The sequence below is a fragment of the Microcaecilia unicolor genome, chromosome 3, assembly GCF_901765095.1.
Source record: "Microcaecilia unicolor chromosome 3, aMicUni1.1, whole genome shotgun sequence".
NCBI classification, from domain to species: Eukaryota; Metazoa; Chordata; class Amphibia; order Gymnophiona; family Siphonopidae; genus Microcaecilia; species Microcaecilia unicolor.
Genome location: NC_044033.1, coordinates 209608366 through 209751521, shown reverse-complemented (window position 1 = coordinate 209751521; position 143156 = coordinate 209608366). Strand labels below are relative to the sequence as shown.

General features: G+C 47.4%; 4 protein-coding genes and 1 long non-coding RNA gene across 11 annotated transcripts; 2 read left to right on the top strand and 3 right to left on the bottom strand.

Annotated features, from left to right (window-relative positions):
• Positions 1–39059: 39059 nt before the first annotated feature.
• BAG6 (BCL2 associated athanogene 6) lies at positions 39060–100639 on the bottom strand. Of its 5 annotated transcripts, none has more exons than XM_030197348.1 (27): positions 100529–100639; positions 92892–92999; positions 81356–81473; positions 80029–80210; positions 79482–79556; positions 79143–79199; positions 73646–73720; positions 73167–73363; positions 72822–72951; positions 72486–72683; positions 71934–72192; positions 71569–71625; positions 71109–71216; positions 70788–70903; positions 69822–69906; positions 69373–69713; positions 68520–68847; positions 65247–65416; positions 65029–65082; positions 64590–64692; positions 64369–64493; positions 63749–63895; positions 59027–59089; positions 58725–58868; positions 58473–58580; positions 51806–51952; positions 39060–40290 (listed from the first exon to the last, which is right to left on the bottom strand). In XM_030197348.1, exons 2-27 carry the CDS (start codon positions 92967–92969, stop codon positions 40195–40197), a joined length of 3561 nt encoding a protein of 1186 aa, XP_030053208.1. In that variant the 5' UTR covers positions 92970–92999; positions 100529–100639; the 3' UTR covers positions 39060–40194. The 5 variants fall into 5 exon arrangements, with proteins under 5 accessions (XP_030053208.1, XP_030053210.1, XP_030053213.1 ...); XM_030197350.1 differs by having other exon boundaries at positions 79143–79157; XM_030197353.1 differs by lacking the exon at positions 71109–71216.
• A 4167-nt stretch (positions 100640–104806) lies between these two features.
• APOM (apolipoprotein M) lies at positions 104807–111466 on the top strand. 2 transcript variants are annotated; one of them, XM_030197347.1, is made up of 7 exons: positions 104807–105024; positions 106382–106530; positions 107238–107311; positions 107591–107689; positions 108446–108544; positions 110227–110266; positions 111183–111466. In XM_030197347.1, the coding sequence occupies exons 1-7, from the start codon at positions 104911–104913 to the stop codon at positions 111238–111240; spliced, it is 633 nt and encodes a 210-aa protein (XP_030053207.1). In that variant the 5' UTR covers positions 104807–104910; the 3' UTR covers positions 111241–111466. The 2 variants fall into 2 exon arrangements, with proteins under 2 accessions (XP_030053207.1, XP_030053206.1); XM_030197346.1 differs by having other exon boundaries at positions 104808–105024; positions 106370–106530.
• Positions 111467–113865: 2399 nt separating this feature from the next.
• Positions 113866–117147, bottom strand: C3H6orf47 (chromosome 3 C6orf47 homolog). Its single transcript, XM_030197345.1, has 2 exons — positions 115731–117147; positions 113866–115687 (listed from the first exon to the last, which is right to left on the bottom strand). Exon 1 carries the CDS (start codon positions 116500–116502, stop codon positions 115780–115782), a length of 723 nt encoding a protein of 240 aa, XP_030053205.1. The 5' UTR covers positions 116503–117147; the 3' UTR covers positions 113866–115687; positions 115731–115779.
• A 5006-nt stretch (positions 117148–122153) lies between these two features.
• Positions 122154–125438, bottom strand: LOC115464943. Of its 2 annotated transcripts, none has more exons than XR_003941291.1 (6): positions 125365–125438; positions 124260–124328; positions 123975–124065; positions 123164–123220; positions 122923–122978; positions 122154–122236 (listed from the first exon to the last, which is right to left on the bottom strand). It is a non-coding gene; the product is annotated as an uncharacterized LOC115464943 (long non-coding RNA). The 2 variants fall into 2 exon arrangements; XR_003941292.1 differs by having other exon boundaries at positions 125390–125426.
• Positions 125439–125785: 347 nt separating this feature from the next.
• On the top strand, positions 125786–136859 carry LOC115466220 (polypeptide N-acetylgalactosaminyltransferase 6-like). Its single transcript, XM_030197344.1, has 11 exons — positions 125786–125820; positions 126981–127541; positions 129066–129238; positions 131562–131711; positions 131948–132182; positions 132266–132383; positions 132492–132692; positions 132964–133095; positions 135604–135705; positions 136201–136344; positions 136496–136859. Exons 2-11 carry the CDS (start codon positions 127027–127029, stop codon positions 136622–136624), a joined length of 1899 nt encoding a protein of 632 aa, XP_030053204.1. The 5' UTR covers positions 125786–125820; positions 126981–127026; the 3' UTR covers positions 136625–136859.
• Positions 136860–143156: the final 6297 nt, after the last annotated feature.

Genomic DNA, 143156 nt, shown 5'->3' with positions numbered 1-143156 from the left:
CAATTCATTTGATTGCCCTTAAAGCATCCTGGTCCTCAATGCAAGACCGCATTTCGTAGCTTCCTTCATCAGGAGGAACCATACACCGGAATCTATAATGCGCTTACAACAACACAAACAAACATAGGCACATCTCTAATATATCATATACCTGTAATATTTTCAACATAATTAAACTAAACTATAGGCTGCTTACCATTGGGACTTTATTCCAAGTCAGGGTTGCGATACAATGCCCTCGTATGCTCTACCATACCCTACAATACTGGAGTTTAAATACCTCATTAAACCCTGCCCTTAACGATGACGTATTCGCATCATAGCCATTCTACCTCAAGATTGAGGCCCCTGAGGGACACCGTATTCCACTCAAAAATATAGCTTTGTTCTATATTGAACAAGTGGGCACTCACATCACCTCCTCTGTGGGCTATTTGTACTAGAACAACACATTTTAGATCGTCAATATCATGATTTCTACTTAGCCAGTGATTGACCAACGGTGCTTCTTTTTTTTTTTTTTGTTTCTCACATTACTAATGTGCTCTGCTAATCTGTTTTAAAGGTTTCTTTTAGTATGTCCTATATAGTAGAGCGAGCATGGGCACATAATACAATATACCACCCTTTCGCTGTTACATGTAGTATTGGCTTTCAAGTAGAACCGCCTATTAGACCCTGGGATGACTACCCATTTTGTATCCACAGCGTGCTTGCAGTAAACACATCTGCTACAGGGGGAGTGCTGACCCTCAAATCCACCTGGGCACATGTTTAATAAATGCTATTAACACAATGATATTTTGGAGTACTTTAAATGAATGCAATTGTTGAGTCTGTACTCTGATTATAGACTTTACCCTAGATTGGTATAATTGTAAAAAATTAAATTTTAACTGCCAGACCCTCGACCATTCTTATAACATTCTGAGATCCCTTCTCATCGTTTCTATTCCCTCCAGGGTATCCACTCTTGGCTATTTTCGTGTCATCCGCAAAAAGGCACACCTTTCTTTCCAACCCTTCAGCAATATCTCCCACAAATATATTAAACAGAATAGGCCCCAGCACCGACCCCTGAGGAACTCCACTGCTCACCTTCCTTTCCTCTGAGTGGATTCCATTTACCACCACCCTCTGCCACCTGTCAGTCAACCAGTTTCTTATCCAGTTCACCACTTTTGGCCCTAAGTTCAACCCTTTCAGCTTATTCACAAGTCTTCTGTGGGGGACCGTATCAAAGGCTTTGCTGAAGTCCAAGTAGATTACATCTAGTGCACGTCCCTCATCCAGTTCTTTGGTCACCCAGTCAGAAAAGTCAATAAGATTCGTTTGGCAGGATTTTCCTTTGGTAAAGGCATGTTGCCTCTGTAACCTGTCGGTTTCTAGAATTAACTATCCTTTCTTTCAGCAGCGACTCCATTATTTTTCCTACCACCAACTTGAGACTTACCGGTCTGTAGTTTCCCACTTTTTCCCTGTCTCCACTTTTGTGAAGAGGGACCACATCTGCTTGTCTCCAATCTTGCAGAACCTTTCCCATATATAAAGATCTATTAAATAAATCTTTGAGGTCCCGCCAGGACCTCTCTGCACTCTCCCATTCGGCCCAATAGTTTTGTTCACCTTCAGATTCTCCAGCTGTTTATAAACTCTTCCGTAAACGGCGCAGGATCCACTCTATTCCCAGACGTTCCCTCGGCAGCCAACTGCGGTCCTTCTCCAGGATTTTCCTCCGTGAACACCGAAGAGAGATAATTGTTTAGCACATTCGCTTTATCTTCATCACTCTCCACATAGCCATTCTCATTATCTTTCAGGCTGGCAATTCCATTCCTATCTCTTCTCCTTTCCATCCTCATTCTTGATCTTTCCGCTGCTTTTGACACTTGATCACAGCATACTCCTCGATACCCTGTCCTCACTTGGATTCCAGGGCTCTGTCCTTTCCTGGTTCTCTTCCTACCTCTCCCTCCGCACCTTCAGTGTTCACTCTGGTGTATCCTCTTGTACTTCTATCCCTCTGCCTGTCGGCGTACCTCAGGGTTCTGTTCTTGGTCCCCTCCTCTTTTCTATCTATACTTCTTCCCTTGGTTCATTAATCTCATCCCATGGCTTTTCCTACCATCTCTATGCTGATGACTCCCAAATCTACCTTTCTACCCCTGATCTCACCTTGCATCCAAACCAAAGTTTCAGCGTGCTTGTCTGACATTGCTGTCTGGATGTTTCAACGCCACCTGAAATTAAACATGACCAAAACCGAGCTTCTCATTCCCCCCCCCCCCCCCCCCCCCCCCCCAAACCCACCTCCCCACTCCCCCGGGTTTTTATTTCTGTTGATGGCTCTCTCATTCTCCCTGTCTCCTCAGCTCGAAACCTTGGGGTCATCTTTGACTCCTCTCTCTCCTTCTCTGTTCATATCCAGCAGATCGCCAAGACCTGTCATTTCTTTCTTTACAACATCCGCAAAATCTGCCCCTTTCTTTCCGAGCACTCTACCAAAACCCTCATCCACACCCTTGTCACCTCTCATTTAGACTACTGCAATCTGCTTCTTGCTGGCCTCCCACTTAGTCCCCTCTCCAGTCGGTTCAAAACTCTGCTGCCCGTCTCGTCTTCCGCCAGGGTCGCTTTACTCATACTACCCCTCTCCTCGTCGCTTCACTGGCTCCCTATCCGTTTTCGCATCCTGTTCAAACTTCTTCTACTAACCTATAAATGTACTCATTCTGCTGCTCCCCAGTATCTCTCCACACTCGTCCTTCCCTACACCCCTTCCTGTGCACTCCGCTCCATGGATAAATCCTTCTTTTTTTAATTATTTTATATATTCATTTTATATTACATTTATGTCCAATACATAAATGGGAAAGAAAAGAGAAAATATCAATTAAAACAAACATTAAGGAAAAATATCATCTTTGTTAGTCCACATTATTGTCCACAATTGGGGGATCCAAGATCAAGAAAACAATCTCAAAGAAAATAAGAAAAACACGGAATGGTTAATCTTACAATTCATATGAGGGAGGAATGTTAATCGGTAATTGCAGCCAGTACAGTGGTAACGTAAAGGAAGTTGCTGCAGAGGGTTCTTCATCTGTTCTTTTAACTCCACAAACTCTTATAATTTCCTGGGTTCAACAAATAAGTAATCAGGAAATAAAACACAAGGGAATCGCTCTAGGAAAGTCCCACCTAGGGCAATGATTCTTGGCTTAAAAGCCAAGAGTTCGCACCTCCTAAGCTGCGATTCCCTTGATATGTCAGGAAATATATTTACCTTTGAACCCAAAAAAACTATCAGCCATATGTCGGAAATACAATTTCAAAACATGTTTTCTATCTAAATCAAAGGCAAAAGTCACTAATAATATAACTCTATATACAGGGTATTTTAGGAAAATTTATCTTTCTCAAGTTATTTTTCCTTAATTGGTTCTCCAGAAGTTCCAATTTTTTTACAAGAAACATAATTGTCCTTCATTACCAGATTAACTGATTTTCATAGAGAAACCATTTCCGAAATCAAAGTCTTTATTTTTTTTTTATCTTGGACTTCCACTTTGTTAAAGTATTGATATAATCACATATTTATTCCTAAAAAAATTTTGACATCTGAAGACGAGTTATTCACACTCTGCAGCACTTCCCATTGTGCGTCCATTGTGACATTGTTTGGCTTCACCAGGTCCAATTTCTCCACAGAAACTGCTCCAGATATCTTAGGGGGGAAGAGCTCACTCTCCAATCCCCCAGTTGGTTTATTATTCGGAGTCAATGCTGCGCCAGGACCTCCTCGGATCGCGTGAAAATCCTAAACCACTTCGGGCGTTTCCACTGTCGAACTCCATAGCTAAGCGTTACTGTTTCCGGGTCTTGGAGAGGTCATGCCAACAGGGGGACTCAAAGTCACTCCCTCTCCACTGAGATTCGGCAATAAAGCCTTGCTGTTCCCCGAAGCAGGAGCCGATATCCCTGACATTATGACCCCGAATCTCTCCAAAGTAGACTGAGAAGTGATGGGAACCCCAGCCGTGTTCGAGGAGGACAACACCACGGCTTTGCCTTTCTTCTTCCCCATTCTCTGGGGAGCGTGCCTACTTCAGGTATTCTGGTGTAAAACGGGAACTCAACTAACATACATCCTCCCTCAACGCCATCTTGGATCCTCTAATTTGGGACACACACTGGTTTCTCCTCAGAGGCCTGTCTGATATGGGTAACCCTTCAGCATAGCCTTCTGACTCATTGAAACACGGAAGCCCCTCCACCACTTACAAGGTGGTGTCCCTTCAGAGGGGGGGGATAAATCCTTCTTATCTGTTCCCTTCTCCACTACTGCCAACTCCAGACTTCACGCCTTCTGTCTCGCTGCACCCTACGCCTGGAATAAACTTAATGAGCCCCTACGTCTTGCCCCATCCTTGGCCACCTTTAAATCTAGACTGAAAGCCCACCTCTTTAACATTGCTTTTGACTTGTAACCACTTGCCTCCACCTACCCTCCTCTCCTCCTTCCTGTACACATTAATTGATTTGATTTGCTTTATTTTTTGTCTGATTATAAGCTCTTTGAGCAGGGACTGTCTTCTATGTTTCTGCAGTGCTGCGTATGCCTTGTAGCGCTATAGAAATGCTAAACAGTAGTAGTAGTAGTTCTCCAATATATCTGAAACAAGTCTTGTCACCTCTCTTTACATCTTTAGCCATTTTTTTTCTTCCGCTCGCGCTTTCGCTAGTCGTATTTCCCTCTTCGCTTCTTTTCTAGGACACAGATGTAACCTCAGTTACCAATCAAACCAAGTCTGAAAATGCCCAGCGCAGCTCCCAGCTCACAAGGTAAACTTAGGTTCTACTACCCAGCTCAAAACAACATTGCCCCTCCTCCAGAGCTATGAGTCACCAGATACTATGTAACCAAAATTGAATTAAGTCTCTGGCAGTGTAGATTCAACACACAATTCTAATGAAAACAGACACCAGATTCAATCACAGGTTTAAAACTCTTGACACATGTTAAATCAGTTCCAATGAAAACACTTTTACGATAATTCCAGCATAAAAAGATGAAATCACTAGCCCAGATATTCAAAACACAATTCTCAAAAATCCCTTTAAGACAATACCAGCATAAAAATATAAAATCACAGTGCAGTATAGGTAATAGGATAGAGACAGATAAGGAACTTATCGAGGTCAGACCCTCTGCAAGTGAAAGGACAGGTTTGTTTTTTTGTGTTACTAGGATAGAATAACAAGGGGGTGAAATAGAATAAAGGAGTCAGTAGTTTCTCAGGAAGATATTAAGAGTAGGATACAGGTAACCTGTTACCAATCAAACCAAGTTTGTTGAAGGACTTGGGGTGAGTCCAAGGTTTCTCGGTTGCCAAAGAGCAGGTCACAGTCCAGTTTCTGGGGATCCTCCAGGCCTGGACCGAGCCAGAGACATCATTCTTGTTTTAGTTGTTACACTGGTTTGTAGCATGGCAGATTTTGGTCCAGGTCTCAGTCCTTTTGTTGTGGCTGGCGCAGGGGCCGTAAAGGTGCTCAAGGAGCTTCCAGTGCCACTTGAACTGCACAAAGAAAGTTTGGGGGCCCAGTCCTCTGGACCTCCCAGTTGGGGGGTGTTTACAGGACTGCTGACAGACGTGGGCCCAGATTACAGCCGCCTGTTGGGTCCTGGACATTCTGCAGTTTGTTTACCTTCTGGAGTTTTGTCATCCACATCCCGATCTTTTTGTGGTCTCTCTGTGCAGGGCAACACAGACCGCAGCCTGCAAGTAGCAGACCTTGGACAAATTGTTACTGTTGAAACACCATTATTACAGTGGCTCAATCTGAGAGAGGTACTCAATGAATCTGTTTTGCTTGGGTTCATGAAGTTTGTTGTGTGTCCATTCCTGAGTTGCAGTTAGACAGTTGTCTGTTTGACAAATAGGATTTAAACCATGTAAGTACTGTGCCACTGTATTCTACCAACCATGTAAACATGATATGAGCCACAGTCTCAAAGGCAGCTATGAAATCCAGCAATACTAGCGTCGAGTCAGACCCTGTCATCTTTCTGTGCAGATCAAGAAGGGACACAAGAACTGTCTGTTCCGTGCCTAGGTCTGAAGCCAGACTGACATGGGTGTAGCCAATTACTTTGTTACCCAGTCATTTACTTAAATGCAGACTTTGTGTTGCTGGGCCCATGATTGGAGGAGGTGGCCTGGTCCAGCAATTGCTTAATGTCCAGTTTTCTCAGCCAACATGACCAGTGGCTTATGTTAACAAACAGGATGGAACCAACAGTACAGTGGTTGTGTAGTTGGAGGGAGACCCATCTGTTGGTGGTGCATATAGCTGGCATAATATCCAGATGGCCTTTCTTAGTCACTGCAATCTAGATTCTGGGAAGTGGAGCCTAACCAACCTCATGGTGTCTTTGGTCAATGCAAAGTGTTCCCGCCTCAGTTCAGTTGCAGGCTTGTCAGGGGTCAATGTGTTGATACAGACCTGTTCAGTTAAGACTTTTTCTGTATGTGTTCTCTGGTTCGTGTGACTTGTAGCACTGAACTATCCATGGCACCTGTGGTGTGGTGTGGTGTACCTGGTTTGGCTGCTGGTGGAGCAGCAGCCTCATCTCCATCAGGGTCCAGTTGTCATGGAAAATCCAGATCCCTTTTGCCTAATGGCATGGCCCTTGGTAGAATTTGAAGTACAAAGAAGAGTGGCCTAAGGTTAGTGCAATGGGTTGCAGATTTGGGGAACCAGGTTCGGTTCCCCCTGCCGCTCTGTGTGACCCTGGGCAAGTCACGTAGCTCCCCATTGCCCCAGGTACAATGTATAACAGATTTTGAGCCCATTAGGAACAGTGCAAAGCACCTTTTACTAGAAATTGTAAACCATGTAGTCACCTCAGGGATCACTTGCGGTATATCAAGTGCTGACAATAAATACATTTTTCACTGGTCATGGAGACTATTACAGGCTAGGAAGGCCTCCTCTGGCTTCTATTAGGGTAGTGATTCCCAACCTGTCCTGGGGCAATCCCAGTCAGATATGCGTGAGAGAGATTTGCACACAAAGGAGGCTGTGTATTCAAATGGGTTTCATGAATGTTCATTGTGGGAATCCTAAAAACCTGCGTGGCTGGGTTTCCTAGGGGAACAAACAAAAAGAAATGCATACCTTGTGGAAGAAAACAGTCTTTAATGAGTTAAATTGAAGTTCCCAGGGTTCACAATTGGATCCCTGATACAGCCATGTTTTGTCTAGACTACAGGCTATGTTGGGGGGGGGGGGGGGGGGGGCATAAAGAGCCAGTTGGTGCAAACATACAAACTCTGCCAACATGGGTCAATCTGTCTTCCAGGGGTCTTTGAGAGGCAAATCCTTGGCCGCTTTGCCACATGTCCAGGTTTTGCATTGGGAGGGGGGAGGGTTAAACAATTTCACTTGGTGGTGTCCCAAAGGGGACCTTCTTTTGAGCCTCTTACGTTGGCCTCCCTGTTTCCAGTGCAACAACACTTGGAAGTATATACAGTGGTGGAAATAAGTATTTGATCCCTTGCTGATTTTGTAAGTTTGCCCACTGACAAAGACATGAGCAGCCCATAATTGAAGGGTAGGTTATTGGTAACAGTGAGAGATAGCACATCACAAATTAAATCCGGAAAATCACATTGTGGAAAGTATATGAATTTATTTGCATTCTGCAGAGGGAAATAAGTATTTAATCCCTCTGGCAAACAAGACCTAATACTTGGTGGCAAAACCCTTGTTGGCAAGCACAGCGGTCAGACGTCTTCTGTAGTTGATGATGAGGTTTGCACACATGTCAGGAGGAATTTTGGTCCACTCCTCTTTGCAGATCATCTCTAAATCATTAAGAGTTCTGGGCTGTCGCTTGGCAACTCGCAGCTTCAGCTCCCTCCATAAGTTTTCAATGGGATTAAGGTCTGGTGACTGGCTAGGCCACTCCATGACCCTAATGTGCTTCTTCCTGAGCCACTCCTTTGTTGCCTTGGCTGTATGTTTTGGGTCATTGTCGTGCTGGAAGACCCAGCCACGACCCATTTTTAAGGCCCTGGCGGAGGGAAGGAGGTTGTCACTCAGAATTGTACGGTACATGGCCCCATCCATTCTCCCATTGATGCGGTGAAGTAGTCCTGTGCCCTTAGCAGAGAAACACCCCCAAAACATAACATTTCCACCTCCATGCTTGACAGTGGGGACGGTGTTCTTTGGGTCATAGGCAGCATTTCTCTTCCTCCAAACACGGCGAGTTGAGTTCATGCCAAAGAGCTCAATTTTTGTCTCATCTGACCACAGCACCTTCTCCCAATCACTCTCGGCATCATCCAGGTGTTCACTGGCAAACTTCAGACGGGCCGTCACATGTGCCTTCCGGAGCAGGGGGACCTTGCGGGCACTGCAGGATTGCAATCCGTTATGTCGTAATGTGTTACCAATGGTTTTCGTGGTGACAGTGGTCCCAGCTGCCTTGAGATCATTGACAAGTTCCCCCCTTGTAGTTGTAGGCTGATTTCTAACCTTCCTCATGATCAAGGATACCCCACGAGGTGAGATTTTGCGTGGAGCCCCAGATCTTTGTCGATTGACAGTCATTTTGTACTTCTTCCATTTTCTTACTATGGCACCAACAGTTGTCTCCTTCTCGCCCAGCGTCTTACTGATGGTTTTGTAGCCCATTCCAGCCTTGTGCAGGTGTATGATCTTGTCCCTGACATCCTTAGACAGCTCCTTGCTCTTGGCCATTTTGTAGAGGTTAGAGTCTGACTGATTCACTGAGTCTGTGGACAGGTGTCTTTCATACAGGTGACCATTGCCGACAGCTGTCTGTCATGCAGGTAACGAGTTGATTTGGAGCATCTACCTGGTCTGTAGGGGCCAGATCTCGTACTGGTTGGTGGGGGATCAAATACTTATTTCCCTCTGCAGAATGCAAATAAATTCATATACTTTCCACAATGTGATTTTCCAGATTTAATTTGTGATGTGCTATCTCTCACTGTTACCAATAACCTACCCTTCAATTATGGGCTGCTCATGTCTTTGTCAGTGGGCAAACTTACAAAATCAGCAAGGGATCAAATACTTATTTCCACCACTGTAGTTTGATATGCTAAATAAATGTATAGTAAAAGGTAGAAAAGTAACAAATGTCCACCTCCCTCTCCAGCGTGTACCCCCAAAGACCAGTGAATGAAGAGTGTTTTTAAAAACACTGAATCAATACTTCAGTGCACAGTGCTAGAGGATCGTTCCCCAGCAAGGGCACTGAAATGCACTCTTTTGAGGATTCCAAGCAAGCACTAGCAGGTGAGGGTCACAGCTGATTAAGCAACTGCAGGTTAATTATAAAACATAGGGAATAACTGCAATTGCCCAGGGAGAGCCTCGTGGAGAGCTGTAAAGGCTAACATGAAAATCTTGAATTGTACTTGCATCACAACTAATAGCTAATGTTACCCAATCACCAGAGGATGGACACAAATTTATGGGCTTTGTATTCTGTAAAGGTGTTTAGGTGTGAGAACTGCATGAACTACATTGTAGTTGGAAGTTTACTGCAATCACCCAAGACGTTTCTGTGACGAGCTTGTAGTTTGTGGTATCTATAAAATCCAGATTTTAAAAATGTTAGAATCAAAACCGTTTAACTTTCTTTTTGAGAAGTACTGAGAGAAGAGAACATTTCTCTCTGGGTAAGTAACATTTTGCTCTGTGATTGGTAACTTAAAAGATTGGGTTTAAAAGAGGAATTGTAGGTTATTGATAGAAAAAAGAAGAAGAAAAAGCAAACTTTATTAACTAGTCTCCATATTCTTTCCCCTGTAGTTTTAAACCTTGAATTTTCTGCCACTACATTAATAGCTAGACTTTAGGAAGGCACAGCAGGGCCTAATTTGGTCCTCATTTCCACCCACCTCTAGCTCAACTCTCAATTTATAGTCAATTATTCTAATTAGGACAACAAGAGGAGAGTTTTAATTAACATTTAATTTCTGAGAAGCAAACACTAATCTTTACCATATAATGTTAAGTCTGTTTATATTTGTCTGATAGCCCTAGTACCTTAAGTTTTAATTAAACAACTGCCTAATACTAAGATGCACTCAGCAGTCCAGCAGCAAGAGAGATGCTATCCAGTCTTTTGCATTGAGTTTCACATGTATGATTATCTCCCAGTTAGTGAGAGGTTGTATGTGTGCTCTCTGCAAAGAGCTCCTATAATAAGCACAAGATCAAACCTTGAAAAAGCACAAATAAATGTTAGACTACCTGCAGGACTGTAAAATAAACAACCACACTGCAGCAGACAGAATATGAACCACTTTTAAACTCCCCAACTAGACACTGTAAAGACACTATTGACAAAATATGTGCATGCATACTGCCTACTTGACAAATGCCCCAACTACATGATGAAAACCCCACCAGACTGGTTCGAGTACCTCACCAAACACATCACATACATGTTTGAAAGAGGTCAATTTCCAAAAAAATGACTTCCTCAGCGACCCTCCAGACCGGTCCAAGCGACATAGTACTCAAACCTATCCCCAAAAACACTTCCAGCAAGATTAATATTACAAATTCCAGCCCAGTAGCCTCAATACAACTGCCCAAAACGATGGAAGGTCTAATAACACAGCAACTAACGGAATTCTTGCCAAAATTCTTAATTCGTTATAAATCCCAATCAGGTTTCAGTTCATAACACAGCACTAAAACAGTCGTGGCCACCTTGATAACAAAATTCAGAAGCATAATATGCTAAGGACAAAATGTATTACTACTACAATTGTGTGGAGGAGTGGCCTAGTGGTTAGGGTGGTGGACTTTGGTCCTGAGTTCAATTCCCACTTCAGGCCCAGGCAGCTCCTTGTGACTCTGGGCAAGTCACTTAACCCTCCATTGCCCCATGTAAGCCGCATTGAGCCTGCCATGAGTGGGAAAGCGTGGGGCACAAATGTAACAAAAAAAATTTTGACATGTTAAGTGCATTCGACCTAGTACACCACACCACACCACACCACACCAATGGCACTGCTCAACAACATAGGAATCAGTGGTGCAGCAGCAACATGGTTCAATGGCTTCCTGACAACCAGGTCCTACATTGTAAAGGTATCCAAGCCTCAGCCTCATGGATCTCTTTGGTCTTTCCCAGTATGGCAGTACTTATGTAACCTCTGCCATCATGGGGAGAGAGGTCAAGAACAATGCCCACAAGCTGAGGGGCAGGGTGAGATATAGGGCTCAATGGGGACAGAACCTGTGACCAGGTAGCAGCGCTCACAGAGGTTAGTCCTTAATTGAGAGGGCGGTCTTACCCTGCTGAACCATCGGAACAAAGATAATAGGAATAATCAAGAATCAAGCTCAGCTGAGAAAGGGAAGCAGCCTTTGCAGAACAATAGACCACTAATAAACTTTATACAAACAAGCAGGGGTGGTGCTGCAGTATGTGTGAGATTAAATTATGCACAACAGGGTTGCCAACTCTGGTTTTCTTGCAGAATTGGGCAGGTTTTTTCAGCTGGCCAAGGGCAGTTTGATAGTTGTGGGGTGTGACTTTTTGGGTGTTTTTTTTATTCTTTGGTGTCCACTCATTGGCTCTTCAGTCTGCCACCCTATTGGTCAAATCTGGAGCAAGACTGAAGCTTGATACATCTCAAGCCTCAATCTGGCTACAAATTGGACCAATAGGAAGGTGAGGTGGGTAATGAGGTCATTATCAGCTGATTATCACGCCAATGTTCTGGTCTGCCTGGAGGCGATGAGGAAGTTGCACTGAGAGCAGCACGTGACATCGTCACATTGTGTGAAGGAGAAGAGAACTGGTGGACTGGAGACAGGAGAGATGGATGGGTGATCACAGGGTTACAAAGCAGTATAATAATTATAGTTTATAATGTGATATTAGAGAGGTGTGGTAGCCATGTTAGTCCACTCTTAAAGGTTATCAATAGAAATCAAACAATATAAAACATGGAAAAGAAAATAAGATGATACCTTTTTTATTGGACATAATACATTTCTTGATTAGCTTTCGAAGGTTGACCTTCGTCAGATTGGAAATAACCAAATGTGTTTATTGGACATAATACATTTCTTGATTAGCTTGATTAATGATTAATTTCTTGATTAATGTGATAGGAAACATAGAACTTTGGGTGTCAAAATATTTCATCATTTTAGCTTGAAAGGTTTTACATTCCTGGATGGTTTTGAAGTTTCCTTTTAATAGTCTCACCATAAAGACCTACATGCAGTTCTGTGGTCTGGCAAAATGCTGTCCCACAAAGGTATCACCCTGGTTAGCACCGTGTATAATGTGGAGCCTTTGTAAGTTGATACTTAAGCATCTGGCTTGTCTCTCCAACGTAGCATTCTTTACATTTTTTGCACTGAATGATGTATACTACATTTGAAGATGAGCATCTGTAGGATCCCCTTATGCTGAATGTTTTTCCCAGTTAGTGCTGCAGTGATCTCAAAAAAAATTAGTCCTGGAGAAAACAGGAACCTCTTGAGGTTGTGATTTGTTTTGATGTCCCATGAAAAGCTGGCTCTCTACTGAAGGGACAGACACTAGAAAAGACCATGAGCTTGCGGTAGGGCTGCACCTTAGTCAGTATTACCACAGCATTAACATGTTTAAAGTAGGAGTTATAGTCTACTGAAACTGATTACAGAACATGTTTTTGTTTACTAGAAAATGTCATTCTGTACAAGAGAACAATTTGTATTAGCTCTTGAGTTTTAGTAATTGTAATGTCTTTAAAGTAGAGTAACATGGGATTTGAATCTCTGACTAACTGCATTTCAGTTGGTAGGATTCACTTCTGAGCCACCAGCAGCTCCTGAGAGTTGGGTTGTAGCCAGATATTCTTCTCTATCCTGCAGCGCTCTAAACCCAGATGAGAAGTAGAAGTTCCTAGGGTGAAAGCTTGGCTTGCCTAGAGGCCAAGTGTTGGGTTAATAACAGGAAGGCTGCAGGTTCAAGTCCCACTGTCTCCAACTGATGAGTAAACAGGTAGTTTTACTAATATTTTGGTCATTTGTTTCATAGGAGAAATCAGCATAACCCTGGCTACTGGTGGCCCACCTTGCAGTTATTGAGTTTTCTCCAAATATACTCACCATGCAGGTCTATCTAACCTCTAGCCCCCTCCACCCACCTGCTCTAGCTAAGCTAAACTAGAACCCACCACAAAGGTTCTTTAGCTGCTGGGCCACCAGTCAGCCAGTTAATCATACCTTACTTTTTCATCCCCTTGTACCTTTCCTTTCTAGACTCAGTTGTAAAATAGGTGCAAACAGCCCTGCAAGCGAGGGACTTGAACCCAGAACCGCCTTAACGTAGGACAGGACACCATACTACTAAGCCACTATTAACCCACTAAGACTTTAATTCAGGAACACTCTAATATAGGGCATTAACACGCTCTAGTGAGCCGCCTGGTACTGTTTTCTCTGCATTATAATTTTTGTGAACTGTTCAATTTTTGACGAATTTAGGTCTAGGAGATCTTATCTCACCTATTCTTTCTTTTTTTTTTTGCATTGGCTGCCAATTAGAATTTCGTAGAAGAACAGTGTTGGGCAGACTTCTAGGGTCTGTGCCCTGAGAATGGCAAGGACAAACAAAGTATCACATAACATGTAAATGAGTTTATCTTGTTGGGCAGACTGGATGGACTGTTCAGGTCTTTATCTGCCGTCATTTATTATGTTGGGTTTCCTGTGACCTTGCGCATTTGGTGGCTCCGTGGTTGTCTTCTATATCTTGTGTTCTGAAAGAAATGAAGCAGTTAGTTCTGAAATTATCATGTAATGATAGTTATATATGAAATGGAAAGCAGGGGCGTAGCCACGGGGGCACCCAAGTTCGGGTCAGGCCCGCCCAGCAGCAAAGTTCCTGAGTGATGGCGATTCCAGTCGCAGCGATTCCCACACGCTGCCTGCCAGTGCCGGCTGCCGCTCAATCTCCTCGCGCTACTAAGCGCTAACCCGGAAGTCTCTCCTCTGCAGAAGAGACTTCCGGGTTAGCGCTTAGTAGCGAGAGGAGATTGTTGAGCGGCAGCCGGCAGGCAGCGTGTGGGAATCGCGACTGGAATCGCCGTCAGGAACTTTGCTGCTGGGCGGGCCTGCAAGGAGGGTGAGATGCTGCAGCTGCACGGGGGGGGGGGGGGGAAGATGTCACATGGGGGAGGGAAGACGGGGGGACACAGCAGCTGCACAGGGGGAAGGGAAGATGGAAAGAAAGATGCTGCACAGGGGGGAGGGAAGATGGAAAGATGAGGCTTGGTTGGTGGGTGAGGGAGATGCAGCAAAGGGTGGAGGGGTGAGGAAGGGAGAAGTCTTGGCTGTGTATGAGGTGGAGGGGAGGGCACATGCTGCATACAGAGGGGATAGGTGGGGAGGGGGAGAAATGGTAGGCATAGGAGTGGAGAGGAGGGAGAAATGGTGGGTATAGTGGAGGGAGGGAGGGCGGAGCAGAGAAAATTTTGTGCCCACCCACTTTGGGCTCAGGCCCACCCAAAACTGGCTGTCTGGCTACGCCACTGATGGAAAGTGTATTAAACAGAAGTATGTCAGTGACAGAATTAGAGTATGTGTGATAGAGATAGTGAGTGTGTGTATGTAGTCTCATCTGCATTTAGGCACATAAGTGTACACTTACCAATGAAAGTGCCAGCAAAGCACCTAAGCATTATTCTGTAACAGCGTATCTAACTTATGTAATGCATAAATGCAAAGTGGACATACATGTGGGCAGGGCTCCAACTTTTACATATTGAGGCCGATATTCAGAACATTATGGCTGCTAAAACAGCACTTAGGTGGCTATCCGGCACTGAATATCGCCAGTTAGCGGATTAAAGATAGCTGGTTACATCGCTTGATATAACTATCCGCCAATTTTAAAAGTCAAACTGGACAAGTTATTCCACCTCTCGTGCCAGTAGTAGAAGATTCCATTCATAAGGTCCAGCCACTGTGAGAAGGCCCTTTGCCACATCGCTTCAGTCTTAACTGCTGAACATACGGCATCACTAATCTACAGGCATTTGCCGAGTGTAATGTCTGTACGGGAACACAAGATTGAAGAGCATGACATACATTAAAAGAAGAATCATGGTAAAGTCCTAAATGTTAATCTTAGCTACTCCTGCTTAGTTTTTTTTTTCCAGTTAACTATCTTTTATTCAAAGAAAGTTCCAAATACCTCACAACTAAACAATGCATAAGGTGACCTCATTGTATTAAATTACTATATTTTATCAAATTCATGCACTACATCCTTTTATGTCATGACCCCAAACGGGGTCACAAAATCCTAATCTGTAATCATGACCATATCTGCACCAAAAATAAATATTGGACAACATCATCATCAGGCTGCACCAGTGTGAGGACTTGCATGAAGCAGACAGAGCAGGACAGTAATTAAGGGTAAAGGTTGTGTGAATTTTTTGAATGTTATTTAAAACTAGTAAAAAAGGCCCGTTTCCAAAACAAATGAAACGGGCGCTAGCATGTGGTTTTGTTTAAGTTTTTTTTTCTGTTTGTTATAAAGGGATGTAAGTGTTTTTGAAAAAGACAATTTTTTGTTTTAAAAGTTGTATTTGTTTTTTAATTATTGATAATATTTTAAACATTTCATTGTAAAGAATATGTTTTTTTAATTGTTACAATCTGATAAAAGGTTTAGCTGTTGAGGTACATAAATCTGTTTAAGAAATGCATTAGAAGACATAAACTATTTCAAAGATAACATACAGATGTTCATGTGTTACTGTCAGTTCTGTAAGTAACATGTTGACTTTTTTAAATTGGTTTTGTTATTATTTTTTACATTTGTAACATTTCCTTGTAAACAATATTTTTTGTATAAATTTTGTTACAATCAGGGAAAAGGTGTCCTTGTTGAGGTCCGTCAATCACTTTTACAATTGCATCACAGGAGTTCTTTACTCTTGAAAAGGCAACATACAGTTGTCCATGTGTAAATACTGGTTCTGGAAGGAAAATCCCAACTTTGTCAAAAGTTTGTCCTTGTGACTTGTTAATGGTCATTGCAAAGGCCAGTTTGACAGGGATGAATCAACTATGGCTCCCACTATGGCACTTTCTGCTGCAGATACACTACTCAAAGACATCATGAAGAATGACAAACCATTTGGGGGAAAAGTTCTTCTACTCGGTGGAGATTTCAGACAAACTCTACCAGTCGTACCACATGCTAATCAAACACACATTATTGAAACAAGCATTAAATTTAATAAACTATGGAAACAATTTAACATACTTAAATTACACAACAATGTACGCTGCACAGATCCACAGTACAACTGGCTAATGGATTTAGCTAATGGGAATCTGCCATGTCCACATGGTTTCCAAGATATGATTGAAATACCTAATCAGCACATTTGTTACACAGATATAGTTGAAGCTGTCTTTGAAAACAATCTTACTGCAGACACAGTTGCAAACTTTGAAAAAAAAGACTATTCTTTGCCCAAAAAATACACATGCAGACAAAATAAATAACGACATTTTAAAAGGAAACCAATAACTTAAAACTTAAGGACGGATTCCATAAATGACTCAACAGAAGAAGAACAACACTTATATCCTGTAGAATTTCTTCATCAACAAACTCCTACTGGGATGCCACCACATAAATTAGATTTGAAAATTGGTGCCATAATTATACTACTCAGAAATTTAAACACCAAAAAGGGATTGTGTAATGGAACTCGCCTAATAGTCAAAGACTTGGAAAAAAAACCTTATCAATAGTCAAGTACTCAGTGGATCAAGTGCTGGCAGTACTGTTTTCATACCACGTATTGACCTTGCACCATCAAACACAGACCTACCGTTTATACTATGTAGAAGACAATTCCCTGTCAAACTGGCCTTTGCAATGACCATTAACAAGTCACAAGGACAAACTTTCGACAAAGTTGGGATTTTCCTTCCAGAACCAGTATTTACACATGGACAACTGTATGTTGCCTTTTCAAGAGTAAAGAACTCCTGTGATGCAATTGTTTAAAAGTGATTGATGGACCTCAACAACGACACCTTTTCCCTGATTGTAACAACATTTATACAAAAAATATTGTTTACAAGGAAATGTTACAAATGTAAAAAATAATAACAAAACCAATTTAAAAAAGTCAACATGTTACTTACAAAACTGACAGTAACACATATCTGTATGTTATCTTTGAAATAGTTTATATGTCTTCTAATGTATTTCTTAAACAGATTTATGTACCTCAACAGCTAAACCTTTTATCAGATTGTAACAATTAAAAAAACCATATTCTTTACAATGAAATGTTAAAAATATTATCAATAATTAAAAAACAAATACAACTTTTAAAACAAAAAATTGTCTTTTTCAAAAACACTTACATCCCTTTATAACAAACAGAAAAAAAAACTAAACAAAACCACATGCTAGCGCCCGTTTCATTTGTTTTGGAAACGGGCCTTTTTTACTAATAGTAAAATAATAAATGAAAAACATAAGATAGTAAGTGCAGAGGGTTGACTACCCCCCCAACAGGTCTTAAAGAGCCCAACCTCAGCTCCCTGAACCTGGTGTGTTAAATGTCTAAATGTTAGTTTGTATATGAGTAGTGTATCTCACTTTCATATGTCAAAATGATTTTGACAGGTGACACCCACTTCTGGGTTTTGAACCAGTCAGAAGTGAGGACATACCCCTACATTGACTGGGTAAATGTAACATCAGGGCATACTACGAGGGTAAAATTCCTTGACAACAACAAGGACTGCTTTATGGAGCAGCTGGTATAGGAGCCAACAAGAGGAGGAAAAATTCTAGACCTAGTCCGTAGTGGAGCATATGATGCTGGGGCCTTTTGATAACAGGGATCACAATACGTTAGCATTTAACTTTCAAAAAGGAGACTATGATAAAATGAGAATAGTGGGGGAAAAAACAGGAGCAGCTGCGAAGGTCAAAAATTTACATCAGGCATGGATGCTGTTCAAAATACCATCCTGAAAGCCCAGGCCAAATATATTCCGTGTTTAAAAAGGAAGAAGGAAGACCAAACGACAGTCGCCATGGTTAAAAAGTGAGGTGAAGGAAGCCATTAGAGCTAAAAGAATATCCTTCAGAAAATGGAAGAAGGATACAACTGAAAAAAATAAGAAACATCATAAGGAATGGCAAGTCAAATGCAAAGCGCGGATAAGGAAGGCAAAGATGCACTTTGAAAAAAAGATTGTATTGGAGGCAAAAACATAACTACAAATTTTTTTAGGTATAGTAACAGCAAGAAGCTGGCAAAAGAATCAGTTGAACCGCTGGATGACCGAGGGATAAAAGGGGCATTCAGGGAAGACAAAGCCATAGGGGAGAGCTTAGATGAATTCAGTCTTCACTGAGGAAGATTTAGGAGATACCGGTGCCAGAAATGGTATTCAAAGCTGACGAGTCAAAGAAACTGAATGAAATCTCTATAAACCTGGAGGATGTAATGGCACAGTTTGACAAATTGAAGAGTAACAAATCGCCTGGACTGGATGGTATTCATCCCAGAGTACTGATAGAATTGAAAAATGAACTTGCAGAACTATTGGTAGTAAAATGTAATTTAAAATCAAGCATGGTACTGGAAGATTTGAGGGTGGCTGATGTAATGCTGATTTTTAAATAAGGTTTCAGAGGTGATCCAGGAAATTAGAGACCGGTGAGCTTGATGTCGGAGCCGGGCAAAATGGTAGAGACTATTATAAAGAACAAAATTACAGAGCATATTAAAAATCATGGATTAATGAGACAAAGCCAACATGGATTTAGTGAAGGGAAATCTTGCCTCACCAATCTATTACATTTCTTTGAAGGGGTGAACAAATGTGGATAAATGCGAGCCAGTTGATATTGTGTATCTGGATTTTCAAAAAGCATTTGCCTAAGTATCTCATGAAAGACTCCAGAAGAAATTGGAGAATCATGGGATAGGAGGTAGCGTCCTACTGTGGATTAAAAACCGGTTAAAGGATAGGAAAGAAAACAGAGAGTAGGGTTAAATGGTCAGTATTCTCAATGGATAAGGGTAGATAGTGGGGTTCCTCAGGGGTCTGTGCTGGGACTGTTGCTTTTTAACATTTATAAATGGTCTAGAGATGGAAGTAACTAGTGAGGTAATTAAATTTGCTGACGACAAAGTTATTCAAAGTTGTTAAATTGCGAGAGGATTGTGAAAAATTACAAGAGGACCTTGGGAGACTGGGCATCTAAATGGCAGATGATGTTTAATGCGAGCAAGTGCAAAGTGATGCATGTGGGAAGGAGGAACCCAAACTATAGCTACATAATGAAGGTTGCATGTTAGAAGTCACCGACCAAGAAAGGGATCTAGATGTCATCATTGAATACATTGAAACCCTCTGTGGTGGCAGCTAAGAAAGCAAATAGAATGTTAGGTACTATTAGGAAAGTAATGGAAAACAATAATGACATTATAATGCCTTTGTATCGCTCCATGGTGCGACCGCACCTCGAATACTGTGTGCAATTCTGGTCACTGCATCTCAAAAAAGATATAGTGGAATTAAAAAAGGTACAGAGAAGGGCAATGAAAATTATAAAGTAGATATGATGAGTTTCCTATGAGGTGAGGCTAAAGCCGCTAGGGCTCGTCAGTTTGGAGAAAAGACAGCCGAGGGGAGATACGATAGAGATCTGTAAACTGAGTAAAGTGGAACGGGTAGACATGAATACTCTTTCCAAACATACTATGACTACGGGCATGCAATGAAGCTACACAATAGTAAATTTAAAATGAATCAGAGAAAATATTTCTTTACTCAATGTGTAATTAAACTGTGGAATTCATTGCCAGAAAATGTAGTTAAAGCAATTAGCTTAGCGGGGTTTAAAAAAGGTTTGGATAGCTTCCTAAAAAATGTCCATAAGCCATTATTAAAATTGATTTTGGGACAATCCACTTATTTCTAGGATAAATAGCATAAAACGTACTGTTTTGGGATCTTGCCAGGTACTTGTAACCTGGATTGGGCACTGTTGGAAACAGTCCATCACACCCAGCATCCTGTTTCCAACAGTGGCCAATCCAGGTCACAAGTACCTGGCAAGATCCCAAAAAAGTACAATACATTTTATGTTGCTTAGCCTAGAAATAAGCAGTGGATTTTCCCCAAGTCCATGCCCACTCTATGCCACCTATGATGACATCACTGCCCAAGCCTCACCCACTCCATGCTCCATCTGACATCACTACTCAAGCTGTGCCCACTCCACATCCCCTTTGATGGCATCACCAAGTTACGCCTACTCCATACCTCCTTTGATGGCATGACCGCCTACTCCACACCAATCCGATTAGGCCACTGCCCATTCCATGCACCTGATGCCATTCCCACTCACCAATTATATCACCACTCATCCATGTCCACTCCATACCCCTTTGATGACATCACTGCACAAGTCACACCCACCTCATTCTGATTACATCACTGCCCAAGCAGCACCCACTTCATTCTGACATCACTGCCCAAGCTGCACTCACATTACACCCATTCCATGCCCCATTTGATGGCATCACTGCCAAAGCCCCTTTGATGGCACCAATGCCCACTCCACGCTTCCTTTGATGGTGTTGCTGCCAAAGCCACACTTTCGATGCTGGTATTTCCGTCCAAGCCATGCCACCATTGATGACATTGGTGCCAATCGATGACCACTCTATGCCCCCTTTGATAGTGTTGCTGTCACACTCACTCCATGCCCCCTTTGCTGGTATAGCCATCCAAACCACACCCTCATTGATGGCATTGCTGCCCAAGTCACGTCCACCCCACACCCCTTTGATGTTGTTGCTAAGCCATGCTCCCTTTTATGATATCACCACCCCATGCCCCCTTTGCTGGTATTAGTCCAAACCATGCCCACACCATAACCCCTCCACACACCCATTGATGACATCGTTGTCTGAGCCCCACCCACTCCACACACCCTTTGATGGTATCACTGTACACCATGCCCCCCCCCAGCTCTGATGGTGTCACTGCAAAACCATGTCTACTTCATGCCCTCTTTGATGGTATCACCACCCAAGCTATACCAACTCCACACCTCCCATATTATGTTGCTGCCCATTATGCCCACCCCATGTCCCTCCGATAACATCATTGCCCAATCCACGCCCCGTTTGATGGTATCACCACCCAAGCCATGCCTATTCCATGCCCCCACTGATTTTGTCACCACCCAAGCTACACACCATCCATGCCCCATTTGCTGGTGTTACTGTCCAAACTACGCCCACTCACCACTCCCTTTGTATCATCACTGAAACTACCCACTCCACACGCCTTTGGTTGTATCACCACCCAAGCCTTACCCACTCCACGTACCATTCAGGGGTATCACCGCCCCAGCCATGCCCACTATACACCCCCTCCTGCCCAATTCACACCTATTCCGTGCCCCCTTTGATAGTGCCACTGACATGCCCACTACACTCCTCCTCTTATTACATCCACCCAATCTACGCACACTCCACACCCCCTTTGATAACATCACCTGCCCCTTTGCCTACCCATGCCCCTTGCCCCGTCTTATTTGCATAGCCCCCTAACTTCTGCCCCTTTTGCGTAGCCCATCTCAAACCCCACCCCTTTAGTGATAATCACAGGAAGTGATGTCATAGACGCATCCCTTTTTTCAAAATGGCAGCCATTACTGTATACATTGCATCACTTTGTTTCCACTAATTGCTGTCTTGGATAGGATCACATGACAGGAAGTGATGTCAAAGAACCCCAACACTGCCCCCTACAGCCTTGGCAGTATTTATTGCATGTGCAGCTTAATTTTTTTTTTTAAAAAAAAAAAAAGGACACCTTCTTAAGCTGGATCGTGACAGGTTTGTCTGCTTTTAATAATGACAGGAAGGACTAGCCTGCTGTACAAAAGCTCCCTGCTTTTTCAAAAGAGATTGCAATGGTTCTGTTGTAAATAAATAAATTATATATATATATATATATATGTTTAGATATTTTTATTGGTGCAAAAAGTCAACAGACATAATACTGGTACTGCAATAGCACTCCCCTGATCAATGTAAAGTCACATTACTATAATACAACGCACCATACATACATTTTGGTTTTTCCCCCTCCCTGCCTTTACCCCTCCCCAACCTCCTCATGCTGTTGAATATAAAACTAGGTTCAACCAGCTCCATCTGTTGAAGCCTGGGACTCTTCTTGAGACTGTCATGTCCATGAGCCACATCTCGCTCCACAATTTAACCACCGTAGTTAAAGGCCCACCTCCATTACCTAAATAAAGCATTTATATAACGTGATAACACCCTAGTTTATACCTTGATTGAACTCCTATCATAGTCCCCCTCCCCCCACCCACCCTCCAAACCTCAACCCCCCCTACCACCGTTTCACACTTAAGAGTTCAAAATTCTACTACGCGCTACTGCAGTCAATGAATCCCAGAATGGAGACCATACTTGGCAAAGTCGAACTCCTCGTGGCGACGACAGGTCATCCACTCCCCTGCGCTCCAATGCGCAGAGGTGAATCATGTTGGATCGCCAATGTTGCAATGTAGGCGGATCTGTAGTTATCCACTGTTGAAGAATCGACTTCTTTCCAACCAAGATTGTTTTTTTCAAAAAGCATTTTAGGCCCCGGGGCAGAAACGGGGACACCCTAAACACTTCAAATAACTGAGATGGAGTTGGTCTCCAAACGACCCCCCAGAGCCCAGACACATGCTGGCAAACCCGACACCAGAAGTCAAGAATCTGTGAGCAGGTCCAGAACATGTGTCCCAGGTCAGCCGGGGAGTGGGTGCACTTCCTACACCTATCCTCCATCCCCATAGACGCCCTATATCCTCTGTGTGGGGAAATATACATCCGCATCAAAAATTTATAGTGTGTTTCTTGCAACGTCACACTTTCCACCTGTCGTTGGATGCCCAAGAGACAGACCTTCACCGTTTCCGTCTGGAGGCTAGTCGCCAGCTCTTTGTTCCAAACACTAGTTAGTTTGTCATACTCCACCTCGCCCAGTTGTTCCCGTAGGGAGGCATGGTAATATTTAAGCGGGACGCGTAATTGTGCGTCCAACCCCAAGATAGTGATTAATTGGTCACACACCTGTGCTGTCATAGTGGGGGCCGGCAGGGACCTTAAATAATGACGCAATTGGAACATGGAAAAGAAGTTGGCTCCCCTAACCCCAAATTCTGCCCTCAATTCAACCTGAGACTTTAGTGTGCCATCCTCCTTGTATAGCTGGTATAAGTACTGCAAGTTTTTCGTACCCCAGTTAGCAAAGTCCGCCGAGATGGAACCAGGCATAAAGTCTCTATTGCCCTGTATGGGTAGTAATGGAGAGGATTCTGCAGATAAGCCGTAAAACCGACAAACCCACCTCCATGTTTTCCTCACTGGCATAAGAACCGGAGCATAAACCCGGGGTGTACACAACTTCCCTGGTGCTGCATGTAGCCAGGCGCTAAAATGAGCTGGGGCAAACAATCCCGTCTCTGCTTTGGTACACGAAAAATGGGACGACCCTTGGAACCAATCTGTAAGGTGACGCATGTTGCTGGCTATTGAAAGGAGCCGGACACTCAGCAGCCCCAGCCCCCCCCTAGAACGCGGCAAAAAGAGCTGGGACGCCCGTATACGGGATTTCCTACCCTGCCATATGAATCGTGCTACTAACCTTGTCACCCAATGATCATCTTTTTGCATCAGACACAGAGGTACCATTTGTAACACATAGGTCCACTTAGGCACCAATATCATGTTATAAAGGGCTATTTTGCCCAAGAGGGATAGCGGAAGCGAGTGCCAACTCTGCAAAGTGTGCCGTGTACGTTGTCTTAACGGATCAATATTCACCTCATACAAGTCAGATAAGTCAGCAGGGATTAGCACTCCCAAATATTTTAAGGGCCCCTCAGCCCACGTAAGAGGGAACTTTCCCTCCCAAGTCTCCCTAATCGAGCTCTGCACTGGGAATGCTACCGACTTCTGCAAATTGAGGGTAAACCCCGAGAAATAACCGAATTCTCCTATGGTATCCAGGAGGTACGGCAAGGACTGACGAGGGCGTGTCAGGGTCAACAGAATATCGTCTGCAAATGCCAAGGCTTTTACTGCAAGCATGGGCATTTCAACTCCCGCAATTTCAGGGTCTTTTTGGATAGTGCGCAACAAGGGTTCCAGATAAAGCAAAAACAACAACGGCGAGAGTGGACACCCCTGTCGTGTTCCTCTCTCTATCGGGAACGTGGCTGAACAAGTTCCGTTAACTAATAAGGCGGCCCGAGGACAAAAATACAGAGCTGCAATCGCCTGTGCAAACCAGCCCCTTAGGCCCACATAGTCTAGGACCCCAAACAGGTAATCCCAGCGCACCTTATCAAACGCCTTTTCGGCGTCTAGGCTCACCAGACACCAGAGCAGGGGTTCCTCCGCCAGTCGACTATAAGCCATGGCCATGCAGACTTTGCGAACATTGATGGAAGAATGCCTACCCCGGACGAACCCCACCTGCCCCTCCCCTACTAACGAGGCCATGTGCGGGCTCAATCTCTCTGCTAACACCCTGGCTAAGATCTTTAAGTCCACATTAAGGAGAGAGATTGGTCTGTACGACTCCGGACGTTCCAAATTCTTCCCCGGCTTCGGTATGAGTGTGATCCACGCCTCATTGGAGCCCCGTGGGAACCCACCTTCCCCCACCGAGGCGTCAAAGAAGGAAACCAGGGCGCCACAAATTTGTGGCAACATACACTGATAATATTCTGTTGTATATCCATCCGGACCCGGGGCTGTACCTCTTTTCAACGCTTTGACCACTTTCTGGATTTCCTTAGCTCTCAAAGGGGAGTTCAACTGGTCTATCACCTCTGATGTTAATCTTGGGATACCCGAGTCCTCTAGGTAGTCTACCAATGAGGGCCCACTCTGTTCGTCTGGCTTGTTATAAAGGGACGCATAAAAATCATGGAGAACCTGTACTATCCCCTCAGGCTTAACCTCGCGCGTGCCGTCCGGCCTTACCAACGAAGGTATGAACCTATTACCCCCCCAGCTCTTTACTACTTTTGCCAGCAATTTCCCTGATTTGTTACCAAATTTATGGAAAGTGAATGAACGATGAAAGAACTGCTTTTTAGTACGTTCATGAATGAGAGAGTTTAATGCCGCCAGTGTCGACACCATCTCTTCCCTACTCACCAGGGAGGGGGCTGCCAAGTATTTACGTTTTGCTGCCTTAAATTTGTGCTCCAACTGTACTATACCCTGTGCTAGCCTTTTTGCCCGGGCACACATATAGGAGATTACCTCCCCCCTCATAACTGCCTTTGAAGTTTCCCAATATAGAAGGGCATCCTCCTCGTGTTGTGCGTTGGTGTCAGCAAACAATAGCCATTTCTGCCTAAGATGTTCTTGGAAATGTGCATCCCCCACCATATGTGATGGAAATTTCCATCGGCTCCCTCTAGGCCTTCCTATTCCCAGGTCCATATCCACCCATATCATAGAGTGGTCCGAGATCTCCATTGGCCCTATCTCAGCATTCACAATTCGTGGGAAAAGGGTACCCTCTGTTAAAATGTAGTCCAACCTGGACCACGTGCCGTGCGCTCGGGAGAGGTGGGTATAGTCGCGTACAGTAGGATTAACCAAGCGCCATGGATCGACTAGATTCAGCGCCCTGCACAGGTGTTGTATACCCTTACCCAGCGCCGACCCCGCCGAGGGGGCCGATCGGTCTAATTGCCCGTCTAATACCTGATTAAAGTCCCCCACCAGGAGCCAGGGGGCAGTTGTATACTGGAGACCCAAACGTACTATATGTTGGAAAAATGTATGGTCATATACATTCGGCCCATAAATATTAAGTAGAAATATCTCCTGGCCTAGTATATTCAAATGCAACAGGATATACCTCCCCTGTGTATCTTGGGCCACCACACGGGCTTTACATTGTAAAGTTTTATGGATAAGGATTGCCACACCCCCCTTACGCCCCAGCGCTGGCGAGAAAAAGCATTCCCCCACCCACCTTTGCCTGAGCTTTTGGCTTTCCTCCTCGGTCAATTTTGTCTCTTGTAGACATGCTATGGAGGCTTTGTGATGTTGCAAGGCTGTTAAAATTTTGGTTCTTTTTATTGGCAATCCAATCCCAGCCACATTCCACGAGATTAATCTAGGCGGGTGCATCTAGCCCGGATCCCAAAGCTCCATCTCATTGTCCTTCAATTCCAATAATTTTGTGAAGGTCCCAGGGCGCCCAGCCTCCACCCCAGGCCCATCCCCTCTCTGCCACTCCACACAGCGCGCAGTTGCCTCTACCTCTAAGTGCATACTTCCCTGTAACATTCCCATCCCCCATAACTCCCCAACAAAACCCTCCCTCCCAACCCAACCACCCACCTCCCTCCCTCCTCCCCCTCCAATAACCCACAACTGAACTACCCCCATGGTAACTAAGTCACAACGTGCTTTGGTCCCCACCCCACCCCACCCCCCACCCATCGCTCAACCGTACAGTAACCGCACAAACCTTTTTAAAACTTGAACATACAAACCAATGCATAATTGCCCCTGCTTCCCACAGTTATGTGGTGTCTCCCATGCCAGACTGACCCAACAGTCCAGTGTCCTTAATTCAAGTCGGGGTCTCAGGTGCTTTCAGCTCCCGGTTTATGAACTGCATAGCTGCCTGAGCTGATACAAACGGGATCCATTTCCCTTCATGCGGAATTTTCAGAGTAGCTGGGTACAATAACATGAAGCGCTGGTTTCTTTCCTCCAGCGAGGAGCAGACCGGGTGAAACTTCCGTCTCTTCTCTTGTAAACTGGCAGAATAATCCTGGAAAATTCGCACTTGCGCTCCTGCATACGTTAATGACTCCCTTTTCAGCCGGTAGCCCCTGAGAATCTCTTCTTTATGAAGATAATTAAGCACCTTGATAATAACAACTCTGGGGCGCTGGTTCTGCTGCTGTCGCCCGAGCCTGTGTGCTCTTTCTAAGCAGAGCGGTCCACGGCTGTCTGACAATGCAAATTCCTTCACCAGCCACTCCTCTAAGATAGTACTCAAGTTTTTATCTGGAATGGTTTCTGGCAACCCCACTAACCTGAGATTGCTCCTTCGGGCTCGATTTTCAAGCTCATCCAGCTTCTCTGACTGCTGTGTCAGTTTTTCTTTAAGGCTTTTTATCTCCGGTTCAGACTGCTGCCAGGAGTCCTCCAAAGCAGACACTCGCGTTTCTACCTCCGTTGTACGGCTCACCAGCGCTGTCATCAGCACATCCAGCTTTCCCAGCCGGTCTTCCAGCGATGCAAACCGGGGCTCTAGCGCGGCTCCCACCGCCGCCACTAATTGAGTCAGTTGGCGGGTCGTAAACTCCGCTTCATTCCCCAGCGTTCCGGGCGCCATCTTGGATTCGCCACTAGCGCTAACCGGCTTTTCCTTCTCCGGTTTCGCGCTCTTCCGCGTTGTTCCCGGCGACATGGACACTAAATATTGGTCCATACACTCTCCGCCAGCTACAGGAAGTCGGGTCAGTCTTTTTCGGGGCTTGTTGCAATCAGTAGCGGGCGGGAATCGGGCGGGGACCCCGGAGCAGTGCTAAAACGTGGCTACTGCTCCCTCCGCATCACGTGACCTCCTATATATATATACACACACACATATATATATATTCTGTCGGCAGTCACCCTATGGGGCTGTTCCAAGCACTCTCATGTGCCTTTTTTCAAGAGCTGTTTGCTGTCGTGTTCTCTGTCTGTGTGGGATCAATAAGGTCTGTAGCCTCCACCTGCAATCTCCTCCCCTTTCCACTAGCTCGCAACAAACTTACAGGGATCCCCAGCTCTGCCCCAAGTCATGTGGACTTAAGCAGTAAGCCGTACGACAAATGTACTTTTCCTCCCTGCTTTTCAAGGGAGATTGCAACAGCTCTCTCCCTGCATTTCCAGAGCTAGAGAAAAAAAGTTACAGATATGTACTTTTGACACTATGGGGCTGTTCCTCTCTGCTTTTTCAGAGCTAGGGGGAAAAAGTTACAGATAACTAAACCTTTTATCCTTTTAAAGACATTAATTTTGCTGTAGCTGTGTTCACCTAAGAATCATACACGTTTAAGCACACCACACGTGACAAAGCAAGGGAAAATGCTTTACACAGGGGGACTGCTTTGCCCCTAATGGTATTCATTTAGGAAGCATACAATGTTTAACAACAGATACCAGCTTGTTAAGTTGAAGGTTCATTGCCTCAGGGAGGTGATGCCAGGCAGATAGTCAACTTAAGAGGCATCCTGTTCAATCATTTGGAAACCAGTGCTATTTGGAAGGTCTTAGTGATGAAATTTTGAGAATCTTGTTGGGGCAAAGCAGTATGGATTCTATCAGACCATGCAAACAGCACGGGCATACATAAACAAGCAAGGAGGAAGGAAAAGTGCAGCAGTGGCTCTGGAGCAGTCTGTCTTACGATGCTGGACCAAATCGCACCTAATCTCTTTCGGCAGCTCATGCTGCTGGAACTCAGAACATGCAGATGGATTTTCTAGCAGGCATTCTTGAACCATAGAGGCCTTTCTCTTCATCTTAGTGGATTCCCATTCTTTGATGACAATGAGGCATAATGCCTCAGAGGTCTTCAGTTGCATAGTCAAGGACTGTTTCCTCCATGGCTGATAGGCCAAGTCTTAGACTGCATCTCATTCTGCTCTGATTATTCTTGTAGCTATAAATTGGCCTTAAAGGCCTTGAGTCTGCTCAAAATGGGAAATCCTCTCAGATTTCTGCAAGAGAGGTCCTCGCTGTTCTCCGAGGACAAGCAGGCTGCTTGTTCTCACGACTGGGTTGACGTCCACGGCAGCCCCCCACCAACTGGAACAAAAACTTTGCGGGCGGACCCACACGCAGGGTACGCCCACCGCGCATGCGCGGCCATCTTCCCGCCCGTGCGCGACCGTTCCCGCTCAGTTTTTTTCGATTCCGCGCTGGAGAGAGACGTGTTATCGTCTCTCTCTTTGTCAGCCCCGGAAACCGGATCGCGGCCTAACCGCGAGCTTTTTTCTCTTTTCTTTTCCTTATTTTCTGTGTTAAAAAAAAAAAAGTTAGTTTGTCCCCACGTCGTCTTTAGTCACAGGGGTGCCTCGTTGCGGCCTTGTGGCCGCGCGGTCGTTTCTTTTTCGGGTGTGCTTTTCACCGCCACCATCGATGACTTTGACTTCACCGATGCGATTTTTCCGTCGATGTCCTCGAAGGTCCCGAGTGGATTCAAGAAGTGTGGTCGGTGCGGCCGGCAGATCTCGCAAACCTATACCCACGCTTGGTGCCTCCAGTGCCTTGGCCCGGAACATAATACCAAGACGTGCACCTTGTGTCTCGGCTTGCGGAAGCAGACACTGGTGGCGAGGCAAGTTCGTCGGGACCAGCTTTTTGGAACTTGCGCCGGCCCTTCGACGTCAACGGCATCGATGTCGACGGCCGGATCTTTGGTACCGGTACCGATGTTGGCGAAATCGGCACCGACGATGGCACAGACCCCAGGAGCACAGGTACCGTTGGCCCGCCGGACCACCGGCAACGGTGGGGGTGAGCGTCCGCGCAGGCAGTCGGCCCCGGCCACTCCCTCTACACAGGGCCATCGGGACCGAACCCTGTCAGACCCGATCCCTCGAGGCCGGGGGGGGGGGGGTTCTACCTCCTCTTTATCTCTGCCACCGAGCGGCGATGATGGGCACCGAAAGACTAAAAAACATCGTCATCGGTCGCCCACGGCGCACGGGACTACCAGTTCCGGCGCCTCCAGAAATGACTCGACGCCGAGGAAGCAGCAGTGCCGAGAGGAGCGTTCCCCCTCGGTCGAAGAGGTGTCGCTGCGTCAGTCCATGGGTGCTTCAGTACCATCTCCTGGACCCGAGCAGCTTCCGGCACCCGCACCAGCCCCCCTGCCTTTCCCAACAGCGGGCCTTGACGTGTGCCTCCGAGCCATCCTTCCAGGGATTCTGGAAGGGCTGATGCGCCAGGCTTTCCCGGCACCCCCGGCGCCATTGATGGAGGCGCCGGCGTGCTCTAGCCCGATGCCGAGGCCACCGACGCCGCTTGCGGTGCCAGTGTCGACAGCCACGCAGGTGGAATCCCCGTCGACGTCGATGGAGGGAGCTTCATCCCCGCCGGCACGGGACTCCACCGCTCGACGGCACCATCGAGGACATGGTTCCTCGCAGTCGAGACGGCCCGGTTCAGGTCTGAGCTGCAAGAGCTCATGTCCGACACCGAGGAAGAGGCCTCGTGGGGGGAGGAGGAGGACCCCAGATGTTTCTCCTCAGAGGAGTCTGAGGGCCTTCCCTCCGACCCCACTCCTTCACCGGAGAGGAAGCTCTCGCCCCCTGAGAGCCTCTCCTTTGCCTCCTTCGTCAGGGACATGTCTATTTGCATTCCCTTCCCCGTGGTCTCTGTGGATGTGCCGAGGGCTGAGATGCTCGAGGTCCTCGACTATCCTTCACCACCTAGAGAGTCTTCCACGGTACCGTTGCACAATGTCCTCAAAGAGACACTGCTTCGGAACTGGCTGAAGCCCTTATCTAATCCCACCATCCCCAAGAAAGCGGAGTCCCAATACAGAATCCACTCTGACCCAGAGTTGATGCGGCCCCAATTGCCTCATGACACGGCGGTCGTGGACTCTGCTCTCAAGAGGGCACGGAGTTCGAAGGATACCGCCTCGGCACCCCCGGGGCGGGAGTCTCGCACTCTGGACTCGTTTGGGAGGAAGGCCTACCAATCTTCCATGCTCATGACCCGCATCCGGTTGTACCAGCTCTACACGAGCATTCACATGCGGAACAATGTGAAGCAACTGGCGAACCTGGTCGATAAGCTCCCTCCGGAGCAGTCCAGGCCTTTTCAGGAGGTGGTCAGGCAGCTGAAGGCGTGTAGAAAGTTCCTGTCCAGGGCTATCTATGACACCTGTGATGTGGCATCTCGAGCTGCGGCCCAAGGTATAGTGATGTGCAGACTCTCCTGGCTGCGTGCCTCTGACCTGGACAACCGCACCCAGCAATGACTGGCGGATGTCCCTTGCCGGGGGGATAATATCTTTGGCGAGAAGGTCGAGCAGTTGGTGGTCCAACTACACCAGCGGGAAACCGCCCTCGACAAGCTCTCCCACTGGGCGCCTTCAGCATCCACCTCAGCAGGTGGACGTTTTTCCCGGGCCAGGCAGGCTGCACCCTACGCCTACAACAAGCGTAGGTACACCCAGCCGGCTCGAAGGCCTTCTCAGGGACAGTCCCAGCGCGCTCGTTCCCGTCAACAGCGTGCGCCTAAGCAGCCCCCTGCGCCTCCACAGCAAAAGCCGGGGACGGGCTTTTGACTGGATCCATGGGAACATAGCCGCCATCAAAGTGTCCGTACCGAACGACCTGCTGGTCGGGGGGAGGTTGAAAGTTTTTCACCAAAGGTGGCCTCTGATCACCTCCGACCAGTGGGTTCTCCAAATAGTGCGGTGCGGATACGCCCTGAATTTGGCCTCCACTCCACCAAATTGCCCACCGGGAGCCCAATCCTTCAGCTCCCAGGTACTTGCAGAGGAACTCTCCGCCCTTCTCAGCGCCAATGCGGTCGAGCCTGTGCCACCAGGGCAGGAAGGGCAGGGATTCTATTCCAGGTACTTCCTTGTGGAAAAGAAAACAGGGGGGATGCGCCCCATCCTAGACCTGAGAGGCCTGAATAAATATCTGGTCTGAGAAAAGTTCAGGATGCTTTCCTTAGGCACCCTTCTACCCATGATTCAGAATAGACAATTGGCTGTGTTCCCTGGATTTAAAGGACGCTTATACTCACATCCCGATACTGCCAGCTCATAGACAGTATCTCCGATTCCACCTGGGGACACGGCACTTTCATTCTCCGAGGACAAGCAGGCTGCTTGTTCTCACGACTGGGTGACGTCCGCGGCAGCCCCCACCAACCGGAAATAAGCTTCGCGGGACGGTCGGCACGCAGGGCACGCCCACCGCGCATGCGCGGCCGTCTTCCCGCCCGTGCGCGACCGCTCCCGCCAGTTACTTTTTTTCCGCGACTGAGAGAGTTGTGTTTTACCCTCTCTCTCGTTTCAGCCGCCGGATTTTTTCGACCGCGTTTACGCGGATCGTCGCTTTTGGCCTGTTCGGCCTCTTCTTCTTCTTCTTTCTCTTTATTTAAAAAAAAAAAAAAAAAAAGAATTTTGCGCGTGTGGAGCACGCGCTCCTTCTTTTCCCTCGCTTTCTAGCGGGGACGCCTCGTTGCGGCCTAGTGGCCCGCTCGGTCGGTTACAATTTTCGTGGTGTGATTTTAGCCACCATTGCCGACTTTGACTTCGCCGACGCGATTTTTCCGTCGATGTCCTCGAAGGTCCCGAGTGGATTTAAAAAGTGTGGTCGCTGCGGCCGGCCGATCTCGCAGACCGACACCCACGCTTGGTGCCTCCAGTGCCTCGGGCCGGAGCACAATCTCAAGTCGTGCGTTTTGTGTCTCGGTCTCCGGAAACGGACTCAGGTTGCGAGGCAAGTTCTGCTGGACCGTCTTTTTGGAACTTGCGCCGGCCCCTCGACGTCGACCTCGACGGCATCGGTATCGAAGGCCGGTTCTTCGGTACCGGTATCGATGCCCGAGACATCGGCACCGATGGCAGCGACCCCAGGAGAACAGGTCCCGTCGGCCCGCCGGTCCGCCGGCGAGAGTGGGGTAGAGAGACCGCGTGGGCAGTCGGCCCCGGTCACTCCCTCAACTCGTGAGCCACGGGACCGAACCCTGTCGGACCCGGTACCCCCGAGACCGAGGGGGATCGACCTCCTCCTCCTCCATGCCCTCCGGCACCGGTGACGTGCACCGGAAAAAAGACAAGAAGCGCCGTCACCGGGAGCCCTCGGTGCACCTGAAGAGGAGTCGACGCCGAAGCGTCATCGCAGAGAGGAGAGATCTCCGTCGGTGGTGGAGGTACCGACGCGTCGGGGTTCCGGCACCTCGGTGCCGTCTCCTGGCCCCCAGCAGCTTCCGGCACCGACACCCTTACCGGCCCCACCGCCTTTCCCGGCAGCGGGCCTGGACGAGTGCCTCAGAGCCATCCTTCCGGGGATCCTGGAAGGGCTGATGCGCCAGGCTGTGCCGGCGCCGGGGGTGCTTGCGCCCTCGGCGCCGATGACTGTGGCGCCGGCGAGCTCTAGCCCGATGCCGAGGCCACCGACGCCGTTTGCGGTGCCAGTGTCGACAGCCACGCAGGTGGAATCCCCGTCGACGTCGATGGAGGGAGCTTCATCCCCGCCAGCACGGGACTCCACCGCTCGACGGCACCATCGAGGACATGGTTCCTCGCAGTCGAGACGGCCCGGTTCAGGTCTGAGCTGCAAGAGCTCATGTCCGACACCGAGGAAGAGGCCTCGTGGGGGAGGAGGAGGACCCCAGATGTTTCTCCTCAGAGGAGTCTGAGGGCCTTCCCTCCGACCCCACTCCTTCACCGGAGAGGAAGCTCTCGCCCCCTGAGAGCCTCTCCTTTGCCTCCTTCGTCAGGGACATGTCTATTTGCATTCCCTTCCCCGTGGTCTCTGTGGATGTGCCGAGGGCTGAGATGCTCGAGGTCCTCGACTATCCTTCACCATCTAGAGAGTCTTCCACGGTACCGTTGCACAATGTCCTCAAAGAGACACTGCTTCGGAACTGGCTGCGACCACTAACTAATCCCACCATTCCCAAGAAAGCAGAGTCCCAGTACAGGATCCACTCTGACCCAGAGCTCATGCGGCCCCAGTTGCCCCATGACTCAGCGGTCGTGGATTCTGCTCTCAAGAGGGCACGGAGTTCGAGGGATACCGCCTCGGCGCCCCCGGGGCGGGAGTCTCGCACTCTGGACTCATTTGGGAGGAAGGCCTACCAGTCCTCCATGCTCGTGACCCGCATCCAATCTTACCTGCTCTATATGAGCATCCACATGCGGACCAATGTGCAACAGCTGGCGGACCTGGTCGATAAGCTCCCGCCGGAGCAGTCCAGGCCTTATCAGGAGGTGGTCAGGCAGCTGAAGGCGTGCAGAAAGTTCCTGTCCAGGGGGATTTTTGACACCTGTGACGTGGCATCTCGTGCTGCGGCCCAAGGTATAGTGATGCGCAGGCTCTCATGGCTGCGTGCCTCTGACCTGGACAACCGCACCCAGCAGAGACTGGCTGATGTCCCTTGCCGGGGGATAATATCTTTGGCGAGAAGGTCGAGCAGTTGGTGGTCCAACTACACCAGCGGGAAACCGCCCTCGACAAGCTCTCCCACTGGGCGCCTTCAGCATCCACCTCAGCAGGTGGACGTTTTTCCCGGGCCAGGCAGGCTGCACCCTACGCCTACAACAAGCGTAGGTACACCCAGCCGGCTCGAAGGCCTTCTCAGGGACAGTCCCAGCGCGCTCGTTCCCGTCAACAGCGTGCGCCTAAGCAGCCCCCTGCGCCTCCACAGCAAAAGCCGGGGACGGGCTTTTGACTGGATCCATGGGAACATAGCCGCCATCAAAGTGTCCGTACCGAACGACCTGCTGGTCGGGGGGAGGTTGAAAGTTTTTCACCAAAGGTGGCCTCTGATCACCTCCGACCAGTGGGTTCTCCAAATAGTGCGGTGCGGATACGCCCTGAATTTGGCCTCCACTCCACCAAATTGCCCACCGGGAGCCCAATCCTTCAGCTCCCAGGTACTTGCAGAGGAACTCTCCGCCCTTCTCAGCGCCAATGCGGTCGAGCCTGTGCCACCAGGGCAGGAAGGGCAGGGATTCTATTCCAGGTACTTCCTTGTGGAAAAGAAAACAGGGGGGATGCGCCCCATCCTAGACCTGAGAGGCCTGAATAAATATCTGGTCTGAGAAAAGTTCAGGATGCTTTCCTTAGGCACCCTTCTACCCATGATTCAGAATAGACAATTGGCTGTGTTCCCTGGATTTAAAGGACGCTTATACTCACATCCCGATACTGCCAGCTCATAGACAGTATCTCCGATTCCACCTGGGGACACGGCACTTTCAGTATTGTGTGCTGCCCTTTGGGCTCGCCTCTGCCCTACGGGTGTTCACGAAGTGCTTCGTGGTGGTCGCGACGTATCTGCGCAAGCTGGGAGTGCACGTGTTCCCGTATCTCGACGATTGGCTGGTCAAGAACACCTCGGAGACAGGGGCTCTCCGGTCCATGCAGTGCACTATTCACCTCCTGGAGCTGCTGGGGTTTGTGATAAATTACCAATAGAAATCAAACAAAATAAATTATAATATGATAAATTACCCAAAGTCCCATCTCCAACCAGTCCAATCTCTGGAATTCATAGGAGCTCTGCTGAATTCACAGACGGCTCAGGCCTTTCTTCCCGAGGCGAGGGCCCACAACCTCCTGTCCCTCGCTTCCCAGACCAGAGCATCTCAGCAGGTCACAGCTCGGCAGATGTTGAGACTCCTGGGTCATATGGCCTCTACAGTTCATGTGACTCCCATGGCTCGTCTTCACATGAGATCTGCTCAATGGACCGGGAATCTAGAAGATGTCATCCGCCTGTCCCTCAGTTGCCACAATTCACTGCACTGGTGGACATTTCAGACCAATTTGAACCTGGGACGACCATTCCAAATTCCGCAGCCCACGAAGGTGCTGACGACGGATACATCTTGCCTGGGGTGGGGAGCTCATGTCGATGGGCTTCAGACCCAGGGACTGTGGTCCCTCCAGGAACAGGATCTGCAGATCAACCTCCTGGAGCTCCGAGCGGTCTGGAACGCACTGAAGGCCTTCAGAGATCGGCTGTCCTATCAAATTATCCAAATTTGGACAGACAATCAGGTTGCAATGTATTACATCAACAAGCAGGGGGGCACCGGATCTCGCCCCCTGTGTCAGGAAGCCGTCGGGATTTTATTTATTTATTTATTGCATTTGTATCCCACATTTTCCCACCTATTTGCGGGTTCAGTGTGGCTTACAATACATTGTGAATGATTTGGCGTTGGGCCTGCCAGTTCGGCATGCTTCTTCAAGCCACATACCTGGCAGGTGTAAACAACAGTCTGGCCGACAAACTGAGCAGAGTCATGCAACTGCACGAGTGGTCGCTCCATTCCAGAGTGGTACGCAAGATCTTCCGAGAGTGGGGCACTCCCTCGGTAGACCTTTTCGCCTCTCAGACCAACCACAAGCTGCCTCTGTTCTGTTCCAGACTACAGGCACACGGCAGACTAGCGTCGGATGCCTTTCTCCTCCATTGGGGGACCGGCCTCCTGTATGCTTATCCTCCCATACCTTTGATGGGGAAGACCTTACTGAAGCTCAAGCAAGACCACGGCACCATGATTCTGATAGCGCCTTTTTGGCCCCGTCAGATCTGGTTCCCTCTACTTCTGGAGTTGTCCTCCGAAGAACCGTGGAGATTGGAGTGTTTTCCGACTCTCATTTCGCAGAACGACGGAGCGCTTCTGCACCCCAACCTTCAGTCTCTGGCTCTCACGGCCTGGATGTTGAGGGCGTAGATTTTGCTTCGTTGGGTTTGTCTGAGGGTGTCTCCCGTGTCTTGCTTGCCTCTAGAAAGGATTCCACTAAAAAGAGTTACTTTTTCAAGTGGAGGAGGTTTGTCGTTTGGTGTGAGAGCAAGGCACTAGAACCTCGTTCTTGTCCTGCATAGAACCTGCTTGAATACCTTCTGCACTTATCAGAGTCTGGCCTCAAGACCAACTCAGTAAGGAATCACCTTAGTGCGATTAGTGCTTACCATCATCGTGTAGAGGGTAAAGCCATCTCTGGAGAGCCTTTAGTCGTTCGATTCATGAGAGGCTTGCTTTTGTCAAGGCCCCCTGTCAAGCCTCCTGCAGTGTCATGGGATCTCAACGTCGTCCTCACCCAGCTGATGAAACCTCCTTTTGAGCCACTGAATTCCTGCCATCTGAAGTACTTGACCTGGAAGGTCATTTTCTTGGTGGCAGTTACTTCAGCTCGTAGTCAGTGAGCTGCAAGCCCTGGTAGCTCATGCTCCTTATACCAAATTTCATCATAACAGAGTAGTACTCTGCACTCACCCTAAGTTTCTGTCAAAGGTGGTGTCGGAGTTCCATCTTAACCAGTCAATTGTCTTGCCAACATTCTTTCCCAGACCACATACCCGCCCTGCTGAACGTCAGTTGCACACATTGGACTGCAAGCGAGCGTTGGCCTTCTATCTGGAGCGGACACAGCCCCACAGACAGTCCGCCCAATTGTTTATTTCTTTCGACCCCAATAGGAAAGGGGTCGCTGTCGGGAAACGCACCATCTCCAATTGGCTAGCAGATTGCATTTCCTTCACTTACGCCCAGGCTGGGCTGGCTCTTGAGGGTCATGTCACGGCTCATAGTGTTAGAGCCATGGCAGCGTCAGTGGCCCACTTGAAGTCAGCCACTATTGAAGAGATTTGCAAGGCTGCGACATGGTCATCTGTCCACACATTCACATCACATTACTGCCTCCAGCAGGATACCTGACGCGACAGTCGGTGCTGCAGAATCTGTTTGGGGTTTGAATCCAACTTCACCCTCCAGGACCCGATTTTGTTCTGTTCAGGATGCACTCTCAGTTAGTTGTTCTTCGTAGGTCAATTTCTGTTATGCCCTCGCCGTTGCGAGGTTCAATTGACCTGGGTTCTTGTTTTGAGTGAGCCTGAGAGCTAGGGATACCCCAGTCGTGAGAACAAGCAGCCTGCTTGTCCTCAGAGAAAGCGAATGATACATACCTGTAGCAGGTGTTCTCCGAGGACAGCAGGCTGATTGTTCTCACCTACCCTCCCTCCTCCCCTTTGGAGTTGCGTTTTTTCCTCATTCTTTTGCTTGTCATTCAACTGAGCGGGAACGGTCGCGCACGGGCGGGAAGACGGCCGCACATGCGCGGTGGGCGTACCCTGCGTGCGGGACCACCCCCGAAGTTTTTGTTCCGGTTGATGGGGGCTGCCATGGACGTCAACCCAGTCGTGAGAACAATCAGCCTGCTGTCCTCGGAGAACACCTGCTACAGGTATGTATCATTCGCTTTTTGTCCTATGCCTGAGCCACTGAGGTTATTTCCACCTTATTGTAAGTGAGGAAGAGATGGACTTCTGTGGCATATGCATGTTTGATGAGCTTTTGAAGCTTGGTGCTTTGTCAGAGTGTTTTCTACCTTAAAAGTTTCAGTGGCACAGATTCTGGCTTTTTGCAGGACGGTCACAAAAACCTGGTTCTTTGAAAGTCCAGGTTATGGCTGTTGCTCATTATAGACGTCATGTTCAGAAGATGGGGACAGACTTAATACGTATACTTTGGAAGAAAGGGGAGATACGATAGAGACATTTAAATACTATGCGGCGGCGGCGGCAGCAAGTACTACTATAATCTGGCTCATTGGTTTTGTTTTTAAAATTGCAAACTCCAGAGGGGTTGGGGGCAGGAAGCAAACTCCCCCCTACACCCCCCCCCCCCAAAAAAAAAAGACCTGAACCAGAGGCTCAAGGGCCCCAGCCTGTAAACAGGGGCCTGCGTGGAAAAAACCCCAACCTCCAACCTGTAAATGGTCCATGGGTCAAATCCCTAAGACTGACATGACCAAAGGGATGCCACCAGTTGTAGCCTGGCCATGTGGGAGTAAGGCTAGAAAAAAGGGGGGGAAAAAACAACAACAAAAAACAGCTGCACTAGTTCAACCTGCACCATCACTGGAGGTAGAGAAATACCAACCAGCCCCAGGCTGTACCTGCTGTTATACTGGTGAGGTCACTGAACTTGTCTGTCTACCTCCATCTGTTAGTTGGGAGATGTAACCCATTGGTGTGGACTAGTCTTGCTGGACAATCAGGAACAACAGATTAACTCTAAATTTCACGTTTTAAAAATGTTAACATCAGCTTCACTGCATACGAAAATGGACATTTAAGAACTTGCAAAACAGCTACTGTGCCCATGACAGATTTTATTAACATTCCGTCCTTTTAAGGTTAATTATGAAAACATAGGTAAGTAGGGACAACACAGAGAAATAGTCTTTGCTCTGAAAACAAAAATATTTAATGAAAATTACACTGAGCAGCAGAAACAAAAATACTTCCAATGGAAAAAAAAATCTTAAATACTTATTTTGACAGAACCTTTTGTGCATAACCCTAAATGTTAAAAAAAAAAAAAAAACACAACACCACACAAGATGGTTTTCTAGATAACAGGCGCCTGCAATTCCACATTTTAGCCTCATAAATCCATATCCTGCACAACTGTAGTGGGAAGAAAGTTATTTTCTTAAACTAAGCTTGAGTGCTGTGGACCTATGCTGGCTCAGGGTGCAAAAGCTGTGTTTTTGCAGTTACACTTTAAGAACTGAGGATCATGTCTCAGGAAAAAGAAAAACGTCTATATTTCCATTCTGTGCAGCCACAAGAATTTACCACCAAAGCCCAGAATTACCAGAACACACAGAGCTCAGAAATGCTCTGCAGGATCTAAAAGTTGCTTACTAAGCACAGTAACCCATGACACGGAAAATAGAGGAAATGAGCTTGCTGGGAGGGTCCGTGTTCCCACCACTACCACTCTCTTTTTCCTCATCATTTTTATGGTGCCTCCTTTCTGGGTCTGTCTCTTCAGCGAGTCCCAGCTGTATGAGTGGAGATGGCTATCCAACATCGAATGCTGCTGTGTAGCCTTGGGGGTTCATTTGTCAGTATGTACAACAGCGCCAGCTCTCACAGTAACTCAGAAAAAGTCAAAGTTTGAAGGGGGGTGGGGGGGGAGCATGAATACAGCACAGACAGCTCAAGGGAAGACTTAGCAGGAGGTTTATTTTTCTAAATGACTAATCAAAGGCGTGTATCATTTGTACACAAACATACAGAATAAAATATTAGGGACAAAAACAAAAGAGACAAGGTTGGGAGAGACAGACCAGGTAAATGTCGATCCTACAACTGGTCTGGTGAGGCAAAATGCACATGTCTTCCCCAGAATTCTGTCCTGCAGGTGTTTTGGTTAAAAATAAATAGCGGCATGGTGAGAAGATGTGGAAAAATCTTCAACCTTCTGGGTGCTAGAGAGGCACTAGGAGTCTTCCTCAAAGGCTCGATGTGTGTTTGGAAACCTCTGAGCACTGTAGCTAGGATCCTCCCGGACTCTCCTCTGGATATCCAGGCGCAACTGAAGAAAAAGGTACCAATTAAAAATGTAATTCTTATATTGCAAGTCAATCCAAAATACCGAGCTCAAAGTGAATGACAGAACAAATAACGGCTATAAATGTAAAAAAATAAAAATCAACTTTACAAAAATGTAATGGAAACAACCAAATTTTCAAAGCCCTCCTAAAATGCAAATCATTATTTGTAATAAAGTTGAAATGGAGCAGCTCCTGCTATTATCTTCTTCGTTGTTCAAATCTATGGCCAGAGAAAACAACTGACACCCAGAGGCCCGCTGCTTCTAGCCCCCCCCCCCCCCCCCCCAGTGATGCAACTGACCATTCCCTCCTACCTTCTAGGGAACCGAAGGCCTAATTATAGTACAGACTCGTGGAGAGGCACAGGCCCATGACAGTTTTGGGGTTTTTTTTTAGCAGGCCCAGGTCATGACTCCAAACACTAGATTTTGCAACCTCATTAGGGGTTGTGACCCCCAGTTTAGGAAGCAAAAGCAAATCTAAAAGGAGGGAGAATCAGCTGGGCAATGTGTCATCTCTTTCTCCTCCCTCTGCCAGATTCAGGAAAAGTGGGCCACCCCAGCTACAGGATCAAATCACTTCCAAAGGTACAGAACAGCAACAGTACTGCTTTCTTTTCTCATACAATTTAGCCATTTCATTCTCATCCGAGGAATACGTCTTTCCAGATCTCGCCGGCATTTTCAAATAGGGCCAGACTACAAAGACACACATAAACTCTTCCAACTCGTGAACAAACTACTAGATACCACACCGGTTACTACAACCAACACAGGCACCACCAGCAGACAACCTTGCTAAATACTAATGAGAAAATTATAAAGCTACGAATCATGCTACCACTCAATACCACCGACCACAAAAAATTCATTGAATGTCTGGACCCAATCACCGATGAATATCCAGCAACCGAATCTGGACAAACTTCGCTCTACTCACCGATGAAACCGTCACCCAAGCGATCAACAGGTTTGTCAAATCCCACTGCAAATTGGACATATGTCCCAACAACCTAATAAAATCCGCCCCTCAACGCTTCATAGCAGACCTCACCGTCACACCTAAACTACATGTTACAACATGGACTCTTCCCTAAGGATAAAGGAAACATAACTACTCAACCCAATACCTAAAGATTCAAAGAAAAAAGCAATTGACATAACCAACTACCGCCCAGTAGCATCTATCCCTCTGGCAGTCAAACTAATGGAAAGTATGGTAACCAAGCAGCTTACCGACTACTTAAATTCTCAATACTACACGAATCTCTATCAGGATTTCGATCCAACCACAGCACCAAAATAGTACTAATCACTCTCCTAACCAAATTCAAACAAGCAATTGCAACTGGCAACAGTGTACTTCTCCTACAATTTGACATGTCCAGCGCGTTCGACATGGTTAACCATAAAATACTATTAAACATCATAGAATACTTCAGGATTGGAGGAAGCATACTTAGCTGGATCAAAGGCTTCCTAACCACAAGAACATACCAAGTGATATCAAATTCGAATACGTCATCACCATGGAAACCAGAATGTGGAGTACCCCAAGGATCACCGCTTTCACCAACCCTTTTCAACCTATTGATGACACCTCTAGCCAAATCTCTATCCAACCAAGGTCTTAATCCTTACATCTATGCAGACGATTTCACGATCTACATCCCGTTCAAACATGATCTAACAGAAATCACAAATGAAATTAAACACAGCCTCCAAATTATGAATTCATGAGCAGATGCATTTCAATTAAAACTTAACGCAGAAAAAACACAATGTCTCATCCTATCATCACAATATAACACACCCTTCCTGTTTCACATAGCCTGAAAATTCTCGGAGTTACAATTGACCGAAATCTCACAATAGAAAGCCATGCGAAAAATACAACAAAGAAAATGTTCCATTCAATGTGGAAACTCAAAAGAGTAAAACCTTTTGTCCCAAGGGAAATATTCCATAGCCTGGTACAATCAATGGTGCTAAGCCACCTAGATTATGCCGGATGCAAAGAACAAATCATTAAGAAACTCCAAACTGCCCAAAACATAGCAGCCAGACTCATATTTAGAAAAACGAAATATGAAAGTGCCAAACCCCTAAGAGAAAAACTACACTGGCTCCCACTTAAAGAACGTATTGCATTCAAAACCTGCACCCTGGTTCATAAAATCATTCACGGCGATGCCCCGGTCTACATGTCAGACCTCATAGACTTACCAACCAGGAACACAAAAAGGTCAGCACGCACATTCCTGAATCTCCACTACCCTAGCTGCAAAGGCCTAAAATATATATCAACATATGCTGATGGTGGAAGGAGAATAACCAGTGGGACACTGTCATACCGGGGTACAAAGTATATCGTAGTGATAGGGTGGACCGGACTGGTGGAGGGGTAGCATTGTATATTAACGAGAGCCTTGACTCAGATAGATTACAAATTCAGCAGGACACAAATCACACCTTTGAATCATTGTGGGTTGAAATTCCATGTATAAAAGGGGAAAAAACGGTGCTAGGAGTGTACTACCGTCCGCCTCGCCAGGATGAGCAGGTAGACGCAGAAATGATAAAAGAAATCAGAGACTCAAACAAAATGGGCAATGTGATAATGGGTGACTTCAATTATCCAAATATAGACTGGGTAAATGTAACATCGGGACACGCTACAGAGGTACAATTCCTTGATGAAATCAAGGACAGCTTTATGGAGTAGCTGGTGCAGGAGCCGACGAGAGAAGGAAAAATTCTAGACTTGGTCCTTAGTGGAGCGCATGATCTGGTGAGTAACGTTATGGTACTGGGGCCGCTTGATAACAGTGATCATAATATGATCAGTTTTGATATCGACCTTGAAGTAACTGTACACAGAAAGTCAAATACGTTAGCGTTTAACTTTAAAAAAGGAGACTATGATAAAATGAGAAGAACGGTATAAAAAAAAAAACTTAGGGGGGCAACTCAGAGAGTAAAAACTGTACAACAGGCGTGGACGCTGTTCAAAAATACCATCCTGGAGACCCAGGCCATACATATTCCGCGAATTAGAAAAGAAAGACGGAAGTCCAAAAGACAGCCGGCCTGGTTGAAAAGTGAGGTGAAGGAAGCTATTAGGGCTAAAAGAAACGCCTTCAGAAAATGGAAGAAGGAACCGTCTGAAAATAACAAGAAGCAGCATAAGGAGTGTCAAAGCAAATGCAAGGCGCAGATAAAGAAGGCCAAGAGGGATTATGAAAAAAAGATAGCATTAGAGGCAAAAAAACATAGTAAAAATTTTTTCCGGTATATTAAAAGCAGGAAGCTGGCAAAAGAATCAGTTGGGCCGCTGGATGACCGAAGGGTAAAAGGGGCGATCAAGGAAGACAAAGACGTAGCGGAGAGACTGAATGAATTCTTTGCTTCGGTCTTCACCGAGGAAGATTTGGGTGGGATACCGGTGTCGGAAATGGTATTTCAAGCGGACGAGTCGGAGAAACTTACTGACTTCACGGTAAACCTGGAGGACGTAATGGGGCAGTTCAGCAAACTGAAGAGTAGCAAATCTCCTGGACCGGATGGTATTCATCCTAGAATACTGATAGAACTGAAAAACGAGCTTGCGGAGCTACTGCTAGTGATATGCAACTTATCCTTAAAATCGAGCGAGGTACCGGAAGATTGGAGGGTGGCCAATGTAACGCCCATTTTTAAAAAAGGCTCCAGGGGAGATCCGGGAAATTATAGACCGGTGAGTCTGACGTCAGTGCCGGGGAAAATGGTAGAGGCTATTATTAAAAACAAAATTACAGAGCACATCCGAGGACATGGATTACTGAGACCGAGTCAGCACGGCTTTTGTGTGGGGAAATCTTGCCTGACCAATTTACTTCAATTCTTTGAAGGAGTAAACAAACATGTGGACAAAGGGGAACCGGTTGATATTGTGTATCTGGATTTTCAAAAGGCGTTTGACAAGGTACCTCATGAAAGGCTACAGAGGAAATTGGAGGGTCATGGGATAGGAGGAAATGTCCTATTGTGGATTAAAAACTGGTTGAAGGATAGAAAACAGAGAGTGGGGTTAAATGGTCAGTATTCACAATGGAGAAGGGTAGTTAGTGGGGTTCCTCAGGGGTCTGTGCTAGGACCGCTGCTTTTTAATATATTTATAAATGATTTAGAGATGGGAGTAACTAGTGAGGTAATTAAATTTGCTGATGACACAAAGTTATTCAAAGTTGTTAAATCGTGACAGGATTGTGAAGAATTACAGGAGGACCTTACGAGACTGGGAGACTGGGCGGCTAAATGGCAGATGACGTTTAATGTGAACAAGTGCAAGGTGATGCATGTGGGAAAAAAGAAAGCGAATGCTACATACCTGTAGAAGGTATTCTCCGAGGACAGCAGGTTGATTGTTCTCACTGATGGGTGACGTCCACGGCAGCCCCTCCAATCGGAAACTTCACTAGCAAAGGCCTTTGCTAGTCCTCACGCGCCCATGCGCGGCCGTCTTCCTGCCCGAACCGGCTCGTGTTCGTCAGTCCCGTATGTAGCAAGACAAAGACAAGGGAAGACACAACTCCAAAGGGGAGGCGGGCGGGTTTGTGAGAACAATCAGCCTGCTGTCCTCGGAGAATACCTTCTAAAGGTATGTAGCATTCGCTTTCTCCGAGGACAAGCAGGCTGCTTGTTCTCACTGATGGGGTATCCCTAGCCCTCAGGCTCACTCAAAACAACAAACATGGTCAATTGGGCCTCGCAACGGCGAGGACATAACTGAGATTGACCTAACAACTTATCCAACTAACAGAGAGTGTAGCCTGGAACAGAATAAAACATGGGCCTAGGGGGGTGGAGTTGGATTCTAAACCCTGAACAGATTCTGAAGCACTGACTGCCCGAACCGACTGTCGCGTCGGGTATCCTGCTGCAGGCAGTAATGAGATGTGAATGTGTGGACAGATGACCACGTCGCAGCCTTGCAAATCTCTTCAATAGTGGCTGACTTCAAGTGGGCTACCGAAGCTGTCATTGCTCTAACATTATGAGCCGTGACATGACCCTCAAGAGCCAGCCCAGCCTGGGCGTAAGTGAAGGAAATGCAATCTGCTAGCCAATTGGATATGGTGCGTTTCCCCACAGCCACTCCCCTCCTGTTGGGATCAAAAGAAACAAACAATTGGGCGGACTGTCTGTTGGGCTGTGTCCGCTCCAGATAGAAGGCCAATGCTCTCTTGCAGTCCAATGTGTGCAGCTGACGTTCAGCAGGGCAGGAATGAGGACGGGGAAAAAATGTTGCCAAGACAATTGACTGGTTCAGATGGAACTCCGACACAACCTTTGGCAAGAACTTAGGGTGAGTGCGGAGGACTACTCTGTTATGATGAAATTTGGTGTAAGGGGCCTGGGCTACCAGGGCCTGAAGCCCACTGACTCTACGAGCTGAAGTAACTGCCACCAAGAAAATGACCTTCCAGGTCAAGTACTTCAGATGGCAGGAGTTCAGTGGCTCAAAAGGAGGTTTCATCAGCTGGGTGAGAACGACATTGAGATCCCATGACACTGTAGGAGATTTGACAGGGGGCTTTGACAAAAGCAAACCTCTCTTGAAGCGAACAACTAAAGGCTGTCCCGAGATCGGCTTACCTTCCAGACGGTAATGGTATGCACTGATTGCACTAAGGTGAACCCTTACAGAGTTGGTCTTGAGACCAGACTCAGACAAGTGCAGAAGGTATTCAAGCAGGGTCTGTGTAGGACAAGAGCGAGGATCTAGGGCCTTGCTGTCACACCAGACGGCAAACCTCCTCCATAGAAAGAAGTAACTCCTCTTAGTGGAATCTTTCCTGGAAGCAAGCAAGATGCGGGAGACACCCTCTGACAGACCCAAAGAGGCAAAGTCTATGCTCTCAACATCCAGGCCATGAGAGCCAGAGACTGGAGGTTGGGATGCAGAAGCGCCCCTTCGTCCTGTGTGATGAGGGTCAGAAAACACTCCAATCTCCACGGTTCTTCGGAGGATAACTCCAGAAGAAGAGGGAACAAGATCTGATGCGGCCAAAAAGGAGCAATCAGAATCATGGTGCCTCGGTCTTGCTTGAGTTTCAACAAAGTCTTCCCCACCAGAGGTATGGGAGGATAAGCATACAGCAGACCCTCCCCCCAGTCCAGGAGGAAGGCATCCGATGCCAGTCTGCCGTGGGCCTGAAGCCTGGAACAGAACTGAGGGACTTTGTGGTTGGCTCGAGATGCAAAGAGATCTACCAAGGGGGTGCCCCACACCTGGAAGATCTGGCACACTACTCGGGAATTGAGCGACCACTCGTGAGGTTGCTAATCCTGCTCAGTCTGTCGGCCAGACTGTTGTTTACGCTTGCCAGATATGTGGCTTGGAGCACCATGCCGTGACTGCGAGCCCAGAGCCACATGCTGACGGCTTCCTGACACAGGGGGCGAGATCCGGTGCCCCCCTGCTTGTTGATGTAACACATGGCAACCTGATTGTCTGTCTGAATTTGGATAATTTGGTGGGACAGCCGATCTCTGAAAGCCTTCAGAGCGTTCCAGACGGCTCGCAACTCCAGAAGATTGATCTGCAGATCGCGTTCCTGGAGGGACCAGCTTCCCTGGGTGTGAAGCCCATCGACATGAGCTCCCCACCCCAGGAGAGACGCATCCGTAGTCAGCACTTTTTGTGACTGATCCCCAGCAGCCTGAAACCACTGGGAAGCTAGGGTCCATTGAGCTGATCTCATGTGAAGGCGGGCCATGGGAGTCACATGAACTGTGGAGGCCATGTGGCCCAGCAATCTCAACATCTGCCGAGCTGTGATCTGCTGGGACGCTCGCAGCCGCGAGACGAGGGACAACAAGTTGTTGGCTCTCGCCTCTGGGAGATAGGCACGAGCCGTCCGAGAATCCAGCAGAGCGCCTATGAATTCGAGTCTCTGTACTGGGAGAAGATGGGACTTTGGATAATTTATCACAAACCCCAGTAGCTCCAGGAGGCGAATAGTCATCTGCATGGACTGCAGGGCTCCTGCCTCGGATGTGTTCTTCACCAGCCAATCGTCGAGATATGGGAACACGTGTACCCCCAGTCTGCGAAGTGCCGCTGCTACTACAGCCAAGCACTTGGTGAACACTCTGGGCGCAGAGGTGAGCCCAAAGGGTAGCACACAGTACTGGAAGTGACGTGTGCCCAGCTGAAATCGCAGATACTGTCTGTGAGCTGGCAGTATCGGGATGTGCGTGTAGGCGTCCTTCAAGTCCAGAGAGCATAGCCAATCGTTTTCCTGAATCATGGGGAGAAGGGTGCCCAGGGAAAGCATCCTGAACTTTTCCTTGACCAGATACTTGTTCAGGGCCCTTAGGTCTAGGATGGGACGCATCCCCCCTGTTTTCTTTTCCACAAGGAAGTACCTGGAATAGAATCCCAGCCCTTCTTGCCCGGATGGCACGGGCTCGACCGCATTGGCGCTGAGAAGGGCGGAGAGTTCCTCTGCAAGTACCTGCTTGTGCTGGAAGCTGTAAGACTAAGCTCCCGGTGGACAATTTGGAGGCCAAATTGAGGGTGTATCCTTGCCGGACTATTTGAAGAACCCACTGATCAGAGGTTATGAGAGGCCACCTTTGGTGAAAAACTTTCAACCTCCCGCCGACCGGCAGATCGCCCGGCACTGACACTTGGATGTCGGCTATGCTCTGCTGGAGCCAGTCGAAAGCTCGTCCCTTGCTTTTGCTGGGGAGCCGAGGGGCCTTGCTGAGGCGCACACTGCTGACGAGATCGAGCACGCTGGGGCTTAGCCTGGGCCGCAGGCTGTCGAGAAGGAGGATTGTACCTACGCTTACCAGAAGAGTAGGGAACAGTCTTCCTTCCCCCATAAAAACGTCTACCTGTGGAGGTAGAAGCTGAAGGCTGCCGGCGGGAGAACTTGTCGAAAGCGGTATCCCGCTGGTGGAGCTGCTCTACCACCTGTTCAACCTTCTCTCTAAAACTATTATCCGCACGGCAAGGCGAGTCCGCAATCCGCTGCTGGATCCTATTCTCCAGGTCGGAGGCACACAGCCATGAGAGTCTGCACATCACCACACCTTGAGCAGCGGCCCTGGACGCAACATCAAAGGTGTCATACACCCCTCTGGCCAGGAATTTTCTGCACGCCTTCAGCTGCCTGACCACCTCCTGAAATGGCTTGGCTTGCTCAGGAGGGAGCTTGTCCACCAAGCCCGCCAACTGCCACACATTGTTCCGCATGTGCATGCTCGTGTAGAGCTGGTAAGACTGAATTTTGGCCACGAGCATAGAGGAATGGTAGGCCTTCCTCCCAAAGGAGTCTAAGGTTCTAGAGTCTTTGCCCGGGGGCGCTGAAGCATGCTCTCTAGAACTCTTAGCCTTCTTTAGGGCCAAATCCACAACTCCAGAGTCGTGAGGCAACTGAGTGCACATCAGCTCTGGGTCCCCATGGACTCGATCTTCTTGGGAATGTGGGGATTACTTAAAGGCTTGGTCCAGTTCGCCAGCAATGTCTTTTTTAGGACATGATGCATGGGTACTGTGGACGCTTCCTTAGGTGGAGAAGGATAGTCCAGGAGCTCAAACATTTCAGCCCTGGGCTCGTCCTCCACAACCACCGGGAAGGGGATGGCCGTAGACATCTCCCGGACAAAGGCCGCAAAAGACAGACTCTCGGGAGGAGAAAGCTGCCTTTCAGGGGAGGGAGTGGGATCAGAAGGAAGACCATCAGACTCCTCGTTCACGAACCTGTGTCTGAAGCCGTGCCCGGCTCGACTCCGTTGAACCACGACCACGGTGGGAGCGTCGAGAGGTAGACTCCCTCGCCCGCACCGGCGAAGCTCCCTCCGCCGACGTCGTCGGGGAGCCTTCCTGGGAGGCGACCGCAGTCGGTACCGCAAGCGGCACCGATGTCGGAGACCTCACTCCGGGCAAGGGGCCAGCCGGCGCAAGCACCCCCGGTACCGGAGGGGAAGGGCGCAACAGCTCTCCCAGGATCTCTGGGAGAACGGCCCGGAGACTCTCGTGCAGGGCGGCTGTGGAGAAAGACATGGAAGCCGATGCAGGAGTCCAAGTCAGAGTCTGTTCGGGGCGTGGAGGCTGTTCCGGGCTGTCCAAGGTGGAGCGCATCGACACCTCCTGAACAGAGGGTGAGCGGTCCTCCCGGTGCCGATGCCTGCTGGGTGCCGACTCCCTCAGCGACCTAGAGCTCTCGGTACCGACGCGGGAAGGAGACCGGTGTCGATGCTTCTTTGACTTTTTCAAACGAAGCATGTCACCGGAGCTTCCCGGTACCGACGAGGACGTAGAATCCAGCCGTCGCTTCCTCGGGGCCGAGGCCGAAGGTCGGTCTCGGGGGGGCTGTACCACAGGAGCCCTCAGGGTAGGGGGAGACCACCCTAAGGCTCACCGCCACCAGCAGGGGAATGGTCAGCCCTCACCTGCACTCCAGACGAAGCACCACCGTCCGATGACATCAGCACTAGTGGAGGTCCCGGTACCGCCGACGCCGCCTTCCGATGTCCCGGGCCCCGACGATGCAGAGGGTCGATGCCTCGATGCAATGGATACAGTCGCGGCCGAGGGCGGAGGTCTTGACGCTGTCGACGTCGACGCACTCGATACTCCCGGTGCCGATGCCGACGAAGAGCCCGAGAACAAAACGTTCCACTGGGCCAATCTCGCTACCTGAGTCCTTTTCTGTAAAAGGGCGCAAAGACTACAGGCCTGCGGGCGGTGCCCAGCCCCCAGACACTGAAGACACGTCGCGTGCCTATCAGTGAGCGAGATTACCCGGGCGCACTGGGTGCACTTCTTGAAGCCGCTGGGAGACTTCGATGACATGGGCGGAAAAATCACGCCGGCGAAATCAAAACTCGTAATTGCGGTAAGGCACCAAAAAGAGGGGGAGAAAAAAACTCGACCCGAGGCCTCAAAGGGGCCTACCCCGAAACCGAAAGAAAACTTACCGGGGCCAAAAACTAGAAATACGGGGAAGGCCCTTCTCCGAAATCCCTTTTTTTTTTTAAAGAGCGAAAAAGCCAAAAGACGCGCGAGGGTCAACTTAAGGGGCGCGAACGGCGCAAACACGACCGTACCGAGCGCGGACAAAAGAAGACTGATGAACACGAGCCGGTTCGGGCGGGAAGACGGCCGCGCATGCACGGTGCGCGCATGGGCGCGCGAGGACTAGCAAAGGCCTTTGCTAGTGAAGTTTCCGATTGGAGGGGCTGCCGTGGACGTCACCCATCAGTGAGAACAAGCAGCCTGCTTGTCCTCGGAGAACCTGAATTATAGCTACATCATGCAAGGTTCCACGTTAGGAGTTACAGACCAAGAAAGGGATCTGGGTGTCGTCGTATTATTAGGAAAGGTATGGAAAACAGGTGTGAGGATGTTATAATGCCATTGTATCGCTCCATGGTGCGACTGCACCTTGAGTGTGTTCAATTCTGGTCGCCGCATCTCAAGAAAGATATAGTAGAATTGGAAAAGGTGCAGCAAAGGGCGACTAAAATGATAGCGGGGATGGGACGACTTCCCTATGAAGAAAGATTAAGGAGGCTAGGGCTATTCAGCTTGGAGAAGAGACGGCTGAGGGGAGACATGATAGAGGTATATAAAATAATGAGTGGAGTGGAACAGGTGGATGTGAAGCGTCTGTTCACGCTTTCCAAAAATACTAGGACTAGGGGGCATTCGATGAAACTACAGTGTAGTAAATTTAAAACAAATCGGAGAAAATTTTTCTTCACCCAACGTATAATTAAACTCTGGAATTCGTTGCCGGAGAAAGTGGTGAAGGCGGTTAGCTTAGCAGAGTTTAAAAAGGGGTTGGACTGTTTCCTAAAGGACAAGTCCATAAACCGCTACTAAATGGACTTGGGAAAAATCCACAATTCCAGGAATAACATGTATAGAATGTTTGTACGTTTGGGAAGCTTGCCAGGTGCCCTTGGCCTGGATTGGCCGCTGTTGTGGACAGGATGCTGGGCTCGATGGACCCTTGGTCTTTTCCTAGTATGGCATTACTTATGTACTTATGTACTTATGCTTCCTGCTTTTCCTACATAAGCATGCAACTATGGAATGCACTACCAAACGCCATAAAAACAATGTACGACCTAACAAACTTCCAAAAATCACTTAAAACCAACCTGTTCAATAAGGCATACTATAATGATCAATCCTAAATACCAGACAACGAAACTTATACCAGAACTGGACAAAACCGAACTCTTTATACTCGACTGCTTCATTTACTTTGTCATTAATGAACTCTAACGCAATACCACTTTATTTCCCATTCCGGAAATGAATTCTCCATATTTGCCTGCTTAATTCACTCTGTCACTTATGAACCTAATGCAATACCACTTTGTATTTCTCATTCCGGAAATGGCGATCGCCATTACGGAATAAAGTAAGCTACATTGAGCCTGCAAATAGGTGGGAAAATGTGGGATACAAATGCAACAAATAAATAAATACCTGCTCTGTGTAGCTGCCTTGAACCTCGGGGTCCTCCAGGTCCTGAGTTAAACTCTCTGTGCTTGTCACTGGTTTGACCCCAGCCGCTTTTGCTGCTTTGCTCACCGCCTCAGAAAGTGACAGCTGGGGGCCATCTCCCTGCATTGTCTGTAGGACAGAGATCCACAAAATTATGTGTGGGGGAAGATAACTGAGAAGAGGCAGACTGCAGGAAAGGAAGGGGAAACAGAGAGGAACGAGGGAGAAGTCAAATGGGAATGCATCTTCCACCTGTCCCTTCCCATTTTATTTTTTGAACAATGTTATTAAAGTATTTCTCCCTTGGTTACTTATGTCATGAAGTTATCTTGAATGTCTTTCCAATTTTATTGTACATCACACTGAACCCTCAATGAAGGGAAAGGTGGAATTAGATCTTACCTGCTAATTTTCTTTCCTCTAGACCCTCCAGACCGGTCAAGACGCGTGGGTTATGTACTCCTACCAGCAGAGGGAAACTGAGAAAACACTGAACTTTTGGATACTGTATATAAAACCTGTGCGGTACACCCACTAGCCAGTATAACTCTAACAAAGCAGATAACAAAAAAACACTAACCCTAACGAGCAACCCTGTACGTGGTCACTGCCAACTGGAAACTATTTTGTTTCTGTTACTGTTTCCTTTTCTTGTGTGCTTCCACAGGTGGACCATCCAATCACTGTCTCACCTGTCCCAGACTCATACCAACAAAAAACTGGTAACCGAAGTCTGAAATTATAGAAACAACAATCAACAGCTGCCAAGAACTCTGAAACACCCAAAGTCAACCTCCTGGCCTACAGTACAGACAGGGCGGGCCCTTGCTGGAGGGTCTAGAGGAAAGAAAATTAGCAGGTAAGATCTAATTTCACCTTCCTCTGCGACCCTCCAGACCAGTCAAGACGCGTGGGACGTACCAAAGCAGTAAGAAATTCATGGGTGGGACCTACGAAGGCCAGAGGTCAAAACTGCTGCACCAAAACGCGCCTCTTCCCTTGCATGCACATCAATTCTATAATGTCTAACAAAAGAATGCAGCGAAGACCAAACTGCCACCTGACAAATATCTACCGGAGGAATCATACCATGCTCTGCCCAAGAGGCCGCCATTCCCTTAGTGGAATGAGCAGAAAACTCCATAGGTACCACACGACCCTTCAACTAGTAAGCAGATGCAATCGCTTCCTTCAACCACCTTGCAATAGTCGCCTTAGAAGCCGCTGCGCCCTTCTTAGGACCACCATGAAGAACAAACCAACGATCAGAGGATCTGAACTCTTGAGTTCTAGAGATATAACAGCGCAAAACTCTCCGCACATATAACTTTGCAAGCCTAAGCTGTTCTGCATCTCCCGCTAAGTTACCCAAAACTGGCAAAGAAATTACCTGATTTACATGAAACTCGGAAACCACCTTGAGCAAAAATGAAGGCACCGTCCGCAACGAAACCTTTTCCTTGGAAAAGGACAAAAACTTATCTAGAACTGCCCTTACAATATTTGCTTGCCAAACCACTATCATATCTTTTTCGCTATTACTAAATGCACATTTCCAATATAATTCTTAAATATTTCTTACTATGATTGTTTGCTAAAACACTATCATGTTTTATCATGATCATGTACCCAAAATCCTTCTGTTATTACTAAATGTATACTTTCTAATGTATTCTCACTACTCATGATGTATTGTAAGCCACATTGAGCCTGCAAAGAGATGGAAAATGTGGGATACAAATGCAACAAATAAATAAAGCATGGAGCTCCGAAACCCTGCGTGCGGAAGTAATAGCCACCAAAAAGACCGTCTTTAAGGAAAGATCCTTACCGAGGCCGACACCAAGGGCTCAAACGGGGGCCGAACCAAAGCATCCAACACGAGATTCAAATCCCACGGAGGCACCACCCACCGATGAGGCGGCCGCAGCAACTTAACGCCTTTCAAAAACTGAACCACCTCAGGAATAGAAGCTAAAGACTTCCCCTGAATCTTCCCGCGAAAACACGACAAAGCTGCCACTTGCACTTTCAAAGTGGACAAGGCCAGACCCCTGTCCAAACCATCTTGCAAAAACTCCAATATGTCCGCCACCGAAGAGCGAAAAGGCAGAACCTGTCGATCTTTGCTCCAGTGCTCAAAGAGCCTCCAAACCCGGACGTACGCCAAGGAAGTGGATTTCCTATGAGAACTCAACATCGTAGCTATAACTCTGGAAGAGAACCCTTTCTTCTTCAACCTGTGCCTCTCAAGAGCCAAGGCATAAGCGAGAACCGAGCCGGGTCTGGCATAATAATTGGGCCCTGACACAGTACTACCGCTCCTGACAACAGAAGAGGTTCTGCTACTGCCAGCCGCACTAGATCGCCGTACCATGGCTGACGCGGCCAGTTTGGAGCTATCAATATCACTCAACCGGAGTGACGTTCGATGCGCTGGACTCCTGAGGCCAGGGCAACAGCATCGATCCCTTCCACTCGAGGGTCTCTCTGACGACTGAAAAACCTCAGAACTTGCGCATTGCGGGCCATTGCCATCAGATCCATTACTGGCATTCCCCAGACCGACACGATGTGATTGAACACCGACCGATGCAGGGACCACTCTCCGGGGTCTAGAGTATGTCTGCTCAGATAATCTGCATCCACGTTGTCCACCCCGGCCACATTTGCCGCTGAGAGAGCCTGAAGATGAATTTCCGCCCATCGGCACAACCACGCCGCCTCCTCCGCGACCGCCTGGCTCTTTGTGCCCCCTTGACGGTTGACATAAACTACAGCTGTGGTGTTGTCACAGAGCACTCTTACTGCCTTGTGATCCATCAGAGTCTGAAAGGCCTGAAGCACCAACCGAATGGCCCGAGTCTCTAACCGGTTGATGGACCACCGAGCTTCTGTCTGCGACCACCGTCCTTGAGCTACCTGCCCGAGACAATGAGCTCCCCAGCCCTGCAGGCTGGCGTCTGTGACAAGAACCACCCACTGTGGGGATTCCAGTGGTATTCCCTTTTTCAGATTGCACGAGTTGAGCCACCAGCGTAGGCTGAGATGAGGTATTGCCGACAGCAGCAGACGCATGTCCAACTCCTGCGACAAGGGTGCCCAACGACTGAGCAGAGCTGACTGCACCTGACGCATGTGCGCTCTGGCCCACGGAACCACTTCTATGGTCGCCACCATCATCCCTAGCACCTGAAGGTAAGCACGGGCTGTCAGTGACGTCTCTGCAAGAAACTGACGAATCTGATCCTGCAACTTGTGAATCCGCGGATACGGCAAGACTACTCGACCCTTCCTTATATCGAAAAGTACCCCCAGGTATTCCAGAGACTGAGACGGAACCAGATGACTCTTGCTGAAATTCACTTCCCAGCCCAGAGACTGAATAAAACGTACCACTCGAGACATAGCCAACTCGCTTTCCGCCCTGGATTTGGTCCGAATCAGCCAATCGTCCAGATACGGGTGCACCAAAATCCCCTGTCTCTGCAACGCCGCCGCCGCCACCACTACCATAACCTTGGAAAAGGTGCGGGGAGCTGTGGCCAGACCAAAGGGCAGGGCACAAAACTGAAAATGCTTCCCTAAGACTGCAAAGCGGAGAAAACACTGATGAGCCGCACAAATGGGAATGTGAAGATAAGCTTCTGTCAAGTCTAGCGAGGTCAGGAACTCTCCCTTCCGAACCGCGACAATGACCGACCATAACGTCTACATTCGAAAAGAGGGAACCTTGAGTGCTGCATTGACTCTCTTTAGGTCTAAAATACGCCGAAAGGAATCCTCCTTCTTTGGAACTACAAAATAGATCGAATAGCACCCCGAGCGTTGCTGAGTGGGAGGAACAGGAACCACTCCTCCCAGGTCAAGGAGACGACGCAAAGTATCCCGCACTGCTGCTCTCTTGAGCCTCGAACGACAAGGGGACTCCAGAAACACTTCGGGAGGCGAACTTTCAAATTCCAGCGCATACCCGTCTCAAATCACTTCGAGAACCCACTGATCCAATGTGATCTGGGCCCAGCTCTGGTAAAATTCAAACAACCAAGCCCCTACCCACACCAGAGCCTGGACCCGCATACCTTCATTGGGGATTGCGTCCCGAAGACTGACCTCCCGCGGAAAAGTCACGCCCTCCATGACGACTCCCCCAAAAGGACTGGATGCACTGGAAGAACCGACTCTAGAAGTCCCACTAGACCTCCCCGGCCTATACCATCGAGCCTCCCTAAACTGACCTCGAGAGGAATTACCCCTGGCCCCCGCCTTGGCCTGGAAATCCGGAAGCCGAGGAGCCTTGGCATCACTAAGCCCTCACACTAATTTATCCAAATCTTCTCCAAAGAGCATAGCCCCCTTGAAGGGAAGCAAACATAACTTAGCTTTAGAGGCCGCATCCGCGACCCAACCTCGCAACCAGAGGGCCCTACGCGCCCCCACAATCATAGCCATATTTTTGGCTGATGCACGCAACAAATCATACAGTGCATCAGACAAAAAAGACGATCCCATCTCCAACTTGGCTAACTCATGAACCCACGAGGTTCCAACGTCCACCGAATCATCAAGAAGCTTCTCAGCCCAGCGAAAACAAGCCCGCGCTACCAGACCCCCACACACCGAGGCCTGCAGGGCGAGAGCCGACAAATCAAAACTACGCTTGAGAAAGGACTCCAGCCTCCTATCCTGAGGGTCTCGTAGGGCGGTACCGCCATCTACCGGGATAGCCGTAGCTTTAGTAACTGCCGTAACCACTGCATCTACTGTGGGAGCCCTAAAGGAATCTCTGTCCTCCTGCGGGGGAGGATAAAGCTGCACCATTGCCTTGGCAACCTTACACGCTGAATCTGGCGAATTCCTCTCCTGAGTAACCATATCCCGGAGGTCCTTGTTCATGGGAAAGGACTGCGCTGTACGCCCTTCACCAAAGGATCTACCTGCCTAGCCTCCCCCAAAGCCACCTCTGGCTGCTCAAACTTAAGAGTAGACGTGACCTGATCTATGAGCTCCGAAAGCTCATCTCTGTGGAAGATCCTAACCACTGAAGGATCCTCTCCAGGCACAACGGAATCCGGACCCTGAGAGCCTTCCAAGCCCTCCGAATCGCCCAGATCACTAAGTGCACCGTCCGAACCTATAGGAGAGAAACACTCCCCATCGTCTGCCCACTCCAACCGGGGCCTCTTAGACAGCATGGGACTAACCCCCTCCTCCACCTGGGGGGGGGGGGGGGGCCCGACTTCCAGGCCTGATAAAGGGTCCAGACGAAATCTGGAGGAAAACCAACCCCCCTCCTGGACCTTCAATAGGCACTCTTTGTGCTAAGACGGGGGCAGCAGGCCCAAAAACAGCCGATTCCGTGGGTCGCGCTGAATCCAAAATGGCAGCCGTTCCCGCTGACACTGGACCCGCCGGAGCTCCCACTGACCCAGAAACGCCCGAACCCGTCGGAACCTCCGCGGTCAACTCGGGGGGGGGGGGTCGCCACTGACTGTTTCGGTTCCCCACAAAGACGACACTGTCCGCCCGGCGCCTCTACACCCCCATGCGAGCACGCGCGACATCGGAGGAGCTTGCCGGCCGTAATCCCCGAAGGTAAGCAAAAGAACAAAACGCTGCCCCGAAACAAAAATACCTTCACTTAGAAGCAACAATCGCACTGCTCTCTCGCTCTGACAAGGAACCCAGCACTCCGCTCGTTCCGTGCAAGATAAATAAATCTCTGCTCTTAAAGGCCCAGCAACATAATTCTGGCGGCTGAAAATTGTGAGGCACTCAGGCTACAGTGCATAGAAAGCAGCCGAGGCACAAAGCTGCCACTAAAAACAGAAATAGAGAGCAGCACAGGGGGAGGGACCCGAAAACAGGCGTGGCACCCCAAGGGGGAAAGCTGGGCCCCACCGGACCCAGGGCCCCGAAGCACTTTTTTTTTTTTCTTTCTCTTTTAAACACACGTACAGGGTACTCAAAGGATAGAAAATTTGACAGTAAAACCCAAGGTCCCTGTGTCCTAATATCAAAACTACCTGACCAGACTAATAAAGACTGAACAGGCTGTCCTTCTACCTCTGCTGAGACTGAGAAAATACTAGCTAGTGGGTGTACTGCACAGGTTATATATACAGTACCCAAAAGTTCAGTGTTTTCTCAGTCTCTCTCTGCTCGTAGGAGTACATAACCCACGCGTCTTGACCGGTCTGGAGGGTCGCAGAGGAACTGCGATTAATAAGCCTACACTGACATTGATTTATATTTGACTTTTCTGTAGACTTGGACGGGATTGTGCACCGGGCTTGGAGACATAGTACACCAGCAGTACTTATCTCTCTTACTCTCTTTCATAATGTTGGGAGTGCTTTTTGGATAAGTTGTGTCCTGTCTTTTATATTGTTATTGTACTCCGCTTTGATGGTTTTCCCCTAAGCAGTTAATTAAATGAAACAAACCTGAACCTGAAAAGGTAGGTAGGGAGAGAGAGCAGGTAAAAGGACAGTTCAAAGATAGAGAGACAGCTAAGAAATGTAAGAAAAGAAAATAGGATGAGAGAAGAGAGATTGGTGGTAAATAAGTAAAGTATAGAGGAAAACAAACAGGAGAGAATTATAGGAAGAAGCAGAGGTAACCCCGAGAGAAGAGCTGTGCTCCTCACTTTGCGACGTTTGGCTGGCATGCCACTGAGGTAGGCATCGCTGAGCGGCGGCTGCTGTTTCATTTTCCTTTGAGTCTGGATGTCCTGACGGATAACAGGAACCCATTCCTGCAAGAGAACAACATGCAAGTGAGAAGTAAGAACCTTAAAAATGACCCAGAGCTGGTCTTCCCCTGTGCACAGAAAGCCCCAGGGTCCACTTGTGGTAAGATAATGACCCTTTCAACCATACAACTTCCCATCGTATTTTACCGGTGGAACAGCTGCTACCCAGGGCTCTGCCTCAGCCTCCTCGCGCAGGGGTCTTTCTGCCTCCAGGGACACAGGCTGCTGCTGGGCAGACATGGCTTCCTCTGCTGTCGTAGCAGGGGCCGGAGAAGCAGAAGAGTTTTCTCTCTTGAGAACAGGGATAAAAGGTGGAGAAGAGGAAAAAACATAGAAGTTCTACAGTTACACAGCACCTTCATTAAAGCCATGGAAACTCTCAGTCCAGGCATTTAAAATAGTCAAGGGGTGATCTGCATGAGAAGGGTTAAGAAAAATATCGTCTTTACCTCTGTTTCCTCCATGGTGAGCTCTGTTGGCTGTTCCTCCATTTGCTCATCCTGTACTGGCAGCTGTAAGATAAAAAGACATTTTCTTTTCTTGAGTCCCTCTACACCAGTCCAGATGCATGGGTATACACTCTTGCCAACAGAAGGAGACTGAAACTACTGGTTCAATGTCTTCACCCTATAAATGGTCCTGTGCAGTCCACAACCAGCCAATATTTCTACTGACAAAGCCTAGATGCAAATACAACCCCCATAATCCAGGACGAGAAACAACCAAGAACGTTATGATGATAACCACCAACAGTACCAAGAGAACTCTTAAAAACTGATCTGGAGATTCCCACCCTACTAGACTATTCCTTCTATCCAACTTCTACTTGCCAGACTTGCTTCACAGATTCCAGGAAGGGTTCTGGACTGGTCTGGAGGAACTCAAGGAAAACAAATTAGCAGGAAAGCTCTAACTTCTCCTTCCTAATCATGTTGACCAGGCCAGATATGTGAGACATACCAAAGCAGTGCCTAATAAGGGTAGGGATACAGACAGACCTGCCAACATGACACTCATCCAAAGACATCCTGACAAGTCTGCACGTTCAACCTGTAATGCTGCATGTAGGATAGCGGTGACAGCCAAGTGACCACCTTACAAATGTCCTGTGAAGGAATTAACCTGTACTCAGGATACCGCCTATGCCTCTGTAGAATGAGTTTCCAATGCACTGGGCAGCTGACAGCTCAGAACACATACTCTGATACTATAGTTTTATTCACTTCACCACGGTGGCCTTAGAGGTGCTACCTCTTCTTGTGCCCTCAACACACATAGCTTATGTGAACAGTGAAAATCTCAGTCCTCTTCAGATAACATAGAGCCCTCTGAACATTCAGACAGTGCAAGTGCCTTATCTCAGTGGAGTCTCCATCCCCCATTAACATGGGGAGCATGATGGAAAGGAGACATCACCTTAGGTTAAAAAAAAAAGATGGGACTGGACTCAGGACCACTTTCTTCTAAGACAAACAGGAAAGGGTCTAGAACACCAAAATCATCCTTGCTGAACAAATAACCACAAGAAAAACTGCTTTGAGAGCAAAATCCTTCAAAGATGATTGCCTAAGCAGCTCAAAGAGCGCCTGGCTCAACACCAAAATAACAAAATTTAAATCCCATGGGGTAAGGGGGATGACTACCGGCCTCTCCACAGGAGTTGCAAGCATCTCAACCCCTTCAAGAATGGAGAAACATCCGGGTGCAGAACCAACAGGTGACCTTGTACTATTCCTCTAAAAACAGGTTACTATCTCTAAGCGCACTCTGACCAAGGCAAGTGCCAAACTCTTCGGTAGGGGAGATTCTGGAATTCCTGTAGGACAAGTGCACAACACAGACACTTGCGGGTCAAAACACCATGCCTCGAAGATCCTCCAGACTCTGACACAGGGCAAAGAGATGGACGTTTTCCTAGAATGCTACACTTATTACCCTACTAACCACGCTTCCAGAGCCATGCCATAAAAGATGGAATCGGGAAAGACTAACAGATCCCCTACCTTCAGTTTCATAAGATCCCCCTACCAGGGTCTGCTGCTGCCTGTAGCGCTTTCACACGGAGGTGAGAGGTGCTGTCAGGTCACTGCAGGGGGCCCGATACGGAGGGGGGAGGGAGCAGCGGCGATGAGGGTAGCTGGACATGGGGGAGGGCAGGGGGGAGAGGCCATGGTTGCTGGACTTGGGGTGAGAGCAGGCCACAGGGGAGGGTTGCTGGACATGGGGGGAGGCCAAGGGAAAGAGGAGGGTCGCTGGATATGGGGGGGAGGATCGGTGGACGGGGTGAGGCCAGGGGAGAGAGGAGGGCTGCAATACTCGCCCGTTTTTACGGGCTTAACGGCTAGTATTATATAATTGATCGTGCTCTTTCTTTGGTGTTTCTGGGACAGAGACCGTAGAAGTCCGCCCAGCTCTGCCCTTATGTTTCAACTACTGGAGTTGCCATCAAAACCCACTTCAGCCTATCCGAATCCATCTTTTTATTTGTGGGACAGAGACTGTCCTCACGTTCCAAATAATTGGAGTTTCCGTCGAAGCTCTCTACAGCCCATCCTAAACCGGATTGCTATACGTGGAACTAGACCGTACAAGCCAGCCCAGCATCAGCCTTAGTTAATACAGCCAGAGTTGCCATCTAAGCACCACTTGACATGCAAACATATAAGTTTTGTTTTTTTATACCATTCATTTTCTAGTTAGAGATCCTCTTGTGTCCATCCCATGCCTTTTTGAATTCTGCCACAGTTTTCTTTTTTCTCCACCACCTTCCTTGGGAGGGCATTCCAGGCCTCAACCATCCCCGCCGTGAAAAAGAATTTTCTGACATTGCTCCTAAGTCTACTACCTTGTTCTCCTTGAACCAGTGTGTTTCTGCTTAGAAAATCCATCATGGTGCCCACGCAGGCCATGTATGCTGGCAATAGAAGATAGCAGGTTCTGTTACATGAGTACCTTGACCTCTTTCACCACCTGGTGACTCTTTGTCTGACAATGTGACCACAATAGCATACATCTATCAACACTCTCACCACTTCGCCTTAAACCAATAGCTAGGCAGTCAGAAGGTCAAGCCAGATGGCTCTCGCTTCAGACAGTTGATTGCCAAGCCACCTCCTTCTCTAACAATGGAACCTGAGCTACTATTGGAAACAGGATACTGGGCTAGATGGACCATTGGTCTGACCCAGTATGGCTACTCTTACGTTCTTATGTATTCCGATCTTGCAATCACTCCCAACTGCCCAAATTGGCATCTATAGTCACTGGTAGCCAGATTGGCTCTTCCAGAGGCATTCCTGTGCCCTAAACTGAGCGTAACCACTGCACCAAGCTGTCCCTCACCCCCCCCTAAAGGACACAAACAAAACTGATGTAATGAGGCCTGCTGTAATGGCCGTATTCAAGCCTGACCCACAAAACCAATTCTATTATCGCTGCCATGGACCCCAACACCTGAAGATAATTCCAGGCTGTTACTCTCAACTGACTTCTCACTTGTGCCAAAAGTTTTTCACTCCAGCCTTACAGAAGGAATACTATACTTTAAAGCAGATCAAACTGCGTTCCTAGATATTCATGTTTGGAACAGGCTCAGCTTGCTTTTTAGGATTCAAATCTTTTCAAATTTTACAAACAAAATAATGACAGCAATTTAACCCATCTAAGCCCATCCCACTTTTCCCACTCACAAAAACCCCAAATTAACACTCTTAGGGATAGCTTATTCAAAAATGCAAATCACAAATGTAAAATCATTAAGAACCAAGCTTCAAGCTCAAGGTGGTTCCCAAATAGACCAAAATTGTTTCTTTCGTTTATCTGCGAGCCATGCGAGCTTTCATTAAAATTAGGTTATGAAATGTATTTCTCCATTGCCAAAAAACTGGTGCTCAGCCTGCTCTTTATCGCATTGACTACCCATCCCAACTCCTGCAGAAACTGTACCACGTTCTCCTCAAACGACTTTGCCCAGATCAGCCAGTCGTCCAGGTAGGGATGCACAAACACCCTTTCCTTCCTCAGCTGAGCCACTGCCATCACCAGTGAAGGTCCTTTGGTGCTGTAGCTAGACCAAATAGGAGGGATGTGAATTGGAAATGCTGCACAGCAAAGCACAGGAGTCTCTGGTGCTCCAACCAAATCAGAATATGCACATAAGCTTCAGTAAAATCCAAGGATGTTACGAACTCTCTTTGACTCACTGCCATAACAACGGACTGGAGAGTCTCCATTTGGAAGGACATTCGCAGTCATGGATTTGATATATTGCCTTTACGTGGTACAACCAAAGCAGTTTACATATATTATATGCGGGGGTTCAAGGCCCTCCAGAAGCTCTGGAGCCGCTTTCATGGCCTATGGTCACTCCAAAAGAATTATCCCCTGGATCGAAACATGCTCAGCCTCACTTCTCTTCAGTGACCTATCAATGACTGGGATCATCTTGCAGTTTGGGCCAACCTTCCAGAAGCCTAGTGACCTTATGAATCCCCATGGTACTTATTTATTTACAGGGTTTTTTTTTTTTATATTTTCAAGTCTATCAGACCAATCAAAAAAAGTTTTGGAACGGAGGCAGTCAAGTTAACAGTAATACAATCAGAATTTCATCTTGCCAAATTCATCAACAATAAACCCATCTATATATATATATAACCTCTCGATGAGAGATACTGGCACAGGACTCTACAGGACCAAGACATTGAACCAATAGATCTCGGTCTCCATCTATTGAAGGAGAGTGTATACCCATGTCTGATCTGGAGAAACAATGAGTAAGACTTTGCCATCAAGTACATGCATAAAGCCTCTCCCTCATCATTGCCTCTGCCACAGATCAGGGACAAGCACAAAACCTCTCCCCCACAATGCCCTCCCGCCATAGCGAGTGACATATTTAATTTGGCATTTATAACCCACTTCACTGACAAGTTCTAGCTGGTTTACAGTCAGCGTGTTGTCAATAAAATTAATATCTTACAGTGGCACCGTTCAATATACAGCAGACATAATTAAATTACATCTTACAGTAAAATGAGCTAACAAAGTTGAACTACGTTAGAATTAACTGCGAACATAAGGGCTAACGTTATAAAGATTGTTATATATAGAGCCTCCTCCCTATGACCGTCACCACTGCATTTCCACCCCCTCTGTACCCTTCTAATTACCTCTTGGCTCTCGCCTGTTCTCCGTACATAGTGAAGTATCTGCTCCTCCGTCACTGGCATGTGCTCCAGGATTTCGTGCAACCTCTGTCCCATCATAGTGGTCAGCCAGTTCACGAGTGAGGGGTTTACATCTGCCGACATGCGCCTCTGTCATGCACATGAGAGAAGAGCATGGGGACACGGTGATAACAGCACACAGAACATCCTGCCCTACCTGGACCCTATACCACTACAGCCCATCCTACCTTAATCTTGTAACGTTAAGGTTGAAATGGTTAGAGCCATGAACTAGGGAAGTCAGGGTTCAGTGTCTACTTCTATTGATCTCAGGCAAGTGACTCTTGTTCTCTCAGGTGCCCATGAGTAATCAAATCCAAGCTATCCCAAGTTATTTAGTTAAGCTCTCTGGGACAGGGTCTTATTGTACCTGAATTGATGTAATCTGCCCTGAGCTTACCCTGGAAAAGCAGAATAGAAAGAACAACTTATTTTATTAACCGTGTCCTGATCCCTGCAGTGCTACATTCCCCCTCCCTCTCATGCCTGTAGCACTACCTCCACCCTCGTTGCTTCAGCTCCTTGGCCCTGGTTTGCCTGTGGACGCCGGGGGGTGTACGTACAATCCTGTCATTGATCACCGCCGTCAGCGCAGCCTGCTCTCCCCGCAGGCAGTGCAGGTTCAGGGCCAGGCACTCAAACAGGCCCTGGTTACACAGCTCCAGCAGCCGATGGCCGAAGGTGGCATCTGGGAGATGATGGGAGAGTAGTGTCAGAAAGGGGGGGGGGGAAGCCAACACAGACCGAGGCAAGAGACTGTCACATTACGCCCCTTCTTAATTACCTGTACAATGAAGAATGTGTGTTGCAATTCGGTTGAAGAGGTCCTGCAGGAATTCCAGGTTTGATCGGGTGATGTCTACTCCTTCCCGCACTTGGACAGAAGCCTATATCAAAATGGAAGGGAAGGGAAAAGGAGAATGTCAGGAATCATGTCCTCTCCAACCCAAGACAATTCCAGAATACAGCAGGTACAGCAAGGAGGGGGAAAACAAAAAACCCAAAACACAGCCCCAGGATTCACTGCTTTCCCTCTCTCTGGCATAGGGTTGCAATGTTTGTAAATCTGTTTCTGAAAGCACCTCCTGGTAGAGGCTGTTTATGAACAAATCATAGCATCCAAGCTTCAGGCTTTGGTGGGCTCGTTTAGATTGATAAGTATGGCTAGTTTTTTGGCAGATGCCAGACTGGGGGAGGGGTTAAGGGACAGCAAGGGCACTTACAAAACTCTCCCGGACGTATTCTTCCAATCCACTAATCAGGTTAGCGGTTGCTGCCTGGCGTAGGAAAAAAAAAAAAAAACAGTGACACCAACAAATACTCAAAACTCCAACAATGCCCTTTATTTCTGCCCTGCAGTGCTCTCTGCTATTCCAGTACTGACACACCGCCTCCCACCCAGACCCAAGGTACCTTACTCCTGCCCCCCCCCCCCCCTCACCCGTGTATTCTGTTCTGTGGGCTCCTGGTTGTGCAGGAACTCCTCTCGGAAAAATCGGTTCAGCTGAGGCTGGATACGCTGCAGCGGCTGGAACTGCCCGTGCAGTAGCATCACCATATCCACCATGGAGAAGTTTTGACAAATGAGCGATACCAGGTCTCCAAAAAAGCCTGAAAAGAAAACAAATGAACAGAAAAAGCTTAAAGAAAATCACATAAATGGTTTCTGAAGATCCCAAAAAGACAGACACTCTCCAATTGGAAGCATCCAGGGACTGTGACCCCTGTGATACTGCTGATTGTGTGCACAGTGCCTGTTTCAGGGGCACCCTGGAAAAATATCACACACCAACATGCTTATGTCCATGCAGAATCCCCACAAACCCCTGTATACACACACCATCCTTAATTCCACCTCCAACACACACGAAATACTGCTACATCACCTACATACAAGCAACATTAAAAAAAATACATCCATCGCATGCATCACATGAACATCCATATCAAACATATCCACACACCTACATACTGGGGGTAATTCTATAGATCTTCACACCAATTCTGGCACCCCATTGGCGCACACCGAGCGTCAATTCTCTTAAAGGCTCCTGACGCCAAGATTCCATTATAAAATACTAGCAAAAGCCACCATCGGCGTACCAAAAAAGTCATGCACCATCGGTTACGCATGCCAATAGACATGGTATAACTGTTGGCACATTAATGCATATTACCTACTGGATTTTGTAGAGTACACGTGCTCCTACCCATGACCTAGCCTAAGGCATGTCCCCTAGCATTTATGAGCACCTTTGTGGGATGGTGCTTAGTTTACTCAAGTAGCTGCCAATTTTTCTCAGCAATACACTTAAGTAACGTCTCTCTTTAGGCACCAATTTATGGAATTGCTTCCAGTACGTATATACATCATTCCTGCTTACTCACTGACTATACACAATTCATGGACACAATATGCAATGTTCCGACACACAACTACATGTAAAAATCATAAACTCCTTCTAGCAGACTTGCCCCTATCGGTGTGAATGGCACCATTCTGCGTCCGTTTACAATATTCTTGCAAGATCGATCGTTCAATTTCCTTCAAGTGTTCTTCCTCATCTGCTTATCCCGTCTTGAGGTGTTCCTCAAGGTCCTTGCTTCCCTTCTCTTTAACATCTCAGACCTCCGACAACGATAATGCAGGAAGCAGAACTGACTGCTCATTAGCACGCATACGATACCTTGCTGGTCCTTCTACGCCAACCCTTACAATCCAAACCTCACACCATTACCCCACTGCCCTTTTAAGGTTACCACCTGGCTACAGGAGAACTTGCTCTTAACGCAGCTAAAACTGTCCTTGCCTGGCTCACTGGCCATTCCTGTGCCCATCTCTTACTCCGGATTTGACGGGATCCCTAATTACTTTGGTGAACTCTTTCCAAGTATTTGGAGTAAACTAAATTCTTGATCAACAATTATCCTCTAAGTCTCACATCTCATCTATACCCTCCGCCAATTTAGGTCTGCACATGGTTTTCTGGATAAGCCAGCATAATTTACCCTATCCTTGTTAACTAACCACTTAGATGCAATATTGGCCTTGCTCTCTCAAAAGATCAGTCTGTCCAAAATACTTCTATTAGGGTTCTCTGCCGTGCACACAAATTTGATCACAACACCCCATTTATTTATTTATTACATTTGTACCCCGCGCTTTCCCACACAATGCAGGCTCAATGCGGCTTACATAGTAATTTGAAATACAAAGTCATATAATAGAAATTTCTAAACATTGTAAGTTGAGCTTGATAGTATATGATAAATTGATCTTGATAATGTATGATTAGTATAAGAGAGGGAAGACCGGATAGGATAGTATAAATTTGTGAGAAATGGGGTAAGGCGGGATAAAATATAGGGGAGAAAAATCCTTACCCTTGCACATAAAATTCCTACTCTCCACTGTACCTTCTCTTCTCACAATCCACTTGCTTTGCCCCTGCCATTGCGTGCCCATCTGGACTCCAGGAGCCACTGCACTGTTTTCTATCTAGCCTTTCTCTGTGGAATTCCCTACCATTTGCCCTTCATGCACAGTGGGATATAACTAATAAAAGTACCGATACAATCATCAGGAATAACAATTCAGAATTCTGCGGCTAGACTGATTTTTCACAGCTGCAAGTCTGATCATGTTTCTCCCTTGTTATATGGAACTTGTTCTGAAGACTTATCACAAACATTTAAGACCTTAAACACTAATTCAGTGTTTTGGATGTGTAATCATCTTGTTCTAGCTTTCCCTCCTGTTAAACATGTTAGATTTAAAGCAGTTTTCTCAAATTCTTTTGTTTTTTTAGTCGTCCGTCTTTGGAATAACCTTCCTGTTGAAATTTGTCTTTTGACTAATTATTTTATTTTTCGCAAGGCTTTGAAGACTTACCAGTTCTCCTGTCGTTGATGAACTTTGGTTTTATTGAGTGTGTAACTTGTATATTAGCTGAAGGTTGGAAATATACTTTGTCGCTACCCCTAAGAGAATTACAATAGCCCAGTAAAGCTAAAATAGATAGCTGGACAATGAGTCTGAAATGATCTTGCAAAAAAATAAGAACGAACCAGCCAAAGTGGTTTAAGTTTAAAATAGGTCATCCTAATTACATTATTAACTTGTGGTGCCATTGACAAGAGTCAAGAATTATGCCTAAGACTCTAGACTCCCTTTCTACTTTTAAGGTAGACAAGCGTTTGTTGTATCTTTTTTTTTTTTTTTTTACAAAGTAGAAATTAGATTTTACCTGCTAATTTTCTTTCCTTTAGTTTCTCCAGACCAGTTCAGACAAGTGCTGGACACACTTGGTGTACCCCCCCCCCCCAAAAAAAAAAAAAAAAAATCTGGGAGCCCCAGAAACCCATCTCCAGTGCTAGTGCTGCTTTTCTCTCTCACTATTACTGTCTTTTTTTTAAGCTGAGAAGACTAAAAAGACAAGGGAGAGAATGGACAAGGAACTTCAGCCCACCCCAACCCCCCCCCCCCAAACCTGATCAAAAGACCCCTCACACGAGCCGGACTCCCCAGATACCTACCACCTGCTCAGAATGAGAAAATACTCGCTTGTCTAAACTCGTCTGGAGGAATAAGGAAAGGCAGTATAGTAGGTCCTAAGTAAACGAATCAACGGCATACCCTGCAGAATCATGAAAATATGCCCTCCCCTCCCACCCACTACCCTGCATAACAAATCTTGGCAGCGATGGTCCTTACCAAGGGCCCCATCAGTGCCCGGTTCAAAGATGTTGCTGGAACCACTGAGCCGCTGGATGAAGTCTGCGATACTCTCTGTGCTGCCCTGCTGGGCACTCAGAGAGCCCATAATGGAAGAGAGGACCCCCTGCACCATGCTAGTAAAGAACTCGGGGGCCAAACTATCAGTGGGTCCCCCTTGCTCCACCTGCGGAGGCAGCAGCGGCGACTGCTGCAGTGGGACAGAGGTCACTGTGGGTGGAGGCTCTGGAGGCTGCTGCTGGAATTGAGATGCTGGATCGTTCTGCGGTGGAGCAGAAGGCTGAGGGGTCAACACAGTCTGAGCACCCTGCGGGAGATGAAAAAAAAACCAAAAATGTCAGAAGGCAAGCCACTCTGCCTGGGTGTGCTTCCGTCTACAATGTCCCCACAGACTCTACCTTCCTCTCTGTATTTTTAGCATGCTTGGACTACTCCACTGTGCTTTCCACCCAAAGTCTTCTGGCCATTCCAGACATCCTCTCTCCACCCAGCCCCCCCCCCCCCCCCCCAACAGCATATCATATCATAACCCAGGACTTGCACAAGGCATAGATCCGGATCGGTACAAGGCCCCCTGGTGCCACCATCCTGTCCCACCCAGTGCACAATGAAGGAGAAAATGGAGAGGGAGCAATTTTGGCACTCTGGCCAATCATGTACTCTGTGCAGCAGCACTGCTCACACAGTCCTAGATAAGACCCAGTCAAAACTCTCATCCTTGAGTTTGTCTCTGATTAAAACTTACCAGGTATTTCTGGACTCTCTCCTACAATTCTGCTTCGGTCATACTGGATCTCACAGATGTGTACCTTTTCCAGACACAACAACTTACCTGCAGAAACTCGGTCATACCCTGAAGAAAGCCCGGTGTACCAGGCATGGCCACGGTGATAGTGGGAGCCCCCATGCCAGCCACTCCAGCCATGCCCGAGCCGGCGGCTCCCAGGATGTTGCCCAGTAGCTGTGAGAACTGAAGTTCCGCAGATAGTGGAGGGGGGGGAGGAGGAGGAGGAGGAGGAGCGCTGGGGTCAGCACCCCCAGTGTCTGTGGCAGTGGTGCTAGTTGTGGTGGTGGTAGTCGTGGATGTGGAGGTGGCTGACTGGCTGGAAGCTGTAGTGGTGGTTGTGGTGCTGCTACCGCTGCTGCTGCTACCGCTGCTGCTGGCACCTTGAGCTGGAAGAAAAAGAACAGATGGCTGGCAGTCACCCAGATCCTGAATGCGGGATTCAGACAGCTGAGACGCGAACACACAGCACACACAGGTCTATGAACGGTTCTCACCAACTAGCACCGGCTGCATGAGAAGCTGCCCCACCAAGCCGCTGATCATCTGCGCCAGGGAGGCATTCCCACCCACGCTGGCTGCCTACAAGACAAATTAAAAAAAAAAAAAAGAGGCAAGAACTTAATCCAAATTCTTTACAGTTAACAGTGTTGCTTGAAGCTTGGTTGGGGGTACGCTTTAAGGCTCCAGCTGCAAACCAGTCGGAGTCGACCCAGCTCAGTGAAGCAGGGAGTGGCTCCAGCCTTCAACTGCACTGGTGTTGGCCAATGAGACTCAACAAAATTGAGGAAGTTGAAAATCTTCTACATCAGATTACACACTCCTGTACATTATGTTACATTTGTATACCGTTCTAAGCGGCAGACCCTTGGGAGTTTACAGTGTGTCAGATTACACACGCATGTATTATATTACGTTATGTTTATATACCGTTCTTTACCAAATGGTTCTAAGTGGTAAACCCTTGGGAGTTTACATAAGGCATAATAATATTCCCAGTAGTATTCCCTTCTTAACAGCTATAAATCAGGGTAAGTCAAATAAACCTCTTAAAAAGCAGGGTTTTTAGAATTCTCCTGAAAAAAGAGGTTAGAGAAATCTGTAAAACAGGAAGGCTCAAATTTCTCGTAACTGCTGAATCTTTCTATGCCCTTAGTCAATGGAAACGTAAAAAAAAGAAGCATTACATCATCTTCGAGTTCTATTAGGTGAAATAAACTCAAAATGAGAAATTCTGGACAGTCCCGTTAGAATTTTAAACATCACACTGCAAAATTTAAACTGCATTCTATATGTTTCTAAGGTGGAAGAGGGGTCTTGGACCACTCAGCCTGTCTGCCTGCCACTCAGTGGATCCAGAGGGGTCTCTCTATCACTGGGCACGGCAGTCTACACTTTTGTTTCTACAGCATCGTGCGTGTGTCCCTGTGCCTGTGGCTTTAATTGGTCCCCCCTGTACTTACCGCAGCTCCTGAAGGTTGGGAGGCCCCAGGTGAATTGCCATGGCGCACATTTGGAGGGGGTGGCCGAGAGAACACCACCCTGGCAGGCCCGGCCTGGAAGTTTGGGACTTGCTGACCTGCAAAACAGGAAGCTGGTTTAGCGGGGGGTGGAGAGGAGAAGGGTCCCCAGACTTAGGTCTAAATCTACAAGAAATCTATCCTAGCCAAGGAGTTGAGCGTAAAGGTCTTAAGGATCTAGTCATACGTCAGAACTAAAAGGATACTTAACCTACTCTTCTACACTTCCCCTCGCCCTCGCTAACCCGTGTCCTGCTCCCCTACCTGTGGCGGCTGAGGTTGCAGCTGCTAGGGCCTGCTGGGTTATCTGATGGGAGATGGCCTGCATGAACTCGGGAGGTAGGCTGGGGATCTGGACTGACGACGTCCCGCCTGTGAAGAGATCGAGGAGGATTTAGAAGAAAAAATAAAATAAAAAAGCCTGCTGTCCCTTTCTCAGATAAAAGTTTAAGATGATGAGAGAAACGAGATAGCCACCTCTAGGGTACAGGGGCCTTGGGCTGCGCATCATACAACCAGAGTGAGTGAAATGGTTCCTGGCCACTGAGATTCTCCCTTCTCTAGCCGAAAATGTGTATCCTTTGCCAATATGCTCATGCACTGACACTTAGACTAGACTATGACCCCCTCAAAGTGTGTGGTGTGATTAGAATGTCTTTGTATCTTACACTGGGTCTTTTCAGGGCTCCAGCTGTATGCATGTTACAGGGGCTGAGATTCTTACCGTGCCCTGTGGTCGTGGAGGGACCAGATCCAGTGCCACCGGAGGGTGAATTGGAATCTGTGAATGAGGAGAAGCGGAAAGGGAACTGTGGGAAAACAGCAGCTTTCAAGAGACGCTGAAAGAGAGTCCATACGTTTGGTTTCTGAGGGCACATTGTGTCTCTGCATTTAGGGTTAAGCGACGGACACACACACAAAAAAAAAATGCAGTCCCACAGAGCCACGGGCACAAAAGAAGAAGAGCCACAAGCAAAAGGAAAGAGACTAAGACGAGCTTAATGCAAAAGAAAACAACAGAACCGCAAAGAGAACACAAGCCTCAAACAACAGACAGTCGGAAAACGAGACTCCACTGTAAGCGCTCACCTTGCAGATTCATATGCATCATCATGAGAGGCTCCACAGTTTGGTGTGTGATGCGGATCACTCGTGGGTGTGAAGACTGGCCCGAAGCTGGCCCCTGGCCTTCAGGACTCAACCCGGAAGGTGGGGTGGTGGTGGCAGCACCTCCCGTCTCTCCTGGCGTAGTCTGTGCAGCTACCTGTTCTTCCGAGCCTGAAGGAGGCACTGTTTGGGAGGTGCGGGCTCCATTCCCCGTCATGGTCACAGTGGTACCAACGTTTATCTGTGATAGAAGGGAAACAGAGAATGACAGCAAATAAAGACCACAGAACCTATCCACTCTGCCCATCCACACCAACTACTCGGCTCTATAATCCCTTCCTGTTCCATATATCCACTGTCTTTTCTGTAAAGAAATATTTCTTTAAGTTTATCCCCTTCACCCTATGACTCAGTTCTTCTCTCACCTTTACATGTCACACTATGCTTTCTGGAGACTGGGTCTACCATCTTGGGGAGGGGGCAGGGAGATGCCTGCTCTAGCACTACAGTTGCTTGGGGCTACGGTTCCCTCACCTGTATGGGGATGGCTGCTTGCTGCACTACCATCGGGGCCGTGTAATGAGACATGGGCCGCACCACATGCAGATGGCGGGGGATGCTGCTGGACAGGTTACAACGAAGGTCAGACAGTGCCACAAAAGTGTTCCCCAGCAGACGCAGGCACTCCCCCACCAGGTTAATAAGCCGCTGGTCTTCCTCCCGACCCTCCATCTGGAAGAGAGAGCGAGAGAGTGTGTGTTTGGGGGGGGTTACACTGTCAGCATCAGTGTGGACATATAGATGGAGGAACTACAGAGAACTGGCGTAGAGAGAGAAAGGTGCATAGAGGGGCACAGGCCCACCACTTACATTGTTGTTATAATCTGTACTGGTGGCATTGCCCAAGATCTCCTGGAAGCGCAGCATATGAGGGTTCAACTGCTCCTCCACCCGTCGCAGCTCCAGTAGCACTTCACAGTACTCTGACGGGGCTGGGTGACTGCAGAGAATATGGCAGGACAGACTCAATAGGATGACTTCACAAGCCGTTTGCATATACCCCATGTTAAGTGACCACCTAATACAATGAGAAGCCTCCAGCCATTGCACCTCTCAGCTGTCTGCTGGACCCTGCCACGAAACCCAGACTCACAAATAAAAGGCCAGAGGCCCTGAAAGGAGAGCCCTGAGATTCTGGTCTTCGTGGCTGCTTACTTTGGCGCTGTTGTCTCTCCTGTTGGTGTGGCACTGTTGGGCGTACCCTCGCCAGCAGGTTCTGCCTCAGGGACAGCAGCTTCCTCTCCAGGAGGGGCATCGCTTCCTTCCCCTGTCTCCATGGCATCTGCTCCTTCAGCTGCAGGGGTCTCATGGTCCCGGGAGTCAGCCTCCGACTGTGGTGCATTTTCAGAGCCCTGTAAGAGACAATGGGCAGGAAAGGGAAAGCCATGTGTCAATATGATTTCACTCACATTAATGTCCAACAACACACATTCAGTTAGGTTACTAAATCTAACCTTAGGGTCAGTGAACCAAAAATAACACATTGGCAGGCTACGTTTGGTCCAAGGACTGTAATTTGACCACTTCTATCTAGGGTATCAAATATATGCATCTTGCCTTACAAGAAGCCACCACCTCTGAGGAAGGAGCCTCATCTCCTTATACCTCTCACCCCCGCCCGAAGACCTACTCACCTCCAGCCTACTAAGGATCCCCTGGATATCACGCAGCATTCGCTGGGCCATCACCAGCCGTACCCTGGGCTCACTCTGAAACAGAAACGCTCCATATGAGGCTCAAATTCTGGGGCCCAGCCTAAGCATCATACCATAACCTCAAGAAGAGCCCCAGATACACACTGTAAAGCTATTGCACAGTCCTAGGGGATTCGCAGAGACAGCTTTAGATGCATATTATAAAAGCTCTTTCCATTACGTTCATTTCCACTATTCCAGGACAAGTGGGTAGTTATGTCCATCGACCAGCATGTGGAGTTAGAGAATACAGAACTGAGCACCACTACACAGCTCCCTGCTAGCAGCTCAGCTTCTCAGTATCTTCTATCTCCAGCAGGTGGATGGATAGACTTCCTCTGTCTCTGGTTCTAAGGCCTTGCTCCTGGTCCAGATGGTCAACTGGTTCCCAGTTGAGCATAGTGGGCAGACATACCTGGTGGTGCTGGGTCCCTGTCGTGCTTTCCCCCCTGGAGTGTTCTGTGTTCTTATGGAAGCCTGCTCAGCAACCAGTCTGCTTCAGAAGATAAGGAACAGTGCAGGCAACGCAGTGAGTTTGGCGGGCTGGTGGTGCTGTGCCCTTCCGTGACAGGGGGGTGGCTGTGTCCCCTGGGAGCATGGACCTGGGGTAGTGTGTTCTCTGCTGTGCTTTGGGCCTCAGGACATCCTTGGGAGCAATTTGTGTCTGTGCTCACAAAAAAAAAAAAGAGCTTTATGGTTGAGTTGTGCTGCACTCCGGTTTAAAAAAAAAAAAAAGCACACGAAAGACAAGTGAGTGTGTAGAACGGTGCGCCACATGCTTTCCTGCGCTGCAACAATTTTCTTTCATGGTAGCCCCCGCTGGGAGCTGCCCGTCTCACAGCGGGCGGGGTTCCTCCCTGGGCTGCTGCATGGTGTGCAGTCCGGTTCCCGAGTGGAAGGGTCGAGTCGGGGCTCACGCACACAGAGCGCCCTCAGTCACAGCAATGCGTTTCTTGCAGCTCTGGTCCCCACTGTAGCGTCTCGGTGCTTCACCTCACAGGGAGGTGGGAATGGCAGCCATTTTGTTCTCTGCCGGCATGAGGGCCTGTGCAGACAGCTGTAGCAGTGGGGATCTCTTCGGGAGAGGGGGGCCCCTGAGTCAGAGCCTGCCCTTCTGGGCTTGTTCTCTTGCTCTGCCAGGCTTCAGGTTGGTGCAAGTAGTCCCTTCTCCAGCGGCCCTAGCATCTCCTAGGGGATGGGGTTTTCCCCGCGGACAACACGTGGAGTCTTCGTTTTGTTTTGCTGCAGTTGGGCTGCTCTAGGGGGTCTCCTCTGTCAGAGCTCTTGGTTGAGGGTGAGCTCCCTCTGGGGGAGGGGGATGACCCTCGGGTGCTCGGTCTGTTTCAGCTGGGGGGGAGTTCGGCTCCCTGTTTGCGGTGGCGCTAGCAGCGCTTCCCATAGCGAAACCCTTGGGGTTCTCTGGAGGGCCTCAGGGGCTTGTCCAAGGTGTGCCCCATGTAATGGTCATTCGGGGCCTGATTACCACAGTGCACTTGACTCAGGCCTGCAGGTTGGGAGAACCACGGTCCACTTCTTTTCTCTAGTGCAGGGAGAAGAAGCTCCGTTCCCTACATTGGACTGTGTCTGCAGTCACCTTGAATTTTCCCTTCCTGGTTGCTGGCGGCATTGCCTCACAGAATCTGCTAGATGGAAAGCTGAATCAGACCTTGTTGCCTGTCTTGGAGGTGTTTGCATTAGGAGCTGCAGGCTTCTATTGGTAGCCCTTTGTCTTTCCCGCTGCGGCCTGTCTTGGGTCGAGGGCTGCGGCATGGACCTGTTTGCAGTGCCAGCAGCAGTCTGTTTCCCGGGGCAGTCCCCGGGCTGCCTGGTTGGAGGCACATTTTGCCTGTCTGGTGGACACTGTGTATAACAATCTTCGGGCTTCGGCCTAGGGTACGTCTTTTGCATTCACCAAAGCTGTCAGTTCTGCCTGCGGTGGTTGCCACCTCCAAGGCCTGCGTGGTCAGGTTTCCACTTTGGGGCACCTTTCTCTTTGGGTACACCCTCAGTGATTTGGTTCAGGAGCTCGGTGAGTCGGGCTCCAGCGTTTGACAGGGGACGTTCCTCGTTCTTTGACTGGCCTGTGGGCTCAGCAAGTGTCCGATTTTGTGTCAGCACTAAGGGTAGGCCTGGTCCTCAGAATTTTGGCCAGAGGTCTCGGTTTCGAGCCTGGTATTCTCCCTAAAGGGGGACGGGGAACCAGCAGGGCACTTGGAGTGAGTGGCTGCTGTCTCCTGGCCATCCTTGGGTGGCCTGGCTGGCCCGTCTGGGCCGACATGGAGCCACTTTCGGGCATTTCAGGATGTGTGGACTACCTTCTCCTCAGCTTAGGTGCTGGATTTTCGGGTTGCTGGCATTCTCCCCTCTGGTAGCCCCTCTCTTCTTGCAGTCTCCTTGTCAGAGGGGGCCTCTGTCTGCTCAGAACGCAGTTTGGGTCGGTACTCCATCCTTTTTGGGGTTCCCAGGAAGACGGGAACAGTGTAACCCATTCTGGATCTCAAGGGATCCACAGGTATCCGTTTTCGGATGGCAGCCCTGAGGTCTCTGATCACCTCCATTTGGGAGAGAAAGTTTCTCTCCGTTCTCGATCTCAGGAAGGCATATTTCTCTTTCCCGCTACGGGCTGTCTTGGCAGTTCATTCCTGTTCTGCCCTGCCAGTTGGTTCCGTCGGACCTGAGGACCCTTTTTGAGGTCATGCTCATAGTGGCGGTCTTTCTGCGAAGACACAGGTTTTTGTGTTCTCCTGTACCTGGATGACTCTGGGTCTCTTCTTGCCTAGCCTGAGACCCCTTCAGCGCTGGTTTACCCCCCTTTTGTCTGGTTTGGGTGTTTAATTTCAACAGGAGCAGGCTGGCGCCAGCGTGCCAACTTTTATTCCCGATGAGCTTGAGTGTTTCTTCAGAGGGCCAACGCTTTAAGTTAGCTTCCAAGTTTCTCGTTCCTGCTTTGTCACCAGCCACAAGCCTGGTATTTCGTGCAGGTCCTTAGATCTATGGCAGCAGCCATGGAAGGGGTTCTTCTCTCATGCGGCCGCTTTAGGGGGCCCTGCTCAGCCACTGGTCTCAGGTTTCAGAGGGCGGCGGCATCTGGCTCTTTTGCTCTCTGGCTGTCAGTCAGTGCATGAGGGGGTTGCTGCTTCCCCAGTCATTGACCCTGGGAAGGTCTTCCTCGAGCCTGCTTTGGGAGGTGGTGTCTACAGCACAGCTTCTCGGGCTGGGGAGTGCCCTTTGCTGGGGTTCCTTGGTGCAGGGCTCTTGGTCTCCAAGGAGGGCATTGGCCCTCTATCCTCTGGAGCTGCGTGCGAGCTCTGTAGGCCTTTGCCTCACTGTTGGAAATGTCGTCGTTTGGGCCTTTTTTTGCCTCGCAGGGGGGACTCCTAGCAGTCTGCTGGCGGGGGAGTCCAGCTTGTTAATGGACGGGGCAGTGAAACTTTGGTTGTGCCTTCGGCTGGTTTGCGGGGTCCCTCAATATGGAGACTTGCTCAGTCGATACACTCTGGTTTCCAGTGGAGGGAGCGGTTGGTCGAGCCGTTTTCAGCTGGTGGCCTAGTCCTATGTCTAGGTTCCTCGGTGCTTCAGCCACCGCCGGGCATAGGACTCTAGGGATCTATTCGTCCTGTGACGGTTGTGTCTGAGCGAGAGACCTCCATATGCCTTCCCCCATGCCGATTTTAGGCCGGCTGTGGGGGAGAATGGCAGACCTTTGGGGCAGGGTGATCCTAGTCTCCAACCTGGCCATGGCTTCCTTGGTATGCAGATCTCGTGAGGCTCCTGGTTAGGGAGCCATTGTAATTTCCTCAGTGTCGAGGTCTTTCTGTCGGGGCCTAGTGGCCATGGAGGTTCCCTTCCCCCTTTGCTTTGGTCCTGCGGCCTGGCCCTGGAGAGGGCTCGGCTGAGGAAGAAAGGTTATTCACTTTCAGTGGTGGCTTCCCTGCTTTGGGCCAGGAAGCACGCTTCCTCATCAGCATCTATCAGAATGTGTTTCTAAGTCTGGCATGCTGTGAGGTTTGGGTCACCGCTGCGTCCTCTCTGGGCCACTTTCTGGCTTTTTGGCAGGAGGGAAATTCATGGGGCTAGTGCTGTAGGTTCAGTGGGGGTCCTGGCTTGCTTTTAGGGCTGCTTGCAGGAGTCTTCTTTAGCTGCTCCTTCTGGACTAAGTTCTTTTTCTGGTCTTTCGGTGCTTCAGCACTCCCTGTTTGAGCCTGTTGATAGGTGGCCCTCGTTCTATGGCACCATGGCTTAGTTGGCTAAAGCACCTGTCTCGTTCTCTCTTTGTCCACAGTGTTCTTTGAGGTTTCTGTCAACCTGTTGCTTCTCGCAACTTCAGTCTCTCTCTTGGAAGGTCCCTTTATCTGTTTTTCGGAGGCAGGGATCTCACTTGGGGCAGTACCATGCTTCTTGTCTTAGTGTTTGTTGGTCTTTCTTTTTCAGTAGTCAGCGGTCTGTTTTTTGGAAGCTTCTGGTCTTAGCAGGGCGTTCTTGCATTTCACGGTTCCCGGTGTTTTTCGCCATTCATTTGGTCCTATTGGGCTGTTTGGTAAACAGCAAGGGGGGGTCTCATGCTGCCCAAGGCTTTCTTTGCCCAGTGGGTGAAGGTGGCTGTGGTCTCAGCCTGTATCCTGGGAGGCGCTTCTCAGGTTGAAGGCTCTCTCTCCTGGACATGTGGCTACGTCTTGGGTGGAGGCTTTGTTGTCTTCTCTGATGGCTATCTGTAGGTCAGCAGTGTACGCTTCGCTGATATCTTCAAGTATGGTAGAACGGCTGGTGCCACTCAGGCAGCAGCTACATTTGGGGCGTCGGTTCTGTGTATGGCAGATTCTGCTTCCCACCCTCGTAGGGATAGCTTTTGAACATCCCACTTGTCCTGGAATAGTGGGAATGAACGTAATGGAAGGAGAAATTAGGTCTTACCTGATAATTTTCTTTCCATTAGTTCTTCACACTATTCCAGGAGCCGTCCCGTGGTGCGACACCTTTGTTGGTGGCTCTATGTACTGTCTTTGTATCCTGTTTTCCAGGGGCCTTATCTGTGAACGGGTCTTGGGGCTGGATATGTTGATTGCTGACCATGCTCCTGATTGGGTGTGTTTTCTTCCTTGCTTGAGGACGGATACTGAGAAGCTGAGCTGCTAGCTGGGAGCCATGTAGTGGTGCTCAGTTCTGTATTCTCTATCTCCACCTGCTGGTCGATGGACATAACTACCCACTTGATAGTGTGAAGAACTAATGGAAAGAAAATTAGGTAAGACCTAATTTCTCCATCATGAACTCATAGGGACACACTGTGAAGCCCTATGATATAGTCCTAGGGACTCTCAGTAAAGTCTTGTTAACACATTATAAACCTCTACCAGATATAGGGACAGACTTAGACCCTATTATTGTGTTCCTCTCTGCACTCTCTTGTGGTCCCCCTTGCAGCAGGGAGCCCCCTTACCTGGATAGGTGCCTGCTGCTCCATGTTAATGTGGACGTCGACAGACGAGCCATCGCTCTTCCCGTGTGAGGGATCAGGAGAACGAGGGTGGAGAGCAAATTGAACAGAACACGTCAACTCCTGTATAGATAGGGATCAACCTTTCTAACTTAAAACCTGACGTTTCCTGTCTACCATATCCTGTCTACCTTCCTCCTTCCCTCACACCACATGCTCTCCCCCCTAGCTCGCCACCACTTGTTCCTTCATGTCACTCTCCCCGTCTCATGTCTCCACCGTGGGTTCAGTCTTTGCTCCTTCCTATGCTCTCTTGTGTTAAAAGCTCTTCTTACGACTCACCCCGGTGGTAGCAGTGACACGGGTATTGCGTCCGGCTGCCTCTCCCAGCCCCGACATCACCTGCTGGACGGACTGCTGCAAACCAGAAGAAATGGAGGAGTGTACATGAACATCATCAAAGTAGAAGTGAGAGGAGAGCAAGGCAAGGAAGGGGGATCCCAGAGAATGAAGAGCTCAGAGGGGACCAGAGAGCTCAGTTGGATACACAGCCTGTCACCTCTAGGGAACAGGGATACAGCGAACCTTGCCTTTAGCAAACAGAAAGCAGGATAAGTACATAAATGTTGCCATACTGGGACAGACTGAAGGTCCATCAAGCCCAGTACCCTGTTTCCAACAGTGGCCAATCCAGGTCACAAATACCTGGCAAAATCCCAAAAAAGTTCAATACATTTTATGCTGCTTATCCCAGAAATAGCAGTGGATTTTCCCAAGTCCGTTTTAATAATGGCTTATGAACTTTTCTTTTAGGAAGCTATCCAAATCTTTTTTAAACCCTGCTAAGCTAACTGCTTTTACCACAAGATACTGTGTCATAAATACTTACCGGTAAGTTGAAGGTCCCCACCATGACGTAGCTGTTAGCGTTCCGGTCATGAACAGCGGCACCGGTACCTCGTGGACCTCCACTGTGTGGCGCTGACGTTCCAGCCCCAGAAGTGCCCCCAGAGGCAGGCTGCGTCTGAGGAGGAGCCCGTTCCACCAGATGAATAACTTTACCATCCACATCTGTCAGAAAGATGAAAGAATACAAAGCAAAAATTGAGAGAGAGAGTGGATTCCATGTTAACAGCTTCAGTGTCAAGTTCAGGTCAGGATCCCACCACCAACGCTCAGCATCAGGATCCCAATTCTAACAGCAAATATGTGTTGCCACAATTGTCAAAGTCATCTATGAGAGGTAACCGACTATGAATTGTATCATCTGTGAGCATATTTACCAAGATATATATTACCCTTCCTGTGAAAGCAGTTTTTCAATGCGAAACAATTTTTTTTTTTTTAATCTGTGCTAGATTTACAGCTGTTGGGAAGTGCAAGGACTATGCTCTAACAGCCTCTGCCCTATGTCCACAGTAACAATCGATTCGGAGGCTTTTCCTTCCCAAGAACCTTTTTTGGCACTGATCAGTACTGTATCATACTCTATGATGGCAAAACCCTTCGTTTCTTCCCCCATATTTTATATAAAAATTCAATTCACAAATTGATTTGCATGCATTGGAGTAAAACAAAATTTTCAGTGCTCATATCACTCTGGTCGTCCTGATGATGGCCAGCACTTTGCAGTTAAAATTACCACTGCATCAGGGAACACTTCTGACCATAGCACGAATTCCGTGCATCTTATCACACTGAAATCTCCTGTGAACAAGTGGGTTGTATTGATACCACGTGTACGGTCATTGCTCTTGCTACAGAAAGCATGTTCTCACATGATCACCGACAGGATCCCACTTCTGATACCATACATTACGAGAACTCCATCCCACATCCAGATCATAATCTTGCAAGTGGAGTAGTGGCCTAGTGGTTAGGGTGGTGGACTTTGGTCCTGAGGAACTGAGTTCGATTCCCACTTCAGACACAGGCAGCTCCTTATGACTCTGGGCAAGTCACTTAACCCTCCATTGCCCCAGGTACAAATAAGTACCTCTATACAATATGTAAGCCGCATTGAGCCTGCCATGAGTGGGAAAGCGCGGGGTACAAATGTAACAAAAAAAAAAAACAACAACAAAAAAATGTGATGGCTCCATACTCAGTGCAGCAATCTCCACTTTTTCTCGTCCAAGACACCTGACCTAAGGCACTACTTCCTCCTCCCTACATTTTCTTTTAAGCACAGCAGATAGCAGACACTCCCTACTCACTATATTCCTTCATCTTCTTCTCATCCTGCAGCACACGTCCCTGGTATATGAGCCGCTGTTTCTCCGTAGGGATATTCACTGTTCCTGCAATGTGCTCTTTGAATTCACTCACTGTGATCTGGAAAAAAAACAGCTCCCATTTACATAAAATAGATGGAGAAATTAGGTCTTACCTGATAATTTCCTTTCCATTAGTCCTTCCCACTATTCCATAACCTCTGGGATAGTTGTGTCCATCAACCAGCGGGTGGAGATAGAGAACTGAAAACTGAGCTGAGACATCTCTCTTGGCATCCAGTCCAGCTCCTCAGTATTTATAAGGAAGGAGAAACTCAGAATACACACAACCACCTTAAACAATTCATTAAGTAGACGAGGCAAACTTGTGGACCTCTCTCATCTCTGGACAACTTGTAGAGAACAAGAGAAATATGCAGGAAGCACCATGCAAGGTGACAGTTGTTATTTGACCCATTACTTCACACTGACTAAACATCTCAGAAACCTTGAGCGGTCCTCTGGAATAGTGGGAAGGACTAATGGAAAGAAAATTATTGGGTAAGACCTAATTTTTCCTTCAATTACGTAGCTTCCCAATATTCCAGAATCTGGGGGATGTTCAAAAGCAATCCCTAGAGTGGGTGGGATCCTGGCACCGCCACCAACCAAAGGACAGAAGCCCCAAAACTAGATTCCAAGCACGCCGCAACGTCCACCCTGTAGTGCTTGGCAAATATCCACAGAAGACTGTAAGGTAATCTCCATGCAGGATGTTGCTGTATGCCTCGAAGAATGAGCCTGCAAGGCCTGAGGAGCCTGCTTCCTTGCCAGCAAATAAGCTGACACAATAGTCTCCTTCAGCCATCTAGCAACTTGGGGCTTGGAAGCCATAAGGCCAAGCCTCTATTTACAAAAAAGCACAGTCTGCCTAATTTGCAAAACTCACTTGTGACTTCCAGATAAGATCACTCTACGCACATCGAGAAGCCTGAAGGAAGAATATGGAGCCTTTACGTCCTCTCTGCGAAAGAACGGAAGCTCCACAGATTGGTTGAGAAGAAATGCTGATATCAGAGGAAGAGAAGAATGGACCAGCCTCGCATGTTCTGGAAGTACTGGGCGCTCTAGCTAACTGAAAGGACTTCCTGCCCACAAGAAAGGAAGACTGGAATGCCTAAAAGTGAGACTTATGTTGAAATTAGGTCTTACCTGCTAATTTTCTTTCCTGTAGACCCTCCAGACCGGTCAAGACGCTTGGGTTATGCACGCCTACCAGCAGAGGGAGACTGAGAACACTAAAACTTAAACCAGTATAAGCTAGCAGCCAACCCCCAAGCAGCCAGTAAATCCTTAACAAAGCAGAAAACAAATGAAACCAATAAATAATTACAACCCCGAAAGGTCAAAGAACCCTGTACTCAGAAACAAAAAACATGAAACACGTGCTTCAACTGACCGAACGCCACAGTGCTACGGTCCCTCTCTGAAATGCAGAGGAAATATATGTATAGCAAGACTTGAAATTTAGATACCTTTCAGCCATAGCAACATAGACCATAAGAACACCAGAACTCTGCCAATCATACTCACCACAAAGAAACATGTACACAGCGGGAGGGTTCTTGACCGGTCTGGAGGGTCTAGAGGAAAGAAATTTAGCAGGTAAGACCTAATTTCACCTTCCTCAGTGACCCTCCAGACCGGCCAAGACGCTTGGGAAGTACCAAAGCAGTACAACTCCTAAGGGCGGGAACCTTGCATCCCAGAAGTCAACACTGCCACACCAAAACTGGCATCATCCCTAGCCTGCACATCCAGTCTATAATGTTTCACAAACGAATGCAACGAGGACCAGACGCCGCCCTGCAAATATCTTGAGGCGGAACCAGACCACTCTCTGCCCAGGAGGAAGCTACTCCCCTGGTCGAATGCGCCTTCAGTTGGTCAGGCACTCTACGTCCCTTGATCAAATATGCCAAGGAAACCGCCTGCTTCAACCATCTGGAAATAGTTGCCTTAGAAGCTGCAGCTCCCTTCTTTGGACCGCCGTACAACACAAACAACCTATCTGAAGACCCAAACTCCCGAGTCCTGGATAAATAAACCCTCAAGACTCGCCGAACATCCAGCTTGGCTAAACGGCGCTGAGACGCATCTCCCAACTTATCTCACAGCATTGGCAAAGAAATGTCCTGATTTACGTGGAAAGACGACACTACCTTGGGTAAAAACGATGGAACAGGCTTCAAAGAGACCTTTTCCTTCGAGAAAGCCAGGAAAGGCGCACGACAAGACAAAGCCTGCAATTCCGAAACTCACGGCACCGAAGTAATAGCCACCAAAAACACCAACTTCAAAGTAAGATCTTTAAGAGTACTCGACCCCAAAGGCTCAAAGGGAGACCCTACCAAGACTTCCAACACCAAGTTCAAATCCCACGGCGGTACAACCGGCCGCCGAGGAGGACGAATCAGCTTAACAGCACGTAAAAACCGAACCACATCCAGAGAAGACACCAAGTAGACTCCCAGTATCCTTCCCCGAAAACAGGACAGAGCCGCAATCTGCACCTTCAAAGAGGAAAGAGCAAGACCTCTGTCTACACCATCCTGTAAAAACTCTAACACCTCCGGAATGGAAGCGGTCCAAGGCGAACAAGAACGATCGTTACACCAACCTTCAAAGATCCGCCACACCCTAACATAAACAAAGGACGTGGAACGTTTACGGGACTGCAACATAGTATCACCTTAGTTGAAAAACCTTTCTTCTTCAGCCTGTCCCTTTCAAGAGCCAGGCCGTAAGTGAGAACGGAGACGGGTCTGGCATCACGATCGGACCTTGCACCAACACCACCGACTCCGCCAGCGCGAGCGACCCACCTATCGCCAGACGTACTAGATCGGCAAACCAAGGCCGACGAGGCCAATTTGGAGCCACAAGAATTACTGTCCCGGCGTACCGCTCTATTCTTTGAACTATCCGTCCTATCAACGGCCAAAGAGGAAACATGTACAACAGCTGGTGAGGGGGCCACGCGAGCACCAGAGCATCGATCCCCTCGGACCTCGGATCTCGGCTGAAAAATCTGGGTACTTGAGCATTGTCTGACGAGGCCATGAGATCTATCAACGGCAGACCCCACTCCTTCACTAGGCAACGGAACAATGGACGATGTAGCGACCACTCTCCTGGATCCAACGTATGCCTGCTCAGAAAATCCGCACTGACGTTGTCTACTCCAGCTACATGACTTGCCAAGAGACTCTGAAGATGAAGTTCTGCCCAACGCATCAACTCCGCCGTTTCCTCTGACACCTCTCGACTCTTGATACCCCCCTGATGATTTACGTACGCCACCACCATGGCATTGTCGGACAGTACTCGAACTGCCTTGCCTTCAAGAAGATACTGAAGAGACTGCAGTGCCAACCTTATCGCCCGAGTTTCCAACCGATTTATGGACCACAAGGCCTCCTCCTCCTCCGACCAGCGACCCTGAGCTACCTCTCCGAGACAATGCGCCCCCCCCCCCAACCTGCTAGACTGGCATCCGTCATTAGCACCGTCCACTCCGGAGGATCCAAGGGCATGCCTTTTTCCAGGTTCGGCGTGTGAAGCCACCATCACAGGCTGAGACAAACTGGATCCGGCAAGCGCAGTCTTTTCTCCAAGCTCTGAGTCTGAAGAGACCACTGCTCCAACAGTGCCGCCTCATGTGAGCCCTGGACCAGGGCACTACCTCTATCGATGCCGCCATGAGTCTCAAAATCTGAAGGTAAGAGTGAGCAGACGGGAACCATTTGGCACAAAACTGGCGAATCAATAACTGCATCTTGGCAATTCGAACTGCTGGTAAAAACACCCGTCCCTTCGCCGTATTGAAGCGAACCCCCAGATATTCCATGGACTGAGTCGGTTCCAGGTGACTCTTGACCAAGTTCACCACCCAGCCAAGCGACTCCAAGAAAGCTACCACCTTCGCCATCGCATCCACACTCTCCTGAAGGGACTTGGTGCGAATGAGCCAATCGTCGAGATACGGGTGTACCAACACTCCTTGTTTCCTCAAAGCCGCCGCCACGACCACCATAACCTTGGAAAAGGTACGAGGCGCCATAGCCAGACCGAACGGCAGCGCACAGAATTGAAAATGCTGTCCCAGAACCGCAAAACGGAGAAACCGATGATGAGCCGCCAGAATGGGAATATGAAGATAGGCTTCTGACAGATCCAAAGATGTGAGAAACTCCCCCTTCTGCACCGCTACTATAACCGAACGCAACGTTTCCATGCGAAAGGAGGGAACTTTCAAAGCCTCGTTGACCCTTTTGAGATCTAGAATAGGCCAAGAGGAACCTTCCTTTTTGGGGACCACAAAATAAATCAAATAACAACCTGTCCCCCTTTCTGAAACCGCCCCCAGATCTATCAGCCGACGAAGCGTCTGCCGAATCGCCCTGGCCCTGACCCGAGAGCGGCACAGAGAGGCGAGGAAAAAATCTGGAAGGAAAGTCTCGAATTCTAGCGCGTACCCGTCTCGCACCACCTCGAGTACACACTGATCTGACGTGATATGGGTCCACCTCTGATAGAATTGACTCAAACGAGCCCCTACCCTTACCAGAGGCTGGACCCGCACACCTTCATTGTGAAGCACGCCCGGAGGACAGACCTCCCCCCGGCGCGTCTCGGCCTCCTCGCCGACCTCCGCGAAAGGGCTGAGTACGCTGAAAAAATCGAAACAACTTATCCAACTCTTCTCCAAACAGCAAGGTCCCCTTGAAGAGGAGAGAATATAACTTGGACGCCGCATCCGCCGTCCAACCACGAAGCCAAAGAGCCCGACGAGCTCCAACCGCCAATGCCATATTCTTAGCAGAAGCTCTCTGCAGATCATAACTAGAATCTGCCAAAAAGGAAGAGCCCATCTCTAACTTGGCTAGCTCTTGCACCAAGGAAGCTCTATCTAAGGCCGGGCCATCCAAAAGACTTTCAGCCCAACGGAAACACGCCCTGGCTACTAGGCCCCCGCACAGAACGGCCTGAAGTGACAATGCCGAGAGATCAAAATTGCGCCGAATGAAAGACTCTAATCTCCTATCCTGCGGATCTCTGAGAGCAGCCCCCCCATCAACCGGAATAGCCGTAGCCTTGGTAACCGCGGTCACCACCGCATCCACTGTCGGCGACTTAAAGGAGTCCTTATCCCCTTGCGGAATAGAGTACAGTCTTGCCATAGCTCTGCTCACCCTACAAGGAGAATCTGGGGAGGACCACTCCTGGACGATCATACAGTGGTGGAAATAAGTATTTGATCCCTTGCTGATTTTGTAAGTTTGCCCACTGACAAAGACATGAGCAGCCCATAATTGAAGGGTAGGTTATTGGTAACAGTGAGAGATAGCACATCACAAATTAAATCCGGAAAATCACATTGTGGAAAGTATATGAATTTATTTGCATTCTGCAGAGGGAAATAAGTATTTAATCCCTCTGGCAAACAAGACCTAATACTTGGTGGCAAAACCCTTGTTGGCAAGCACAACGGTCAGAAGTCTTCTGTAGTTGATGATGAGGTTTGCACACATGTCAGGAGGAATTTTGGTCCACTCCTCTTTGCAGATCATCTCTAAATCATTAAGAGTTCTGGGCTGTCGCTTGGCAACTCGCAGCTTCAGCTCCCTCCATAAGTTTTCAATGGGATTAAGGTCTGGTGACTGGCTAGGCCACTCCATGACCCTAATGTGCTTCTTCCTGAGCCACTCCTTTGTTGCCTTGGCTGTATGTTTTGGGTCATTGTCGTGCTGGAAGACCCAGCCACGACCCATTTTTAAGGCCCTGGCGGAGGGAAGGAGGTTGTCACTCAGAATTGTACGGTACATGGCCCCATCCATTCTCCCATTGATGCGGTGAAGTAGTCCTGTGCCCTTAGCAGAGAAACACCCCCAAAACATAACATTTCCACCTCCATGCTTGACAGTGGGGACGGTGTTCTTTGGGTCATAGGCAGCATTTCTCTTCCTCCAAACACGGCGAGTTGAGTTCATGCCAAAGAGCTCAATTTTTGTCTCATCTGACCACAGCACCTTCTCCCAATCACTCTCGGCATCATCCAGGTGTTCACTGGCAAACTTCAGACGGGCCGTCACATGTGCCTTCCGGAGCAGGGGGACCTTGCGGGCACTGCAGGATTGCAATCCGTTATGTCGTAATGTGTTACCAATGGTTTTCGTGGTGACAGTGGTCCCAGCTGCCTTGAGATCATTGACAAGTTCCCCCCTTGTAGTTGTAGGCTGATTTCTAACCTTCCTCATGATCAAGGATACCCCACGAGGTGAGATTTTGCGTGGAGCCCCAGATCTTTGTCGATTGACAGTCATTTTGTACTTCTTCCATTTTCTTACTATGGCACCAACAGTTGTCTCCTTCTCGCCCAGCGTCTTACTGATGGTTTTGTAGCCCATTCCAGCCTTGTGCAGGTGTATGATCTTGTCCCTGACATCCTTAGACAGCTCCTTGCTCTTGGCCATTTTGTAGAGGTTAGAGTCTGACTGATTCACTGAGTCTGTGGACAGGTGTCTTTCATACAGGTGACCATTGCCGACAGCTGTCTGTCATGCAGGTAACGAGTTGATTTGGAGCATCTACCTGGTCTGTAGGGGCCAGATCTCTTACTGGTTGGTGGGGGATCAAATACTTATTTCCCTCTGCAGAATGCAAATAAATTCATATACTTTCCACAATGTGATTTTCCGGATTTAATTTGTGATGTGCTATCTCTCACTGTTACCAATAACCTACCCTTCAATTATGGGCTGCTCATGTCTTTGTCAGTGGGCAAACTTACAAAATCAGCAAGGGATCAAATACTTATTTCCACCACTGTATCTCTGAGATCCAAATTCATGGGAAACGTTCGCGCTGCCCGCCGAATTCCCTTAACTAAAGGGTCAAGCTGCTTAGCATCCGCTACCACCGGCTCAGGCGAATCAAACCTAAGCGTGGACACTACCTGCTCAATCAGCTCAGAAAGCTCATCCCTAGGGAAAATGCGCACCACCGAGGGGTCTTCACCTGGCAAAGGCCCCTCCTCCTCAGAAACCTTGTCCCCTAGGAACTCATCCCCCAGCAGACTACCCTCGTCGTCTGAGGGAGGCAAGGAAAACAAATCTGGCTCTTCAGACCAATCTAAATGCTGTCGCTTAGCAACCAGAGGCCCTGCTCCCTTCAGAGGCTCTAACTGATTAGGGCCTGACTGCCAGGCCTGAAACATGGCCCAAATAAAATCCGAAGGAAACCCCATGGCCCCCGCACCTTCCGGAGGCCTGGAAGCACTCTGCCCCGGACCTTCCAACAGTGGGCGAGCAGCCACCCCCGTGGTGCCCAAATCTAAGATGGCGGCGGTTCCCGCGAAAATCGGAACCGCCGCTACGGGCCCAGAGGACAAGTCAGAGCCAGGCAAACCTTTAGCGCTACCTGAACCCTCCGCAGCTAGTACCGGAGGCGAAGAATCAGGCTGTTTAGGCTCCCCACAGAACCTGCATTGAGCTCCTGGTGCGTCTATCTCCCTTCGCGCAAAAGAACAGCAGCGCGACGGCTTTCCCGCCAACATCGCGAATTTAAAGCGGTACACCCTAACGTCCCAGCTCTCTCAAAGTTGCTCAAAATCCCCAGGCCTCTCTGTCAGCTTCCCAGACAACACAGTCAAGCACTGCCAAGCAGCCAAACACTGTTTCTTTTTCTTTCTTTTTTTTACACTCACAACAAAAGCCCGAATCCTGCCATAGCAGGAGCCGAGGCAACAGGCAGAAAGTTCAGAAAGAGGATTTCAAATCTACAAACTGCCAGAAGTTATGGCTCTCAAGGTTCCTGTCACAACAGGAGCCGAGGCACATGGCTGCCTAACCAAAGGCCAACAGGGGAATACTACAAACTGCCAGGAGTTATGGCTCTCAAGATTCCTGTCACAACAGGAGCCGAGGCACATGGCTGCCTAACCAAAGGCCAGCCGGGGAATAAGCCACACACCGGCTAAATTCCACAGAGAAAAGTGAATCCCACTGGACGCGCTTTTCTTGAAGCACTCAACCAAAAATAATTCCAAGTACAGGGTATTAGTTAAGAAAATCGAATCCTACCAGACCAGACTGACTGCTCAGGCTGCATGTCTACCCTCTGCTGGAGACTGAGATTTACTGGCTGCTTGGGGGCAGGGTTGCCAGGTGGAAAAATGTTTTCCCACCCAATCCAGCCCAAATCCAGCCCAAAACCCGCCCAAAGTCAAACCCCGCCCCTGACACCCCCACCCCCGCGTCATCAACCCCGCCCCCGCCGTCATCGGCTCCGCCTCCCGTCACCGGCCCCGCCCAAAACGTCACTAACCCCGCCCCCCCGCGGCCGAAAAAAACGCTTTTAAAACCGCCCAAACGACCCAAAAGCAGCCCAAAAAACCGCAACCCGTCGCGGGCAAAAATTTCCCGCGGCGGGTCGCAGAAAACCGCCCAATTGGGCGGTAAAACCGCCCACCTGGCAACACTGCTTGGGGGTTGGCTGCTAGCTTATACTGGTTTAAGTTTTAGTGTTCTCAGTCTCCCTCTGCTGGTAGGCGTGCATAACCCAAGCGTCTTGACTGGTCTGGAGGGTCGCTGAGGAAAACTATATTGCCTGAAAGTGAGACTTCTAACTATATTGCTGATGACCAGGCCGCAACAGTCTGCTGTATCGAGATTGAGAGAACCCTGAAGACAGGCAAGCAGAGGCTTTCGGCTTATCCTCCAGCAACCGCTGTGGCTTAAGTTTCCTCCAGTTCTTTCACCAAGTTACTGAGATTGTCTACACATAGCCACGTCCTGAAAGGGCTAGACGTGAATGATGCTGCATCCGCTGCCCAGTGCCACAGCCAGAGTTGCCAATGTGCCATGACAGCCAGAGACATATTGCAGGCCATAACTCATAACATATCAAAATAGCATCCACCAAATAGGCCAACCCCACTTTCAGCTGGGTGTTATGGAGCTCGTCTTGTGTTGCCAACTGCTAATGCCACTTCAGGCATACTCTTGCCACGAATGAGCTGCACACTGTCGCATGAAGGACCAGGCCACTTCAAAGGCTTATTTCAGTGAGCCTTCTAGTTTCCTATCCTGTAGATCTTTTAGGGCAATGCCCCCCTTCCACCGGCGAGGTGGTCTTATTAGTCACTGCCATAACCAGGAAACTCACCCTGGGAAGCTGCAATTTACCTTTCTCCTCCGGAACCAACGGGTATAGGTGAGCCATGGCGCTTCCCACTCTCAGTCTCGTTTCCAGTGAGACCCATTCTGCTGTAATCGGATCCTCAATGTCTGGATGCATCAGGAAGAACTTCAAAGGACCTGAGCCTTCTCATAATCGAAGATGGAACTCCTAACACCGAAGCAGAAGGCTCCCTCAATGAAAAGTACCGCCAGTGCCTCAGGAAAAAAAAAAAGAGTACTAAGCTCCTCTTTATCAAACAAACTCAGTACTTTTGGATCACCCCCCTCCTCGGGAGGCACCTTCCCTCCTCTAACAGCTACTTCAATGATGGCTCCTCTGAATAGATCGAGAGCCAAATTAGATGAAGAAGGAGCAGAGATAGAATCATCTGCCCACTTCTGGAGGTCTAAACGAGATCTCTTAGGGGCTGGAGGGGCAGCAGAATGAGAAACTGAAGTACCTTGCTGCAATTCTGATTGCCCCTGCTTCAGTAAATAGGCCTGGTGTAAGAGCAATATAAACTGTGGAAAAAAAACAAAGATCCCGAGGCAACTGAATGCTGTTGGGTCTTGAGGCTGTAAAATGATGGCTGTGCTCTGCGCATAATCAAACAGAGGCTGCTCCTCACTGCCAGTCAGTCCCGACAAAATGGTGCCCGCTCCTGCACTCTCTTGCGTCAAACTGCGGACCAGCCCTGCTGGACAGCCCAAAGACCCCGGCATATTCGGATGCTGCACTGAATCCAAAGATGTGCTGCCGCTGTTTTTCTTGCGTCCTACGGATTCCTGGCTTGCACGCTCGACGATGTCCGGCAGGTCCCACAGCGGGAACACCGCTTAACTGCCTCCGCAGGAGTCACCAATCACCAATAACGTGTCCCAAGTGGTGAGTCAGGATCCCTCCCCTGCACCAAGTAGAATTTGTAGCTCTCCAAGCGGTTCCAAGTCAAAATTTAATCTGACTTACCACTGCTGGCTGCCCCCCCCCCCCCCACTCCTCAATTCTTACCACAGATGAGAAAGGCTCACAGACTGATACCTCTATCCCACACTCCAGAAAACCTCTTTCCTTCTCTTTTTTTTAATTATTATTTTTTAAAGGTTGTTGTGCTGAAAAAGGAGAGCTCCACAGGAAACAGGGGAGAGGTGAAGAGAGGGAAAATATAAATTCACAGACCACCACAGACAGGAATCTGATGACTCTGCAGACTCAAGCAACCCGCAAAGCTCAGCTGGAGACCAGCTGACCAACTGGACCAGGAGCAAATCACTCAGAACCAACGCCTGAAAAGCATGATCCACCTGCTGGAGATAGAAAATACTGAGGAGCCGAGAGAGATATAACTCAGTTCAGTTTTCACTTCTCCAACTATCTCACAGGTTCTGGAATAATGGGAAGCTACGTAACGGAAATAGAAATTACACGCATTTTTCTTTTGCTTCATGACATCATATGCAAATCTTCTGCGTGTTCATTTGGGGCTCATCTGAGACTGAGAAGGCTTTGGATTTTTAGACTTAGGTACTTGCCTTTTACAAATCGGAACTCAAGGTAGGAAACATATTTAGGTACAGCTTTTAAGGGCCCTTCTCCAGAGAAGTTACAATCTAAGTTATACCTGTAACAACTTACTCAAGGTCACAAAGAGCATCAGTAGGAGAAACAGGATTTGGAACCAAGCTTCTCTGGGTCTTGGTTCTACGCTCTAACCACTAATCTGCTATTCCACCAGGACAGGCCCAGCCACAGAGGACAGAAAGACCACAGTGGCTTTTACACTGCCGCCTACTGGCCTCCAGGAGACCAACATCGAAGGTGGTTCTTCAGAGAATGTCATTCTGCTCCGACACAAGGGAGGGGCAGGGAATAGGACACTACAGTGGAGTGGAGAAGTAACCTAGTGGTTAGTGCAGTGGACTTTGATCCTGGGGAACGCCTTGTGACTCTGGGCAAGTCACTTAACCCTCCATTGCCCCAGGTACAAAATAAGTGTATAATACGTAAACTGCTTTGACTGTAGCCACAGAAAGGCAGTATATCAAGTCTCATCCCCTTTCACCTTTCCCATCCAAAGCAAAACAACAAAACAGAGGCCTAAACTGAAAGAGTAAGGAGCAGTTAAAACTGTTGGAAAGAGAACAAACCACAGGATTTCAGAAAGCTACCTAGTTATTTGGAGAGAAAAGGTAGCTGCACCTCTCTGGATCTCTTTCTGGACGGAGAGGTTTTATGTCTCTTGAACTACATGCATGAATATAAGGTGGGGAGCACCCCTTTTTTCCCTCCTCCTCCCTACCTCTGCCTCCACTGTGAAGCTTCTGGTCTGTGAATCCAAAGTTTTCACCGTCACCTGAATGTTTTCAGGGTCCGCCATGGCCGCGTGTGTAAGCGCTCCCGCTTCTTTCTGCAAGGTGGGGAAAGGGAAGAGGTAAAGAGAGAAACACATACTTGTAAGCACCTCCCCAAAACAGACACTGTACCCTCCACAAACCACCACCACCACCCTTCCCAGGGAATCTGCTGACAGCAAGAAGCCCCACAAGTAATCCAGACAGCTGAGAAGATGCCTGACTGCCCATTGTGTTCATCCCACAGCGCAAATCCAGATCCAGGAGCTGGGTTTTCCACTTATGTGCACAGTGAAGTCATACCCTGTCTTCTCCAGACACATAACCACACCAATATTAAAAATTCCATACCTGTAAGAAAGCACCAAAAATGCCAAACTGACCCTGTGGTTCAGTTAACTTATGTTTAAGACAATACCCTCTTAATCCCACTGTGATTCCCTGTAGGAGTAACCAAGATCAGAACAGGGCTGCTGGTAGACTCGCACATACACTTCCCCACCCCTGCACCCCGTCTCCTGACATCTGATTGGTCAGCATGAGTTATGATGACACAAAGTCCATAAGCCTGGCACATCCTGCCCTGAAATAATTGCTGAAAGAGCTGTGCCCATCCCAGAGAGCTTACCATTTAAGCTGCATCTAGAGATTGGGATGGGGAAGGGGACAGATCCCACAGGGACAGGGTGGGGACAAAGCCCACAGTGATGGGGACAAACTTTGTCCCTGTATCATTTTCTAGTTGGAAGGGTAAAGGGTGGTGGTGGGAAGGAGTGGAGGAGTGGCCTAGTGGTTAGGGTGGTAGACTTTGGTCCTGGGGAACTGAGTTCGATTCCCACTTCAGGCACAGGCAGCTACTTGTGACTCTGGGCAAGTCACTTAACCCTCCATTGCCCCATGTAAGCCGCATTGAGCCTGCCATGAGTGGGAAAGCGCGGGGTACAAATGTAACAAAAATAAAAAAAATTATAGCTGCTCATTGTTATTATTGTTTTCCATTTGTAATTTCTACACAACAGTTGCACAGCATATTGTTCCTTTTTATACTTTAATAAAAAGATTCAAATAGAAAATCATAAGTGTTCAAGGCTTCTGTAGATCAGGACAGAGCCCATGGGGCGGGGACAGAACCTGCGGAGGCAGGGACAAACTTTGTCCCCGTGTCATTCTCTAGCTGCATCATCTGATGCAATGGAACGTGAAGTGACTTGGCCAAGGTCACAAACAGCATTAGTGGGAGAAAAGATTTGAACTCAGGCTTCTCAGCCCTGATACTCTAACCACTAAGCTACTACTACAGCAGAAGACAGGCCTGGGCTTCCCTAACCTGTCCTGCTGGCCCCACAGCCAGATGGATTTTCAGATCCCGAATATAGAACACAGAATACCCATCTATCTACACAGCTCTACAATCCCTTCCTCTGTCAGAGATCCTCTATGCTGGTCCCCATACAGTCTCCACCACCAGGCCATTCCACAGTAAAGGAATATTTTCTTAGGTGACTCCTGAGTCTGACCCCTTTCACCTTCATCCTATGCTCCCTCATTCCAAAGCTTCATTTCAACTGAGACTCCTCTCTTGCGCATTTATGCCACAGAAGACTTTAAACGTCTCCATAGTATCTCCCCTCTCCTGCCTTTCTTCCAAAGTATACATATTGAGATCTTTAAGTCTGTCCCTTTACACTTTATGACAAGATCACTGACCATTTTAGTAGATGCCCTCTGGACCAACTCCATCCTGTTTATATCTTTTTTTTTTTTTAAGGTGGGTCTCCAGAACCAAACACAGTATTCTAAATGAGGTCTCACCACAGACATATACAGAGGCATTATCACCTCCTCTTTCCCGCTGGCCATTCCTCTCCTTATGCAACCAAGCATCCTTCTAGCTTTCGTCGTCACCTTTTCTGCCTGTTCAGCCACCTTAAGATCATCACCTATGATCACACCCAGGTCCTGCTCTTCTTTTGTACTCTATCAACTCTATCAGTCCTGTCTTTGCAGCCCAAACACATGACACTGCATTTGCATGAGATGTGGATATTCTGAAAACCCAACTCAGGGGTAGAATTGCATTCGCAGACTTTTAGTTCTGATTTCCCCACTTCACGCCTTAAGAAAAGCAAGAGTACAAGTCTCTGCATGCAATAAGGTAAACCCAGGACTGGATCAACCATGTCGGGTGAATCTGGATCCAGTTGGTAACATTACAGGGGGAGACCCAACTGGAAGCCCTGGTTTAAAGGGCTTCCAGTTCTGCCAGTTTAACCAGGAGGTTCTCAACCCAGTCCTTGGGACACACCTAGCCAGTCAGGTTTTCAAGATATCCACAATCAATATGCATAAGAGATTTGCAAAGAATGGAGATAGTGCATGCAAATTTATCTCATGCATATTCATGAAACCCAGACTGGCTAGGTGCGTTCCAAGGACTGGGTTGAGACCCCTGCGTTTAACCTGATTGTTGAAGCAGCCCATCAACCTTTTCTGGGCACACTTCAAGAATAATCTGTAGGCTCAGGAAATCCCTTCAAATCCTTCTCCCATCTTCCTCTGCCACATGTTAGAAATTCTGCTCCCTGGCTCTCTTTGGGATCTTTCCACGCTGGTTAAGGCAGTTTTCAGGATGATATGTAAAATGAGTCTCCTGAGCTACAGAATAAGAGATGGGGAAGAGGTGCTGGGACAAAACAGGGGGCTTATGTCTGTGACTTCTTATGTGAATGTATGACAGTAGGTTTCCCTTGTTTGGCCAGCAGATGGTGACTTTTTTTTTTTTTTTTTTTGTAAAACTGTTACAAAAGTGACAGTTTTTTCCTGCCTAAGCACTGAGGTAATCTTTAGACTCAGTATGGGAGCACAGAGGTAAACATCTGCTCAAGGCTTGTGAGCAGTTAATTTCCTGAAGCTTCCCAGGTAGTGACAAAGTGTTTAGACAGTTTTAATATTGATCCTTGTTCGGTTACCTGTTATTGCCTGTTTATTTATTTATGACATTTATATCCCACATTATCCCAAACAAGTTTGAGTTCAGTATGATTTACAATAAACAGTATGGGATACATAACAAAGAATAATGCATAAGAAAGTAATTTGTTGTAAGAATCCAATTTTACAACACTATCATAAACATATTGGGATAACAGAATTGTACATGAAGCAAATAATTGTTTGAGATATGGTCACTCTTTGTGAGGGTTTGTTTGAATAGGAACAATTTGAGGATTTTGCGGAATCTAGTATATTTCTTATTTTGCTTCCTAGGTAAGTGAAGTCTGCAGAGTGGACTGTTTTGTAGATCACTTTTTTGCAGTTTGGGAGGTGCAGTCTGAGATAGTTTCTTGCCTTACATTTAGTGTTTCTTTGAGGTAAGCTTATTAATGGTACCATATAGTCTGCAGCTGTGCCATTTAGTATTTCAAAGATAAAGGTACATAATTTGAAGGTTACTTTTCCATCTGTTTTACATGGTTCACTGTTCTAATTCTGTGACAATAAGCCTTGTTTGCTTATTGGCTCTGTTGTCCTGGACTAAGAATCCTGGTAGTTTGTGTGTTGGGTCTGGGGGTGTTTTCCACGAGCTGTGAGACCCCTGAGAGTTTAGCCCCAGTAACCTAGAAATCACCGGGGAATAACGTCAGAGTGGAAGACTCGCCCAGAGGCAAGAGGGACCCAGTCAGTGGGAGAAGGGTGCAGCGTAGAGCAGTGTTTCCTGTCCAGTCCTGGAGTACCCATTGCCAGTCAGGTTTTCAGGATATCCACAATGAATATGCATGAACTTGATTTGTATACACTGCCTCCATTATATGCAAATCTATTTCATGCATATTCATTATGGATATCCTGAAAACCTGACTGGCAAGGGGTACTCCAGTACCGGACTTGGGAAACACTGGTGTAGAGCACATGCCCAGGTATAGGCAAGCCCGAGCAGTGAGGGACAGACCCTCCAGGTGGCTTTAGGGTTAACCATGGGTGGGTGCTAGGCATTTCATGACAGGAGCCCTGAAAACACAATTGTCCTCAGTCCCTGAATAGTGAGGGGGGAGAGAGCATCTGAGAAAAGGCAGTGAAGAAACAGCAGAAGCTTGGAGAGGGGCTGAAGGGAGAATGCTCTGCCAGCATTATATAAATTCCTGTCTCTGTCAAACTCTGAGCCCCGATTTTGGTACTCGGATACTACAATGTCACAGTTGACAGTCTAGGGCACACACAGTTAATCTAAAGTAAAAAGAACAGAGAAGGGCCTCTAGCAGGCTCACTCCATTAGAAGGTTACTGCAGTCCCACCCCAAGCGCACACGTTTCATTAACTAAACTGATAACATAGTATGAAACAGAGATATAACCAATCGTATCTATATTATTACTCAAAACTATCCAAACAGCAATTATTGTACTGTAAATATTACACAAGGAGGTTTTCTACATGGCAGTGAAATCAATATAAACAAAAGAAAAAAGTGAAAGAAAAAAAAAAACACTGTTCTGAGATTCCTCAAAGGTTTGGTTGGTATTTGAGTTTCTAAATATGTTTCTAACTCTGCAGATGTGTATCAAACAATGCACACACCTTTAATCACCACATTAAGAGGCAGGATTCGCTGAATTTTCCACTCCATACACATTTGCTTTACCATGGGAAAAAAAAGCACCTGAAGAATAAGTGAACACAAATGTTCACAGGTAGCAGGTTTCAGTCTTCGACACAGTACCCTTCAAAGGTATCAAATCATCTAGCCATCAGATGAGGTCTGCACGAGGTAATATATTCACAATTAAAAGATCATCTGACCAGCAAGCTGTAATTGTTAACTCTGTCCCAAAACACAGTTTGAAAACTGTTCCCCCTCCCCTCAACCTCTCTGATTTTCAAGGTATCTACAATTATACAAAGGAGGTTAGGGAGCAATCTAGGGTCACCTTGAAAAACACTACAGTAGATTACACGGGCATATTATGTGGGGTTGAGGATGCCACATATTTTACCTCCAACCTGAGCCAGGCACTCTCTGCCAAGACACTGCCCCACCCTCATTTTCTTTCCAACCTTCCTCTCTCCCCTGCTCTCCCAGTCCCCTACAGTTTACCTACTTATGGCCCTGAGACCACCACTTATCTGTCCCACACCTCCAGGGCGCATGCATCCTGCACTCTGGTAACAGACTGCCCATATCCCCAACTTCTAAACATTGATGTTGGAGACAAGATGCTTCTGGCACAACAGCTAATCCAGCTCACACTGATCCAGCATAACATGGATTTTTAGCCTTTCCAAATGCTGGACCCAAATATGCTGCCTGACGCATCAAGTCCCTTCACCAAAGGGCTTCAAACTAGACATGTACCTGAAGCAACAGGAGATAAAATGATTTACCCAATAGGAGGAGTGTTATGTGGGGTAAGCAGGACTTGAGCCCTGTTTTCAACGATTCTCAGCCCATTGCTCTAAACATGCAGCAAATCTAGTAATGTATATTATAATTATTATATGTAGAGTTATCCAGGGAACCCAGAAAGAAATGTAATGTACCATATATGTCACACAAATACAATTTTATGCAAGATGGGGATTTTATACAGTTACCGGGGGAATCCATAATATTGTATTGCCTGCAAGCAATGTGATCTAACATAGTAACATAGTAGATGACGACAGAGAAAGACATGTAATGTCAATCCAGTCTGCCCAACAAGATAAACATAGTATAAGGTACGATGTGATACTACATATGTATACTTGATCTTGATTTGTCGTTGCCATTTAAGTCTGCCTGGAACTGGCCTTGTTCTCCAAATACTGAAGCTGAATCTGTCCAGCCCTGAACAGGGCACAAACCGTAGATGTCTGTCCGGCACTGGTTTTGCTTCCCAATTACTGGTGTTGCCATCTAATCACCGCTAGGCTTGTTTGGTTCCATGCCTTCTATACAGGATTCTTTTCTGTTTATCCCATACATTTTTTAATTCCATTACCATTTTCATCTCCACCATCTATACTAATTAATTTAAAATAATATAACATAGTAAGTAATGGCATATAATGACCCAAACGGTCCATCCATTCTGCCCAACAGTCACACTCATTATCAATTCATGATTAAACCAACAATGAATGTGATATAAAATACTTGATCACTGTCTCTCTTTGGCTTTTCTGGGGCATAGACCATAGAAGTCTGCCTGGCACCCTCCTCAGATTCCAATACTAATTTAAAATTACTTGACTTTTAGTCGGAAAGGCATTATAACATTACATGCAAGCACAATATATCAAAAACAGTCATCATATAGAAACAATATGCAAATATACATGCAAATAATACATGCAAGCAAGGTGTGGTATATCATGTATTGGTATTATAAAGTCTAAGCAGTTAACAATTCATACAGACAGCCATAAACAATCATATACACAAACATAAACAATGTTTTCCAGTTTGGCTTGTAGAGGCTGTATCTATACGGGAGTATATGTAATACAGTGTTTCCGAAGTCCAGTCCTGGAGTACCCCCTTGCTAGTCAGGTTTTCAGGATATCCACAATCAATATGCATGAACTTGATTTGCATATCCAGGTCCATTATATGCAAATCTCTTTCATGCATATTCATTGTGGGTATCCTGAAAACTCCAGGACGGGACTTGGGAAACACTAATGTACTAGACTTCATGTTCTCTCCCGTGAATATTATGTCTGTGGGAACATTTAATGTATATTTCATGCTTCATATCTGCACATACTGTGCATGAGCATAACATTAATTATATTTAAGCCCCCACTGATGTGTTGCTGTTTAAGTTACAAGAAGCCAGTAGTTGGGAAATCAGGTCAGTGCCTGGCAGGCTATGGTTTGTGCTCCGAAAATGGGCAATACTTGACTCTGATCTGTCTGTCTGCAATGTAGAAGCAGCAGTGGGATTTGAACTGGAAGGCAACTGAGGAGGAGACGCAGCAGCAGTGGGATTTGAACTGGGAGGCAAAGGCAATAAAGGAGGAAGAGGAGCAGCAGTAGGATTTGAACTGGGAGGGTGCTACTCTGACCATTAGGCTAATCCTACAGTCGTCATACGAATGCCAATGCTTAACCACGAAGCTCTATCATCTGTACCGGGTGGTGGGCGCCTTGCCTGCCGCGGAATGGACTGTGTAGATCCTTGGGCAAGTCACTTAACCCCCCACTGCCTCAGGTACAAACTTAGTGACTCTCCAGTCTACCTGAATCGCACCTTCAGCCACCACCGACCGAGAAAGGAGGGGGAGGATGAATACGTGTAAAAACCTCTTTACCCTTTCTCTGGATGGGCAGCGGGGTCAGTTCCTCACAGATGAACTCAGGCCCGGATACTGGCCTAGGTCCTCTTTACTACACTTGTAAGGGGGGGACAGTTAACATTTGAAGCGCGTGTATGTGATTCTCGTATCACATCGGGTCTCGGGACCTAGAGAGAGACCCAGTAAGTGGCCACCACGGATTTATTTATTACTTCCCCTCCCCAAGGCCCCGCCCCCTCCGGCGCAGCGCGACTCCCCCTCTCCGCCCGCGGTCCGGCTCTTCTCTCTCTCTCCTCCCCGCTCCTACCTTTTAAACTTGTCCTTCAGCGCGGCGGCAGCAGCAACAGCAGTTTATACCGGAATCGTGCGGCGGCCCGGAGCTAGCCCTCTGCTCCGCTTCGCCCCGCCGGAAACAGGAAGTTGCGTTGAGGGGGCGTGGGCGGGGCAGACCGGGAAAGAGGAAGTTGCGTTAGAGGGAGGCGGCACGCGCGAGTGGGGAAGCTCTCTGGGCCTGTCGCTCGCGACTCACGAGCGCCTCTTGTGGCCTATCGCTCCACTGCAGGTGGAGAGATTGAAAGAGATACAGGATGGGGAATAGAAACAGGGGGAGGGAGGGAGAGATGCCAGACGGGTTTGGCCTGAGAGGGAGCAATGCAGGATTGGGGGGGGTGGGTTGCTGAGACAAAGAGAGATGCAAGACAGGGAACTGAGGGAGGGGGGGAGAGACAGGATGGTGGAACTGAGGGAGAGATGGTACGCAGGGGTGAGACTAAGGGAAAGAGAGAAATGCTGGACCAAAGGGAGGGGCAAGCAGTGGAGAGCTAGACTACTACTACTACTACTATTTACCATTTCTATAGCGCTACAAGGCGTACGCAGCGCTGCACAAACATAGAAGAAAGACAGTCATAGTAACATAGTAGATGACGGCAGAAAAGACCTGCACGGTCCATCCAGTCTGCCCAAGAAGATAAATTCATATGTGCTACTTTTTTTATTTGTACTGTCCTCTTCAGTGCACAGACCATACAAGTCTGGCCAGCCCCATCCCCGCCTCCCAACCACCAGCTCTGGCACAGATCATATAAGTCTGCCCAGCACTAGTCCCGCCTCCCAACCACCAGCCCCAGCACAGACCGTATATGTCTGCCCAGCACTAGCCCCGCCTCCCAACCACCAGCTCTGCCACCCATTCTAGGGTACGCTCCTGAGGATCCCTTCCTTCTGCACAGGATTCCTTTATGTTTATCCCACGCATGTTTGAATTCCGTTACCGTTTTCATCTCCACCACCTCCCGCGGGAGGGCATTCCAAGCATCCACCACCCTCTCCGTGAAAAAATACTTCCTGACATTCTTGACAGTCCCTGCTCAAAGAGCTTACAATCTAATAGACAAAAAATAAAGTAAGCAAATCACATCAATTAATGTGTACAGGAAGGAGGAGAGGAGGGTAGGTCGAGGCGAGTGGTTACAAGTGGTTACGAGTCAAAAGCAATGTTAAAGAGGTGGGCTTTCAATCTAGATTTAAAGGTAGCCAAGGATGGGGCAAGACGTAGGGGCTCAGGAAGTTTATTCCAGGCGTAGGGTGCAGCGAGACAGAAGGCGCGAAGTCTGGAGTTGGCAGTAGTGGAGAAGGGAACAGATAAGAAGGAGCTGAGTGCACGGGAAGGGGTGTAGGGAAGGACGAGTGTGGAGAGATACTGGGGAGCAGCAGAATGAGTACATTTATAGGTTAGTAGAAGAAGTTTGAACAGGATACGAAAACGGATAGAGAGCCAGTGAAGCGACTTGAGGAGAGGGGTAGTATGAGTAAAGCGACCCTGGCGGAAGACAAGACGGGCAGCAGAGTTTTGAACCGATTGGAGAGGGGAGAGGTGACTAAGTGGGAGGCCAGCAAGAAGCAGATTGCAGTAGTCTAAACGAGAGGTGACAAGGGTGTGGATGAGGGTTTTGGTAGAGTGCTCAGAAAGAAAGGGGCAGATTTTACGGATGTTGTAAAGAAAGAAACGATCAGAGAAGGAGAGAGAAGAGTCAAAGATGACCCCAAGGATTCGAGCTGAGGAGACAGGGAGAATGAGAGAGCCATCAACAGAAATAGAAAACGGGGGGAGTGGGGAGGTGGGTTTGGGGGGAAAAATGAGAAGCTCAGTTTTGGTCATGTTTAATTTCAGGTGGCGTTGAGACATCCAGACAGCAATGTCAGACAAGCACGCTGAAACTTTGGTTTGGATGCAAGGTGAGATATCAGGGGTAGAAAGGTAGATTTGGGAGTCATCAGCATAGAGATGGTAGGAAAAGCCATGGGATGAGATTAATGAACCAAGGGAAGAAGTGTAGATAGAAAAGAGGAGGGGACCAAGAACAGAACCCTGAGGTACGCCGACTGGCAGAGGGATAGAAGTAGAAGAGGATCCACCAGAGTGAACACTGAAGGTGCGGAGGGAGAGGTAGGAAGAGAACCAGGAAAGGACAGAGCCCTGGAATCCAAGTGAGGACAGGGTATCGAGGAGTATGCTGTGATCGACAGTGTCAAAAGCAGCGGAAAGATCAAGAAGAATGAGGATGGAATAGAGACCTCTGGATTTAGCCAGTAATAGGTCATTGGAGACTTTAGTAAGCGCAGTTTCGGTTGAGTGGAGAGGGCAAAAACCAGATTGTAGTAGGTCAAGAATAGCATGTGAGGACAGAAAATCAAGGCAGCGGCGGTGAACAGCACGCTCAAGTAATTTGGAGAGAAAGGGAAGGAGGGAGATGGGTCAGTAATTAGAGGGACAAGTAGGGTCGAGTGAAGGCTTATTAAGGAGAGGTGTGACCACAGCATGTTTAAAGGCAGCAGGGACAGTCGCAATGGAAAGTGAGAGGTTGAGAATGTGACAGATAAAAGGAATAAGAGCAGGAGAGATGGCATTAGACCATGGAGGGAGAGATGTTGGACCGTAGAGCCATGGATTAAGTAACCCACATACATTCAGGAGTTTTGTTAATCACACACAATGGAAATAAAAGGGAGGGAGGGGGAATATAACGTGATTGAACCAGTTTGATCTTTATTGGCCTTTCTATTCAGCAACTCCATTGTTCAATCGAGATTAATTCCACTGTTTGGAATGGCATTTTTCAACTTCAGTTGCTTTGAATGTTGTAAATAAACATAAAACACAGGAGCACAACACTATGCATTGATTTTGCCTTTTCATCATTGATTGCTGGTAAAGGCAAGCATCGATTTTGAAGTTTTGGTCAGCCCAAACATTTGTCATCCTTAATGACTCAGTAGATTCCAAGTTAGTTTTTACATTTAGAAAGTAGACCCTCTGCCATTGTCTGTGGAGAGCAATAGGAAAGACAGCTTTTAGTGTTGTACATGGAGCAATGTCCAGTCAATATTCAGCTGGTGGCAGTCAGCATTTGTTTTTTTTTTTAACACTGACCATCACCAGCTACATTAGCCCTCGATACTCAATCCTGGGCTGTGTCTGGACACCAGCTCTCTCACCAGACTTGTATCAGCTGCTGCGTGAACTTATGTAGATTGCTGCTGAATATTGGCTGGGACCTGCATAAGGAGATTAGTCATTTTTTACACCCCCCAAGAAAAGATCCCTTCTCAGAGAACAGCCCTCCCCGGCACCCCCTTCACCCACTCACCTGTAGGCCACCCGTCACCAAGGCCTACTTTATGGTCCCTGATGATAGTCCAGTGGGGTAGGCAGGGCATGAGCAAAGCAAATCTCACTGGCTCCTGCTTTTACCTGCTCTATGGAAGGCTGAGCTCTAGCAGTAGTACTGCAAGACTACCACTAGAGCTCATGGACACCATTTGGGCAGAGCCACTAGAAGCAGGAGCCAGTGGGGTTTGCTCCTGCCTGGCCTTCAGCTGAGTGGGTGCCAGGATGTGGTCTGTTCTTGGAGCCGTGAGGGAGAGGATGTTTGCTCTGCTGGGAGGACTACTTGTGGTTGGGGGAGAGGGGTCTGACCTTGTTGTGGGGGGGGGGGGGCAGGAGGGAGAGGAGAACAACATCTTCAGCTGCTACCTACCAAAGTTCAATGCTGGCACCCACACAGCTAACCAGGCAAAGTCAGGACTGCTATTTATGTGGTACCGCATGCCCGATTAACTATGTGGGCATCTGCACTGAATGTTGCCAGCACCTGCATAACTCCAGGCCCCTCCCAGTTAAGTTCCACTGAAGATCAGCAGCTGACCCGCTGAGCATGATATTTGAATATCAACCCTTTTATTTCAAAATTTGCAAACTAGTTAAAGTGATGTTATCTAGGCAGTATTTCCCACCTTTGCAGAGCCATGATGGAATATGATACAAGCATGAGAGACAGGTTTGAGATGTTAGGTTAATTTTACTGTATTTTTATTGCAAACTGCTCTAGTGTATTATATTTTAAGAGTTGTATGTATCATGTTTTCATAATTAAAAAAACATTAACAGAGACGACCAGGACCCTGAGTGAAGCGAGGACCCAGCTGTCATGGAGTTAAACTCCTCAGAGGGGAGAAATGCCTGCTGCCCTAAGACCTAGTCAAAGACAAACAAATGAAATCCAGATTAATCATTACACAGGGAGGCTCCAAGAGAAAAGAGCAGACCCTGCAACACAACCCCTCAACCAACAGCCAGGCAGAACTTGAGGGGCTCAAAGGCTGACAGCGAGGCACTAGCTCTTGATTATGCTTCAGCGGGTCTTGTCTTTTCTTTTGTACCTTTATGGTTCTCTGGTGGACCTGTTTACTATATGTGAGCAGGCAGGAAAGCTGTCTGCCAGCAGAATCGATCAACAGGAGGTAAGTAGGCTTGGGAGAGATCGAGTAGCTTCTTTCTGCAGGGAACAGTGGTGGACTTAGAACCTGAATCTGTAATATTACAGCTCTGTGCCCCTAGCAGTGAGCTCCAACAGCAGGAGCTTGTGGCAGTAGTGGGATTGGAACTGGGATCGGCAAGCATCCTAACTCTGTGTTTTCAGCACAGTGAGATTTGGAGGGCCTTTTACTAAGCAGCACTCACGTTTGTGGTGTGCGCTAAAATTGTGGGCAGGCTAAACATTAGAGACGCCAATGCATTCCTATGGGCGTCTCTAACAGCGCGCCCACAATTTTAGTACGCGCTAAAAAACGTGAGTGCGCCTTAATACAAGACACCCTCGGTGGCACAGGAGTCGTTGGAATCTGGGGGGCGAGATGTTTTCATTTTTGTTACTGACAAAAATATATATGTTTTTAACAAATATGAGAAAGAAATAGAATGTCAGGAAAAACTAGAACTTTAAATTGGTTAAAAATGCCAACACCAACCACCCACATAACAGAGTTAAAAGGCCAAGAGAAAACAGGAATTCTGCCAGGCACAGATCTTTTGCTACAGCCGGAATCAGTCTGTGTGTGTTAGAGAATGACATGGGGACAGGAAAACGCAGTTACCACGGGGATGGGGACAGTTATTTATATTTAAGTGATGCCTACAAAGATATTTTGATTTTTTGAAAAAACAAGCAAACATACTGGCCACAACTAGCAAAATTTGCATAGGAGATCCTGTACATCCTGCTACCAGCACATCTTCTAAGAAGACAACTTCTATTCCAGGAAGGACTGTGAAAGACAGGAGAGCTAGATTGAATCCTGAGATTGTTGATGATTTCTTATTTATCCACAGATTAAAAAATCATAACAGTGCTTTATAGGGCATATTTTTCCCCTCTAAGGCATATAGAACAGGTTGTATTTTATACCCCTGAAGTGTGAATTAGGATTCCTTGGTGTAGTAGAAATCACCTATTGTTGGGGTTGGAAGGGTAGAGGGTGGTGGTGGGAAGGAGGGTTATTATAGCTGCTCATTGTTATTATTGTTCTCTATTTGTAATTTATACACAACAGTTGCCCAGCATATTGTTCCTTTTTATATTTTAATAAAACAATTTAAATATAAAATCATAAGTGTTCGAGGCTTCTGCAGATGAGGACAGAGCCCACAGGGACGGGGATGGGGATGGAGACAGAACCCACGGGGGCGGAGAAAAACTTTGTCCCCGTGTCATTCTCTAGTGTATGTAGTATTAAAGGAGACCTGCCGTTGTCCTCCAGGGAAGAGATTCTGATCCAAGTTTTCCCAGTTGCTCTAATGGTCTCACAGTTCCCTTCACAGTACTTCGGGTCATGGTACTTCATAGCTGCAGCAGCCGCAGGGCCAGGTGACCCATCGCTGGAGGCATTTACCAGCATCGATAACACACACTTCAGAATCCAGGAGGAACTGGAGCCGAACCGACTGCTCCTGACAGCACGGATCAGAGCGTAAGTATCCCTGGAAGCAGGTTTTGCACTGGTTCTGTTTGTTGTCCCTTGCTTTTATCCGTGGTGGGAAAGCGGCAGGCTCAGCGTGGGGAATGTGGAATTGTGATGAACAGGGTTCACACCTTGGGGGTTACTTGGTGTAAGAGAGGAGTGGCCTAGTGGTTAGAGCACCAGTCTTGCAATCCAGAGGCGGCCAGTTCAAATCCCACTGCTGCTTCTTGTGATCTTGGGCAAGTCACTTAACCCTCCATTGCCTCAGGTACAGAGAAATATCCAGAGTACCTGAATGTAACTCACCTTGAGCTACTACTGAAAAAGGTGTGAGCAAATCTAAATAAATAGGTCTGCATCAGGGCTACCCAGGGAATTTTACATGTATCTAACAAAATCTCTTCTCTTTCCTCTACCTCTCCCCTTTAATGCTTCCTTCTCACTCATCTACCTCTCTCTACCCTTCACCCCATCCCTGTCTCTTCCCTTCACCATCCCATTGTTTCTCCCCTACCTCCATCTCTGTCATCCTGTCTCCCTTGCTTCCATCGCTGTCTCTCTTGCCCCTACTTGCGTCTCCCCCCCCCCCCCCCACACCAAATGCCTTTCTGCTTATCTTCCCCACCCCATCTCTCTCTGTCTATCACTCCCCTGCTTCCATCTCTCTTGGTTCTCTGTCCTTCCCCCCCATCTTTCTCTGCCTCTCTTGTACACAGAGCCAATGGTTCCTGTATCCCCCGCAAATGGATTTATTTGGTTACAGAAGGCAGCACAGACTTGCAAACGGAAGGTACGTCATCCTCCTTCAATTTTCTTGAGAAATGTGGGTGCCGAAGGTCTCCAGTTCTAGTCAGGGACTCCACTACTTCTCAGGGTCTCCTGCAAGCAAACAAAACCTCTGCCTCCAGATATAGGAAGGAGACTGTCCTATCAGTCACTGGAAAGGCAGATCACTGGTACCAGAAGCTGAGACACCCATTAGAAGTGCAATAGCAGGAGAAGAGGGGACATGTTTAGGAAGGTTTGTGAGTTCCCGATTCAGCTCCTCACTCCCTGCTCCCCCTTCCAGGTCGTTCAGACAGAAAGACAGAGCTATTTTCCTGTGCCTGCCCAGACTGTATCATCCTGCAAGAGACAGACCTTAAAGTGAAGAGACTGCTGCTGTACTGTGAGTGTAATCTCCTACTTCCATTCATGTGTACGAGACCTCCAGCTATCATAAGTACATAAGTAATGCCATACTGGGAAAAGACCAAGGGTCCATCGAGCCCAGCATCCTGTCTACGACAGCGGCCAATCCAGGCCAAGGGCACCTGGCAAGCTTCCCAAACGTACAAACATTCTATACATGTTATTCCTGGAATTGTGGATGTTTCCCAAGTCCATTTAGTAGCAGTTTATGGACTTGTCCTTTAGGAAACCGTCCAACCCCTTTTTAAACTCTGCTAAGCTAACCGCCTTCACCACTTTCTCCGGCAACGAATTCCAGAGTTTAATTATACGTTGGGTGAAGAAAAATTGTCTCCGATTTGTTTTAAATTTACTACACTGTAAATGCCCCCTAGTCCTAGTATTTTTGGAAAGCGTGAACAGACGCTTCACATCCACCTGTTCCACTCCACTCATTATTTTATATACCTCTATCATGTCTCCCCTCAGCCGTCTCTTCTCCAAGCTGAAAAGCCCTAGCCTCCTTAGTCTTTCTTCATAGGGAAGTCATCCCATCCCCGCTATCATTTTAGTCGCCCTTCGCTGCACCTTTTCCAATTCTACTATATCTTTCTTGAGATGCGGCGACCAGAATTGAACACAATACTCAAGGTGCGGTCGCACCATGGAGCGATACAACGGCATTATAACATCCTCACACATCCTATCACCACAGCATGTTCGAATCTTATTAAACTGTTTTCCTCTCTCACAGCTCGAACCCCGCAGCTGCCCAAGGCATGCGTGGAGGACTTTAAAGAGAAGGCCAGTTGTTCCAGACTAAAGGAGAACCTGCTGCTCCCACAGACTCAGGGCAAGTGACAATCCTTGTAGCTCTTCACACGCTTGTGTCAAATTCTCAAAGCATCTTCACTAGGTTCTATTAGGGTTCAACACAGAGCTCTGAACCTTCTGTTTAACCCAGGGTTCCCAAACCTGTCCTGGGGGTTCCCTAGCCAGTTAGGATTTCAGGATATCCATAATGGATATTCATGTGAGATTTGCATGCTGTGGAGGCAGTGCATGCAAATCTCTGTCATGAATATTCATTGTGGATATCCTGAAAGCTGACTCGCTGGGGAGCCCCCCAGGACAGTTTTGATAAGTGGCATCTGCAATCCCACTGCGTCCGCAGTCTCTTCCTTTGTGACAGCCCTAATGCTGACAACAAAGAGCAGATGCATGGAGAAAAAAGTGAGAAGAACTCAAGGAGGATATACGAAAGAATTTTAATTCTGACAAGCATAAAAATGACCTGACACGGCCGTGTTTCGGCACTAAGGCCTGCCTCTGTGGTCAATGTATCTCTTATACTCTTGGCGATAAGATTGTATAAGAGAAGATGACAAAGTCCTCACTGTGAGAATGTAGTACAGTCTTCAAAAAAACTCTGTGTTGGATCGCCGACTACATTCTCACAGTGAGGACTTTGTCATCTTCTCTTATACAATCCTATCGCCAAGAGTATAAGAGATACATTGACCCCTGAGGCAGGCCTTAGCGCCGAAACACGGCCGTGTTGGGTCGTCTTTATGCTTGTCAGAATGAAAATTCTTTGTATATCCTCCTTGAGTTCTCCTCACTTTTTTCTCCCGCCCTCACATTTGCGTGAGGGACTTTTCCTCCTCCTTTGTTTTGCAACAAAGAGCAGATGTCAGCTCCAATCCCACCACAGCCACACACGTTCCCCATGCCCAGCACAGACAAGACCCTGGGGCCGTCATTACCACACCAACTCTCAGTTTCTTATGCTAAGTTAGGGCGGAGTTTCCCAAGTCGGTCCCGGAGTACCCTTTGCTGGTCAGATTTTCAGGATATCCACAATAAACACATACGAAACAGATTTGCATATAATGGACAGTGTATGCAAATCCATTTCATGCGCATTTATTGTGGATATTCTGAAAACCTGAGTGGCAAGGGCTACTCCAGGACCAACTCGAGAAACAGTCAGGTTTTGAGGATACCCATAACGAATATACATGAGATATATTTGCATGGACTGGCTAGTTCTGTCCCATGGACTGGGTTGAGAAATCCTGTGCTAAGACCACAAACTAGGTCACCTGTAGGCACAGACTCCGATCCCATCTCAACCACCAACTTTCAGTTTATGTTAGCCTAATGCAGTCCTGTAACACTAGCAGACCCAAATTCCAGTTGCACCCTGACCAAATCACTTAAGGGGGTTCTCAAGCTGGTCCTGGTGGGGACATACCTAGCCAGTCTAGTTTTCAGAATATCCACAATAAACTATGCATGCGAAAAATTTGGATATAACGAAGGCAGTGCATGCAGATGTCCATCATGCATATTCACTGTGGATATCCTGAAAACCTGACTGGTTGGGTATGTCCCGAGAACTGGGATGAGGACCCCTGTTCCCCTCACTCCCAGGGATTCTTGAATAACTTTTCACAGCTACAAAAGACAAAGCCTTGTTACGGCCACTGACCTCTGCCAACACTGATCTGTACTCCTCCCTCTCTCTTTCAGAATACTGTGAATTCCAGGGAAATGAAGATGTGGAAACCAGGTAAATTACCCCCCCCCCCCCCAATCCCTTGTCTCCTTAATCCTTGCCCTCAGTTTCCTCATTATATCCTATTCAGACCCTCCTGGGTGCTCTCTCCTCCTCTCACAACTGCTTCCCATTCTCCATGGTGTCAGGGCTTTCTCCCTCCCCCCCTAGATTGCTGACTGCTTATTTAAGTCTTGGCCTCTCTAACCAGTCCTCGGGGGGGGGGGGGGGTCTAACCAGTCCTCAGGGGAGGGAGGGGGACACCCAGTCAACTTTTCAGGATAACCTTAATGAACATGCATGAGAGAGATCTGCATGCACTACCTCCTTGATATGCAAGCTGAAGTGGCTAGGGCTCTTCAGCTTGAGAAAAGACGGCTGGGGGGAGATATGATAGAGATCTATAAAATAATGAGTGGAGTGGAACAGGTAGACGTGAATTGTCTGTTTACTCTTTCCAAAAATAATAGGACTAGGGGGCATGCGATGAGCTACAAAGTAAAACGAATTGGAGAAACTTTTTCTTCACTCAACGTGTAATTAAACTCTGGAATTCGTTGCCAGAGAATGTGGTAAAGGTGGTTAGCTTAGCAGGGTTTTAAAAAGGTTTGGTCAGCTTCCTAAAGGAAAAGTCCATAGACCATTATCAAAATGGACGGGGGAAAATCCACTGCTTATTTCTGGGATAAGCAGCATAAAATGTATTGTACTGTTTTGGGATCTTGCCAGGTACTTGTGAACTGGATTGGCCACTGCTGGAAACAGGATGCTGGGCTTGATGGAACTTTGGTCTGTCCCAGTATGGCAATACTTATGTACTTATATTCATTGTGCATATCCTGAAAACCTGACTGGCTGGGTGTGCCCCGAGGACTGGATTAAGAAGCAGTGCCCTAACAGCTACTGTCTTTCTCATTTTGTCCCTCTGCAGCAGGCGAGGACACTTCTCCCAGACCAAACCTAGGAGGGGAAGAGTCTCAGACACTTAGCAAGAAGAATCCAAAATTTGAAATGTCAGTGCCTTGCTTTGTGGACGGGGTATTTGTTAAAACTATGTACAGTCTGTGTCTCCCCCCTCTCCTCCCTCCTGTCTATGTAAGCAAAGTAGCAAATAAGACACAAAGAGATTGTAAGCCACCTCAATGTAACTCTCCTTGAGATATTGATGAAAATGTATGTGCTAAATCTAAAAATAAATAAGCATGAAGTACAGCAGTTCCTATAGCTACTAAACTGACAACCACAAAAGGAAATTCTCTTTTTCTATGGAGCAAAGTCGCTACCTGGTGGCCACTATTCAGAATGCAGCTGCTGTCCTCTGCACGTTTTGAAGCGTATTTTCAAAGCACTTAGACTTACAAAATTTTGTAAATCTAAATGCTTTGAAAATGGGTCCCACTAGAGTGGCCCCTTCCTGGTTTCCAGATCTCTCACATTCCTCCTTTAGCTCTGTCTCAGAGGCTGCTTCTACCTCCCACACTGAGCCAGCCAGGGGTAACGGGCACATTTTGACACAGTGTTCAGTTAACAGCATTGCCAACCAAGCTACAAGCCTTCATGAGTGATCTCTCTCTGCCCCAGCATGAAAAGCAAGAACAGAACTGGCAGAGTGCCTTCAGATAATCTAGAAAACCAGGGCCAGGTTAGCCTCTCATAATGACATGGAGATTAGCAGGGGACCTGAATTTAAGAATCATGTCACAGTGTGTTTCAGTATTAGCCAAGATTTTTGCCTCTGCCACACCCTATCACCACCCCAGCAGACTCTCATCCCCTTCTCCCCTGCAGCTGACATTAAAAATAAACAAAATGTTAAAAATGATGAGAAAGATCTTGGAATACGAGCCCAGAGACAGCAGCGAAACCAAGCAAGAGAGAGGGTAACATCTTAGGAGGAGCTAGAAGTTTGGAACAGGGGTCAGGGATACAATCACACAACAGTTACTACTACACTTCAAATATATTTTTAAGCAAAAAAAATCTTTTTCCCTATTTGAAATTATTTTTACCCCTCCCCCCTTCACTCTAAGGCAGGGGTGGGAAACTTTGGTCCTCAACCCAGTCAGGATTTCCCCAATGAATATGCATGAGGTTTATCTGCATACAATTGAGGCAGTGCATGTAAACAGATCTCATGCATATTCATTGGGGAAATCCTGAAAACCCGACTGGGTTGCGGCCCTCGAGAACTAATGTTGGACACCCCTTTTCTTTGGCTACAGAAAAGGGAAAAAAATCTTTCAGCTCTAAAGTCCCATGGTCAATTCCTTGTTATGGTCAGTGGCCTTCGTCATAAAGCGTAGTGGGACAGACTTAAGATCTCAATACACATACTTTGGAAGAAAGGTGGAAGAGGGGGAGATACGATTGAGACATTTAAATACCTATGCGGCATAAATGCACAGGAAGCGTGTCTCTTTCAATTGAAAGGAAGCTCTGGAACGAGGGAGCATAGGATGAAGGTGTAAGGGGACAGACTCAGAAGTAACCCCAGGAAACAGGGTGGTGAAATTGTGGAACGACATCCCAATGGAAGTGGTGGAGACAAAAACAGTATCTGTATTCAAGAGGGCTTGGGAAAGTACCTAAGATCTAAGGGAGTGCAGACGGCATGGGCGGACAGACCAGATAGGCCATATGGTCTTTATCTGCCTACATTTTCCTCAGTTTCTATTCTATACACACTGGTAGTGACGAAACAGTTCCTCCTTGGTCGTGAAGCAGGCGATCCAATGTTCTCCCCAGGACCTTTGGAAAAGGTGAACCACCTGGCTGATTTTACCGACCACCCGATGAATTTAACACAGTATTTTAAAATACTGTGCAGTACGCTCTCGCCTCCTCTCAGCTACTTCTTCATGCCACTTAGCTGGCACATATTTCAGAGGGGGGGGCATAGTATTTTTTTTTTCAAAACCTGGCCTATCAGACTTATCCCTACCCAGGTCTGATTTTCTTTGTAAACAAAATATGCCGACTCCCAGACTGCATGCATCTAAATATAAACTCATGAATATTCACAGAAGACTGTTCTGGAGTGTTAAGTGGGAAGGATTTTAGAGATGCAACTGCCCGCCCTCCCTCCATGGTCTCTTGTGCTCTTTTCCATGTATGGCACACACACATAAACTGAAATCTCTCTTCCAACGATGAGTCAGCCCTGAGCAGCCAAGCGGACAAAACCAAATCCCTCTTGAAAATGGGTAGGCTTCAGGCAAAACTCCCTTCAGTGCAGTGTGAGGTGACATTTACTCAATGTACTGGCATCCATGGAAAACTAAATCCAAACCAAAACATAACTTACCAAAATGATGCCCGTGAAGTCCATCCAGCAGAGGCAGAGATGATCTCTAGGCTCCTGCAAGGGCAGAAAGGCTTAATCTGGGTTTCTAACCACCCCTGAAACTACAATACCCACAATGCCATGGGTAGGGAGTACAATGAATCTCAAATAAACAACAAAGAGATAGCAATCAACAAACCAGAAATATATGTCTAGCAGAGAATTTTCTTGTTTGGTGTATGAATCGCCCCCTCTTCACCATCCCCCCCCCCCCCCCAACAGACTTAACAAAGTTCCATAGGTTATTATGCAACTGCGTAAGTGTAAATGCTTTGAAAACACAGCTCTAGGTCATTTAGCAGTTCTGCAAACACATAACGAAAACAAGCATTTTATTTTAAATAATCATAGTGGTTAATGTCAGCTTCCCATCATGGCTGTATTTAAGGACGTGGCAAGGCCCTTCCTACAGGCAACATTTGGCTGTGACATCACCTCCTCAGTGCCAGGGCCGGCCCCCAACTCCCTGTTGGCTACAGAGTTTGATCCTAAAGTTACAGGCCTTGTTGCTTTCCTTATCACAGAAAGGCAGGATACTAAATGCATGACCCCTTTGCTTACCCTTAACTACAATCCATGCATGCAAGGCCAGGACTGAATTTACCTAACAGAAACAGAATCAATCAGCCACCCAGCCCAGGAGATCTCTCTCACTCAGGTCACGCAGACTGGATCACGCCTCTTGGTTTTTTTTGGACTTCTACTTACTGATTTTTCCTGAGAAACTGGAACTGTAAAGGGGGAGGGGAGGGAACAGAAACCCAGGCTGACTCTGCCTTTTCAGTGAAGACCCGGAGCTATTAAGTGGTTCGGCTAGATATTACTCAAAAGCTGCACATGGTACAGAGGACAACTAACAGAATTAGTGCTGTTTACAAACAGATATTTTTCCAAGGAACTTCGAGTAACATACGGCTCAGGAACGCATGAGGGAGAAGATGCAGAGTGGATAATGGTGACCCCCTGAGTATCAAAAAGTGACTGGTGATAGGGCCCCTTTTTCCCACTCCCTTCCCCCAATCACTACAGGGGCTTTCTGAAGTGAGTACAGCACAAAGTCCAGTGTCCCAGAGCAATAAATGTCACATGCCAAAAAAAGCCTATAAAGACGTAAAAACACCCCCCCCCCCTTCACATTACTACCAGATCCATTATCAGACAGGGCGAGGGGCACAGCCACCCAGCCTAACTCTGACAAGCTGAGACGCTCCTTGTTTTTGATACCCCCTAGCCCAGACTCCCTAGTTCCAAAAAAGGTTGGAACAAGTACACATGCCACAGGGCAATGCCGGAATTCAATCAACTGGTCAGAGCAACAACTACAAATTTCACATTTTCAGACTTTTTTTTTTTTTAATTCTTTCAGTCAGGAATCAGGAAGGTGGCTCTAGGGCCCTGGGGGAAATCCATCACCCTAAAAACATGCAGACCCAGGCCAGTCTGCCCCAAGGCATTCTGGGACTTGCAGTCAAACAGCAAGGTGACACATCCCAGAATGCCGTGGGACGAGGACCTGAGAAAGGAGGGAATTTAGGCTGGCTCTGATCTTTCTTCCTCCTGTAGTGCTCAGGGGCAACACCAAGCCAGAACCCAGGTCTGATTTTGGGCCCTCCCCTTCAGTCCTCCCCATAATATCCTTCCATGCCAGGCCCATTTAACCCTCTCCATGCTGAAGAATTTGTTTTGTAAATAAGAGCGACCGAAAGTCAGAGTTAGCCTGGATCTGCATCGTCCAACAAAACCCAACAGCCACCCCCCACTTCAAATTCCTCATTATGTGAAAACAAAAATTCCCCTGCCACCCAGAAAAATAGAAGAGGGTGGTGGGGGGTGGCGGGGGGGGGGGGGGTTCGTGCTAGATTTCTTTCATTGCAGAATGAAGAGGAAGCAGGTGGTGATACCAAGGTGTGTGCTTTACAATCCCAGTACTGGCATCACGCTGCGCTGGTATAATCCCAGTAGCAAAGTTGAGGAGGGGAGGGGGTGGGGAAATCAGTCCACAGTCTGTGCTTACAGTCCCAATACTAGGAAACTGAACCGTGCTGGTTTAAATCCTAGAATTATGGTTGGGGGAGAAATTGACTGTAGTCCCGGTACAGGTCCTCTTAGTTTGTGGCTGCAAACCCCAGTTTCAGGGTATCGGGGTGTGCTAATCCTGGCAAGGGGAAGGACATCTGTAGTGCTGTCATCGTGGTTCCTCTTCCTCCACTCCAGGGAGCACTTCTGGTGCCAGCGCGAACTCCCCGTCCTCTTCGTCATCCTCCTCCTCCGGAACGCCTCCGATTCCCCAGCCCCTGCTCCGAACGCTGACCGACAGCACCAGCGCCTGCAACAGCCCATAGAGGCAGGCAAAGTGCAGCAGGTAGGAGTGGAGGAGGCAGAGCAGCAAGTGCAGGCCACTCGCTGTCACCAAGAACGCGGCCAGGCCGTGAAGCCAGAGGCGTAACGGACCCCGCAGACCGGCAATGTCCAAGCCCAGGCGGAACAGGGGTGAGCAGAGGCCCAGCAGGCTGGTCACACACAGGTCGAAAAGGTGGCGGCTCAGGTTGAAGCAGATCTGGAACTCCTCCTCCGCCGCCGGCTCCACTTCGGGGTCTCTGGGGGCCACGCCCATGTCCCTCCGCCAGGGAAGACAGTGCAGAAGGCGCCTGACAGGGGTCTCCCCATGCTTCTGCTCAACCTCCACTGAGGCTCGCTCTCCGTCTTCATCCTTCAGGGATCTCTCCTCCCTCTCCTTCTTTAGGGGGTTCTCCTCCCTCTCCCCCTCTTTCTCTAGAAGTCTCTCTTCTCCATCCTCCTCCTCCTTCTGGGGCCTCTCCTCCTCCGGCTGCCTCCTCCACCACCAGCGACCAGGGATCCGGCGCAGATACTGCGGCAAAGTCCAACTCCAGCCAGCCTTAAGCAGCATCAACTCTCCCTGGTGGGGAAAGACGAGGGGGGAAAGGGGTTAACCCCCCCTCCTCTAACCACAAAACCAACAAGGGCAGATCAGGGCGTCTATAAATATAGGAAACTGATGATGGGGAGTGGGATGGTGGATCAAGGTTCAGGCTCCATGTCTGATGATGATCCCCCTGGAATGTATTGCAAAACTGGCTCCGGATTAACGTGTCAAACCGGTTTCAATGGAAAGCAAAACAAAACAAAACAAAAGTCGATGGTTCTTCTGGTCAGATGCTGCACTTCCTCCCTCCAAATTGGTGGGGGGAGGAGGCTAAAGCAATTGCAACTGTTTCAGAGGATGGGGAGGGCTCCACAGCTGCAATGCAAGAAAGGATGGGAGTAAGCTCGTGGGAGCGAATCCGAATTGTCCCCGGGAACGTCCACACGTGCCCTTACTCCGGATCGGATCCTGCTGCTGCTTCTTCCCCGGTTTCCGGCTCCGGATGCCGAATCAATCTCACCCCAGGATTGCAGCTCCGAATCCCGGTCCGCTTCTACCTCCTGTTCAGGATTTGCTTCCTCCCCCAGCTTAGGATCGAAACCGGCTCCGAAGCGGCCGGATCGGACTCGGATTCCGCTCTTCTCGCTCTCTTTTTTTTTCCTCGCAGGAACGGGGAAGGGAGGGAAAGACGTCAGTCCGGAAACAGCTGGGACAAGCCCAGCCCTGCGGGGAGACAGGCAAAACGTGGATCCGGGAGCACGGGGTGGACCGATGTAATTCCGGTGCCCAGGATGATAGAGAATGGGGGTGGGGGGTTCTGCTGGAATGGGAACCGGGGTGGGTGGGGGTTGATTATACTGATGCAGCGACTTTCGTCTGCAGGCCAGTGAAGGGAGGGCATTAAGCTGGAAGGACTTTCCAAAAATGTAAATCCATCAATGTAATCCATAACCAAATTGTAACAAATGTATTTCTATTATTCATATCCTATTGTAAGCCACACTGAGCCCGCAAAAAGGTGGGAAAATGTGGGATACAAATGCAATAAATAAAAATAATATCCTGCCTGTTTCTGTATAATAACGAGGGCATTAATCAAACACTTCCTAGCAGCACCACTGCAAAGACCCGATACCCCCCTCGCCCCCCACTCTCTCTCAAACCCCACAACACCCATCTCCTCGCCTCTAATCCTCTCCTTCACACAACTCACTCACGCCCCACACCCTCTTCAAACCACTTATGATGATCCCCTCATTCACCTTACACCATCTCCGATTTCTACACATCCACTCATACTCGTCACACCTCCTCTGATCCATTCACTTATCCCCTCCCCTCCCCAAGCCCACCTCCTCTCATCCCCTTTCACCCTGAACCCCTCACTTATTCAATTCAACTCACATCCCCTCCAAGCCTAAGAACATAAGAGTAGCCATACTGGGTCAGACCAATGGTCCATCCAGTGGCGTTCCTAGAGGGGCTGACACCCGGGGCGGATCGCCAATGCGCCCCACCCCTGGGTGCAGCGCCCCCCAGCGCAACCCCCCCCCCCCGGTGAAAGGACACCTCACCAGCGAAGGAACCCCCGGGTGCACACCGCTGGGGGGGGGGGTGCCGCGCGCCGGCCAGCGTCGTTCATTTCCATGCTCCCTCTGCCCCGGAACAGGTCCTGTTCCGGGGCAGAGGGAGCATGGAAACGAACGACGCTGACTGGCGCGCAGCACACACCCCCAGCAGCATGCATCCGGGGCGGACCGCCCCCTCTTGGTACGCCACTGGGTCCATCTAGCCCAGTATCCTGTTTTCTAAACAGTGGCCAAGCCATGTCACGAGTACCTGGCAGAAACCCAATTAGTAGCAACATTCCAGAACCCCAAAGAGAAACAAGATTCCAGAATCCCCAAGAATAGCAAAATTCCATGTAGAACCCCAAAGAGTATCAATATTCTGGAATCCTAAAGAGTAACAAGATTTCATTCAGTATCTCAGAGTAGCAACATTCCATACTGTAAATATCAGGGCAAGCAGTTGCTTCCCATGTCTGTCTCAATAGCAGGCTGTGGACTTTTCCTCCAGGAATGTGTCATTGAAGACAATACACTGAAATCTTCTACCCAATGTGTGGTGGTGGTGGTGGTGGCCAAAAAAAGCAAACAGGACACTAGGAATTATTAGGAAAGGGATGCAAAATAAGACCAATGCCATGGTGCAACCTCACCTTGAGTATTGCATTCAATTCTGGTCATCATATCTCAAAAAAAGATACAGTAAAATTAGAAAAGGTTAAAAGAGTGACCAAAATGATATGGGGATGGAACTCCTCTCATATGAGGAAAGGTTAAAGAGGGCTCTTCAGCTCGGAAAAGAGACAGCTGAGGATATGATTGTGGTGTAGAATGGGTAAATGTGTATTGGGTTTTCACTGTTTCAAAAAGTCCAAAGGTTATCAATAGAAATCAAACAAAATATAAAATTATCTTGTTTGATTTCTATTGATAACCTTAAGAGTGGACTAACACGGCTACCACACTCCTCTACTTAAAAAGTCCAAAAAAACAGGGGACACAATGAAATTAAATGGAAATACGTTTAAAACAAATAGGAAGAATTCTTTTTTATTCAAAGAATAGTTAAGCTGCTGGAGGATGTGGTAACAGCGGTTAGCATATCTAGGTTTAAAAAAAGGTTTAAGTTCTTGGAGGAAAAGTCCATCATCTGTTATTGAGATGGAAATGGGGGAAGCCACTGCTTGCCCCAGGATTGATAGTATGGAATGTTGTTACTCTTTGGGTTTCTGCCAGGTACTTGTAACCTGCATTGGCTACTGTTGGAAGCAGGATACGGTGCTAGATGGACCATTGGTCTGACCCAATATGGCTATTCTTATGTTCTTATAGTCACTTATTTTTTTTCAGTCATTATGTATAACTGATAACCATATAACACTGGATTTAAAAAAAACTCAAATTCGATTGCCTGCCCTTCAATTAGTCTCAGAATTCTAAGCTCCCATTCCAGATTTGGTGGAATTCCCTCTAATTAAATATAGCTGCCAAATCCAATTCTATCAATAAAGAAGAATCTGAGAACCTTTTAAAATGTTCTGTAATACTGTATAACTAGCCATTAAGCCCGTTAAAACAGAAAACAGGTGAGATTTCCAGCTATCCCCCTCACCGCCGCTCCCTTCCCCCTGCACTGACCTGACAGCGCCTCTTACCTCCTTGTGAAAGCACTGCAGGCAGCAGCAGATCACTCTGCTGCTGCCTGCGCTTTCACACAGAGGTGAGAGGCACTGTCAGGTCAGTGCAGGGGGCCCGGCGCGGAGGGGGAAAGGAGCGGCGGCAGGGATTGGGGGGGGGGAGGGGGAGGTTGGTGCACGCGATGTTAGTTTCCAGGCTCCAGCGGCAGCGACCGACAGTCCGACTCCGTTTCCCTCTCTGATGTCATCATGTCTTGACACAAGGGCGGGACAGAGAGGGAAGTCTCTACTGCGCATTTGCAGGTGAGTCGGTCACTTGCCATTTATGTTTGTTGGAAACTTGTCTTTCAAATCCAAACCTTCAGTGGGATGCTGCTGCCAAGCACTATTTTCCCAGCTTTCTATCCCAATATACTTCTCCCCCACTACTTATGTACCTTAAATGCTTTTTATAGACACTGCCTCTTTGGATAGGAAAGTTCACTACATAAAAGGATGAACAGAATTAAAAAAAAAAAAAAAAAAAAAGTCTCACCCCTACAGTCAACATGTCTCAGTAATAAACAGATTCCTACACGCTGGCAGACATATATTCCACATGAATTCTTTATTTAGTTAAAAGTACAAACAGCAGCTACGTGTTCATTTTGTTATTTTCTTTCTAAACATCAGATTAACCGTCACTGAAGCAATACCATCTTTAGAAATGAAAGAAAAAAAAAAAAGGTTTCCAGTACCAGATCTCATTCCTGCCTCTGGGCTGACTGAACAAAACACAAATAAATCTGAACAACCAAAAGGATGGCAAGAGCCAAGGAAAGCTAAGTTTAATATGCCGCAGCCAAAGAAATCAGATCAGATCAGACGCTAGCATTGTGCAGCTCTTTTATTTATTTGTGACATTTATTTCCCAAACCAGTTTTAAGTTCAACATGGCTTACAATAAACAGTATTAGGATACATAAACAATAATGCAGAAGAAAGTCATTTATTTTTTTGTTGTTGTAAGAACCTAATTATACAATATAATAGTCATAGACATACTGGGATAGCTATGGATGTTTAAACATTTAGAAAATCTATTATGAATGAGAAATTGTACATGAAGCAAAGAGAAAGTTACAGAAAGTTAATGGTAAATAGAGTAATAACCAATTCAGGTAATAATTAGTTGTTTGAGATGTTGTTGTTTGTGAGGTTTGTTTGAATAGGAACGATTTGAGGATTTTGCAGAATCTAGTATATTCCTGTATGTTTCTTGTTTTGAGTGGTAAAGAGTTCCATCATTTGCTTCCTAAGTAAGTGAAGTCAGCTCACTTTTTTGCAGTTTGGGAGGTGTAGCCTGAGCTAGTTTCTTGCCTCATAGTTAGCATTTCTATGACGTAAGCTTATTAATGATAGTATATAGGCTGGAGCTGTGCCATTTAGGATTTGAAAGGTAAATGTACATAATTTGATGGTGATTCTCGCTTTGATGGGAAGCCAGTGTAATTTGATTAGAGGCACTTTCAAAACAAGAGATTTTGTATATGAACCTGGCTGCAGCTTTTTGAGCTGTTTGGAGTTTTTTTCAACAGGTTCTCCTTACAGCCAGCATATATAGCACTATAATAATCAAATTGGGATAATGTTGTTCTTTGTGAGGGTTTTCATTAGTATATAAACTGCTTTGTTTTGTATCTCCAAGTGAAATACTATAACAAGGTGTTAGCTATTCTTAACCCAGGGTACCCTCCAGCTGAATCACCACATTTGACATTCCAGCTATACTAAATTGTACCTTTGCTGGAATTAAATCTGAATAGGCCACAGGGGACAAAGCAAGTAGAACTGGAAATATTTTAAATAAATTAAGGTAGAGACAGCTCAGGCCTTTTGAGTTCTCCAGGACAGATCACCTCAGCTAGAATCAAACTGACAATCTAGACAAAAAAATATATTAAATACAAATATTGCAAGATAAAAGCATCTTCAAGTCAGTCTGGAATCATATCTATCATTGCCTGGCTCATACATTACAGCTCAAGTTAAATTATGATACCTCCTCACACTATCTTTTTGTCTGTGCGTGGTGCTATGACAAGCACAAGCTCCTTTTATCTCCTAAAATGTGCTCCTGCAGTATAGAGCAATGGAAGATGATGCTCAGGATGTGTTTTTCCAACAAACTTCTTGCTCTGAATAGCTGTGAACAGAAAATAGATAATCTGCCATCCCCTCCCCCCCAAAGTTTAAACAAACAGGACATTTCATGTACAAATAATTTCTGTAGGCCAGCCTCTCCCTCTCCTAAGCCAGCGTCCTGCCTTGTGGCCGTTAAAAGGAATGTATGATTTTTGTCACACTCTCCGTCCAGGGGTGAACCACGGGCAACTCAAAACAACACTTCTCTTCCAAAATATCAAGCTCTGTGTTTAAAAGTCAGCACAGGGTAGCAGATGGCATCCTTTCCTGTGGCTCTGGATGTTTTCACTCATAACAGAATCAAAGAATATATGGATTGAGCAGCTGCTATGAGCCACTGCAAGCACCGAGACTTCCGGTCAGATTCACCTACACGTGGAACAGCAAAAAAACAGTACAGCATTAAGTTGATGTTCTCTGCCTGCTTTAAGAGCTACTAGGACTTTTGACAAGGATAAGGCTGGACCCCAGGCAGCGAAGCCATTTCAGGCACACCCTGCTGCCCTCAGCTATGCTCCTGCACCAGAACAGGGCAGGGCTAAATTCCAATGAACACTCATCAACTAGGAACAGGATAAAAATACATCCTGGAGAATTCCAGTTAGCAAACTCATACCTATGACAGCCTCACCCACGCAAACTTCACATTTCCCTCTCTGCCATGCCATTCACCCAAGATGCTGCAGTATCAACCCGGCTGACAAAGCCTAGACTGTTTCTCAACCCTCATTAAATACTCCCACTTTCAACCATAGTGCAGGCATTCACATATTATTGGGAAAGAGCATGCACTATGTGCAAACAGTACACACTCCAAGACACTGATTTCCACACACACAAAAAAAAAACCCCTCCAAAGTTTCTGCCTGCCCATCTGTGTCTACAGAAGTTTCCCACACCTAAATGGAGCAACTCGGTCTCATATGGTTAAGAGCAGGTCAGTGCGCTGCGAGGTCACATCAGCGAACTCAGAGACTAGTCTGAATCTCATCATTTCTGCTCTGGGAGGAAGGATTGATACATCTCAATTAAGTCAACCAGGAGGATAGACTTACCCTGCTGGATGCAAACGATGGAGGGAGGGGCTGCAGTCTCAGGCAGCTGTCCATCCCTAAAACCAAACACAGAGCAATCAGATGCTGCTACAAGCAAAGCACAGGGCCCAGTCTGTTCAAAAGTAGGTCAGTGCGCTGCGAGATCACATCAGTGCAACTCAGAGACTCTAGTCTGACAATTTCTTCATTCCTACCGTAGCAATGAGCTATTGGATTGCTTGTCTGTGTCTGTGGAACTCACCATGTATGCTGTGTTATCTCGCGCCACCTTCACCCAACATCTCTCCTCAGAAGCACCCTGCAAATACAGACATGCTGGTTACACTTAAGTTCCTAACAAGAGATGGACGTCATATCACTATTGGTTCGGGCTGTGCATTAGAGAATGACACGGGGACAAATTTTGTCCCTGGCCCATCCCCGTGGGTTCTGTTTCCATCCCATCCCCGCAGGCCCTGTCCTCATCTGCAGAAGCAGTGAGCACTTATGATTTTATATTTAAATCTTTTTAATAAAGTAGAAAAAGGAACAATATGCTGTGCAACTGTTGTGTATAAATTACAAATAGAAAACAATAACAATGAGCAGCTATAATAACCCTCCTTACCACCACCACCCTCTAACCCTTCCAACTAGAAAATGACAGGGGGACAAAGTTTGTTCATGTCCCTGTGGGCTCTGTCCCCATCCCCGTGTCATTCTTTACTGTGCATCCTGCTGGTCCCACTCATGGGCACTCCAGCATCCTACCCTAGCTGAGATATTTAACCATTTCTCTGACCTCATGTGTAACTTTCTTCAAATCAGTCACCTTACTTTCTAACTCTTCCTATTTTCTTACCCATCTATAAGTCACAACTCTGCCTTACCCTTCACTATCAATTATAATGCTTTATTATGTATTGTGTTGACATTGCAAGTAGTACTCTTTGTATTTTTATTTGAATATTTTTTTACTGCTGGAACTGCCTATTGCTCATGTTTGATCTATTCTTACTGTACACCGCCTTGAGTGAATTCCTTCAAAAAGGCGGACAAAAAGAAAGGCTCACCTCAGCCACACAGGACCAGCTAAGTCATCATAGAATCATCTCACCCACTGTGTAATGTATGAATCAGCCCCACACCAGGACAGGCCTCCATCTGTAAACACAGGTACACAACATTATATGTCTGACAGGAGTCCTAGGCTGCATTACCCCATGTGCTGGGGAGCAGGTCAGTGCGCTGCGAGGTTGGCTTCATAAAACTCAGAGACTCTAGTCTGACAGGCTCATCATTCCCATCCCCAGGGATTCAAGGCTAAAAAAAAAAAAAAAACTAGGAATAGAACCTACACAGATATGAAGAGAGGGCCCCATGTCACCCGTCTGAGCATCATCACGTGACCTTCACTGCCACAGTTCCTGTAAAAACACAAGACCAGATCAGTTTCTGTAACCCAGAATACCTCTCATTATAACCAAATATAAGAGATTACGTAAAAATACACAAGCTCATGTCATCATGTAATTACAAGTGGATGCACCCTATTCTAAGTTAATGTGAACAGAATCTGAATAGATCCACTAGTTAAACTATATTTGCTTAGGTATAAGAACCCTATCTTGAAAACCTCATGGTTGTTCATAAAATTGCACCCCCCTCTATTTCGGGAACACCAAGATTGGTGTTCTGTATACCTGCTTACCCCATAATCTAATTCCTGAAAGCTCCCCTCCCACTCATTCTCTTGAAAGCCGCCTCTCCAGCAGCTCCCTGCCTAAGAGCACTGCAAGGCCTTATACATCGGTGGTTGGGGATTAAGGAGAACCTTGATCTTAAGGATCTAGACTAGGAAAGCTGGCAAAGAGGCAGTGGCGGAGGCACAGGGTACAGATCACGTGAACCTACTACAGCAGGGATCCCCAAACTCAGCCAAATCTCCATGTTTGCTACAAAAAAAAATGCATGATAGGATACGCATGCGGAGAAGATAATACATAAGAAACAAGGCACATAAAGTCCTAAAACATTACTGGATTGAGGATCAAGTGTGGGGATCCTCTACCCTAGAGCATCGAACATGCATGCACCATACAGAAATAGGAGCTGAATCAGATACCCCCAATACCCGTTTCTTAGCATCAGCGCTGCGCACAGAATAGATACGACACCAAGGATGGCAGCGATACCCAACGGATTATGTTTAGCGAGAAGGAAACGAGGCAAATCAAACAGCCACGATATAGGATCAGTGCCCATCAACAACAAAACAGTGAGGTCTAGAGACGGCATTGTTACACGTTTGCTACCCACCAGCCGCAGGAAATAACGAGCCAGAACCATAAAGGAACATCTATAACCCCGGTATCAAGCATGGGGGAAATCAAACAAAAGCTGATGGAACAAATAATAAAAGGATACCAGGCCGGCATCGAACACGATCACCTCACTACCCACCTCGCCATTTTTACACATAACGTACGCACGCGCAGCATCATCCTCGCGAGCCAAAGGCAAAGAGGAAGTCACTTCCAGCTCTACAGAATTTAAACCTCGCACTGCAAGCCGGAAGAAGAAGGAGGAGGAGAAATGGGAGGAGCAGAGGCGGGGCCTTTTCAGGACCCCAGCACCCTGGTTCTCCAGCCCCTCCCCCCTCCCCGCGCTATCAATGGCTGCTGCCGATCTAATGCCTAAAAATGTGAACTAAAAAAAAAAAAACATAAAATTAAACCACAACCATTAAAAACATTACACGAAATGAAGAGCAATATCGCAATATTCATATTAGCAATTTTTATTATTGAAATTAATTACCTGAGCTCGGCCACGCCCTTGAGGGCTGCAGTATTTAAAGAGCTCCTCGAGGGTTTGGACTTTATGGAGGTTGGGGGTGTGGCTTTGTCTGATTAGCAGGTAGGGAGCCTGTGGGTTAGGTTAGAAGAAGAAAGAGTAGGTTGTTTTGGGTTAACATTTAATTTTTTGTGTATGTTTTATTTTGAGATAAGGGGATGTTTTTGCTCTATGTTTTAGAGTATAATTGCATTTTGTAGGTCTCTTTTTGCTTTACTTTGAGAGTACTTGGGTAAGAAAGCTATAATGAGATCATGGTTACATGTCCTTAATATTAAGCTGAAAAACTAGTAGTGTTTTGTGTAGTACTAGTTATTTGCTCTCAAAGAAGTGGGGGAAAAATACTACTTTTGGTTATTCCCCTTCCCTTTTCTTTAACTCTATTGATTTGGGATGTTGCTGTTTATTGTATGTCCCGCACCCAAGTAATTCCATTTTTTTTTCCAAAATAGTATTTCTAACTTTGATTCAAGTTTCCAAATTCTCTGTCTTGTGTTTGAGCTGCTCAGAAAAGTATTTAATTGATATGATATACCACTCATTCACTAGATGTGACTTTAGACCAGTAGTTAACTGTTAAGATATGCCTTGCAGCTTTTTTTAGTTGTAGTGCAAAGTATCTTTCTGTCCTAGTAAAACTGAAGCTTATAGCTGAGGCAGTGGGTGGTAAGTGATTAGGGAGTGCACTGTTGTCTTGTTTGTGGGTTTGTTTGTTTTTTTTTTTAGCCTATTGCTCTAACCTTAAGGAGGCTACTTCACTGTTAAGGCACCTAAAAAGTTGTACAGAAACTTATCTTTAAGTATGTTCTTTCCCTATGGGGTGCAAAATGCACCTGTATAGAAACTGACTTTTGTGTCTCCTGCATGTTATGCTTAGTTTAGGAATTTTCTGGTGGAAGATGGAGGAGGCTTGGATCTTTAAGTTGTTTGGGCCTATAAATTAACTACCCCTGGAGAAGGAGAGATCATGATGTTATCATGATAACATGTAGTAGACCTTGCTTTCAAAGGCTAGCTATATATGCATTTAGATCCCAGAGTATTTTAGAAGACTAAGGTACCTACTGAGGGAGGCAACCATTTATTTTGTTTGCTAGTGGAGTAACTTGTGCTTTCTCTTCCCTATCTAGATAAACTGATTTCTTTTAGAGAACAGACATGTCTTTCTGACTAACTCTCCAATTCTTTCTAAACCTTGTTGTTCTCTTCTCTTTTCCTTTCAGACCCCTTGCCAACTGATCCCCTCCTTCCCTTTTCAGGGCCTGAGCAATGTGCCTCCCACGCAGGAAGCTATGGAGGCTGGGGTTGCTGCTGCTGACCCTTTGCCTCACTTTCTGCCTTCTATTCCTGGGTCTCATGCATTGGTTTCTCTCTGATACTGTGTTGGTGCATCAGGATCCGCAGGTGAAGGAGGCAGCCTTTAATCCCAGGGACTTTATGATCAGTGTTCCAAAGAGTGCTCATGGCGTTACAAAGAGTGTTACACTGACTGTTTACAATGATAGTATCCCCGAGTGGCAGGCTTGGTATCCACAAGAGGCTGAAGGTCCCCCAGTTTGCCTTCCTGGCTACTATTCTGATGCTGAGCTCCGGCCCCACTTCAAGAGGCCTCTCCAAGATCCCCACCTCCCTGGTGCAGGAGGAAGAGGCTACTTGGCACTTGATATGACGGCGGAAGAGGAGTATGAGCTGAGGCAGGGCTATGCGAAGTATAACTTGAATTCCTTTGTCAGTGATCGCATCTCTCTGCATCGGGACCTTGGGCCAGACACCAGACCTCCTGAGTAAGATGGGACCAAAATAATGCATTGTTGTATTTACAGGTTTTATCACTCGTTTTCCTGCCCCCCACCCTTAGTGCAGAGCTGAGCTTTATCCTATAGATGCCACTTAAGGTTACTAGCAAGCCTTGTCAGCACAAACAGTATGAGCTGGCCCTGTCTTTGCTCCTATTGCACCTATGTTTGTAGCTTCAGCTGTTAATAAGCAGGAACTACATAACCCAACATGCAATGGGATGATGCCAGGACTTGGCTGAGGCTGTCCCAGATACCTGCCCTTCTTCATAACCCTCCACCAGGTATGAAAGATCAACATGCATGAGTGTTGATTCTTTCATCTCTTAATCCCCTTTGCTGAGTTTATGGTTGGACTACTGAGGCCACTCCAGGCCAAACTCTTCAAAGAAACTGAAGGGGGGGGGGGTGGGGAAGCAAACCTGAGTGGCAGAGGTAATAGGAGCTGGTGAGAATAAAGGAGTTGGTCTTGTTGCACTTTCTATTGTCTACCTATCTTGTAACTCAGATTTGGCAAGGGCTATTGTCTACCTATCTTGTAACTCAGATTTGGCAAGGGGAACCGTTCAATCTAAGAATGAGGGGGTGGCTTGACAGCCTTTGGCCATTTAAAAGGTGTTAACAATGAAGGGGGTTGGTTGCTCCATCTCAACTGGGGATAAGACACAAAAACAACCTATGCTTACCTTGCAGAAGGTAAAGTGGCAGCATCAATTTCCAGGCTCCTTTGCCTAAACACACCAAGGGTTGGAGTGAGGTCCCCCCCCCCCCCGGGTGCAACTGAGCTGCATCTAAGGGCTGGTAATGCTGGCCCCTCAAGGGGGATTTTTAGTCTTATGCATGGTGAGATTAGCACAGTCGACCCAGGAAATTTAACATGCTTGCACATAGTTCTCAATCAAAAATGCAGTGTCTGACCTCTCAATCAATGCTGCTCATGTCTAAATCCCGGTTTAGGCAATAGGAAGCCTTTTTCTAGTAAGGGCCACATCTCAGAATGGGCTTGTGCATATTATGACAAACCTCGCTTGTTAAGCCAGGGAATGTTGGGAATTACTTAAAAACTGATGTGCTGCTAGCATTTGATTTAGTATTTGCATTGTGCCAAAGAGTTCAGAGGGTGTAACATGATCGGCAACATACCAAGCTTAGGAATTCTTTTTAATCAGGCCACTGGTACCAAGTACAGTTGCTGTATCTTCCATTTCTGTGGCCTCTTGATTGAGAAATGGCACTGGTATTGACCCCTTATTAGCCTTTGTGAGGGGAAATGGGGCTCCCTGGCCTTAGAGGATTAAGAGTTGGTTGGATAAAATTCTCTGGGTTTAGGAGTAAGACACTGCCTTGGGGGGGGGGGGGAGGGCAGCAGACAGAGTAACACTTCTAAAATGCTTGTTTTCTGCTTCTAGTGACCTGAAATTTTATTAATATCCTTGACATTGCTTATGACTTGTTCTTTATTACATTTTGCAGTAACATAACAAACTCCCATCTTCCCTCCCTCCCCTTAAGGTGTGTGGTGAAGAGGTTCAGGCGTTGTCCATCCCTTCCCTCTGTCAGCGTTGTCATTGTCTTCCACAATGAGGCCCGCTCGACTCTACTGCGCACAGTTCACAGCGTTCTCTATACTGCTCCCCGCCTGGTGTTGCGTGAGATAATCCTTGTGGATGACGCCAGTACAATCGGTGAGCCTCCCCCACCCCATGGTGGATATGGGATTTTGGAGGGAAGAGAGTACAGCTGAAGATGTGAGGGGGGGGCCACCCTTCATGGTGGTCCACTCCTCAGGGTTGCCAGCAGGTTCCGGGGGGGGGGGGGGGGGGGCATCAGAAGTACATAAGTATTGCCATACTAGGAAAGACCAAAGGTCCATCAAACTTGGCATCCTGTTTCCAATCCAGGTCACAAATACCTGGCAAGATCCCAAAGACTGAGCTGGTCCTGATTTCTGCCCTCCCTAAGTTGTAGACAGCATGGGTCTCCCCCCCCCCCCCCCCCCCCCACTGTTGTACTTATCAACCCAGTCCTTGGCACAAAAACCCAGCTAGTTGGGTTTTCACGATATCCTTAATGGAAATAGAATCCATGTGCATTTCTCATGCATATTCACTACAGATATTGTGGAAACCTGACCTGGTTTGCTGCACTCATTACCTGAGCCCCTGCATCCCTCTAAGTGATACTTCAGCCTTTTTGCCCCCCCCCCCCTCCCCGTTCCATTTAATTATCAAAATCATGCCTAACTGGACTGTTTTTATTGAGGGAAATGATTTGCCCACCTTCTTGTAGGTAAAAAGCATGCACTGACGAGCCCTTGACTGTCAAGATATAGGTTTGCTGACTGTAGCTGCACTTTGTCAGCTAGGTGACTAATTTCCCTAGTGGTGACACTGGCCTTGCCTGCAGATACAATGATTTGCCTATGGGTGGTAAATCCTCCTCTGTCATGAGATGGTGGGGGTGGGAAGGACAAGGAGAGGATGATTGACCAAAGCTGGATAAGCATTCTCACAGGGGCCGTAAATCTTTTTCACTTGGGAGGGCCAAGATCCAGGGCTGCCATTAAAGGAGAGTGCAAACAGGACACTTGCCCTGGATGCCCATGTAGCTGGGGGCACCAAAGCCTGCTTAAGTCTAAGGGAGATACTACCTCAATATTGCCGAGGCTGTTGGTAGGGCTATGGTCCTGTGGGCCACCTCATTGTGCTATGCATATTCCAGAATTGCATTTTAAACAAGAACAAACTAGTATTTAATTGTAGAGCAAGTTTGAGGGTGCCAGTGCTACTTGGGAGTGAAATCTTCAATTACAGGTCCACATGCAAATGAGTGCAACTAGAAGCTGAGCTGTTCTATGGTACTGTTGGAACTAGCTTGACACACACCCTGTTTCAGGATATCCAGAATTATAATCTTTCAGATTTGATATCTGCCTACAGTCCTGCTACAGCTTTGCTCCTCAGATGCCCACTGATGGGTACTACCCACTATGAATCCCTAGATAATCTGCATTTTTTTCTTAGCCCCTTGTTAGGAATCCCCCGCATGCATTTTCTTTCAACCTTTTTTTTTTAAGGTTAAACATTTTCTTTGAACAAGCTTTTCCACTATCAGCTTTGGTTTTTTTTTTTTTTTGTTCCCTCCTGGATAATCTGTTTTGGGACAAACCAGCTGCCTCTCGATTGTGATTGTATCTTATTTCCATTTTTCCATTCCTATTTTTTAGGGATCCTTTTAGAAATGTGCAACTTTCAATTTTCTTTACTAGATTACTGCAATTCTTTAGTAAGCTGTCCCATAGTCACTGATTATAAACGCTTCTGTCAATACTGGCTAGGTTCTGTTGTAAGGAGTTATGCTTAGTTTTGGAAGGTAATTGTCCAGAGGGTTTGTCCCATTTACTCAACTTTTAAACTCTGTGACAACCAGGATTTATAATAAACTGCTTCTAGTTCTTCACGATTCTAAGTTCAAAAGCTTTATTTTGGAAATGGTCTATGCAAATCTTCATTTAGAAATATATTTGGTGAAAGGTGGTGGTGGTGGTTCCTTAAAGCATTGAATACTTATTTGTTTGATGGTAGAATATTGAAAAATTAGTTTAATGTAGGTTCTGTTTGTTTTTTTTTGTATATTCTGGATGTTCTGTTTATCTCAAATTGAGGGAGTTGGGCAGGTAATGCTATAACACTTTAAGCTTGTTAACTTGGGCCTTTTTTCATTTTTCTTTTAAATGAGTGCTGTTTTCTTTCCTTCTATAACGATTTGACCTACCTAAGAAAGGTGGTAAGTCTTAATGAAGTACAACATATATGAGAAACTTAAATGTAGTCTCCATTGTATGCAAATTAAGGATATCCTAAAAACCTGACTGTTGGAGTGAAGGCTGGGTTGAACTCCTGGCCTAGACTGACCCTGTGGACTTGGTGCTGTCCGGTGGGAGTTATTGTATATTAGTTTTGATGAAAGGTTTGGGGAATGGGGGCTCTTGCTTCTCCCTCTCTACAGAGGCCCTGAAAGAACCGCTGGAAGAGTATGTGAAACACCTGAAGTTGGTGAGGGTCCTACGGCTGCCAGGGAGGAAGGGACTGGTGGCTGCCAGGCTGCTGGGAGCTTCACAGTCCAAGGGAAAAGTGCTTGTGTTCCTGGATGCCCACTGTGAGTAGAAGGCCCACGAGAGTAACTGGTTGAAAGAGGGGAGCACTTGGTAAAGGATACGGAGACCCTGCACTTGGAGGTGATTAGGTGATGGAGGATCAGGCATGTAAAAGCACATGTGGTAAATACCTCAAAAGCAAGAGGTGTCCTGGTTCCCTGGCATCCTTCTCCCCCCCCCCCCCCCCCCCCCCCCCACTGCAGACTTCAAGGGTACCTACATCTCCTCTCATCTGTAGGCGAATGCTGGCCTGGCTGGCTGGAACCACTTTTGGAGCGGATTGCTTTGGACGAGACCCGTGTAGTGAGCCCTTACATTGCCAACATCGACTTGCACACCTTCGAATTTGAGGGCCCCTTCCCCCAGGATGAAATCCATAACCGTGGAGCCTTTGACTGGGCGCTGGTGTTCACATGGGAACCCCTGCCCCCAGCCTTAGAGGCCATCAGGTCTAATGAGACTCAGCCCTTCTGGTGAGTGACCCCTGTACCCATCCCCTCTACTTAATTCTCAAGGGGAGGAACTAACAGCTTCCCATGTTTGTGTGTGTGTGTAGGACACCAGCCATGGCTGGGGGACTCTTTGCTATCTCCAGATCCTTCTTCCAGCACATTGGGACCTACGATCCAGAAATGAGAATCTGGGGTGGTGAGAATTTGGAAATGTCCTTTAAGGTAAGGGGTTGGGCATGGGAAGCAAGAGTGGGCTACATATCTACAATGTCTCAACAGGAGACAAGAGGGTTGAGCAGTCATCCAAAAAAAAAGTTTTCTCCCTTTCAGGTGTGGATGTGTGGAGGCCAGTTGGAGATTGTGCCCTGCTCAGTGGTGGGTCATGTCTTCCGTGTTTCAAGCCCTCACTCCTTCCCAGGGGGGATGAAGGTGGTAAACCGGAATCTGGTGCGACTGGCTGAAGTTTGGATGGATGAATACAAGGTGCTGTTCTACCATAGGAACATGGAGGCTGCCCGTATACTCAAGGAAGTAAGTTGGCGTTTTTTGTTTTCTGTAGTACCCTTTTCCTCACCACATTTGTTAGTGTAGACAAATTTATAGCTATAAAGTACAGCACCACTTTTTTTTGGTTGAGAAGGGACTTGGCAGTCATAACTTCAGTGCATTCCATTCCTCTGTTTTCTAGTTGGTGAGGTCAAGGCCCATTCTACTGCCTATCTCATGGTGGCTGATTCAGAAGCTAAGGATGCCACCAACATGTATAACACATTTTTTTTTCCCCTCCCTTCTCCTGCCTCAGAAGTCCTACGGGGACCTGAGCCAGAGACATCAGTTGCGAGAGTGGCTAGGCTGTAAACCCTTTGGCTGGTACCTGAACACTATCCGCCCAGACTTCTTTATCCCAGAATTCAACCCACTCTACTATGGAGCTGTGAGTATATTAGGCCTCTGGATAAGCAAATGAGATGTTTTAATGGTGGGCAGACACTGTGCCTTGGGTTTGCACATTTTTGTGTTGTAATGCTTTTTTAACAATAAAATCTTAGAATATAACACCTTCTGAAGGTGTACATTCACCAGACTAAAACAGTAGAACAGGGCTGTCCAAAGTGGTGTAGCTGCACAGGGAATGTTTGGAACAGGGCCTGCACCAAATAAGGGTCTTGTCTACTAAGCCACACTGTAGATGTGCACTAATGACACACCCATAGGAATATACTGGGTCTCTGGCATGCATGCTAGTTCTACAGCACAGCTTGGTAAACGGGGCCCTAAGTCAGGTCACAGGAGAAGGCAGAAGTATTTGAATTTTATGCAAAAAGGTAGTTTGTCTTCCCCCCCCCCCCCCCATGGAAAGTGTGGGAGGGGGAGGTGACACATTCAGGTATAGTATTCCATGTCCTATTTTTTTTCCTTTAGACAATTAGCTTATGAGGCTTTAAGGTTGCAGACTTTAAAAATATCCTCCTGGTAAGGTGGTGTGGATGCCTGGTTATTCTACCTGTGGTAGGCTTTGGAGGCTAAAATGGCACTATGAAACCTAACCCCCACCCCTGTTTACTAAGCTGCATTGGCAGTGTGGTAATAGACACAGCCCATTCACTCTGGGCTTTGTTGGCATTGCCACATGGCTTAGTAAACAGGGGGAGTTAAGTGTGTATAAACAGTATTCTTGGAGATCTCAAGATTCCTGTCTTGTAGTCTATCAAATTATTAGAAAAACAAAATTGGACCTAGGGTGAAAAACGTAGTGTTCCATACTGGGACAGAGTGAAGGTCTATCAAGCCTATTCAGTTTGCAACAGTGGCCAATCCAGGTCACAAATATCTGGCAAGATCTTGGAACACTAAAACAGGTTTTATGCTCCTTATCATAGGAATCAGCAGTGGATTTTCCCCATACTAACGAATTATGAACTTCAAATGTTTCAAACCTTGCTAACTGCTTTTACCACATCTGACAAATTTGAGTTTAATTACACACTGAATATTTTCTCAGATTCCATTTTTGTTTTACTTTATAGCTTCATTGCGTGCCCCTTGTATTTTTGGAAAGAGTAAACAAGCAGTTCATACCTACTCAGTACTTTATAGACCTAGACCTTGATCATATATATCCCCTTGTTTTTTGTTAGGTCTGCCATCTGTTGCGCAGCGGAGCCATGGCCCTTTCAGTACCCTGGAAGAATTGCATATCTCCTCTAGATACTTAATTACCCCAACCTTGTATCTGCACATGAGTGTTACCAGTCAAGGCAGTATAAACCTATGTAATTAGAAGAACCCAGTATTTAGTAGATAGATAAATCAACATTGATCTCGCCCAAATGTAGTACAAGCAAATCAGGCAGTTATATGGTGGAGCACCATTACAGTACTACATGACACATTCTTACTCACATGCCAGTCCCAGAGAGCAAAGCCCCCTCCCTTGCCAGCTCTCAATTACCTAATTTCAGCACTTGCTACAGTGAAATAACTGTCAAAGCTGAGCCATTTGCCTGTATATTACCGAGAGCAAGGGCTAGCATTTTTCTACACCCTCTGCCATCTTCTCCAAGCCAAACAGCCTTAGCCACTTTAGCCTTTCCTCATAGTCATCCCATCCCCTTTATCACTTTTTTTTTCATCATCCTTCTCTGTAGCTCTTCTAATTCCACAGATGTGACCAGAATTGCACACAGTATTCAAAGTGCAATCACACCATGGAGTTCTGCAAAGGCATTTTTTTCTTGATTTCTATTTGCTTTCTTATGAAACCTTTCATCACATAGTTATGGGTTGGGTTGCACTTTCCCACATGCATCACTTTGCACTTGCACATGTTAAACTGCAAAAGACCTTAGACTGGCATTTTTAAGTCAAAATTTTTCAGTCCTGTGACCTGGATTGGCTACTGTTCAGGATACTGGGCTATATGATCTCCAGTATGGCTATTATGTTATCAGCAAACTTAATTACCTCACTGTTCTCTAGATGTTTCCAATAATGGACTTGGGAACTCCGCTACCTACCTTATATGGCACCCTGGTAGTATGCACAATATACTGCCCTACACTGGGAGAAGGAAGTTTTAGGTACTTATTGTTCAGACAACTAAATGTGGTGTGTATTGGGATTTCTACATAACCCCTTCACAATCGCCAGTATTTCAGAGGCAAAATGCAGTAACTGCAGAGAAACACTTCTCCCCACAAATAAGGCAGAATTAAACTTGACCTTGCCAGGCAGGTCATGATGGTCACTGGAGTATGGGGAAGAAGACACCTAGCACCTTCTGTAAACCCAATACAGTTGAGCTGGGAGTCCTGAGGCAGCTGTAGAGACATCCCGTGTGGGGGACTTGTGTTCTGCTGACAGAATTGCATGTTGAATGACTAGTCTGGGGCTGGGAATCTTTTACCTTTGGCCCGGTTCTAAGCATTTTAACTCTTTTCAGCTCCTGAACAAAGGTGTGAAGCTGTGCCTGGATGTTAGTGAGTGGGATGAAGGAAAGCTTGACATAGGCATGAGTGAATGCCATGGACTCCCAGATAAACAGGTACAAGATGGCTTGTGTGTAGATGGGTGAGGGGGAAGGGTGGATGTCTAGTCATGGCATATACCTAGGGCAGGGGTGGTCAACCACAGTCAAGGGTTCATTACCCAATTGGGTTTTCAAGATTTCCACAATGATTTGCATATGATAGAAGCAATACATGCTAATCAAATCTCATGCATATTAATTGCAGAAGTCTTGAAAAACCCAACTGGGTAATGGACCCTTGAGGACTGGTTGCCCACCCCTGCCATAGGGCAACAGGGGTTGGCCATGGTTTTGTTACCTTTTTCCTATTTCTTGAAAAGTACTTTACTAGTGCAGTACTCTTCAGTAGAAGGCTACCCTTAAATGCTACAGAACTTGGGGGGGGGGGGGGGGGGGTAGGGGTTGCATGAGGCATTGCACTGGACATATCGCATGGCTGTTTACCTACACTTGGGCAAGTCATACATATTTTTCCCACAATGCTTTGCATGCTGATTTTTTTCTTTATAGTATTTTGAGTACACATCCCAGCAAGAGATCCGCCACAACATCGGGAGTGAGCTGTGCCTCAGTGTGAAATATGACAACATTACTCTCCAGCCCTGTGGGAGGGATGGAAAAGCACCCCCAGATCAAGCATTTTCCTACGGGAAGGTATGTGACAGTCTTACTCCCCACCCCAGCAGCTTTCCAATGTGAGGTGACACAAGATGTGGACAGACAGGCTTAAACTTGCACTCCTTGGGGTCTATACCCCTCTTTCTTGCTGTGGTGCCTCTGCTGATTATTTTTTATTTTTCTCCAGGATGGTTTGCTTCAGAATTACGAACTGGGTCTATGTCTTGAGGCCTTGCCCTACTCTATTTTTCTGGCTACCTGTACCAAAACAGAGGCTGCGCAGATTTGGGTCTTCATCACAGAGCTGAAAAAGTGAAGAGGAGCAGGAGACCTGATGGAATATCTGCTAAATGTGTTTTTTCTAAAAGTCTCGACTGTAGAATAGACTTATTAATGCTAAATCAGTGGCTGAGGACTGCAGAAAGGCTACTACTGTGTCCCCATCCTTAGTCTGCTTTAAATTTTACTTCCCATAATGGTAGTTGTCCCATATCCTGTCTAGGTTTTGGCTTTGGACATGTGTATGTTGTCTAATAAACATTTTGCTTGTACTTATGATCTCTTTTCCACCTTTGTTTTTGAAATCTTAGTTTTTCTAGAATGGTGTCTAGAATCTTAACATGTAACTAGAATACATTCTTGAAAGATGCCAGGGACACAAGTATTTCTGAAAGTTAGGTCTTAAACCATTCCTTGTTCAAATCCTTGAAGGCATAGTGAGTTTCCTAAACATGGACCATGTTTATAACGAACTGAACTCTGCAAAAACACTTGACAAAGGCCAGGTACTGAAGGGGAAGTCACTTATTCTAAATGGTGGTTTTTATTTTTTCCTAAGAACATTGGGTCAATCTACTGGTACAATGGAAGACTTATCGGGCATGCCAGTTTAAAACCAATACAAGCCTATATAGCTTAGTTTTACAAAGCTATGGTAGTAATTTACATCTGGCAAAGCCCACAGCAATTGAATGGACTGCATTGCATTTGCTGCTCCAGGAATCACCACTATGGCTTTGTAAAAGGAGCCCTTTTTATTTAACCATTGCTAGATCCTATTAAAACAACAATAACATCCCACTGCTCCTGGATTGTCCACATGTGTTTATAGTACAAGACTCTTGAAAGAATTATAAATTGGTTTGATGCTGAAATGGTCTGACTTGTAAATTGGATTTACTTTTGTTTTTAATACAACCAAAAAAAGCAATCCCACACAGATCAAGATGACAGGAAAAGGAAGGTGGGAATGACAATGTAAAAATCCTTTATTCAGATGTAAACAAGCATTTACTTGAAACAAACAAAAACCTACAACATTAAGGAAGGAGGGGGGTGGGGATACTGAATTTACAGGTAAAAGCTGTATCAGAAGCTAGTGTTATGAAAACCAGTAGTGCTGAAAAACAATGACAGCAGTGTGCAGTCAAACCTCTTGGCTTTGCCGCTTTGGCCATATCGGTACACAAAGTACATTTCATGAGACTACAAATGTCATTTACTGGAGATCCCTGCTAGCTTTGGCAATGTTGTGCATTATAGCTACACTCACTGCAAGGGCAGAAGTACCTACATCCATGCCTCTTAATCTGCCCACAGTAGCACTCAGGTCTACATTTCCAGCAACATACTTGGTTCTAATTTTGTCAAATGTATGTAAAGGATACTTAATCTTTTAGAACTGTCCTTTTAACAGCTGTGCTGGGATTCCAGCACAGAGGATTTAATTAGACTTAAAAAGGCAGTTATCTTGCAGGTACTGAATTTTCCTAGATGTTACCCTGATTGTATCACCTGAAATCTCAGGCTTTGGGTTGCAGCTCCCTTAGCATTTCTACCACAAATCCATACATAGGGTTGACCACAGTTCCATTAGAAAAAAGCAACATTTAAAAATGTACTTATGGGAGGGGGGTGCTTTCCCTCTTTTTCTAATTGTAACAAACCTATGTTGTACAAGAGTTGGGGGGGGGGATTAAAATCAAAAGAATTGGCTACTAGCAGCTGGTCTGACCCCCTTTGAAACTGTCTATTGTAAAAGTAAATGTATTCACATTTATCTCCTTGGGGGGGGGGGGGGGGATCTGGCTATTGCTGGCATCAGGAGTGTGCTAGAGGGTCCAGAAGGGTGGGGTGTGAGGCACAAGGGTGTAGGCTGCTGGTTCTGGGAGGCCACCAGAGGAGTTAGTAGCAAAGGTACCGGCCAGTGCTGAAGAAGGAAAGGTGCTGGTTTGGGTGATAAATCTGAGCCAGAAAACTCCAGAATCATCTGAAGGCCAGAACTGCAGAAGTAGTGCAATATTACAACATTTAGAGGCTATGAGTCTGCCCAAGATCAAGTTTCAGGGAGATGAATGTGGGATTCTAGTCTCTTCAGCGGAGGAAGAAACCCGTAGAGATACAATCTCATCTCTAAACTGCAGGTCCAGTGGGGGAGAACTTAACCGGAAGTGCTGCGGCTTTCCCCACAGCACTGGTCCGTGTCACGGGTAGGATTACCATATTTGTGGAAACAAATAAAATGCTAACAATATTTCAAGTAGTGGCCTCACAAGAAGTCTTGAGGCCTAGGGTTACCATATGGCTCCAGAAAAAGGAGTCAGTCAAGAAATCAGAGCTAAAGGTTTTGCAAACAGTTCTTCAAAATCTGTCGTATCTAAATGTTTGCTTCTAATGCATATTCTCTAACTTGTTTATGACTACACCGATGTCTAAGGACCTCAGTTTGGGGGATTAAGCATACCAATTGCTTACAGTTGTTGCTTAACCCCAGCTTGTCAGTGGTCCACTGAAAACACTCTTGTGCTCAAAGTTTTTTTTTAGCACACTTTTTTCTTTGCTTTGAAAACACATTGATCCAGTCCAGGTTTTGCTTCCATTGAAAGCAATGGAAGTAGAACCCAGACTGGCTCCTTTTTCTTGAGCCATATGGTAACCCTAGTGAGGCCACCGCTTGAAGTCTGAACAGCCATTTAAAAAAAGCAGATGTAGCAGGCTACTAGACCACCAGGGCCTGTTACAGTAGGTTCAGGTGGGAGAGAAGAAAGGCCTACCTGCCCAGAAACCCAGATGGGCAGACTGATGAAAAAACAAACAAACCAGCTGGACCCGTGACAATCCCCTGAAAAAGAGGACATGAGCAGGGGAATCCGGATGTATGGTAACCCTAGTCACTGGTCCCCTTGCTGTCTGCGTGTCAGCTTTCTTTCCCAACTGCCCCACGGCCCAAAGCAGTGCCAGGTTCGTGGAAGCAGCTGTTCTCTCCTCTTGGCTGCTAGCCCCCCATCCCACCCCAGCACCAGCTGCCTTCACCATTGGTCCTCATGCCTCTCCCCTACCTCCAGCACCCTCCCAATGTTGGCATTAGTGTGTGTGTGGAGGGGGGGGAAGGTAATTTACATTTTTTCTCTATATTCACATTATTGAGATTTTTTTTAACTCAATAGTTCAACTCTGGACCTCGTTGCCAGAGGATGTGGTAAGAGCGGTTAGCATCTCTGGATTTAAAAAAAAGATTTGGACAAGTTCCTGGAGGAAACGTCCATAGTGTGCTATTGAGATAGACATGGGGGTAGGCACTACTTATCCCCAGGTTTCGTAGCATGGAAGGCTGGGGCTCTTCAGCTTGGAGAAAAGGTGGCTAGGGTTACCATATTTTGTCCCCCAAAAAGGAGGACAAGTGCCCTGCCCCTTTCATGCCCTCGCTCTTCCCCCTGTCACCCCATCACCCTCTCCCCTTACCTTACTACTGCCCTGGTGGTCTAGTGACCTCTTCAGGGCAGGAAATAGCCTCCTCTTTCCTGCCTGGAGCGCTGCCATGCATGCATCCTTCCTGTTGGTGCAGATTCAAAATGGCCACCGAGAGTTGAAGTCTTGTGAGGTCACTTCAACTCTCGGTGGCCATTTTGAATTGGCGCGGAGATCACCAACAGGAAGGATGCATGCAGGGCAGCGCTCCGGGCAGAAAAGAGGGGGCTCTTGCCTGCCCCGAAGGCGGAAGAGGTCACTAGACCACCAGAGCAGTAGTAAGTAAGGGGGAGGGGAGTCTACCAATCTGCCCGTTTGTCCGGATTTCTGGCGGGCAGATTGGCAAAACCTGCCCAGTTGCCCGGACATGTCCTCAAAAAGAGGACATGTCCGGGTAAATCTGGACATATGGTAACCCTAGAGATTTGATAGAGGTCTATAAGATAATGAGTGGAATGGAACGGGTCGATGTGGAGCGTCTGTTTACACTTTCCAAAAATACTAGGACAAGGGGGCATGCGATGAAGCTGCAGTGTGGTAAATTTAAAACGAATCGGAGGAAACTTTTCTTCACTCAACACATAGTTAAACTCTGGAATTTGCTGCCAGAAAAAGTGGTTAAGGCGGTTATCTTAGCAGACTTCAATAAAAAGTTGGAGGGCTTCCTGGAGGAAAAGGCCATAGAATGTTATTGAATGGACGAGGGAATAATACACTATTTCTAGGATGGGCGGGACGAATTGCTTGTTCTTTTGGCCGCTGTTAGTGACAGGGTGCTGGGCTTGATGGACCCTTGGTCTGTCCCAGCATGCCGATGCTTATATACTTACGATGCTTATATACTTATGAATGTTGCTACTAATTGGGTTTTTGCCAGATACCATTGGTCTGATCCTATGGCTATTCTCATGTTCTTCTAAATTTGCTTTTTTTATTAAGGTGTGAGACAAGTTTCAATCATTTGACTCAGGGGCATAGCCACAGGTGGGCCTGGGCCCACCCACTTTGGGCTCAGGCCCACCCAGCAACGGTGCACCAAACCGCAACTTTTCCCTTCCTGCTGCTTTCCCTCCTCCCAGTCACCCCCTGGCGCACCGCAGGGTTTTGTTCCCTCCCCTGTCATCCAGGGCCGGTCCAACCCGGTAAGCATGGCAGGGGGGCGCCGCTGCTGCTGCTTACCTCAGCAACTCCTGGACCCCGATGGCGTAGATTGGGGGGGGGGGCGAGGGGAGAGTCTTGTTACTGGAAGTCGCAGCGGCGAACTGTAGGGCGCTAGTAGTAAAAGCATAAAGCAGCCAGGCTCGACTCCGTCCTTCCTTTCCCTGCCCTCTCTGTGTCCCGCCTTCCTGATGTAATTTCCTGCTTTATGCTTTTACTACCGCCGCCCGCCAGTTCACCCGCTGCGACTAGAGAAGGAAGGGAGGAAGGAAGCCAGCCATTTGGGAAATCTCTGTTTCCACTCCCCCGTGCAGCCGTCGCTGTTCGCTCAAAACACAGCAAGCAAACCTGTGAGCTGCTGCCTGCATCCACGTTGTCGTTCTTTATTGAGGGGTGGTGAGCAGAGGGAAGGAGCAGAAGATGGATGGGACTGGGAGGGGTGGTGAGCAAAGGGAAGGAGCAGAAGATGGATGGGACTGGGAGGGGTGGTGAGCAGAGGGAAGGAGCAGAAGATGGATGGGACTGGGAGGGGTGGTGAGCAGAGGGTAGTGCTAGGTGGGGTGGAGGAATAATTGTTCGATGTGGGGGGAGGGATGGATGGAGAGATGCTGCAAGAGGAAAGAGAGGGAGAATTGTTGGATATGGGTGGGATGGGATGGGGAGAGGGAGGGAAAGGCTGCATAGGAGTGGTAAAGGACCAGAGAGAGAAAAAAGTGTTGGACATGGAAGTGGAAGGAAAGGAGGGAGAGATGAGAGGGGAAATGTTGAACATGGCATTGAGGTGAGGGGAAGGAAGGATGGAGAGATGCTGTGTGGCATGGGGAGGAGAGTGAGATGTTAGACCAGGGGCCCAAGGTAGGGAGAGGGAGAAAAGTTGGACATGAAGGTGGAGGAGAGGAGAGGAAAGGAGAGATGCACAAGTGGGGGAGTGGAGAAAGAGGGAAGATGGATCCAGGGAGAGAAGATGGACAATGGATGGTAGGGAAGAGAAAGGGAAAAATGCTGAACAATGGGGGAGAGAGATAGGACAGGAAGATGCTGGTGGTGGGAGGTAAAAGGGATAGGGTGATAGGCTACAAGGGTGAGGATGGGAGAAAGAGGGAACAGATGCTGGGAATGGTGGAAAGTATGGGGGAGAGGCCCAGGGAGTGAAGATGGCAAGGAAATAAATGAGAGAACAGTGATTACAGGGGTAGAAATATGGTAATGGTGCATAAATTGAAGATGGAAAGGCAGTGGCGTACCAAGGGGGGTGGGGGGGGGGGGCGGTCCACCCTGGGTGCACGCCACTGGGGGGGCGCATCGGTGATCCGCCCCAGATGCCATCCAGGCTAGGAACGCCACTGTGGAAAGGAATGATAGGCTGGGAAGGAGAGATGGGGAATGGGAGAGCTGGTGGGTGAAAGGAAATGGAAATGTGATAGATATCTGAAAAGTAAAAAGAAGGAAAAGATTTAGAAAGAGGATGAAATTTGAGTGTACAGAGGCAGAAAAGGAAAGAGCTAAAATGGAAAGATCAATATTTCAGAGGCATAGAGGCATATTTTCAAAGCACTTTGGGAGGCTAAGTTTCATAGGTTTCTATGGAACTTTGGGAGGCTAAGTGCTTTGAAAATGAGCCTGATAGTAACATAGTAGATGATGGCAGAAAAAAGACCTGCACAGTCCATCCAGTCTGCCCAACAAGACAACTCATGTGTGGTACTTTTTGTGTATACCCTACTTTGATTTGTACCTGTGCTCTTCAGGGCACAGACCGTATAAGTCTGCCCAGCACTATCTCCGCCTCCCAACCACCGGCTCTGGCACAGACTGTATAAGTCTGCCCAGCACTATCCCCGCCTCCCAACCACCAGCCCCGCCTCCCACCACTGGCTCTGGCACAGACCATATAAGTCTGCCCAGCACTATCCCTGCCTCCCAACCTCCAGTCTCGCCTCCCA

What these genes read in the sequence shown, in the direction of transcription:
- APOM (XM_030197346.1), top strand. Translation starts at nt 104,911, where the DNA reads ATGCTTCAGCGGGTCTTGTCTTTTCTTTTGTACCTTTATGGTTCTCTG. An exon ending in CTGACAGCACGGATCAGAGC is followed by an intron (nt 106,531 to 107,237) that starts GTAAGTATCCCT and finishes TCTTGTACACAG; the next exon opens with AGCCAATGGTTCCTGTATCC. An exon ending in GCTGCTCCCACAGACTCAGG is followed by an intron (nt 108,545 to 110,226) that starts GCAAGTGACAAT and finishes TCTCTCTTTCAG; the next exon opens with AATACTGTGAATTCCAGGGA.
- LOC115466220 (XM_030197344.1), top strand. Translation starts at nt 127,027, where the DNA reads ATGTGCCTCCCACGCAGGAAGCTATGGAGGCTGGGGTTGCTGCTGCTG. An exon ending in GGATGACGCCAGTACAATCG is followed by an intron (nt 129,239 to 131,561) that starts GTGAGCCTCCCC and finishes CCCTCTCTACAG; the next exon opens with AGGCCCTGAAAGAACCGCTG. An exon ending in ATGGACTCCCAGATAAACAG is followed by an intron (nt 135,706 to 136,200) that starts GTACAAGATGGC and finishes TTTTCTTTATAG; the next exon opens with TATTTTGAGTACACATCCCA.
- BAG6 (XM_030197348.1), bottom strand. Translation starts at nt 92,969, where the DNA reads ATGGCGGACCCTGAAAACATTCAGGTGACGGTGAAAACTTTGGATTCA. An exon ending in CCCAACCTTCAGGAGCTGCG is followed by an intron (nt 69,907 to 70,787) that starts GTAAGTACAGGG and finishes TTTGTCTTGTAG; the next exon opens with GCAGCCAGCGTGGGTGGGAA. An exon ending in GGGCACTGATGGGGCCCTTG is followed by an intron (nt 65,417 to 68,519) that starts GTAAGGACCATC and finishes TTTTCTTTTCAG; the next exon opens with GCTTTTTTGGAGACCTGGTA.
- C3H6orf47 (XM_030197345.1), bottom strand. Translation starts at nt 116,502, where the DNA reads ATGCTGCTTAAGGCTGGCTGGAGTTGGACTTTGCCGCAGTATCTGCGC.